Source organism: Pongo pygmaeus, chromosome X, assembly GCF_028885625.2.
Source record: "Pongo pygmaeus isolate AG05252 chromosome X, NHGRI_mPonPyg2-v2.0_pri, whole genome shotgun sequence".
Classification (NCBI taxonomy): domain Eukaryota; kingdom Metazoa; phylum Chordata; class Mammalia; order Primates; family Hominidae; genus Pongo; species Pongo pygmaeus.
In genome coordinates this window covers 85,377,194-85,521,372 of record NC_072396.2, presented here as the reverse complement: position 1 = coordinate 85,521,372, position 144,179 = coordinate 85,377,194, and positions in this window count along the sequence as shown.

The following is a 144,179-nucleotide window of genomic DNA, read 5'->3' as shown; positions in this document are numbered from 1 at the left end:
TGGCAGGATTGGAAATCCTTGTGTTGCTCCAGGTCTCAAAGGAAAGCCTTTCAGTTTTTCACCATTGAATATAATGTTAGCTGTGGGCTTCTCATACATCGTATTTATTGTGTTGAGATAAATTTCTTCTATACCTAATTTGGTAAGAGATGTTATTATGTAATGATGTTTAATGTTGTCAAATGATTTTTACATATAATGAAATGTTTTTGTCCTTCATTCTGTTAATATGATATATTTATTTATTTGTATATGTTGAAGCATCTCTGCATTCCAGAGACAAATCCCACTTGATCATGATGAAGGATTTTTTTAAAGTGTTGTTGAATTTGGCTATATGTAATTTTCTTTTCTTATAATGTCCATGTTTGGCTTTGGTATCAGGGTAATGCTAGCTTGATAAAAACAATATGAAAATATTCCATCCTCTTTGATTTTTTGGAACAGTTTGAGAAGGACTGGTATTAATTCTTTATTAGATGTTTGCTAAAATTTAGCAATGAAGCCATCAGGTCCTAAGTTGCTCTTTCATGGGAGACTTTTAGCTACTGCTTCAATCTCCTTACTCACTAGCGATCTGTTTAGTTTTTCTATTTCTTCTTGATACAGTCTTGCTAAGTTTCAAGTGTCCAGGAATTTATCTATTTCTTCTAGGTTATCCAATTTGTTGACATACAATTGTTCATAGTAGTCCCTTAAAATGCTTTGTATTTCTGTGATATCAGTTGTAATGTCTCCCTTTGCATTTGTGATTTTATTTACTTGAAACTTTTCTCTTTTATTTCTTAGCTTAGCTAAAGTTTTGTCAATTTTTTATCTTTTCAAGAAAACTGTTCATTTTATTTCTTGTATAGTTTTTCTAGCCTCTATTTCATTTATTACTGCTATGACCATTATTATTTTCTTCCTCCTGCTATCTTTGAAATTTGTTTGTTCTGTTTTTAGTTTCTTGAGGTGTAACATTAGGTTTTTAAATATATTTCTTCTTTTTTGATGTAGTGTTTATTGCTATAAAATTTTTTTATTTATTTATTTTTGAGGTACGGTCTCACTTTGTCACCCAGGCTGAAGTGAGTGGCACGATCATGACTCATGGAAGCCTCAACTTCTCAGGATCAAATGATTCTCCTACCTCAGGCCCCCAAGTAGCTCAGACTACAGACCTAAGCCACTACATCAAGCTAATTTATTATTATTATTACTATTATTATTATTGTAGAGACAGGGTCTCACTCTTTTGCCCCAGCTGGTCTTGGAATCCTGGGCTCAAGCAATCATCCCACCTCACCCTCCCAAAGGGCTGGGGTTACAAATGCGAGCTACTATGCCTGGACAACTTTCTACTTAAAACAGCTTTTGCTGTATCATATAAGGTTTAATATGATGTGTTTTCATTTTTATCCATCTAAAGATACTTTTTAAATTCCCCTTTTAATTTTTTCATTTACCCATTGGTTGTTCAAAAGCATTTTGTTTAATTTCCAAGTATTTTTAAATCAAAATTTCAGATACTGATTTTTAGTTTTATACCATTGCAATCAGATAATATAATTGATATAATTTTAGTTTTCTTAAATTTCCAGAAGTTTGCTTTGTGTTTTTACCATGTTTTCTATCTTGGAGAATGTTCTATGTGTGCTTGAGAAAAATATGTTTTCTGTAGTTTTGGATAGAATGCTCTGTATATGTATGTTAGGTCCATTTTTTATAAAGTGTTGTTCAATTCAAATGTTGTGTTAACTTTCTGTCTGAATTACCTGTTTATTGTTGCAAGTAAGATATTGAAGTCCCTACTACTATTGTATTGCAATGTATTTCTCCCTTTATTTTCTTTAACATTTGTTTTACATATTTAATTCCTCCAATATTGGGTGCATATATATTAATAGTTATATTTCGATATGGTTTGTATCTGTGTCCCAACCAAATCTCATGTCTAATAGCAATCCCTAATGTTGGAGGAGGGGCCTGGTGGGAGGTGATTGATCATGGGGGCAGCTTTCTCATGAATGGTTTAGCACCATCCCTTTGGTACTCTACTCACAATCATGAGTGACTACTTGTGAGATCTGGTCATTTAAAAGTGTGTAGCACATTCCCTTTCTCTCTCTCTTGCTCCTGCTCCCAACATGTGAGACATCTTACTTCTCCTTTGCCTTCTGCCATTATTAGATGCTCCCTGGGGCCTCCTCAGAAGCAGAAGCTGTTATGCTTCCTGTACAGCCTGCAGAACAGCTTGCCAATTACATCTTTTTCTCTATAAATTACCCAGTCTCAGGTATTTCTTTATAGCAATGTGAGAATGGACTAATTCCAAAAATTGGTACCAATGAGTTGGACATTGCTGTAAAGATACCTGAAAATGTGGAAATCACTTTGGAAGTGGGTAATAGGTAGAAGTTGGAAGAGTTTGGAGGGTTCAGAAGAAGATAGGAAGATGAGGGCAAGTTAGAACTTTCTAGAGACTGGGTGAATGACTGTGGCTAAAATGCTCATAGTGATAGGGACAGTGAAGTTCAGACTGATGAAGTCTCAGATAAAAATGAGAAACATATTGGGAACTGAACCAACAGTCACTTTTTTATGTCTTAGCAAAGAATTTGGCTGCACTGCACCCATGCCCTAGGGATCTGTGGAACTTTGAACTTGAGAATGTTGATTTAGGGTATCCAGCAGAAGAAATTTCTAAGCAGCAAAGCATTTAAGATGTGGCCTGGCGGCTTCTAACAATCTTTTCTCATATGTATGAAAAAAGAAATGACCTACAGTTGGAATTTATATTTAAAAGGGAAGCAGAGCATAAAAATTTGGAAAATTGGCAGCCTGTCTATGTGGTAGAAAGGAAAAGCCCATTTGCAGGGGATAAATTCAGTCAAGCTTCAGAAATAAGTAAAATGAGCCAATTGTTAATAGCTAAGACAATGGGAAAAATGCCTCAAAGGCATTTTAGAGATCTTTGTAGCAGCCTCTCACCTCACAAGCCTGAAGTCCTAAAAGTACTGAATGGTTTTTGTCGGCCAGGCTCAAGGCCTGCTGCCCTGCACAGCCTCCGAAGATTGCTCCCTATATCCCAGCTGCTCCAGCTGCAGCTGTGGCTCAAAGGGGCCCAGGTAGACCTTGGGCCACTGCTTCAGAGAATGTAAGTCATAAGCCTTAGCACCTCCTGTGATTTTAAGCCTGTAAGCGCACAGAGTGGAAGAGTTGAGGCTTGGGAGCCTCTATATAGATTTCAGAAGATGTATGGAAATGCCAGGATGTTCAGCCTCTGCTGAAGGGGTGGAGCCCTAATGGAGAAACTCTACTAGGGCAATGTGGAGAAAAAAAATATTGAGTTGGAGCCCTCACAGAGAGTCCCCACTGGGGTAATGCCTAGTAGAGCTGTGAGAAGAAGGCCACCATCCTCCAGACCTCAGAATGGTAGATTTACAAGCAGCTTGCACCCTGCACTTGTAAAAGCTGCAGAGAGTCAATGCCATCCCATGAGAGTCACTACAGGGGCTAAATCCTGCAAAGCCACAAGGGCAGAGCTGCCCAAGACCTTGGGAGCCTACCCTTCACACTACAGTGCCCTAGATGTGGGACATAAAGTCAAAGCTTTAAGATTTAATGACTGCCCTGCTGGGTTTCAAACTTGCACGGGGCCTGCAGTCCCTTTCTTCTGGCCAATTTCTTTCTTTTTGAATAAGATTACTTACCCAAATACCTCTATCCCCATTGTATCTTGGGTGCAACTACTTTGTTTTTTATTCTACAGGCTCAAAGGAAGAAAAGACTAGCTTTGTCTCAGATGAGACTCAGGACTTTGGCATTTTGAGTTAATGCTGTAATAAATTAAGAGTTTGGGGAACTGGGCCAGGTGTGGTGGCTTATGCCTGTAATCCCAGCCCTTTGGGAGGCTGAGGCAGGTGGATCACCTGAGGTTGGTAGTTCAAGACCAGCCTGACCGACATGGAGAAACCCCATCTCTACTAAAAAAATACAAAATTAGTCAGGTGTGGTTGCACATGCCTGTAATCCCAGCTACTTGGGAGGCTGAGGCAGGAGAATTGCTTGAACTTGGGAGGCAGAGGCTGTGGTGAGCCAAGTTTGCAACATTGCACTCCAGCCTAGGCAACAAGAGTGAAACTTCATCTCAAACAAAAGAAAAAAAAAAGAGTTTGGGAACTGTTTGGGAGGCATGATTGCATTTTGCAATGTAAGAAGGACGTGAGATTTTGGAGGCTAGGAGTAGAATAATATGCCTTGGATCTGTGTCCCCTCGAAATCTGTCAAATTATAATCTCTGATTTTGGAGGTGAGACCTGGTGGGAGGTGATTGGATTATGGGGTCAGCTTTCTCATGAATGGTTTAGCACCACCCCGTTGGTACTGTTCTTATAATCCTGAGTGACTTCTCATGAAATCTGGCTGTTTAAAAGTGTGTAGGACTGTCTCCCCTTTTTGTCTTATTCTCCTGCTTCCACCATGTGAGATGTCTCATTCCCCCTTTGCCTTTTGCCATGATTAGAAGCTTCCTGAGCCTTCCCCAGAAGCAGAAGCCACTATGCTTCCTGTATAGTCTTCAGAAGGAAGAGCCTATTAAACCTATTTTCTCTATAAATCACCCAGTCTCAGATATTTCTTCATAGAAGTGTGAAAATCAACTAATACACAGCCTCTTAAAGAGTTTACTCCTTTATTATTATATAATGCCCCTCTTTGTATTTTTTAAAATAATTTTTGACTTAAAGTTTTTTTGATATTAGCATAGTTACCTCTCCTCTCTTGAGTTCAATATAAGTGGAATATCTTTTTCCATTCTTTTGAATTATCCATTATACATGAATTTAATTCATGTATATTCAAGTTAATTAATGATGGATAACAACTTACTGCTGTCATTTTGTTAATTGTTTTCTGGTTGTTTTGTAGACATTTTTTCTCCTATTTTTGTTCTTTCTTTATGGTTTGATGGTTTTCTGCACTGCTATGCTTTGAATCATTCCTGTATTTGCTACGTTCCTACTAAAGAGATTTGCTTTGTGGTTATTATGAAGTTTACAGAGTATCTTATAAGGACAATAGCTAATTTCATGCTGATAACAATTTAACTTTGATTACAAACAACAAATCTACACTTTTATTTACACACATTTTATGTTTTGATGTCAGAATCTACATCATTTTATATTTGTTAACAATTATTTTGGCTTAAGATATTATTAATAGTTTTTTTAATCCTCTTACTAGGAATATATTATTGTTACAGTCCTGGAATATTATGAATAAGGCTCTGCTTTACTTATGCCACTGAGATTTGTGCTGTCATGAGTTTTCTGTTATTATCAGGTTTTTTGTTTCAGTTTAAAGAATTTCCTTTAGTAATCCTTGTAAGGCAGGTATAGAGGTGATAAACTCCCTTAGTTTTATTTTTGTCTGGGAAAGTTTTTGTTCTGAAAGACAGCTTTGCTTAATAAAGCATTCTTTGTTGTATTTTTTTCTTTCTTTAATTACTTTTAATACATAATCCCACTCTCTCCTGGTATATAAATTTCTTCTGAAAAATCCATTGATAATCATATTGAAAAGTTTTGTATGATACATATTTCTTATCTCTTGCTGCTCTCATAAGTTTTTTTTTTCTTTTTTCTTTTTCTTTTTTTCTTTTTCTTTGTTTCTTTTTTTTTTTTTTTTTTTTTTTTTTGAGACAGGGTCTCACTCTGTCTCCCAGTCTGGAGTGCAGTGTTGCAATCATGGGTCTTTGCAACCTCAATTGCCCAGGTTCAAGTGATCCTCCCACCTCAGCCTAACCCAAGTAGCTGGGACTACAGGTACATACCACTGTGCTTAGCCATTTTTTAATTTTTGTAGAGATGAAGTCTCACTTTGTTGTCTAGATTGGTCTCAAACTCTTGACCTCAAGAAATCCTCTCACTCTGGCCTCCCAAAGTGCTGGAATAACAGGCATGAGCCATCACACCCAGACATGTCTTTGGCTTTTGACAGTTTTAGTATTACGTGTTTTGGTGAATTGCTCTTTGGGTTGAATTTGATTGGAGATCTCTGTGCTTCCTGTACCTGGGTATTAGAATATTTCCCCACATTAGGAAAGTTTTCAGCCGTTATTTTTTTAAAATATGCTTTCTGCTCTTTTGTCTCTTTCTTCTCTTACTGCAACCCTTATTTTTGAAGGTTTGGTCTCTCGATGGTCTCTCACAATTCCCATTGGCTTTCTTTTTTTTTTTATTGTTTTGTCTTTTTGCTCCTATTATAGGATAATTTCAAATGTTCTGTCTTCCAACTCACTGAGTCTTCTGCTTGATCATGATTGATGTCAAATATTTCTATTGAATTTTTTAGTTCAGTAATTTTATTCTTTGTCTCTAAAAATTGTATCTTTTTATCATTCTTATTTCTTCATCATAGTTCTCACTTTGTTTGTGTACTTTTTTTTCAAATTTAATAAAATTATCTGTCTATGTATTCTTGCAGCTTACTGGACCTCTTTATTTTTATTATTCTAATTTCCTTGTCATTCATGTTATAGATGTCTATTTCTTTGAGTTCCATTACTGGAACTTTATTAGTATCTTTTGGAGATGTCATGATTCCCTGATTCTTCATAAGTCCTGTGTTCTTTCATTATTGTTTGAATATATAAGGAGTCATATACATATCCTGGCCTTACAGGTATTCTTTTTGAAAGAATAAACCTTTATTGCTTAAACTAGTTGTGATTCTGGAAGGACCAGCTGGTGACAACACCAGGCAGGCAGAACTTGCTGTGAGTGTTTTAGTTGGCTGGGCCTCTGTCATTGCTCTGTTTGGTAGAGCTGATAGCTGGGCTCTGCTGTCTGCTGAGACCACTGGCTGGGCTGGGCTAGGCTATCATATAGAGCTGCTGGGTGGGTACTTCAATGGCTTCTTGTAAAACCATTCACAGGAAACCTTCCCCAGCTGGGCCATTTGGCTATCTGAGATTTGTAGTTGGGCAGTACTGCAGGCTGGGCTCTAAGGTTAAGCAGAGGTTGCTGCTCAGTAAAGGTAAGGCCAGGGGCTGTGCTCCTTAAAAATGCACAATTGAGAATTGCATTCCTGTCAGGATGGAGCTATGGTGTAGACTTTTAGCTGAGTTGAGTTTCTGTTTACCTTCCTGGGTAAAGCATGTCTAGTCTCTGTGAATCTCCAAAATGAACATAGATGAAAATATCCCTATCTGGGTGAAATTGTTGGGTGACTTTTTGGCTGATTGTAGCCGCTTGACACCCCAGGTCAAGCCGATCTATATCCTTTTCTTCTGTTTCCCTGCCTGGACAGAGCTGTTGAGAGGACTTTTTTTTGCTGGGTGAAGCCACTGCTTGACTTCCTGGATCAAACAGGTCTAGTGCTTACATTTCTTAATAATGGTAAGAGGTGGGTGTCTTCATGCTTGAGTGGTCATTGGGGTGAGTCCTTGGGCTGGGTGTGTAGACTAGCAGTCTAAGTACTCAAGCTTGGTCAAATTTCTCACTGTGCTTCTGAAGGTGACCAGTTCAGTTTTGCAGGTGACCTTCGAGGTTAGTTGGTACCTGCCATCAGGCATTATAGCTAACAAAAATACAGATGTACCATCAAGATCCATGCATAGGTCACTATGACCTGTGCCATCTTTCTTTGTTTCTGTCTTATTCCAGGCAGCTTAGTGATGCCATTTTTTTCTAGTGTTTCCTTTAGTGCTACTTCTCCTAGAGTATTTACTGAAATGAGATTAGATTGGGATTTCTGGGAAGTGTCTTGGAGTGTTAGGGAAACTAGATAACTGTCTTCAGTTTTCATTTCCTCCTGTAGATACTAAGCACCCAGGAAAATTCTCTCCATTTGGTTTTATTCCAACTTGAGGGAGAAGGATGGGTGACATGGTCTAATTTGGAATTCACTCGTTTCTGCGAACAATGTGGTTATCTTAGGCTTGTTTCCAAGTATTGGGGTTTTTTAAAGGATGTTATGGTGTGTGGATAGTCAGCAGTTGAACTTTCTTCATGAGAAATGGAGCCTGAGACATCCAGTTCCACCATCTTTCTGATTTTATGTCTTCAATTTCTTTTAGTATTAAAAACCAGTATCCATGTGCTAGATGTGGCAGTTAATATTGGTGTGCAGTTGCTTCTAGGACCTCTCAGCTGACACAGAAGGAAATATTTACATATGAGTATATGAACATACTTGTGTCTATAAATGTATCTATAAATATTTATATGTGTAATTATCTGTATCTCTGTTACGCTAAACATAATGTCTCCAACTCTAAACCATTAGCACATATATCATTCTAGTCACCAACCTTGCGTATATGTAAACTCTTAGTCCAATAGCAATAAACGGCATGTCTACCATCGTCCAGACATTTGCTTACATGTTAAATTATAGTATAAATATATATTGGTTTCAGAGTTGTTAATCCATACATCTGTGAGAAACAACTTTACAACCTAGACTACACTGCTTATGTACAGTTTCTTTTATTTTTAATTTTTAGTTTTTATTGACTTTCAAAGTTACTTAGCTCAGTACCTGTTTTCCTCCAAGTCCTTCACAGAGCTTGTTTCATACAGTTGTATTATACATATGTAGATACTTTTGTTGAAGTCCACATTCAATCTTAGTATCTCCTGAACTCCTAATTGATTTTTTCAAGAATTTACTTACATTAAGTTTCACAATATGGTGCTATAAAAGTCCATAGGTTTTGACAAATACATATTATAATAAATATACCTGCACTCTTTCACAAAGGCTCATCCTCCTACTTCAAAAAATCTCCTATACTTCCTTCTGTATTACATTTTCTCTTCCTCAAATGCTTGGTAACAACTAATTTGTTTTCACTTTCTATAGTTTTGCCTTTTCCAGAATGACATGAATGAAATCATAGAGAATGTAGAATTTTCAGACTGTCTTTTTTTACTTAGAAATATGCATTTAAGATTCAGTGATTTTTATATGGATTGATAGTTTATTCTTTTTTATTACTCAGTGGCAGTCCGTTTCATCGATAGTTCATTCCTGTTTATTATTGAATAGTATTCAATACCTCCAATTTCACTCACCTACTAAAGGATATCCTGGTTGCTTCCAGTTTTTGGTAATAAAGAATAAAAATACTACTAATAGGTTTTATTTGCAGTTTTTTTGTAGACTTAAGTTTTCAGTTACCTTACATAAATACATAGGAGAGTGGGACTGTTGGGTCATGTGGTAAGATAATGTTGAATTTATAAGAAACTGCCAAATTGCCTTCTAATGTAGCCATACCATTTTACATTCCCACAAAAAAAAAATAAGGATTACTGTCTACATTCTTGTCAGTAATTGTTAATTCTCAATTTTCAGTCTAATAGGTAGTGCTATCTTACTGTTGTTTATAAATTATTTTTAAATTTCCAGCCTCTGTAATATAGGATTGCACACTAGAAAGTGGTTGGGATGAATACTGAGTGCCAATTGACTATATCTACAACAGGTTACTTGAGTTGCTTGGGGGTACAAAGATAACAACTGGGGCAGTTGTTAACCTCAGTTGGCATTTTCTACAAGACTGAAAATGCATATTAATCAATGTATATAGGGAAATGCTCAAATGGAAACAAAACTTCAAACATCTCTGTGAAAAACAGGGGGAGAAAAACAGCACCTTTTGATCTGAGTCAGAGAGTATTTATTAAGCACCTGCTACTCACAAGATATTGTGTTAGACATTGCAGGATATCCAAGGATGACTGTGAAACAATATAGCCCCTTAATAAGTCTGTACATTTCTCAACTTACAGAAAAACTCCACTGATAAACTTATTTTCTTCCCTCTATTTGGTAAGATATTCATCCTCTATGTACCCAGAGCATACTGAAATATAATTTGATAAATATGGAATAAGATAAAGGACATGAGCATTTTAGATTTAAATCCAGGTAACATGGCATACACGCTCTGTGATGTTTCATAAAGTTTCTTAACGTCTATGGATTTCTTTTTTTTGTTTTTTTAAATATGAATAATACTATACTATGTCTAATGTATTTAAATGTGTGTCCCATGTATTTAATATAGGTAAAATGAATAGTATACAGTATGAGCTTAGAAAATATATCAATTAGCAATATCTTCTAGTTCTATTAATCTAGTATACAAAAACTCTAGTAGCTGCCATAGAGTTAGCTATATGGGATAGGAATGGTGGAGAGAAAGCAAGAACCTATCAGGTAGAATTTCATGGAATAATTGAAATTTAATCTGGGCCATAAAATACAAATAAATTCCAACAGGTGGAGTCTGGGAGAATGACATTGCCTAAAGAAGCATTCTCTCTCATAAAACATTTATTTGCCTAGAGGTAGAAACAATCTGAACAGTAAAATTTAGACTGTATTTTGGTAAGAAATGTTTCTCATTAAGTTTTACTTTTATAAATCACCCACATTAATGACATATGCACATAGTATATTGGAAAGTAATGGGACAAATGATTCTTAAAGAAAAAAAGGAAATGTCACATGATTAAAATATTGGAATATGACAGGAACAAGATCTGTTTTAAGGAAATATTCTAAGCTTCCAATTCAATACTTAAGATGTTTACAACTGAAAGTCATCTTTCATTATCCACCTCACTGGGCACATGTTGGCTTGTTTGCTGCCCTGCTACATACAGTGTTCTTTCCAAGAAAGTTTGGTACACAATTTTGGAAATTTAAAGATGAAGCAAGTCAACCCCGACCCCAGGCTAGCCAACTACTCAGAGCATTGAATTTCTAAGATGTCAGAAGCTCCAGGTGTTGCTTGTAGAAATTCACCTAAAGAACTCACCAGCCTAAAAAACATGACTTCCTTTTTATTAGTCTGGAATGGTTTGAAAACAAACTCTGTCTTTGTGGGCTGACATATTTTGGAGAAGTTTGGAGTCCCACAGTAGTTAACACCCTAACCTTTACCAGAGGCAGTGCTTCAGTAGTGTACATTAGGTTATTTATTTAATCAATTTCTCTACTTTAGAATTTACTATTTTTTTCAAATTTGGCCACCAAATTCCACCCAATGAAACCATCACTTCACTAACTTTTGCTTGTAGTATTAATATTCAAATGGTAGTCTCCAAATTATAGATTGTCTAGGGACACATTTGATATATAGTCATAGTATTACACGAAGTGTTCTGATAGTTATTTTGGACAAAAGATTAAAAATTATTTTACCCTTTAATTTGTAAAAAAATGAGATTATCTTTCAATAACAAAAAATGTTATTATATTCAAAAATGATTCTCAGCAGAACATGAGACATGTAACCGATCATGAATTGCCATTAAGTGCAAAATATTTGAAAGATTAATATATGCCTTTCACTTGATTCCAAGGACGTTGGTTACATAACAGCTGCATTTGATCAGGTGATTCTTCAGAGAATATGTTCAAGCACTGTGTCTTTGAATTTAGCTTAATAAAAAATTAGTTACATATGTTAAAATATAGATAGATTATAGATAGATAAAAAATTTAAGGTAGAAAATAGTGCAAATTAAAGTGGTTTTTTCCCTTCTCTTTCCATGTTTCTAATTTTATTTACTTTATTTCTTTTGAAATTGAAACATCTAGACTAAAATTTGTTTAAGTTAATGCAAAAGCACACAAAATTATTTGGGCCAGAGAGAAAAGTTGTGAGGGCCTGTAATTACCTTATATATATGCTTGTATGCTAAACTTCTGCTTCCTAATAGTGTGTTGCTCCAATGTACTTCCTTTTTTAAAAATTTTATTATTATTATACTTTAAGTTTTAGGGTACATGTGCACAATGTGCAGATTAGTTACATATGTATACATGTGCCATGCTGGTGTGCTGCACCCATTAACTCCTCATTTACATTAGGTATATCTCCTAATGCTATCCCTGCCCCCTCCCCCACCCCACAACAGTCCCCGGAGTGTGATGTTCCCCTTCCTGTGTCCATGCGTTCTCATTGTTCAATTCCCACCTATGAGTGAGAACATGCTGTGTTTGGTTTTTTGTCCTTGCAATAGTTTGCTGAGAATGATGGTTTCCAGCTTCATCCATGTCCCTACAAAGGACATGAACTCATCATTTTTTATGGCTGCATAGTATTCCATGGTGTATATGTGCCACATTTTCTTAATCCAGTCTATCATTGTTGGACATTTGGGTTGGTTCCAAGTCTTTGCTATTGTGAATAGTGACACAATAAACATACGTGTGCATGTGTCTTTATAGCAGCATGATTTATAATCCTTTGGGTATATACCCAGTAATGGGATGGCTGGGTCAAATGGTATTTCTAGTTCTAGATCCCTGAGGAATTGCCATCTGACTTCCACAAGGGTTGAACTAGTTTACAGTCCCACCAACAGTGTAAAAGTATTCCTATTTCTCCACATCCTCTCCAGCACCTGTTGTTTCCTGACTTTTTAATGATTGCCATTCTAACTGGTGTGAGATGGTATCTCATTGTGGTTTTGATTTGCATTTCTCTGATGGCCAGTGATGATGAGCACTTTTTCATGTGTTTTTTGGCTGCATAAATGTCTTCTTTTGAGAAGTGTCTGTTCATATCCTTCGCCCACTTTTTGATGGGGTTGTTTGTTTTTTCCTTGTAAATTTGTTTGAGTTCATTGTAGATTCTGGATATTAGCAGGCCAACAGTCAGATTCACCAGTGTACTTCTAATATTTTCCTACTGCTAAAAGTAAGAAGAGAAAGTAATAAAAATAAATGTAAAAGCAAACTTGAGGGATTCCTTTTAAGTCCACTACCAGAATATCTCCTCTCGAGGAAAAGATGTGGAAAAAAATAACACATCTTCTCAATGTCAGATGGCTACTGTGATAGATTTCCTTGAATTCCAGGGGCCACACGGTGGTTCCTAATTAGAATATTTGAGCAGTGACTTATCATGGTAGAGGTAATTGGCTATGGCTATGGTGACATTGAACCCATCCACTGAAACCAAAAAGCTACTAGTTTTCAGTGGGGGCCAAAACAAAATAAGGCTCTGCAAAATATCCAGGCTGCTATGCAAACCGTACTGCTACTTGGTTCATATGATCAAGAAGAGTTGGGCCAAGCACAGTGGCTCACACCTGTAATCCCAGCACTTTGGGAGGCAGGTGAATCACCTGAGGTCAGGAGTTCAAGACCAGCCTGGGCAACATGGTGAAAACCCGTCTCCACTAAAAATACAAAAATCTAGCTGGGTGTGGTGGCAGACACCTGTAATCCCAGCTACTCGGAAGGCTGATGCAGGAGAATCGCTTGCACCCAGAGCTGGAGGTTGCAATGAGCCGAGATCATGCCACTGCACTCCAGCCTGAGCAACAAGACCAAAAATCCGTCAAAAAGAAAAAAAAAAGAAAAAGAAAAAGAAGAAGAAGAAGAAAGAAGAAGACTCAATTGTGCTTGACCATGTCAAAGGCAAATAGAGATGCTGTTTGGATCCTTTATCAGGCACCTATAGGTAAATCTCAGTGTTGCCTCCTAGGATATTGAGACAAAGCCTCGTCATCCTCTGTAGATAACTACTCTTTTTATGTACAATAGTTCCTGGCCTGTTACTGGGCCTGTATAGAGAAATGGGCTCTTAACCATGGGCCACCAAGTTACTGTACAACCTGAGCTTCCCATCATAAACTAGGTGTCATCTGATGACAAAATGAGAGATAGACATAGGGGTCAGAGAGGTGAACACACCACCTACACAATTCCATTGTAGGATATGGCTTAGATCTGGCCAAATTGATTTTGAACCCTTTTCTGAATTGAAATGCTTCACTTGAATTGAATTAAATGCTTACTTGAATTGAGCTGTAGGCTTCCTGCTTCAGGGAAGAGCTTACCGCAATAAATTTGCACAATGGCACGGAACGGGCAAGCATGTGTGCTTCTTGTGGGCTACCAGTACTTCAAAGACAATAGAAGAAAAACTTGAATCCTGTACATTTAATTTTTTTACTCAAACTAATACATTTTATAAATAACTTAGTGAGAAGTCAAGGGTGGAGGAAGCTGAGAGAATACTGAAGTATTTAAAAAGAACTATTTTCACATGGAAACGTGAAGAATTGGGAAATACATTTCCACGTAATAACTGTATTTTCCCAGAGACATTATCATGAGTCCCATGCTTTTGATTCTCTTTTCAGTGGTGTGGGTAACACTCTAAGAAAAAATAGCCCTGGCCATTTGTGATGATTAATACTGAGTGTGAACTTGATTGGATACAAATTATTGTTCCTTGTTGTGTCTGTGAAGGTGTTGCCAAAGGAGATTAACATTTGAGTGAGTGGGCTGGGAAAGGCAGACCCACCCTTAATCTGGGTAGGCACCATCTAACCAGCTGCCAGCATGGCTAGAATATAAGCAGGCAGAAAAATATGAAAAGAGAGACTGGCCTAGCCTCCCAGCCTACATCTTTCTCCTGTACTGGATGCTTCCTGCCCTGGAACACTGGAGTCCAAGTTCTTCAGTTTTGGAACTTGGACTTGCTCTCCTTTCTTCTCAGCCTGCAGATGGCCTATTGTGGGACCTTGTAATCATATGAGTTAATACTTAATAAACTCCTCTCTCTCTCTCTCTCTCTCTATATATATATATATATATACACACACATATATATACATACATATATATACACATATATATACATACATATATATACATATATACATATATACGTATATATATACATATATACATACATATACATATATACATATATACATATATACGTATATATACATATATACATACATATACATATATACATATATACATATATACATATATACATATATACATATATACATATATACATATATATACATATACACACATATATATACACATATATATATACATATATATGTATATATTCCATTAGTTCTGTCCCTCTAGAGAACCCTGACTAATACACCATCTTTCTCTAATATGCGTGTGTGTGTGTTTGAAAAATAAAAGTAAAAACAGAAAGGGTATAAGATAGAGGCCTTTGGTACTATTTTCTCTCTATTAATGCCGTTATGTCCCCTGAGAAACAGAGAGTTACTAGAATATTGCTATGACTCAAAATGTTGGCCTCCATAGGCACCAACACTGGAGCCAGTCTCCTGAACATATGCTCTCAATATGCCAAATATTGTTGGTTAAAAGACAGTACCAAAGTGTCAAAAGTATCAAATTACTTATGCCAAAGTTGGGACTTTTTGAGATCAGTGTGTTTTATTTAGGTCTTTCATCAATGTAATTTCATGAAAGGCACTCTCAAATTTCCCATAGCCTTTCAAACTCATATCCCCTCTCAGTTTTGAGTTTATTTCTGTTCCTCCCAGTAATTATAGCACCCCCCTCCACACATACATACCATCCACACTCCCATTACAAGACGCACACACATGCACGCATGGACACACACATTCAGGCTATCATTAAAAGTTCTATATCTCATTCTCTATTCAGAGTACTTCACCCACTTGCTTTAACTGAAAATTTGATTTTTCTCTCCTTGTACAGTGTATTTTTCTGAATGCACTCTTGAATGAGTCTATTTATTATGTTGCATGAAGCCAAGAATGGTGTTGATATTTTCTTATTCTCTCAGGGCTACTTACAAGTTATGAATCTGTTACATTTCTACTATTTTAAAGGCTTATCCCCGTTTGAGATAAACTAACTGGCTACACAATTTTCTATTTTTTCTCATATTTTCCTTTATTCCTGGAAACTCCCATTCATGCACTGAATTTTGAAAAAGCTAGTTAACAGCCTTTATCTCCAGTCAATTGCTATCATATTCCTAGTTAATAACATCCATGAAGAAGACATATTTAATATGAAATCTCACAATTCATTGCATTACCTGATTTCAGTGAACCTAACTTTCTATTAAGGTTAGAATATCTAACCCAATTTACACTTTGGATCTTTATATTTTTGGTATATTTCTTAAATCCTAAATTCCTATATCATAGTATAGTAAAGACCATGGTGCTCTGTCTCCTCAGGAACATCACATTAGTTTCATCACCTTCTAGGCCTGTTTTCTACTGACAGCTCTCAGCTGCAGTGCTCCCCAGAAATTTCCCTCAAGCCAAGAAAATTATCCAAGTACATTAGGTATCTCTTGCTGCATAAAAAATTACTCTGCAATTTAATGGTTTACTACTAATAACCCAGGACACTCAGGGTTAGAGGAACTTTATGAATTCCTCATAAAATTTTATGAATGCCACCTTAATAAATGTATCATCCAGGGTCTTTGGCCATATTAGTAATCCAGAGTTAAGCAAGCTCAACGATGTTCACTCTTCTACCTGAATACATATGGGCTGAATTTGAATAATTTACAGTTATAAATATTTACTTTAAAAATCAACATATATGAGTAAATTTTATGGTATGTAAACAATATCTCACTAAGGCTGTTTTGTTTTTTTAAGAAAAATAAAAATTAAATTTGTTGGCTTAAAACAATACACATTTCTTATCTTTTGAGATAGAAATCTAGACAATGCTTAGTTTATTCCTTTGCTTCATGATCTCTCCAAAGCATCAATCAAAATGTCGGTCAAGGATGAGAACTCATCAAAAGGCTTGACCACGGAGGAATTTACTTTTAGTTCACCTACGTAAGTTTTTCTCAATTGATATTATAAACCTTTCTGTGGTGCTCCTGGCATGTGTCCTTCACCCTTTCAGCATATGTCCTTAACTTCTATTTCAATGAAAACAAATGCCATCAGATGTAATCTACCTCAATCATCTCATGCGCAATTGCTAAAGCTTCATGCATCCCTCTTCAATGTTACCCCACCTTTTATTCTAGTCTTAGAAGATAAACTTTCCTTATTCTTGTCTAGAGCTAATTGTTCCATCTGTATCCTTTTGTATATATTCTCCCAAATTCCTAGGCATATCTCCATCAAGTAACTCTCCTTTCACCCCCACAGTCAACATCTCTTCCTCTGCTAGTTTTGCAGCATTAAATTTATATAACTGTCTCCAATCCCATAATCACCTCTATTAACTCTGTTTCTTTCTATCAAGTACTTCTAAATACCATATTTAGCTATCTCTTCTCATTTTAACAAATTTTATTCTTATGATTTCTAACTTCTTATTATCATAATCAATTCCAAGTTGTTTTTACCTCCATCACTCTATTTACTAAAGTCACAAATAAGTTCTGGTTACATCAAGTAGTTACTTTCAACCTATTATTGTATTGGATTTTTTTCTCTATTTGGCTCTGTCAATCAATCACTAACTGTTGAAACTCTTTCTCTTTGTTCACATGACATCAACTTTCCTGGATACCCTTCTTTCTTACAAGTTCTCCTCAGCCACTTTCATAGGCATAACTCCCTTAAATAGTATTTCTTAAGTGTAGTTATTCCTGAAAAGTTTCCAGAAGTCAAATGGAAACGTATCCTAATGTCTAAAGTTGAAATAATTCGAGCTAAAAAATAGCACTAGTGTTGGTTGTAATCAAAGATTAAAATAAATATCTTTAAAATCATAGTGTAAATAAGCAATCAATAAATAAAGCAAACCTTCCTTACAGAACATTACAAATAGTTCATGCAAAATTAATGAGATAATTAGAAAGTGTCATTAAAACACCATAATAATATTTGCTGCAGCCAACATACATTGGTGAATAATAAAAATTAGTGGGTAAAACTTTAAGTAGAAATAAGATATGTGCATAACCTCAAAGTATCCCCCTCAAAATAATTACTAGTTACTGTGGTAGTTTTAACATATGTCCACACATTCTTTGATTCTCTTCCTTCCAAGAGGTAAGGCCGACTTCCTTTCTTTTGAGTGTGGATTATCTTAGTTACTTACTTCCAAAGAATAGCGTATGGGAAAGAAAACATAGTTTTACCGTGAAGAAACTTAACAGATAACAGCTTAAATGATCAAGGTTAGCATCACTGGTGACAAATTATGTTAATATCACATAATCTCTGATAATACATAATGAGAAGGCACTTCATCTCTGTGGTACTTTTCTTCGAAACCCACAATCCTAATGTAATTATGAGAAAGCATCAGTCGAACTCAAACCGAGAAATACTCCGAAATTCACTTTTCAAGTTTCAGGAACATAATAAGAAAAGATACACAAACTGTCACAGAACAAAGGAGGCTAAGTAAACATGATAAAAGCAATGTGATAGGTATCCTAGATTGAATCTTGCAGCAGCAAAAAGACAATTGTAAAAACAACCAAGTGAAATCCATATCAAGCCAATAGTTTTATCATCAGGATTATACCAATGTTAATTTATCTATTTTGATAAATGTATCATAATTATGTATTTTTTACAAAAAACCAAACACCGCATATTCTCACTCATAGGTGGGAATTGAACAATGAGAACACATGGACACAGGAAGGGGAACATCACACTTCGGGGACTGTTGTGGGGTGGGGGGAGGGGGGAGCGATAGCATTGGGAGATACACCTAATGCTAGATGACGAGTTGGTGGGTGCAGCGCACCAGCATGGCACATGTATACATATGTAACTTACCTGCACATTGCGCACATGTACCATAAAACCTAAAGTATAATAATAATAATAATAAAAGAAAAGAAAAAAAAAAAAAGAAAAAAAAAAAAGTAATTATTCCCCAATGATTCATCTTCTACTTAACAACTCTTATCATTCTACATGTTCTTAGGCAACATAATTCAACAAGATGATCTCAAATACCATTTATATGCTAATAACCCCCAAATCTCTATTATCATTCCAGAACTTTTGCCTGGACTTCAAATTTAATAAAATTTCTTTAATAAAGAAGTAAGCAAATAAATGAATAAATATAATGCTAAATATATTTATATGAATAAATATAATCTTTAAAGGCTCAACTGAAACGTTTTTAAGAAAAATTAAGAGAAGTAGCATTTTGTAGTAAAAAGTCAGGATTAGGAGGAAGAAACTAGGGTTTTGTCTTACATATCCACTCTTATCCATGTTAGTTGAATAAACTGTATCAAATCTATAATCTTATGTTTTCTTATTTCAAAAATAATGATGATAATGTAACCTAACAAAATTTTATAAAAAATAAATAAGTCAATTTATTTAAAAGCACTCTGTAAAGTGATAAGTTCTATGTAAATGTTGCCTACTATCCTTATCAGTCTAAAGTTGGCTCCAATTAAGTCATAAAGTAGCCTACTTCACTTTAAAATTTTGGCCCACCAAATTTTATTAAAGCCAGTCATGTTTATTTGGTAATTATTGCTGTATAGGACTAATTGCAGACACAAGCGGTTAACAGCATCTGCTAGGAGATTTGACGGCAAAATTATCCAGGTGTACCTTGTTTTGAAGGTGAAATTAGCTGCCTATGAAACTAATTGAGGACATAAAAATGGAGAAAAATTGGGCTTCGTCAAGGTCTCAAAGCCTTCATTTTAATCTCCTGTCCATTGGAGAATAGTCTTCAAATGGGTACTCTTCATGATTCTACACATTACTTAGTAAGAACGTAGTAGCTGCTGTTCTTCAAAGATAATAAATGTCTTTAAGGAAACTTCAAGGAGCTTCAATGCTCAGAAACTCCAGTCACTAGGTGTTAGAAATATCTTGTGTCAAAAGTGCCTCAGAAAGCTTTCCTTAGTTTTTTCAAAAATCTCAACATAATCACTAGACATAAAATAGAAATAAAAGTTCAATCAAAGTAAAAAAATAAAACTTCAATCTTGGTTCCAGTACCTCTTAGTTGGGTAATCTTTGAACAATTAACTTCCTCCTGTGTAAAATGTAAACGTGAGACTAAGCTTGCTTAATTGTTATAAAAATGAGACAATATATTTTAAAAACTTTTAAAAAATACCACTGTTTGTGTGGGTTATTGTTATAAACTGTCCGTATGTAGGACCTTTTCTATCTTGAGGTATTTTATTTTGGGCATGTCCCCTAAAGAGACAGTTTTCTTATTGACATCCAGAAAATGACAATAGGAGAGACCCATTTCATTTCCAGAATTCCAGTTATGAAACAACATTAGCCCTGTGCCTAAGATAAATTAAAAAGGTGATGTCAAATCCACATAATCTAGCACCTCACAGCATTAAAAACCCTCTTCATACCCCAGAACATCATGCTGATTCTTCTGTATATTAGGCATTCCATAGAAAACAAACCTCTGAATATTCACCCTATAATAGGCAGATAGTCCTATCATGTGCTTCAAGTGTTTTCAATGCTGGAAGAGACCTTATATATCATGCTATTTTGTACTCATTTTCCGGATAGAAAAACTGAAGCCGAGAAAAGTTGAATGGCTTTCTCAAGGTCAAATTTTGTCTCCGAGTTGCAACCAAGATGCATATTCCTTGACTTGCTGCCAGAAGCACTTTCAACACAATTAAGATATGCTCAGTGTGTTAAAATGTTTTAATCTAGGACTTTTGCCTCTAGAAAATAAAGCATGTTTACTATTATAGTTTAGTTCTAGGATATATTATTGCTCTGCTGATGGTTGTAACTATCGCTCCCAGCAAACAATCTTCTTGGATAATTTGGAAGTGATATAACTTATAGACAAGAAGAGGAATATAGAAGTATTTTATAAGTTGTAAAACGTTATGGCTCCTACTACTGCTACTACTACTAAAATAATAATAACTAAACATTTTTTGAGCACCTTTATGTCTAAGTCACTGAGGAAACTCATTTTTTAAATTATACTTTAAGTTCTGGGGTACATGTGCAGAACGTGCAGAATTGTTATACAGTTATACACGTGCCATGGTGGTTTGCTGCACTCATCAACCCGTCATCTACATTAGGTGTTTCTGCTAATGCTAACTCTCCTATGGAATACTATCCTGCATAGTATTCCATGGTGTATATGTGCCACATTTTCCTTATCCAGTCTATCATTGATAGGCATTTGGGTTGGTTCCAAGTCTTTGCTATTGTGAACAGTACTGCAGTAAACATATGTGTACATGTGTCTTTATAGTAGAATGATTTATAATCCTTTGGGTATATACCCAGTAATGGGATTGCTGGATCAAATGGTATTTCTACTTCTAGATCCTTGAGGAATCGCCACACTGTCTTCCATAATGGTTGAACTAATTTACAATCCCACCAACAGTGTAAAAGCGTTCATATTTCTCCACATCCTCTCCAGCATCTGTTGTTTCCTGACTTTATAATGATCACCATTCTAACTGTCGTGAGATGGTATCTCATTGTGGTTTTGATTTGCATTTCTCTAATGACAAGTGATCAGATTTTTTCATATGTTTGTTGGCTGCATAAATGACTTCTTATGAGAAGTGTCTGTTCATATCCTTTTTTTTCTTTTTTTTTTTGAGATGGAGTCTCGCTCTGTCACCCAGACTGGAGTGCAGTTGCGTGATCTCTGCTCACTGCAAGCTCTGCCTCCCAGGTTCACACCATTCTCCTGCCTCAGCCTCCTAAGTAGCTGGGACTACAGGAGCCCACCACCACTCCCAGCTAATTTTTTGTATTTTTGGTAGGGATGGGGTTTCACCATGATAGCCAGTATGGTCTCGATTTCCTGACCTTGTGATCTGCCCCCCTCGGCCTCCCAAAGTGTTGGGATTACAGGCGTGAGCCACAGTGCCTGGTCACTTCACCCACTTTTTGATGGGGTTGTTTTTTTTCTTGTAAATTTGTTTTAAGTTCTTTGCAGGTTGTGGATATTAGTCATTTGTCAGATGGATAGATTGCAAAAATTTTCTCCCGTTCTGTAGGTTGCCTGTTCACTCGGATGATAGTTTCTTTTGCTGTGCAGAAGCTCTTTAGTTTAATTAGATCCCATTTGTCTATTTTGGCTTTTGTCGCCGTTGTTTTTGGTATTTTAGTCATGAAGTCTTTGCCCATGCCTATGTCCTGAATGGCATTGCTTAGGTTTTCTTCTAGGGTTTTTATGGTTTTAGTTCTTACGTTTAAGTCTTTAATCTGCCTTGAGTTAATTTTTGTTTAAGGTGGTGTAAGGAAGGGATCCAGTTTCAGCTTTCTGCATATGGCTAGCCAGTTTTCCCAGCACCATTTATTAAAAAGGAAATCCTTTCCCCATTTTTTGTTTTTCTCAGGTTTGTCAAAGATCATATATTTGTAGATGTGTGGGATTATTTCTGAGGCCTCTCTTCTGTTTGATTGGTCTGTTTTGGTACCAGTACCATGCTGTTTTGGTTGTTATTTTCTTTATTTACTTATTTTTTTATATTTTATTATTATTATATTTTAAGTTTTAGGGTACATGTGCACAATGTGCAGGTTAGTTACATATGTATACATATGCCATGCTGGTGTGCTACACCCATTAACTCGTCATTTAGCATTAGGGATATCTCCTAATGCTATCCCTCCCCCCTACCCCCACCCCACAACAGTCCCCAGAGTGTGATGTTCCCCTTCCTGTGTCCATGCGTTCTCATTGTTCAATTCCCACCTATGAGTGAGAATATGCGGTGTTTGGTTTTTTGTCCTTGCAATAGTTTGCTGAGAATGATGATTTCCAATTTCATCCATGTCCCTACAAAGAACATGAACTCATCATTTTTTATGGCTGCATAGTATTCCATGGTGTATATGTGCCACATTTTCTTAATCCAGTGCATCGTTATTGGACATTTGGGTTGGTTCCAAGTCTTTGCTATTGTGAATAGTGCCACAATAAACATACGTGTGCATGTGTCTTTATAGCAGCATGATTTATAGTCCTTTGTGTATATACCCAGTAATGGGATGGCTGGATCAACTGGTATTTCTAGTTCTAGATCCCTGAGGAATAGCCACACTGACTTCCACAATGGTTGAACTAGTTTACAGTCCCACCAACAGTGTAAAAGTGTTCCTATTTCTCCACATCCTCTCCAGCACCTGTTGTTTCCTGACTTTTTAATGATTGCCATTCTAACTGGTGTGAGATGGTATCTCATTATGGTTTTAATTTGCATTTCTCTGATGGCCAGTGATGATGAGCATTTTTTCATGTGCTTTTTGGCTGCATAGACGTCTTCTTTTGAGAAGTGTCTGTTCATATCCTTCACCCACTTTTTGATGGGGTTGTTTGTTTTTTTCTTGTAAATTTGTTTGAGTTCATTGTAGATTCTGGATATTAGCCCTTTGTCAGATGAGGAGGTTGCAAAAATTTTCTCCCATTTTGTAGGTTGCCTGTTCACTCTGATGGTGGTTTCTTTTGCTGTGCAGAAGCTCTACAGTTGAATTAGATCCCATTTGTCAATTTTGGCTTTTGTTGCCATTGATTTTGATGTTTTAGACATGAAGTCCTTGCCCATGCCTGTGTCCTGAATGGTATTGCCTAGGTTTTCTTCTAGGGTTTTTATGGTTTTAGGTCTAACATGCAAGTCTTTAATCCATCTTGAATTAATTTTTGTATAAGGTGTAAGGAAGGATCCAGTTTCAGCTATGGCTAGCTAGCTTTCCCAGCACCATTTATTAAATAGGGAATCCTTTCCCCATTGCTTGTTTTTGTCAGGTTTGTCAAAGATCAGATAGTTGTAGATATGTGGCATTATTTCTGAGGGCTCTGTTCTGTTTCATTGGTCTATATCTCTGTTTTGGTACCAATGCCATGCTGTTTTGGTTACTGTAGCCTTGCAGTATAGTTTGAAGTCAGGTAAGGTGATGCCTCCAGCTTTGTTCTTTTGGCTTAGGATTAACTTGATGATGCAGGCTCTTTTTTGGTTCCATATGAACTTTAAAGTAGTTTTTTCCAATTCTGTGAAGAAAGTCATTGGGAGCTGATGGGGATGGCATTGAATCTATAAATTACCTTGGGCAGTATGGCCATTTTTATGATATTGATTCTTCCTACACATGAGCATGGAATGTTCTTCCATTTGTTTGTATCCTCTTTTATTTCATTGAGCAGTGGTTTGTAGTTATCCTTGAAGAGGTCCTTCACATCCCTTGTAAGTTTGATCCCTAGGTATTTTATTCTCTTTGAAGCAATTGTGAACGGGAGTTCACTCATGATTTGGCTCTCTGTTTGTCTGTTATTGGTGTATAAGAATGCTTGTGATTTTTGTACATTGATTTTGTATCCTGAGACTTTGCTGAAGTTGCTTATCAGCTTAAGGAGATTTTGGGCTGAGACGATAGGGTTTTCTGGATATACAATCATGTCATCTGCAAACAGGGACAATTTGACTTCCTCTTTTCCTCATTGAATGTCCTTTATTTCCTTCTCCTGCCTGATTGCTCTGGTCAGGACTTCCAACACTATGTTGAATAAGAGTGGTGTGAGAGGGTATCCCTGTCTTGTACCAGTTTTCAAAGGGAATGCTTCCAGTTTTTGCCCATTGAGTATGATATTGGCTGTGGGTTTGTCATAGATAGCTCTTATTATTTTGAGATACGTCCCATCAATACCTAATTTATTGAGAGTTTTTAGCATGAAGCATTGTTTAATTTTATCAAAGGCCTTTTCTGCATCTATGGAGATAATCATGTGGTTTTTGTCTTTGTTTCTGTTTATATGTTGGGTTACATTCATCGATTTGTGTATGTTGAACCAGCCTTGCATCCCAGGAATGAAGCCCACTTGATCATGGTGAAAAAGCTTTTTGATGTGCTTGCCGGATTCAGTTTGCCAGTATTTTATTGAGGATTTTTCATCAATATTCATCATGGATATTGGTCTAAAATTCTCTTTTTTTGTTGTATCTCTGCCCGGCTTTGGTATCCAGATGATGCTGGCTTCATAAAATGAGTTAGGGAGGATTCCCTCTTTTTCTTTGGATTGGAATAGTTTCAGAAGGAATGGTACCAGTTCCTCCTTGTACCTCTGGTTGAATTCGGCTGTGAATCCATCTGGTCCTGGACTCTTTTTGGTTGGTAAGCTATTGACTATTGCCACAATTTCAGAGCCTGTTATTGGTCTATTCAGAGAGTCCACTTCTTCCTGGTTTAGTCTTGGGAGGGTGTATGTGTCGAGGAATTTTTCCATTTCTTCTAGATTTTCTAGTTTATTTGCGTAGAGGAGTTTGTAGTATTCTCTCATGGTAGTTTGTATTTCTGTGGGATCGGTGGTGATATTCCCTTTATCATTTTTTATTGCATCTATTTCATTCTTCTCTCTTTTCTTCTTTATTAGTCTTGCTAGCCGTCTATCAATTTTGTTGATCCTTTCAAAAAACCAGCTCCTGGATTCATTAATTTTTTGAAGGTTTTTTGTGTCTCTATTTCCTTCAGTTCTGCTCTGATTTTAGTTATTTCTTGCCTTCTGCTAGCTTTTGAATGTGTTTGCTCTTGCTTCTCTAGTTCTTTTAATTGTGATGTTAGGGTGTTAATTTTGGATCTTTCCTGCTTTCTCTTGTGGGCGTTTAGTGCTATAAATTTCCCTCTACACACTGCTTTGAATGTGTCCCAGAGATTCTGGTATGTTGTGTCTTCGTTCTCGTTGTTTTCAAAGAACATCTTTATTTCTGCCTTCATTTCATTTTGTACCCAGTAGTCATTCAGGAGCAGGTTGTTCAGTTTCCATGTAGTTGAGCAGTTCTGAGTGAGTTTCTTAATCCTGGGTTCTAGTTTGATTGCACTGTGGTCTGAGAGACATTTTGTTATAATTTCTGTTCTTTTACATTTGCTGAGGAGTACTTTACTTCCAACTATGTGGTCAATTTTGGAATAGGTGTGGTGTGGTGCTGAAAAGAATGTATATTCTGTTGATTTGGGGTGGAGAGTTCTGTAGATGTCTATTAGGTCTGCTTGGTGCAGAGCTGAGTTGAATTCCTGGGTATCCTTGTTAACTTTCTGTCTTGTTGATCTGTCTAATGTTGACAGTGGGGTGTTAAACTCTCCCATTATTATTGTGTGGGTGTCTAAGTCTCTATGTAGGTCACTCAGGACTTGCTTTATGAATCTGGGTGCTCCTGTATTGGATGCATATATATTTAGGATAGTTAGCTCTTCTTGTTGAGTTGATCCCTTTACCATTATGTAATGGCCTTCTTTGTCTCTTTTGATCTTTGTTGGCTTAAAGTCTGTTTTATCAGAGACTAGGATTGTAACCCCTGCCTTTTTTTGTTTTCCATTTGCTTGGTAGATCTTCCTCCATCCTTCTATTTTGAGCCTATGTGTGTCTCTGCACGTGAGATGGGTTTCCGGAATACAGCACACTGATGGATCTTGACTCTTTATCCAATTTGCCAGTCTGTGTCTTTTAATTGGAGCATTTAGTCCATTTACATTTAAAGTTAATATTGTTATGTGAGAATTTGATCCTGTCATTATGATGTTAGCTGGCTATTTTGCTCGTTAGTTGATGCAGTTTCTTCCTAGCCTTGATGGTCATTACATTTTGGCATGATTTTGCAGTGGCTGGTACCAGTTTTTCCTTTCCATGTTTAGTGCTTCCTTCAGGAGCTCTTTTAGGGCAGGCCTGGTGGCAACAAAATCTCTCAGCATTTGCTTGTCTGTAAAGGATTTTATTTCTCCTTCACTTATGAAGCTTAGTTTGGCTGGATATGAAATTCTGGGTTGAAAATTCTTGTCTTTAAGAATGTTGAATGTTGGTCTCCACTGTCTCCCGGCTTGTAGAGTTTCTGCCGAGAGATCCGCTGTTAGTCTGATGGGCTTCCCTTTGTAGGTAACCCAACCTCTCTCTCTGGCTGCCCTTACCATTTTTTCCTTCATTTCAACTTTGATGAATCTGACAATTATGTGTCTTGGAGTTGCTCTTCTCGAGGAGTATCTTTGTGGCATTCTCTGTATTTCCTGAATTTGAATGTTTGCCTGCCTTGCTAGATTGGGGAAGTTCTCCTGAATAATATCCTGCAGAGTGTTTTCCAACTTGGTTGCATTCTCTCTGTCACTTTCAGGTACACCAATCAGACGTAGATTTGGTCTTTTCACATAGTCCCATGTTTCTTGGAGGCTTTGTTCATTTCTTTTTATTCTTTTTTCTCTAAACTTCCCTTCTCACTCCATTTCATTCATTTGATCTTCCATCACTGATACCCTTTCTTCCAGTTGATTGCATCGGCTCCTGAGGCTTCTGCATTCTTCCCATAGTTCTCGAGCCTTGGCTTTCAGCTCCATCAGCTCCTTTAAGCACTGCTCTGTATTGGTTATTCTAGTTATACATTCTTCTAAATTTTTTTCAAGGTTTTAACTTCTTTGCCTTTGGTTTGAATTTCCTCCTGTAGCTCGGAGTAGTTTGATCGTCTGAAGCCTTCTTCTCTCAACTCGTCAAAGTTATTCTCCGTCCAGCTTTGTTCCATTGCTGGTGAGGAGCTGCGTTCCTTTGGAGGAGGAGAGGTGCTCTGCTTTTTAGAGTTTCCAGTTTTTCTGCTCTGTTTTTTCCCCATCTTTGTGGTTTTATCTACTTTTGGTCTTTGATGATGGTGATGTACAGATGGGTTTTTGGTGTGGATGTCCTTTCTGTTTGTTATTTTTCCTTCTAACAGACAGGACCCTCAGCTGCAGGTCTGTTGGAGTTTGCTAGAGGTCCACTCCAGACCCAGTTTGCCTGGGTACCAGCAGCAGTGGCTGAACCACGAATGCTTCTGTCTGATCATTCCTCTGGAAGTTTTGTCTCAGAGGAGTAGCTGGCCATGCGAGGTGTCAGTCTGCCCCTACTGGGGGGTGCCTGTTAGGCTGCTCAGGGGTCAGGTTTCAGGGACCCACTTGAGGAGGCAGTCTGCCTGTTCTCAGATCTCCAGCTGTGTGCTGGGAGAACCACTGCTCTCTTCAAAGCTCAGATGGAAATGCAGAAATCAGCCATCTTCTGTGTTGCTCACATTGGGAGCTGTAGTCCAGAGCTGTTCCTATTCGGCCTTGTTGGCTCCAGCCTGTTTTGGTTATTGTAGCCTTGTAGTATAGTTTGAATTCAGGTAGCATGATGCCGCCAACTTTGCTCTTTTGGCTTAGGATTGTCTTGGCTGTGCGGGCTCTTTTTTGGTTCTATATGAAATTTAAAGTAGTTTTTTCCAATTCTTTGAAGAAAGTCAATGGCAGCTTGATGGGGATAACATTAAATCTGTAAATTACTTTGGGTAGTATGGCCATTTGCATTATATTGATTCTTCCTATTCATGGGTATGGAATGTTTTTCCATTTGTTTGTGTCCTCTCTTATTTCCTGGATAAATGGTTTGTAGTTCTCCTTGAAGAGGTCCTTCACATCCCTTGTAAGTTGTATTCCTATGTATTTTATTCTCTTAGTTGCAATTGTGAATGGGAGTTCACTCATGATTTGGCTCTCTGTTTGTCTGTTATTGGTGTATAGGAATGCTTGTGATTTTTGCACATTGATTTTTTTATCCTGAGACTGCTGAAGTTGCTTACCAGCTTAAGGAGATTTTGGGCTGAGATGATGAGGTTTTCTAAATATACAATCATGTCATCTGTAAACAGAGATAATTTGGCTTCCTCTTTTCCTATTGAATACCCTTTATTTCTTTCTCTTGCTGGAGTGCTCTGGCCAGAACTTCCAATACTGTGTTGAATAGGACAAATATTTCATGATGAAGACACCAAAAGCAATTGCACCAAAAGCAAAAATTAACAGGGACCTAGTTAAACTAAAGAGCTTCTGCACAGCAAATGGAACTATCAACAGACTAAACAGACAACTTACAGAATCGAAGAAAATTTTTCAAATTGTGTATCTGACCAAGGTTTAATATCCAGCATCTATGAAAAACTTAAACAAATTTACAATTAAAAAAACCCATTAAAATGTGGACAAAGGTTATGAACAGACACTTCTTAAAAGAAGACATACATGAAGCCAACAATCATATGGAAAAAAGTTCAACATCACTGTTCATTACAGAAATGCAAATCAAAATGACAATGAGATACCATTTCACACCAGTCAGAATAGCTATTGTTAATAAGTCAAAATAACAGATACTGGTGAGGGTGCAGAGAAAAAAGAACATGTTTACACTGTTGGTGGAAGTATAAATTAGTTCAAGCATTGTGGAAGACAGTGTGGAGATTCCTCAAAAATCTAGAGACAGAAATACCATTTGACTCAGCAATCCCATTACTGGGTATGTACTCAAAGGAATATAAATTGTTCTATTATAAAGTCACATGCATACATATGTTCACTGCAGCACTATTCACAATAGCAAAGACAAAGAATCAACCTAAATGCCCATCAGTTATAGACTGGATAAAGAAAATGTGGTACATATAAACCATGGAATACTCTGCAGCAATAAAAAAGGAACAGGATTATATTCTTTGTAGGGACGTGGATGAAGCTGGAGGCCATTATCCTCAGCAAAATAACACAGGGACAGAAAACCAAATAAAACATGTTCTCACTTATAAGTGGGAGCGAAATGATGAGAACATATGGACACATAGAGGGGAACAATGCAAACTGGCACCTATTGGAGAGTGGAGGGTGGGAGGAGTGAGAGGATCAGAAAAAAATAACTAATTGATACTACACCTGGTTAGTGAAATAATCTGTACAACAAACCCCCATAACTCACGTTTACCTATGTAACAAACCTTCACATCCTGTACATGTACCCCTGAACTTAAAAGTTAAAAAAAAATTAACCATAGGCGAGATGAAGACACTTACTCAAAGAAATGATCTGGCATAGAAAATAAATCTAGATCTGGATTCTGAAACTTATTTGATCTGACAAGCATTTACCCTATTGTTGATATATCCTAGGGAGTTCCAGTTTTCCAGGAGAAGAGCCTTGGTGGCCCATACAATAGTAGGGGGCTCAGACAAGTAGGTATTTACCAACTAGTGCAGAAGTATTTCAAGTTTTATCAGCTATTGATAGAATTATACGCATGAATACTAGCTGAATATTATCCCTTAAAGATGCCATGAGTCAGGTTTTTTCTTTCCATGGTGAGAATCAAGGCTGAAAATATAAACAAGAGTGACTTAGAAGTAGAACAGAAAAACAAACTTAGAGCTTTTCTTGGGAAGAGGGCTGGAAAAAGATGAGGCACTAGAATAAAAAAGATGAGATATGACAAAGAGCCCCAGAAAGGATCAATATAGGAAGCGGAGACGAATATTTTATTTCAAAATTTTGCCAGGGGCAGGTCTTGCTTACCTCTTTTCTTCATCTCAGAAGTTTGATAGCACTACACCTTAAAAAGTGAAAAAGAGAGAGGGAAAGACACGGTGGCAATAGCATAAGACTGTCTAAAAATTCTTTCTTTAACAATCCTTGTCAGGTCTATCACAATTTGTCAAGGAAGGGAAGGAAGAATATTCCTCTTTCCCAGTTTTCTCTCTAATTTTTTAAGGAAGTCATGCTGAGTAGTATAGGGCATTGCTCCTTCTCATCCTTTGTAGAAAGTGACATAATATTTTTTTTTCTTTTATTATTATTATTATTATTATTATACTTTAGGTTTTATGGTACATGTGCGCAATGTGCAGGTAAGTTACATATGTATACATGTGCCATGCTGGTGCGCTGCACCCACCAACTCGAAAGTGACATAATATTTTTAAAACATATTTTGTATTCCTAGTTGTGAAATAACTCAGAAATCTTTAGTTCAAAATCTTCCTTTGACAGATAAGTAGACCCTGCCAGCAAGAAAGGGAAGTATCTAAGTCACACAACTGGTAATTGGCAGAACCCCGACTGGAACCCAGGTGTCTTGAAACCTAGTCTAATTTGCTTCCTTACTACCCCAGGTAGCTTCTCTCTGGATTGAATTTTCACAGCTGTCAGTTGCAATTTACTAACAGTTACTCCTATTACCAAGGTTATTTATGGCAGTGAATTACATTCTTTTTGTCCAGTAGCCCAATTCCATGAGTTTAAAGGCATTTTTGTGGATACGTTTCTGACACTAAGGCAATCTGTGAGTTGACCTCCAATATGCTAAACCAATTCCATAGTCCTGTAAGAAAACTTTTGAATGACTGGTGCCCATTTTAAAATACTAAGGCAGCATACAACTGTAGCCTGGAATGTAAATGTAATTGATGGTTTTCATCATTTATAAAAACATACCTTCACTACAGATAGTGAACCATAAAGTAGAAGACCATGAAGAAATAGAGTCCTGGCAAATGAGAAATAAACAGATGCCACAATTTATAGTGTTACTAATGGATACCCTCTGTTAACACTGCAATAGCCACCAAATCTATACCATGGGGGATACATTTTACTTTTGTCTGTTATCTGTCAGAGTTTTACCAATTTCAGCATTTATAATGTCTATGAATATTTACTGCACTACTTTGAGTACCATAGTAATCACGTTTTATGTATTTTATCACTCAAGTCATTATTTAATAGTTTATTTGAAGTTAGAATCATTGTCACAACAATTTTTCACATTAAACACACATCCCAAAACTAAGTCAATAATGACCCAGACTAAATTGCTTACCTCAAGTTAACCACTTACTCTGGAGTACTTTATTTAGCTATAATAATAGCAATAATTTGCATATTTATAATGTATTAAAATTTTAAAAATTGTGTTTTATGTGCATATCCCCAACATATTGTTTTTAAATAAAAACATATTGAGCTATAATTTAAATATCATAAAATTCACCCTTAAAAGTATACAATTGAGTCAAATTTAGTATATTCAAACAGCTGTGCAACCATCACCACTATCTAATTCCAGAACATCTTCACCACCCCAAAAAGAAATTCCTTAGCCTTTAGCAATCATTCCTTTTCTGACCCTCTCCACAGCTCTTAGTAATCAATAATCTACTTTCTGACTCTATGGCTTTACCTGTTCTGAACATTTCATATACAGCCATCCCTCAGCATCTGTGGGGGATTGCTTTCAGGATCTACTGAAGATACTAAAATCTGTGGATAATTTAGTACTTTATATAAAATGTTATAGTGTTTGCATATAATCTATGCACATCCTCCCATATACTTTAAATAATCTCTAGATTACTCATAATACCTAATACAGTGTAAGTGTTGCATAAACAGTTGTTATATTTTACTGTTTATGGAATAATGAGAAAAAAAGGTCTATATGTGTTCAGAATGAATAAGACCATCATAGCCCTAACTACAGTTTCAATCCATGCTTAGCTGAATTAACAGATGGCAGAATCCACAGATATGCAGGGCCAACTGTAAATGGGAACACAGAGTATGTGATGTTTTGCTTTTAGCTTCTTTCAACCAGTGAGGTTTCAAGGTTCATCCATGTTGTAGTATGTATCACTCTATTACTTTTTAGTACCAAATAATATTCCATTGTATGGATATATTACATTTTGTTTTTGTCATCTTTCTAAGGACATTTGGGTTGGTTCCACTTTTTGGCTATTCTGAATGATAGCTTTGCTATGAACATTTATGTATAAGTTTTTTATGATCGTATGTTTTTATTTCTCTTAGGTATATACTTACAGGGGAATTGTTTTGCTATATGGCAATTCTGAAATTAAACATTCTATGAAACTGCCATAAAGTTTTTAAAAAAGGCTGCAGCATTTTATATTCCCACTAGTAATGTATAATGATTCCTATTTCTGCACATCCTTGTCAACAGTTGTTATTGTAACAATTGTATATGTAACATGTATTTCAGACATTATTCATACATAAATAATATAACATAAAATATAGCTATTATAGTCAGGTGTGAAGTAGTAATTCATTGTAGTTTTGATTTGTCTGTCTCTAAAGTGATGTTGAACATCTTTAAATTCATCTATTTTTAATTGCCTTATATGTAATTTTGTTTTTGAGTTTTAAAGGTTCTTTCTAAATTTTGGATAACAGACATGTATCAGATAAGTGATTTGCATGTCATGATGATTTTGAAGAAGGATTTTTTTTTTTTTTGAGACGGAGTTTCACCCTTGTTGCCCAGTCTGGAGTGCGGTGGCGCAATCTCGGCTCACCACAACCGCTGCCTCCTGGGTTCAAGTGATTCTCCTGCCTCAGCCTCCTGAGTAGCTGGGATTACAGGCATGTGCCACCACACGTGGCTAGTTTTGTATTTTTAGTAGAGACGGGGTTTCTCCATGTTGGTCAGGCTGGTCTCGAACTCCCAACCTCAGGTGATCCACCCACCTCGGCCTCACAAAGTGCTAGGATTACAGGCATGAGCCACTGCACCCAGCCAAAGAATAATATTTTTAAAATTTTGATGAAATACAATTTATCAATTTTTATTTATTTTATACTTTTGGAGTCATATTTAAGAACTATTGCCTTATCCAAAATTAACATCTATATATTATTCTAAGACTTTTAAAATTTTGGCCCTTACATTCAGGTCTATTATCTATTTTGGGTTAATTTTTGTATATGATGTAAGGAAAAGGCTCCATTTCATTCTTATGCTTGTGAAAATACAGTTTTTTTCTAGCACCATTTATTGAAGAAAACATTTCCCCCATCGAATTGTCTTGGCACCACTCTTGAAAATCAATTGACCATGTGCAGATACCCTAAAACTTAAAGTATAATAAAAAAAAAAAGAAAGAAAGAAACAAGAAAGAAAGAAAGAAAGAAAATCAATTGACCATAAATGTTAGGGTTATTTCCAGATTTTCAAATCTAATCCATTAATTTATATTGTCTACCACTATGCCTGTACCACAATCTTTCTTTAGTAGTAAATTTTGAGGTTAATAAGTGGGGGTCTTCCACTTTGTTCTTATTTTCAAGATTGTTTTGCTTATTCTGGATCCCTTGCACTTTCATATAAATTTTATGATTAACCATACCTATAAATAAATTAACCATATTTATAAATAAATAAATAATTTGATCATCTACAAAAAAGAGATTGTCTTGTTAATTTCTGCAAAAAAAGACAAAAAGGATTGTGATATTAACTGCATTGAATCTGAAAGTCAATTGGGAAAATATTGCTATCTTAACAGTATCTAACAGTATTACATCTTCCATTCTATGAACATAGAGCATCTTTCCACACATTTAACTATTCTTTAATTTTTTCCAACAATTTTTTTTTCACTTTTGGAATACAAGTTTAACATTTATTTTTTCACTATGCCTTTTTGATGCTATTGTAAATAGAATTGTATTCTTAATTTTAATTTTGAATTATTTGTTGCTATTGTATAGAAATACAATTCATTTCTGTATACTGATAATGTACTCTATGAATTTCCTAAATTTATTAATGTTAGTTGTATGTGTGTATTTACTGGGTTTTTCTATATACAAGTTGGTGTTATCAGCAAGTAGAAATACCTTGACTTCTTTCTTTATCTGATGTCTTTTATTTATTTTGTCCTTACCTTCAGTACAAGGCTGAATGGAAAGTGAGAGCAGAAATCCTAGTCTTGCTCCTCCTGGTCATAGGGTCAATGTTTTCAGTCTTTCCTCTTTAATTATGATGTTAACTTCCATTTTTTTATAGATGCCATCCACCAGGTTGAGGAAGTTCCCTTCTAGTCCTAGTTTGCTGAGTGTTTTTATTGTGCAAATTTACTGAATTTTATAAAATGATTTTTCTGTTTATTGTTATAATCATGTGATTTTTGCCCTCTCTTTGGTTAATACGGTGTTATACATTAATTGATTTTCAGATGTTAATCTAATCTTGCATTCTAGGAATAAATCTCACTAGATTATGGTGTATAATTATTTTAATATATTGTTGAACTATATTTTTCTAATATTTTGTTAAATATTTTCTATCTATAGCTATGAGGTATATTGGCATATAATTTTTTGATATTTTTGTCAATTTTATTAATTCAAGTTTCATCTCTTCTAGTTTAAAAAATGTTTAGGATTGATATTAATTTTTCTTCAAATATTTGTTAGAAGTAATCAGGGAAACCATGTAGATCTATGCTTTTCTCTGTGGGAGGTTTCTGAATTTGCTAATTCAGTCTCTTCATTTTTACAGATCTGTTCATAGTTCTATTTGTTTTTGAATAAATTTTGGTAGCTTATGTATTTGAATATTTAATCTAGGTTATCTAATTTGTTGGCATATAATTGTGCACAATATTCCCTTAAAATACTATTTATTTCTGTAAGATTAATAGTGATATATTTTCTTTCATACCTGAACTCACTAATTTTAGTCTTCTCTCATTTTTACCAATTGTTTTCCTATTCTCTTTTCATTTATTTTTGCTCTAATAGTTATTATTATTCCCTTTCATCTGCTAAATTTGGGTTTAGTTTATTCTACTTTTCCTAATTTCTTAAGATAAAAATCTAGGGTATTGATTTGATATTATCCTTCCTTTTTAAATATAGGCAGAAGCTATACATTTCCTCTAACTACTGCTTTGGCTGCATCCCTTAAATTTTGGCATGCTGTGGCTTATTTTTATTTATCCAAAGGTATTTTCTAGTTTTTCCTGTGATTTATGGCTTCATCTGTTGTTTATTTATGATTGTATTGTGTAATTTCCACAAATTTGTGAATATTTGTGATTTTCTTTTGTTATTAATTTATAATGTTTTTATTGTGTTTAGGGAACATCCTTTGTGTGGTATCAGTCCTTTTCATTGGTGTATTAGATTTCTGCATTCAAATTTGATTTTCATACCTCCCTGAAAGCGCTTGTGTTATAATCAAGTTGATCATTTATTTTCTGAGTCTCAGTTTCCTTATTTATAAAATAAAAATTCATAATGTTATAAGCCTAACACAGTTTGTAAAGGGTTGAATGATATAACAGTATACTTCCAAGCACATTATAAGCAAAAAATTATGTATTATTTTTATGGCTTGTCAGTAATTAGAGTTCATTTTTTTTAATTTGTGAAGAATTTTTATATGCTATGAATATTCTATGAAAAAATTAGTTGCTAAGGAAGTCGAGCAATATGCCTGAACAAAATCCTCCACCAATTGTCCTCCCTACGGGAACACCAAGTTGAAAAGCTGTCCACACACACACACATACCCCCTCATAAGAAACAAAAATCCAGCAAGTGATCACAGTACATATTTTTAACTTCACATCACTGAAAGAGGCCCTGAAAAGATTATGGAAGATAGTCTTTTATTTCTGATGCCACCTCTTTACCACCCCTTAGCAGAATCCACATGATATAGAAAGACAATCTGTGTGCTTTGGGGAGAGAGAGTGCAGTGATTATGAGACTTTGCTTTGAAATTCAGTGCTCCCATGTCACAGCAGAAAGCAACACTAAGCAGAACTCAGCCAGTGCCCATCTGAAGAGCACTGAGAGAAACCTTAGCCAGAAGAGAACTGCCCATCTCAGTGGTCAGAACATGAGTTCTGGCAAGCCTCACCACCATAGGCTAAAAGGTTCTGGGTTGTTAAAGAAACTTGAAAGACAGTATAGGCCACAGGGACTGCAATTCCTAGGCAAGTCCTAGCAATGTGCTGGGCTCGGAGTCAGAAGAGTACGGGGAATATGACCTAGTGAGAAACAAGTCACGTGACCAAGGGAGTACTTGTGCCACCCTTCCCCAAACCCCAGGCAGCACAGCTTGCAGCTCCTAGAGAGACTGTACTTTCACTTGAGAAGAGGAGAGAGTAAGGAGAACTTCAGCTTGCAACTTGGATACCAGCTCATCCACAATAGGATAGGGCACCAGCCAGAGGCCTAAGGCCACCATTCCAGGCCTTAGCCCCTAAAAACACATTTCTAGACCCACCCTTTGCCAGAAGAGAACCAGATGCCTTGAAGGGAACAACCCAGTCCTGGCAGCATTCATCATCTACTTACTAAAGAGCTCTTGGGCCCTAAATAAGCAGCAGTGGTACCCCAGCAGTACTCACCGTGAGCCTTGGGTGAGACTCAGAAATGTTGCTTCAGATGTGACCCAGAACATTCCAGCTATGGTGGCTTTGGTGAGGGATTTCTTCTTCTTGAGAAAAGGAGAGGGAAGCATAAAGGGGACTTTGTCTTGCAGCTTAGGTACCAGCTCAGCCACAGTGGGGTGGAGCAACAAGTGGGCACTTGGAATCTCTGATCACAGGCCTTGGCTTTTGCATGACATTTTTGAGCCTGCCCCAGGCCAGAGGGGAGCCCACTGCCATGAAGGGAGAGATCCAGCCTGGGCAGCATTTACCACAAGCTGAATGAAGAGCCATGGGCCTTGAGGGAACATCGGTGGTAGCCAGGCAGTACTCACTGAGGGCCTGGGACAGTGACATACATTGTGGAAAAGGGAAACAAGCATGGAAAGCACTTGATCTTGTGGCTTGGGTGTCATCTCAGGTGCAGAAAAATAAAGCACCAGGTAAATTCCTAAGGTTTCCAACTCCAGGCCCTGGCTCCTGGATGGTATTTCTGGACCCACCTGGAAATAGAGGGATTTTGCTGCATTGTAGAGAAAAACACAAGCCTGGGTGGCTTCACCATCTAATGGTTGTAGAATCCTAGGCCCTTGAGCAAACATAGGTGGTAGCAAAGCAGGTGTTACCATGGGCCTAGGGCAAGACTGAGTGTTGTGTTGGCTTCAAGTCTGACCCAACACAGTAACAGTTGTGCTTGTGTTAACCCTCCTCATTCTCCAGGCAGCTCAGTACATAGAGAGATTCCATTTGTCATGGGGAAACTAAGGGAAGAGAAAAAGAGTATTTGCCTGGTGATCAAGAGAGTTCTTCTGGATTTTATCCATAACCACCAAGGTGATAGCTCTATGAGTATGCAAGAGCCACAGTGTTACTGGATGTAGGGTGTCCCCTAATGCAGATAGGCTGCAATAATCAAAAACTTAGATCAAAACATCCAAGTTTCTTTGAATACCTGGAAAGCCTTTCCAAGCCCAGACTTAGAAGATTACAATAAATACACAATTCATCAATGCCCAAACACTGACAAACATCCATAAGCATCAAGGACATTAAGGAAATTATGACCTCCCCAAATGAAAAAAGTAAAAGGCACCATCATCCAATCCTGAAGAGATAAGAGATATGTGACATTTCAGACAGAAAATTCAAAATACTGTTTTGAGGAAACTCAAATAAATTCACAATAACACAGAGAAGGAATTCAAAACACTATCAGATTAATTTAACAAAGATATTAAGATAGTTTTCAAAAATAAAGCAGAAATTCTGGAGCTGAAAAATGCAACTGGCATATGTAAGAGTGAATCAGATTCCCTTAATAGCAGAATTGATTAAGCGAAAGAAAAAAATTACTGAGCTTGAAGATTGGCTATTTGAAATTACACGGTCAGAGGAGACAAAATAAAAAGAATAAAAATCAATGAAGCATGCCCATAGGATCTATAAAATAGCCTCAAACAGGCAAATCTAAGAGATAATGATCTTAAAAAGCTGGTAGAGATAGAGATGGGGTAGAAAGTTTATTCACAGAGATAATAACAGAGGACCTCCCAAACCTAGAGAAAGATATCAATATTAAAATACAAGAAAGTTGTATAACACCAAGAAGATTTAACCCAAAGGAGACCACCTCATGGCATTTGATAATCAAACTTCCAAAAGTCAAAGAAAATAAAAGGATTCTAAAAGCAGTAAAAGAAAACAAACAAATAACATACAATGGAGATCCAATAATTCTGACAGTAGACCTTTCAGTGAAAACTTTACAGGCCAGGACAGTGGCATGACACATTTAGATTACTGGATAGAATATCCAGTGGAAATATCCTTCAAACATGAAGGAGAAGAAGGAATTTCACAGACAAACAGAAGATGAGGGACTTTATTAACACTAAACATGTTCTATAAGAAATGTTAAAAGGAATTCTTCAATCTGAAAGAATAGGATGTTAATGAGCAATAAGAAATCATCTGAAGGTAAAAACTCACTGGTAACAGTAAGTACACAGGAAAACATAGATATTGTGACACTGTTACTGTGCTGTGTAAACTACTCATATCTTGAGTAGAAAAACTACATGATGAACCAATAAAAAAAACTACAACAACTTTTCAATATATGCACAGTACAATAAGATATAAATAGAAACTATTAAAGGTTAAAAAGTAGGGGGATAAGTTAAAGTGTAGAGTTTTCTATTAGTTTTCTAGTTTTCTCTTTGTCAGTTTATTAGTTTGTTTATGCAGTCAGAGTGAAGTTATTATTTTAAAATAATGGGTTATAAAATATTATTAATAAGCACCATAGTAATGTCAAATCAAAATCTGTACAACAGACACAAAAAAACAATAAACCAAAACATATCACAAAAGAAAATTAACTCCACTAAATGGAAAACAAAAATGAAGAAAAGAAAGAAGAAAAGACCACAAAACAAACAGAACACAAATAAAAAAATGACAGAAATAAGTCACCACTTATTAATAATAACTTTGAATGCAAATGGACTAAACTCTCCAATAAAATGACATAGAGTGGTTGAATGGCTATAAAAACAATATGGCCAATCATCTGTTGCCTACAATAAACACACTTCACTTATGAAGACACATAGACTGAAAATGAAGGGATGGAAAAAGACATTCCATGCCAATGGAAACCAAAAAAGAGCAGGAGCCACTAAAATTATCTCAAACAACACAGATTTAAAGACAAAAACTACAAAAAGACAAAGGACACCATTATATAATGATAAAGCGGCCAATTAAGCAAGAAGACATAACAACTATAAGTATACATGTACCTAACACAGGAGCACCCAGATATATATATATATAATGTAATACTAATAGAGTTAAACAGAGAAATGGTTACCAATACAATAATGCCTAGAGACTTCAACACCCCATTTTCAGCATAGGACAGATAATCTGCACAGTAAATCAACAAAGACACATTGGACTTAATTTGCACTATAGGCAAAATGGACTTTATAGATATTTACAGATCATTTCATCCAACAGCCGCAGAATACACATTCTTCTCCTGAGCATATGAATTATTCTTAAGGATAGATTATATATGAAAACACAAAAGAAGCATGAAAAAAATCTAAACATTGAAATTATATCAAGTATCTTTGGCCCCCGAAGAATAAAACTAGAAATCAATAACAAGAGGAATTTGGGAACCTATAACATTTGAAAATTAAACAATATGCTCCAAATGACCAGTGGGTAACTGAAAAAAAAAATAGAGAGAACATTAAATTTTTAGAAACAATTAACAATGGAAACAAAACCTACCAAAACCAATGGAATACAGAGAAAGCAGTACTAAGAGGAAAGGTTATAGTTTTATACATGAAAAAAGTAGAAAAACTTCAAATAAACAACTAACAGTGCATCTTAAAGAACTAAGGAAGCAAAAACAAACCAAGACCAAAATTAGTAGAAGAAAAGAAATATTAAAGATCATGGCAGAAATAAATGAAATTGAAACAAAGAAAACAATACAAAAGGTAGATGAAACAAAAAGTTGGCCTTCTTCCCTTTTTTATCTTTTCTCTTATTTTCTTTCTTTCTTTCTTTTTTCTTTTGACAGTGTCTCACTCTGTCACCAAGTTTGGAGTGCAGTGGCATGATCTCAGCTCACTGCAACTTCTGCCTCCTAGGTTCAAGCAATTCTCATGCCTTAGCCTTCTCAGTAGCTGGGATTACTGGCATGCAAACACCACATCCAGCTAATTTTTGTATTTTTAGTAGAGACGGGATTTCACCATGTTGGCCAGGCTGGTCTCAAACTCCTGGCCTCAAGTGATCTGCCTGCCTCGGCCTCACAAAGTGCTGGGATTATAGGCGTGAGCCACTCTGCTCAATCAAAAGTTGGTTTTATTGAGAGATAAACAAAATTAACAAACCTTTAGTCAGAGTAAGAAAAAACATAGAAGACCCAAATAAATACAATTTTGAGATAAAAAAGACATTAAAACTGATACTACAGAAACTCAAAGGGACATTAGAGGATATTATGAGCAACTGTAAGCCAATAAATTGGAAATTCTAGAAGAAATGAATAAATTCCTAGATACATGCAACATACCAAGATTGAACCATGAAAAAATCCGAAACCTGAACAGATCAATAAAAAATAAAAGACTGAATCTGTAATTAAATGTCTCCAGCAAAGAAAAGCACAGGACACAATGGCTTTACTGCTGAACTTTTACCAAATATTTAAAGAAGAAACAATACTATTACTGAAACTATCCCCCAAAATGGAGAAAGGAATACCAAACTCATTCTATGAGACTGATATTAACACGATACGAAAACCAGGAAAAGATAAATCCAAAAAAGAAACCTACAGGAAATATTTTACAAGCAATATCCATGATTAATATTTGTATTAGTCTATTCTCACACAGCTGTAAAGACATATCTAAGACGGGGTAATTTATAGAGAAAAGAAGTTTAATTGACTCACAGTTCCACAGGCTGTATAGAAGGCATGGCTTAGGAGGCCTCAGGAAACTTACAATGATGGTGGAAGGTGAAGGGGAAACAGGCACGATCTTCACATGGCAGAGCAGGACAGAGACGGGGCTAAGGGGAAGTGCTACAAACTTTCAAAAAACCAGATCTCCTGATAACCGACTATCAGGAGAACAGAAAGTGAGAAATCTGCCCCATGATCTGATCACTTCCTACCAGGCCCCTCCTTCAACACTGGTAATTACATACAATTCAACATGAAATTTGAGCGGGGACACAGAGCCAAACCTTACCACTGTTGATGCAGAAATCCTCAGTGAAATTCTAGAGAACTGAATTCAACAACTCATTAAAAAGTGCATTCATCATAACCAAGTGAGATTTATCCCGAGAGAAAAGACAGTTAAAAATACATAGTCAATCAGTATAATACATCATATCAAGAGAATGAAGGAAAAGAAACATAGGATTATTTCAATTCATGGTGGACAAGCATTTGACAAAATTCAACATCCCTTTATAATAAACACTCAGAAAATTGTCATGGAAGAAACATTCCTCAACAAATAATAGCCATGTACAAAACAACAAAAGCTAATACAATACTGACAGGGAAAAAAAATCTGAAAGTGTCTCCTCTAAGCTCAGGAACAAGACAAGGATTCAAACTCTTACTACTGTTATTCTACATAGTACTTGAAGTCCTGGTTAACAAGAGAAAGATATAAAAGGCATCCAAATTGGAAAGAAAATACTCAAATTATCCTTGTTTGCTGATGATATGATCTCATATTTGCAAAAATCTAAAGACTCCACAAAAAGCCTGTTAGAACTGATAAACAAATGTATTAATGTTGCAGGACACAAAATCAACCTACAAAAATTAGTATCATTATATGTGCCAACAACAAACAATCTGAAAATGAAATGAAGAAAGGAATCCCATTTATAATAGGTACAAATCAAATAAAATATTTAGGAATTAACCAGAAAAGTGAAATACCTGTAAAATGAAAACTATAAAACATTGATGAAAGAAATTGAGGGAGACACAAAAAAGTGGAAAGTTATTCCTTGTTCATGGATTGGAGGAAACAATATTGTTAATAATGTCTATACTCCTCAAAGCAATCTACAGATGCATGCAATCCCTGTCAAAATATCAATGACATTCTTCACAGAGAAAAAAAAATCTAAAATTTATATGAAACTGAGAGGAGGGTATAGCTGGGCTTTCTAGGTCGAGTAGGGGCTCAGAAAGCTGTGAAACTCACTCATTTCCTGCAACAGGACTTACTTTGGTCCTGGATAAATGATATTAAAGATATATGCTTAAAATATTCCTAACATTAGAATTTGCGTATGTGTTTTCTTTCTCAAGAAAGCTATAAATAGCAAAACTTTTGCTGTAAGCTTTTCTGTGTCCTCTCCCTCTCTCCCTTCCCCCTCCCCTAAAACTAAAGAGAATGTTAAAAGCCCGTTTTTCTGTGATCAGCAGAACTTATTTATGCTCCCAATTCCAATTCCTTGTAAACACAATTTGTAAAATCCTGTGAGATCCTGTCTCCTTTGCTGTGCTGCTACAAGGTTATAAAGTAAATAAAACCTAAGTTACAATTCCTGTTTTCCTCAAGATCTAAGACATGTTAATTGTCTTTGTTTTTTGCTCTGGTAACATCTTCCCACCACACGTATTTCCCGCCTTAAAAAGTGTAAAAGGTAATCAAAAAATCTAACACTGGTTACCTGCTTGGGACCCCTTCCACGCTGTGGAAGCTTTATACTATCACTCTGCTCAGTGAAGCCTACAGCTTTTTTTCTCTTGGTCCGATCCGTGTCTCTCTCTCACCGCGGGCTGCCGCCACACCAAATCTTTGGCGTGGCTAAGGCAAGAACCTTTGGCTACATTTTGGCGAGCCAGCCAGGAGGATCTCCAGGAAAGGCATGTAGATCGTCACGTGGTGAGTACCATTGGACCTCTTTCACTTGCTATTCTGTCCTGTCCTTCCTTAGAATTCGGAGGCCAAACCGGGCACCTGACGGCCACTTACAGGCGATTAGCGGCCGCTGGACTAAAGACACGGGTGTCAGGCTGTCTGAAAAAGCGCTCTCTAACAACCCCCGACCCTCCGGGGCTGGGACTGTTGGTTACTCTGGATCCAGTCCATACGCTTTCACTTTCCGTGGCGGTCCTACAGGACACTGGGGAGTTATCAGCTGATGTTCTAGTCTCCCAGATTTCCTGGTTAAGACAATGGCCCCACCAGAGGTTCCCCCTGCAAGGGTTACTGAGCATGAGACCGCCACATCTTCTGACCCCTGCCTCCTGGGTCTTAATGTCCGCCTGCTAGACTTCTTTCCTCATCTAGCAAGCAAGGTTATTCCCTCTAGGCAGGATCAAGATTCCCTATTTAGAAGTCTTAAATACTTGGGGTGGTGCCCAAAAATCCCTGTTCATGGTGCCCTCCAGGGTTTAGACAGGTGTCACCATTCGATGGCTATTTTAAAGGGCAAGTTCCCCACCATAGTGTATGGTCCCCCACATCAAGACAATTTAAAGACGGGTCTGTAATTTTCGTGTAGGTAGTAGAATCCTTAGAGCATTTCCTCCATTGCTCCCCAAATAGACTTTCCCCTTCCTTGGGGCTTCTCAAGTACAATCTGTGGTGCATGGGTACACCTCTTAGAGCCGACATTGAAACAGTTATGGGGGTTCCTTAAAATCACTGACTTTTGCCAACTGTGAATTCTTAAATACAGCAAAATGGCCAGGCCACTCTATACCCTAATAAAAAAAAAAAAAAACTCAAAAGACAAACACCAATCTAATAAAATAAAAACCAAAAACAAAAACAGCCTTCAAAACTTTAAAACAGGCTCTAGTACAAACTCCAGCGCTGAGCCTCCCCACAGGACAAAATTTCTTGTTATATGTCGCCAAAAAAACAGACATAGCTCTTAAAGTTCTCACTCAAACTCACGGGACAACCCCACAACCAGTAACAAACCTAAATAAAAAAATTAATATAGTAGCCAAAGACTGGCCTCACTATTTACAGGTGGTTACAACATAGCCATCTTAATGTTAAAGACTATTAAAATAATACAAGGAAAAAATCTCACCGTCTAGACAACTCACAATGTAAACGACATATTAAATACTAAAAAAAGTGTGTGACTCACAAATAACCACCTACTCAAATACCAGACACTACTCCTTAAGGGATCAGTATTTCAAATACACACATGTACGGCCCTCAACGCTGCCGCTTTTATCCCAGAGGATGAGGAACCAATTAAACATAACTACCAACAAATTATAACTCAGACTTACACCACCCAAAAACATCTCCTAAAAGTCCCCTTAGCTAACCCTAACCTTAACCTGTACTTGAATAAAAATTCTTTTGTAAAAAATAAGGTACAAAAAACAGACTATGCCATAGTTAATAATACAACAGTACTTAAAAGTAAGCCTCTTCCCCCGGGACCAGTACTCAGTTAACAGAACTAGTGACACTTACCCGAGCCTTAAAACTAAAAATAAATAAATAAATAAATACACAAATAACAAGTATACTTATCTAGTCCTACCTACACATACTACAATATAAAAATAAAGTTCCTAACCTCTAAAAAAATCCCATTAAATACCACAAACAATCGTAATCGTAAAGTCACTACACACAGTACAAAAACCTAAAAAAGTAACAGTCTTACACTGCCAAGGCCATCAAAAACAAACAAACAAAAAACCACCAGACACTAAGGCCAAACTTACTGCCAGACAAAACTTTGCTCCAAAAATGCCCATAAAAGGACCCCTGGTATAAAACAACCCCCTTCAAAAAGTTAAGCCCCAGTATTCCCCAACTAAAACAAAATGGGGACTTTCATGAGGACATAATTTTCTCCCCTCTGGGTGACTAACAACAACAACAAAAAAGATACTCATACCTAAAGCCAGCCAATAAAAAATACTTAAAACCCTTCACCAAACTTCTCATATGGATATTAAAAGTACTCATAAGATGACCACATCCCTATTTACAGGGCCACATCTCAAAACCATCCAACAAGTAGTCAAAGCCCGTAAAGTGTGCCAAAAAAATAACCCCTTAGCCCACCATAAGGCCTCTCCAAAAAGACAAAAAAAAAGACATTATCCCAGAGAAGACTAACAGTTAAATTTTACCCATATGCCAAAGTCAAAAAAATTTCAGTACTTATTGGTCTGTATTAATACCATTACAAATTAAATAAAAACTTTCCCTTATAAAACAAAAAAGACCCAAAAAATGGTTAAAGCTTTAGTTCATAAAATAATTCCTAAATTTAAACTTCCCAAAAACTTACAAAACAATAAGAAACCAACTTTTATTTTTTTTTCTTTTTTTTATTATACTTTAAGTTTTAGGGTACATGTGCACAACGTGCAGGTTAGTTACATATATATACATGTGCCATGTTGGTGTGCTGCACCGATTAACTGGTCATTTAGCATTAGGTATATCTCCAAATGCTATCCCTCCCCCCTCCCCCCACCCCACAACAGTCCCCAGAGTGTGATGTTCCCCTTCCTGTGTCCATGTGTTCTCATTGAAGAAACCAACTTTTAAAACTACAATAACTCAACAAATTTCCTAGACACTAAAAATACAATATCATCTTCACTGTGCCTAGAGGCCGCAATCCTCAAAACAATTCAAAAAACTAATAAAACACATAAAAGACATTTAAAAAACTATCACAAAAGCTCATCTCCCATAGCCTACTCTCTTGCCCATAGCCTTATTAAAAATTCAAAATTCCCTTCACAAAATGGGACTCAGTCCTTACAAAATACTACATGGACGGCCTTTTCTCACACATAACCTCCTACTCAATCAAAAAACGGCCAATTTAGTCAAAAATGTAACTTCTCTAACAAAGTATCAACAATATCCTAAAACTTTACCTAAAAAGTGTTTAACAAAAAAAAAAAGTTATTTCAAACAAAAAATCTAGTATTGGTCAAGTTTCTCCCCTCTACCCCTCCATCTGTAAATCCCTTATGGGAGGGACCATATTCAATAATCCTCTCTACCCCCACTACAGGTAAAGTAGTAGGAGTAAAATCCTAAATTTACCACACCCAAGTCAAACCTTAAACAACTCCTAAAAAGCTTACAAAATCATCAACTCAAAAGTCACAAGGTCAGCCAGACCAGCTTCAATACACCTGTCAGCCACTAGAAGCCCTACGTCTCCTATTTCAAAAAAAAAAAAACCTCTGACCAAAAAAACTCCTAGAGTTAATCCTAAAAAAAAAAAAAACCCTTTTCGTACTTATGTTCCTTTCTCCAAGTACAACACACCCCCCGAGTCAGTGTGCCTTCCCTAAAAGAGTCAACTGACATTCTCTCAAAAACTCTAGGGAATTAGGTAGCCCCTTCCAAACACCCACATCTTTTGCCACATGTACTTACATTAAAAAAAAGTTATAAAACTACATCTCTCTGTTCTCACAATAGCCTTACATATCACCAAAAAAAGAAAAAAAATCCAAACTAACTACCCTAAAAAATGGGCGGCCAACACTTGTTAGACATATTATACCCATATAGGTATGTCTAACAAAGGAGAAGTCCAAAATAAGACTAAAAAATGACATATCCAATAAATAGTTAAAAGCTTAGTCCAACTATCCAATACTCCCAGTCCATACAAAAAATTAGACCTTTCCAGACTACAAAAAACCCTTAACTATCATTCTCATCTCTAAAGCCTGTTTAACACCACCCTTACAAAAATACAAAAAGCCTCTCCTAATAATCCAACCAACTGTTGAATGTGTCTCCCCTTACATTTTCAACCATATGTCCCAGTCCCTGTCCCCAAACAGTAAAACTTATCCACTCCAGTCCTAAACACCACCAAATTAATCAGTCCCATAGTCACTAATTTACCAACCACACAGGCCTCAAATCTCACATACATAAACTTCAACATGACTCTCAATAAAAACGCCTCCCAATGTCAGTCCTAAATATCAATAACCTCAGGTTTCACCTGTCTAACATCAGACATTTTTTTCATCTATAATAACACAACCTATCAATGCCTAAATGGCACTCCAAAAGAACTATACTTTCTCTCCTTTCTAACGCCTCTCATGTCCATATATACTAAACAAAAGTTACAAAGTCTCCTTATACCCCAATCTCACCAATCACAAGCCCTTATTGTCCCTTTTATTATAAAAGTCAAAATACTTGGCAAACTTAAGACTAAAATTAGAGACATAACCTCCTCCACCCAATTCTATTATAAATTATCACAAAAATTAAATAATAACATAAAACAAGTTGCCAACTCCCTAGTGACCCTACAAAGCCAACTTAATTCTCTAACTATGGTAGTCCTTCAAAACCAGAGAGCCCTAAACTTATTAACAACTAAAAGAGAAAAAACCTGCCTCTTCTTAAAAAAAAAAAAAAAAAGTTACTATTTCGTTAACCAGTCAAAAATCATTACTTAAAAAATCAAAAAACAAAACAAAACAAAACAAAACAAAAAAACTTAAACACTCAAAGCCCTAAAATATATTTAATCAATAAATACATTGACTCCTCCCCTTTCTAGGCCCTACAGCAGCCATCCTACTACTATTCATTTTCAGGCCTTACATTTTTAACCTCCTTGTCAAATTTGTTTCCTACAAAATCAAGGTCATCAAACTACAAACGGTCTTACAAATAAAACCTCAAACAAACTCAACTCACGACTTCTACCAAGGACCCCTAAATCAAACCACTGGTCCCTCACTAACCTGAAAAGTTCCCCTCTAAAAGACACCACAACTACAGGTCCCCTTCTTTCCCCTAATAAACAAAAAGTAACCAAAACAACCACTGCCCAATTCCTAACAACAGTTGGGGTGTCCAGTCTAAAGTGGGGACTGAGAGGAGGTTCCAGCTGGGCTTCCTGGGTCAAGTAGGGGCTCAGAAAGCTGTGAAACTCACTCATTTCCTGCAACAGGACTTACTTTGGTCCTGGATAAATAATATTGAAGATATGTGCTTAAAATATTCCTAACATCAGAATTTGTGCATGTGTTTTCTTCCCCAAGAAAGCTATAAATAGCAAAACTTTTGCTGTAAGCTTCCCTGTGTCCTCTCTCCCTCTCTCCCTTCCCCCTCCCCTAAAACTAAAAAGAATGTTAAAAGCCCATTTTTTTCTGTGATCAGCAGACCTTATTTATGCTCCCAATTCCAATTCCTTGTAAACACAATTTGTAAAATCCCGTGAGGTCCTGTCTCCTTTGCCATGCTGCTACAAAGTTATAAAGTAAATAAAACTTAAGTTACAATTCCTGTTTTCCTCAAGATCTAAGACACGTTAATTGTCTTTGTTTTTTGCTCTGGTAACATCTTCCCACCACACGTATTTCCTGCCTTAAAAAGTGTAAAAGGTAATCAGAAAATCTAACACTGGTTACCTGCTTGGGACCCCTTCCATGCTGTGGAAAGTTTATACTATCAGTCTGCTCAATAAAGCCTACAGCTTTTTTTCTCTTGGTCCGATCTGTGTCTCTCTCTTACCGTGGGCTGCCGCCACACCAAATCTTTGGCGTGGCTAAGGCAAAAACCTTTGGTGTTACAAAACCACAAAAGGCCTGAGATAGTCAAAGTTATCCTAGGAAAAAAACTGGAGAAATTACATTACCTGACTTCAAATTATAATACTGAGCTATATTAACTAAAATACCATGGTACTGGCATAAAAACAGAAATATAACCAACAGAACCAAATATAGAACAAAGAAACAAATCAACACATCTACAATGAACTCATTTTTGGCAAAAAAGCCAAGAACATACATTGAGAAAAAGACAGCCTCTTCAATAAATAGTGCTGGGAAAACTGGTTAGCCATACTGAAAATAAAACTGACTCCTATATCTTCCCACATGCAAACATCAATCAAAATAGTTACTTAAACATGAGACCTCAAACTATGAAGCTAATCAAAGAAAACACTGAAGAAACTTTTCAGGACAATGGACTGGGCAAGAATTTCTTGAGTAATACACCACAAATACAGACAACAAACACAAAAATGGACAAATGGAATCATATCAAGTTAACACCCTTATACACAGCAAGGGAAACAATAAAAAAAAACATGAAGATACAACACACAGAATAAGATAAAATATTTGCAAGCTATCCATCTGACAAAGGATTAGTAATCATAATATGTAAAGGACTTGAAAACTGTACAGGAAAAATATCTAATAATCCAATTAAAAATGGTCACAAATTCTTAATAGACATTTCTCAAAAGAAGACATACAAAGGTGTTGAACATGGTTGATTGTCAGAGAAGTGAATATCAAAACTACAGTGACATATCATCTCACCCCAGTTAAAATGGCTTTTATACAAAAAATAGGAAATAACAAATACTGTTGAGGATGTGGAGAAATGGTAACACTATTACACTGTTAGTGGGAATGTAAATTAGTACCACAGTGTTTGGAGACTCCTCAAAAAACTAAAAAGAAAGCTACTGTGCGATCCAGCAGTTCCACTGCTAGGTATATTCCCATAAGAAAGGAAATCTGTATATTAAAAGAGATACTTGCACTCTGAAATGTTACAGTGCTATTCACAATAGCCAAGATTTGGAAGCAACCTAAGTGTCCCTCAACAGACAAATGGATAAAGAAAAAACCTGGTACATAAACACAATGGACTGCATTCAGCCATAAAAATGAATGAGATCCCTTCATTTGCAACAACTTGAATGGAATTCAAGATGATTCTGGTAAGTGAAATAAGCCAGGCATCGAAAGACAAACTTTGTATGTTTTCACTTATTTTTGAAAGCTAAAAATTGAAACAATCAAATCGTGGAGATAGGAGGTAGAAAAATGGTTACCAGCAGCTGGGAAGGGTAGTAGGTGATGTGAGTGGGTTTGGTTCATAGGTACTATCATGCAGATGACATGATAGTATATCTAGAAAACCCCATTGTCTCAGCCCAAAATCTCCTTAAGCTGATAAGCAACTTCAGCAAAGTCTCAGGATACAAAATCAATGTACAAAAATCACAAGCATTCTTATACATCAATAACAGACAAACAGAGAGCCAAATCATGAGTGAACTCCCATTCACAATTGCTTCAAAGAGAATAAAATACCTAGGAATCCAACTTACAAGGGATGTGAAGGACCTCTTCAAGGAGAACTACAAACCACTGCTCAAGGAAATAAAAGAGGATACAAACAAATGGAAGAACATTCCATGCTCATGGGTAGGAAGAATCAATATCATGAAAATGGCCATCCTTCCCAAGGTAATTTACAGATTCAATGCCATCCCCATCAAGTTACCAATGACTTTCTTCACAGAATTGGAAAAAACTACTTTAAAGTTCATATGGAACCAAAAAAGAGCCTGCATCGCCAAGTCAATCCTAAGCCAAAAGAACAAAGCTGGAGGCATCACACTACCTGACTTCAAACTATACTACAAGGCTACAGTAACCAAAACAGCATGGTACTGGTACCAAAACAGAGATATAGATCAATGGAACAGAACAGAGCCGTCAGAAATAATGCCACATATCTACAACTATCTGATCTTTGACAAACCTGACAAAAACAAGCAATGGGGAAAGGATTCCCTATTTAATAAATGGTGCTGGGAAAACTGGCTAGCCATATGTAGAAAGCTGAAACTGGATCCCTTCCTTACACCTTATACAAAAATTAATTCAAGATGGATTAAAGACTTAAATGTTAGACCTAAAACCATAAAAACCCTAGAAGAAAACCTAGGCAATACCATTCAGGACATAGGCATGGGCAAGGACTTCATGTCTAAAACACCAAAAGCAATGGCAACAAAAGCCAAAATTGACAAATGGGATTTAATTAAACTAAAGAGCTTCTGCACAGCAAAAGAAACTACCATCAGAGTGAACAGGCAACCTACAAAATGGGAGAAAATTTTCGCAACCTACTCATCTGACAAAGGGCTAATATCCAGAATCTACAATGAACTCCAACCAATTTACAAGAAAAAAACAAACAACCCCATCAAAAAGTGGGCGAAGGACATGAAGAGACACTTCTCAAAAGAAGACATTTATGCAGCCAAAAAACACATGAAAAAATGCTCACCATCACTGGTCATCAGAGAAATGCAAATCAAAACCACAATGAGATACCATCTCACACCAGTTAGAATGGCAATCATTAAAAAGTCAGGAAACGACAGGTGCTGGAGAGGATGTGGAGAAATAGGAACACTTTTACACCGTTGGTGGGACTGTAAACTAGTTCAACCCTTGTGGAAGTCAGTGTGGCGATTCCTCAGGGATCTAGAACTAGAAATTCCATTTGACCCAGCCATCCCATTACTGGGTATATACCCAAAGGACTATAAATCATGCTGCTATAAAGACACATGCACAGGTATGTTTATTGTGGCATTATTCACAATAGCAAAGACTTGGAACCAACCCAAATGTCCAACAATGATAGACTGGATTAAGAAAATGTGGCACATATACACCATGGAATACTATGCAGCCATAAAAAATGATGAGTTCACGTCCTTTGTAGGGACATGGATGAAATTGGAAATCATCATTCTCAGTAAACTATCACAAGAACAAAAAACCAAACACCGCATATTCTCACTCATAGGTGGGAATTGAACAATGAGAACACATGGACACAGGAAGGGGAACATCACACTTCGGGGACTGTTGTGGGGTGGGGGGAGGGGGGAGGGATAGCATTGGGAGATATACCTAATGCTAGATGACGAGTTGGTGGGTGCAGCGCACCAGCATGGCACATGTATACATATATAACTTACCTGCACGTTGCACACATGTACCTTAGATCCTAAAGTATAATAATAATAATAATAATAATAATAAATTAAAAACAAAAAAAGAGAAAAATATAAAGAAAAGGATCACCTAAAGAAAAAAAAAAAAGTTAAAGAATGAAAAAGACATCGTGTTTGATAGCACAACAGTGTGACTACAGTCAACAATAATTTATCGTATATTTTAAAATAACTAAAAGTGTATAATTAGATTGTTCATAACACAAGGAATGGATAAATGCTTGAGGTGATGAATATCTGTACCCTGATGTGATGATTACACCTTGTATGCCTGTACCAAAATATCTCATGTATCCCATAAATATATATACCTACTAGGTACCCACAAAAATTAAGCATAAAAAATTAAAAGTAAATTAATCTTGTAAGTGTAATGAAATTCTTGCTTTTGAAGCATATTTTATCCATAGCCAAACTAAAATTATATATATCTGGAAGCTTGTTGACATATGGTATCATTTACAGTGACATTATTTCAGAAAAAAATTAGTTCTAGGAAAATACAAGTAGGACAAGCTACTGTATCTACTGCAATACCGGTTAATTATGTTATGAATCCTCATGTTGTCAGATACTTTTGGTCACTGCTGACCAAATTTAAGGCCAGGCACAGTGACTCAGGCCCGTAATCCCCACACTTTGTGAGGCCAAGGTGGGTGGATCACTTGAGGTCAGGAGCTCGAGACCAGACTGGCCAACACTGTGAAACCCTGTCTCTACTAAAAATACAAAAATTGGCCTGATGTGGTGGCACAAACCTGTAGTCCCAGCTACTTGGGAGGCTGAGGCAGGAAAATTGCTTGAACCCAGGAGGCGGAGGTTGCAGTGAGCAGAGATCGAGCTACGTACTCCAGCCTGGGAGACAGAGTGAGACTCTGTCTCAAAAAAAAAAAAAAAAAAAGAAAAAGAAAAAAAAAATTAAGAAAAAATGACATGAGGATAACATTAGTATTTTAGGCATAATAATCTTAAAGTATTTATTCAAAATGACGTTTGTGAGGGTAGTGAGCCTGGAGGTGAGAAAACAGTTTGAAAACTATTAGTAATAACCAAGATGTGAGGTAAAAGCAGATAATACATGTGTTTTCATTTTCTCTTAATTTCATTTGAATGTTTATTGGTACAATATAAGAGATCATTTTGTCCATGCCTCTCTCTCACATTGTGAACTCTTTAGAGACACACCATGTCTTTTGATATCACAATGTCAATATTCCTTGAATTAATTAATAGTAAGTCACTGTTTTTCTCCTTATCTTTAATTTGAGTGAAAAAATTGCCAGAGGGCTTAGATAGGCCTCTTCATAAAAAGGAAGAAACATCGGTAAGGAATTCTCAAGGGCTATTTCTCTAAATTATATAAATCTAAATTCATTTGATCAGTATCTCAACATCCCAATTCTCGAATACTTCATAGGAGCATAGGAGTGATAATTTATGATAAATGCTAGAAGAAAATTTGCATGAAATCAGTCAGTTCTTAATTTATTTCCTCAAACAAAAATCCTAAATAAATGCTATGCATTATCTTATCTACTCAGGGAAATAAAAATTCCCCTCCAATGTGCAATGAATATATAACATATCACTGAGAATTATAAGTGCTTCAAATGTTTGTATATTTTCTGGACTTTAATAATGTTTTACACTTAATAAATATTATAAAATTAAGTCTAGTATTATCACAAATTTTTATTAATTTCAAATAAAATTGACAAAGTTCATAGTCTTGAGTCACTTGATGAATTTAAATAATAAGAATAAGCAATGCTTGGCCCAATTTAAGGGGTATTTTTTCCATAACTACTTACTATATTTAATACCTGAACATGGTTTAGGATGGGTCATAAAGTAGAAATGTTTTCTAAAAAACCACAGGAGGCCAGGCATGGTGGCTCATACCTGTAATCCCAGCACTTTGGGAGGCCGAGGCAGGCAGATTGCCTGAGCTCTGGAGTTTGAGACCAGCCTGGGCAACACAGTGAAACCCCGTCTCTACTAAAATACAAAAAAATTAGCCTGGGATGGTGGCATGTGCCTGTAATCCCAGCTATTCTGGAGGCTGATGCAGTAGAATTGCTTGAACCTGGGAGGCGGAGGTTGCAGTGAGCCGAGATTGTGCCACTGCACTCCAGCCTGGGCGAAAGAGCAAGACTATGTCTCAAAAACAAAAACAAACAAACAAACAAAAAACAAACAACAAACAAAAAAACACAGGAAACATTTTGTTAATAACTGTCACAGAAATTTAAAAATCAATTATTTTAACAGACATGTCTATTAATAATTAAATCATGACAGAAGAATAATTTGAAATAGTAGCTATTTTCCCCTTGCCATATAACCTTGTACATTTTGGTTAATCTATGGATTCATTTACTCCACTAGAAGATTCTGCTTTAATTACCAAATGAAGGAATAGCAGCAGAACTAAATATAAGAACAATATTTGGCTTTTAATTTTCAAAATTTTCAATGGGAAAGCTGAAAGAATTCAGATCATGAAGAAATGAACAGTGAATTTGTGAGATTGCCTACTGATGAATAAGACCACAGCTATCTAATCTCAAGCTATGTAAAAGTTTCCCACTGAAGAAGAAAGTCAAGGTAAAGAAAAGAAAGAATAGACATTGAAAGTCCTCAGGAAAGGGAGTTTATATGCCATGCAATATTTTCTAGACCTGCTATGGATGGTGGTGGTGGTATAGGCTTAATTAGGTTTTAAGAGATTTGATTAGGCTTAAGAGATCAGAGATCATAGAAAAGCAATTTTTCCTTTTCTGGGTGGAACCCCAAGGAGATTTCAGACCCTCAGAGAAAAATTATCTGTATGTTATATCTAAGCAGAAAGGTTCTTAGATAAGCTTCTGAAAGTTTGCCATTGCTCAACATGCAAAATAATCATAGAATGGTACTCATGCACTTGTAGGCTATGGGAGACACTAAAGGAGAACAGGCCTAATGATACATTGTTTTCTATAATTCCTGCTCACCTCCAATCCCAGAATTCTGATACAAACCTAAGAAATAAAAGAAAGTCTAAGCTCACTAAGATGATGTTTCTACTATTAAAAAAAGAGCTACTCAAAAAGTTGAAAATAAAGCAAAAGAAAGAAAAAATTACAATGTGCTTTTTCAATATCATACTGGAGTAGTAGTACTCAATGTACATATCTGTAATAAAACCAGGCGCTTGCATCAGAATGCACATTTGCATGCTGTTCCTTCATTGAGAAAGTCTTGCTATGAAATAGAAGACAAAATGCTAGACAAATTAAATAATGTACTTAGTGTCGTAGTTGACTTCAAGCTGGCAAAAACTTTGTATTCTGTGACTGACAGTAACAAATATTCCCTGGACTAGAAGCTGAGTGACATGCCACACTTCATGTAGTACTGCACTAGAACATTATCTAATATGTTTGATTAAAACTCATCTGATTCTCTAAGACCTTAACTTTTTGACTTGCTATTGCTCCAGATTGTAAAGTTAGATCCTAAATGGCAGATGATTGTTAATTTGGATATTATTTTTATCTGTAGAAATGAAAATTATTTCTGTTGAATATTGTAAAACAACATCCCAAAGCTTGTAGCTTTATTTCTCTGTAAGACATTAATCATTTCTATATGTAATTTAATAACTTTATTCTGAATTTCTGTTTCCCCTGACATACATGCACATACACAAACATATGATATATCTATAGATAGATAGATAGTGTATAGTCATATATATTATTTTTTAGTGAAATTATTTTAATAGAGAGAGCATAAAAACCATCAGGTAGCATGTGGCTGGGATTCAGCTAAGGACACCAAGTTTATACTTAGGGCTGTTTCACAAAGCAAAACCCTAAAATCTGTGGCACTGGTTTTTGGGCCCCCGAGTACTGTAAGCCATCTTTAATCATCTGGAGCTTCTATCTTTTCCTGAAATTTTGGATGGTGAAGTTACTTTATAATTACATTGCGGGGGTGATAGTTGCTGTTATTGATCCATCCAGGATTATGTCATCTGCAGACAAAGATAGTTTGACTTTCTCTTTTTCTATTTGAATATCCTTTATTTCTTTCTCTTACCTGATTGCCCCAGCCAGAACTTCCAATACTATGTTCATGATTTTGTCCACTCTCATCATTCTTATTCAACATAGAGCTGGAAGTCCTAGATAAAACAAATCAGGCAAGAGAAAGAAAGAAAAGGCATCCAAATAGAAAAAGAAGAAATCAAACTATCGATCTTCACTGATGATGACTCTATAACTAGAAAATCCTAAAGGCTCTTCAAGAAGTTTCCTAGAATTGATAAACAACTTTAGTGAAATTTCAGATTAACAAATCAATGTACAAAAATCAGTAGCATTTCTATACAGCAATAACATTCAGGCTGAGAATGAAATAAAAAAAACAATCAAACTTACAATAGCCACAAAGAAAATGAAAGACATAGTAATACAGCTAGCAAAAGATGAATATCTCTACAAGGAGAACTACAAAATAGTGTTGAAATAAATCAAATATGACACAAATAAATGGGAAAATATTTCATGCTCATGGATTGGAAGAATCAATATTGTAAAAGTGGTCATACTGTTTACCCAAAGCAATTTACTGTTTCAGTGCTATTCCAATCAAATCTCCAGTGCCATTTTTTACAGAATTAGAAAAAATATATTCTAAAATACATAAAGAAGCAAAAAAATCCTGAATAATCAAAGCAATCCTAAGCAAAAAAATAAAGCCAGAAGAATAAAACTACCTGACTCAAACTATACTATAAAGACATAGTAACCAAAACAGCTTGGTTGGCACAAAAACAAAGACACAGCATAATGGAACACAATAGAAAACTCAGAAATAAATTTGTGCACCTAAAACCGTCTGATCTTTGACAAGGCTGACAGAAACAAGCAATGGGGAACGTACTCCCTATTTGATAATTAGTGCTGGGATAACTGGCTAGCCATGTGCAGCAGAGTAAAGCTGGAGCCCTTTCACTATATACAAAAATTAACTCAAGATACATTAAAGATTTAAATGTAAGACCTCAAACTATAAGAATCCTGGAAGACAAACTAGAAAATACTGTTCTTGACATCAACCTTGGCAAAGAATTTTTGGCTAAGTCTACAAAGGCAATTGAAAAAAACTAAAATAGGCAAGTGACACCTAATTAAACTAAAGAGCTTCTTTACAGAAAAAGAAACTATCAGCAGTGCAAACAGACAACCTACAGTATGGTAGAAGGTATTCACAAACTATACATTGGACAAAGGCCTAATATTCAGAATATACAGGAAACTTAAATCAATAAGTGAAAAACAAATAACTTCATTGAAAAATGGGAAAATCACTTGAACAGACAATTCTCAAAAGAAGACACACAAGTGGCCAACGAACATACGAAAAAAAGGTCAGTATCACTAATTATTAGAGAAATACAAATCAAAACCACAAGGTGATCCCATCTCACACCAGTCAGAATGGCTATTACTAAAAAGCCAAAAAAAAAAAAAAAAAAAAAAAGAATGTTGGTGAAGCTGTGGGGAAAAGAGAATGCTTACACACTGTTAGTTGGAAAGTAAACTAGTTTGGCCACTGTGGAAAGCAGACTGGAGATTTCTCAAAGAACCCAAAGCAGAACTATCATTTAACTGAGCAATCTCATTACTGGGTTTATATCTAAAAAGAAAATAAACAATTTTACCAAAGAGAAACAAACACTCATATGTTCACTGCAGCACCATTCTTAATAACGAAGACATGAAATGAATCTTGGTGCCCATCAATGGTGGATTAGATAAAGAAAATATGATACTGTATTAGTCAGGGTTATCTAAAGGGACAAAACTAATAGGATGTATGTATATATGAAGGGGAGTTTATTAGGAGAATTGACTCACAGGATCACATGGTGAAGTCCCACAATAGGCCATCTGCAAGCTGAGGAGCAAGGAAGCCAGTCCAAGTCCCAAAACCTCAAAAGTAGGGAAGCTGACAGTGCAGCCTTCAGCCTGTGGACAAAGGACCAAGAACCCCTGGCAAACCACTGGTGTAAGTCCAAGAGCCCAAAAGCTGAAGAACTTGCGGTCTTATGTTCAAGGGCAGGAAGAATCCAGCACGGGAGAAAGAAGAAGGCTGGAAGACTCAGCAAGTCTCCTCTTTTCAACTTCTGCCTGCTTTATTCTAGCTGCACTAGCAGCTGATTAGATGTTGCCCACCCAGATTGAGGGTGGGTCTGCCTCTTTCGGTCCACTGACTCAAATGTTAATATCTTTTGGCAACACCCTCACAGACACGCCAAGAAACAATACTTTGCATCCTTCAATCCAATCAAGTTGACACTGAATATTAACCATCACACATATGCGTTATGGAATACTACAAAGCTATTAAAAAGAAAAAAATAATATCTTCTCCAGTAACATGGTTGCAGCTGGATGACATTGTCCTAAGCAAATTCTCACAGTAACAGAAAACCAAATACCACGTTCTCACGTGGAAGGTGGAAGAATAGACATTGCAGGCTCTAAAAAGGAGAAATTGGGGATGGAGCAAGGGTTGAAAAACTACTGGGTAGTGTGTTTGCTTCCTTGGTAACAGGATCAATTGTACCCCAACCTAAGCATTATATAATATACTCATGTAGCGAACCTGTACATGTAACCCTTGAATCTAAAATAAAATTTGAAATTATAAAAAAATAAACAAAGTAGTCCTTATTTACCAAATAGACAATCATTCTTCACACCTTTGGGGGTTTCCAAATATCTTCTCCACTTCCCAGAATTTTTTTCCCCCATTCTCCTTTTGGGTAGCAAAGATGCAGCAATGTTCTGTTATATGATAACGTAGTTTGGGAAACTTGAAGAGAGGGCAGAAAGACGTGTTAGGTAATGCTGAGAATGTCTCTTGACTTGAATCTCCCTACCACATACTGTTATTGTGAATAATAGTGTGTTATTTCAGTACTGAAGTGGCCTCTCATATGTAATAGCAAACTATTTCTAGGAACAACAAAATCAATTTTGTGGAGAGTAAATTAACCTGCGTGGTCAATTTGCATGTTTTTACATGAGATTTTTTGTATTTTTCAAAGACCCAAGTAGCAATTTGGAAGGCATGCTTACAGGCATTGCTGTTAATCCTTAAGTATAAAAGTATTTCAATACCTCAGGACATAACCTTATGAAAGGAAAAACTTAAGCAAGTATTGTCTTCTTTTTTATAATTATACTTTAAGTTTTAGGGTACATGTGCACAATGTGCAGGTTTGTTACATATGTATACATGTGCCATGTTGGTGTGCTGCATCCATTAACTCCTCATTTAGCATTAGGTATATCTCCTAATGCTATCCCTTCCCCCTCCCCCCACCCCACAACAGGCCCCGGTGTGTGATGTTCCCCTTCCTGTGTCCATGTGTTCTCATTGTTCAATTCCCACCTATGAGTGAGAATATGCGGTGTTTGGTTTTTTGTCCTTGTGACAATTTGCTGAGAATGATGGTTTCCAGCTTCATCCATGTCCCTACAAGGGACATGAACTCATCATTTTTTATGGCTGCATAGTATTCCATGGTGTATATGTGCCACATTTTCTTAATCCAGTCTATCATTGTTGGACATTTGGGTTGGTTCCAAGTCTTTGCTATTGTGAATAGTGCCGCAATAAACATACGTGTGCATGTGTCTTTATAGCAGCATGATTTATAATCCTTTGGGTATATACCCAGTAATGGGATGGCTGGGTCAAATGGTATTTCCAGTTCTAGATCCCTGAGGAATCGCCACACTGACTTCCACAAGGGTTGAACTAGTTTACAGTCCCACCAACAGTGTAAAAGTGTTCCTATTTCTCCACATCCTCTCCAGCACCTGTTGTTTCCTGACTTTTTGATGATCGCCATTCTAACTGGTGTGAGATGGTGTCTCATTGTGGTTTCGATTTGCATTTCTCTGATGGCCAGTGATGATGAGCATTTTTTCATGTGTCTTTTGGCTGCATAAATGTCTTCTTTTGAGAAATGTCTGTTCATATCCTTCACCCACTTGTTGATGGTGTTGTTTGTTCTTTTCTTGTAAATTTGTTTCAGTTCATTGTAGATTCTGGATATTAGCCCTTTGTCAGATGAGTAGATTGCAAAAATTTTCTCCCATTCTGTAGGTTGCCTGTTCACCTGATGGTGGTTTCTTTTGTGTGCAGAAGCTCTTTAGTTTAATTAGATCCCATTTGTCAATTTTGGCTTTTGTTGCCATTGCTTTTGGTGTTTTAGACATGAAGTCCTTGCCCATGCCTATGTCCTGAATGGTAATGCCTAGGTTTTCTTCTAGGGTTTTTATGGTTTTAGGTCTTACATTTAAGTCTTTAATCCATCTTGAATTAATTTTTGTATAAGGTGTAAGGAAGGGATCCAGTTTCAGCTTTCTACATATGGCTAGCCAGTTTTCCCAGCACCATTTATTAAATAGAGAATTCTTTCCCCATTGCCTGTTTTTCTCAGGTTTGTCAAAGATCAGATAGTCGTAGATATCTGGCATTATTTATGTGGGCTCTGTTCTATTCTATTGGTATATATCTCTGTTTTGGTACCAGTACCATGCTGTTTTGATTACTGTAGCCTTGTAGTATAGTTTGAAGTCAGGTAGTGTGATGCCTCCAGCTTTGTTCTTTTGGCTTAGGATTGACTTGGCAATGCGGGCTCTTTTTTGGTTCCATATGAGCTTTAAAGTAGTTTTTTCCAATTCTGTGAAGAAAGTCATTGGTAGCTTGATGGGGATGGCATTGAATCTATACATTACCTTGGGCAGTATGGCCATTTTCAAGATATTGATTCTTCCTATCCATGAGCATAGAGGATTCCTCCATTTCTTTGTATCCTCTTTTATTTCATTGAGCAGTGGTTTGTAGTTCACCTTGAAGAGGTCCTTCACATCCCTTGTAAATTGGATTCCTAGGTATTTTATTCTCTTTGAAGCAATTGTGAATGGGAGTTCACTCATGGTTTGGCTGTTTGTCTGTTATTGGTGTATAAGAACGCCTGTGATTTTTGCACATTGATTTTGTATCCTGAGACTTGCTGAAGTTGCTTATCAGCTTAAGGAGATTTTGGGCTGAGACAATGGGGTTTTCTAGATATACAATCATGTCGTCTGCAAACAGGGACAATTTGACTTCCTCTTTTCCTCATTGAATGCCCTTTATTTCCTTCTCCTGCCTGATTGCCCTGGCCAGAACTTCCAACACTATGTTGAATAGGAGTGGTGAGAGAGGGCATCCCTGTCTTGTGCCGTTTTTCAAAGGGAATGCTTCCACTTTTTGCCCATTCAGTATGATATTGGCTGTGGGTTTGTCATATATAGCTCTTATTATTTTGAGATATGTCTCATCAATACCTAATTTGTCAAGAGCTTTTAGCATGAAGGGTTGTTGAATTTTGTCAAAGGCCTTTTCTGCATCTATTGAGGTAATCATGTGGTTTTTGTTGTTGGTTCTGTTTATATGCTGGATTACATTTATTGATTTGCATATGTTGAACCAGGCTTGCATCCCAGGGGTGAAGCCCACTTGATCATGGTGGATAAGCTTTTTGATGTGCTGCTGGATTCGGTCTGCCAGTAATTTATTAAGGATTTTTGCATCGGTGTTCATCAGGGATATCGGTCTAAAATTCTCTTTTTTTGTTGTGTCTCTGCCAGGCTTTGGTATCAGGATGATGCTGGCCTCATAAAATGAGTTAGGGAGGATCCCCTCTTTTTCTATTGACTGGAATAGTTTCAGAAGAAATGGTACCAGCTCCTCCTTGTACCTCTGGTAGAATTCGGCTGTGAATCCATCTGGTCCTGGACTTCTTTTGGTTGGTAAGCTATTAATTATTGCTTCAATTTCAGAGCCTTTTATTGGTCTATTCACAGATTCAACTTCTTCCTGGTTTAGTCTTGGGAGAGTGTATGTGTTGAGTAATTTATCCATTTCTTCTAGATTTTCTAGTTTATTTGCATAGAGGTGTTTATAGTATTCTCTGATGGTAGTTTGTATTTCTATGGGATCGGTGGTGATATCCCCTTTGCCATTTTTTATTGTGTCTATTTGATTCCTCTCTTTTTTCTTCTTTGTTAGTCTTGCTAGTGGTCTATAAATTTTGTTGATCTTTTCAAAAAACCAGCTCCTATATTCATTGATTTTTTGAAGGGTTTTTTGTGTCTCTATTTCCTTCAGTTCTGCTTTCATCTTAGTTATTTCTTGCCTTCTGCTAGCTTTTGAATGTGTTTGCTCTTGCTTCTCTAGTTCTTTTTATTGTGATGTTAGGGTGTCAATTTTGGATCTTTCCTGCTTTCTCTTGTGGGCATTTGGTGCTATAAATTTCCCTCTACACACTGCTTTGAATGTGTCCCAGAGATTTTGGTATGTTATGTCTTTGTTCTCATTGGTTTCAAAGAACATCTTTATTTCTGGCTTTATTTCGTTATGTACCCAGTAGTCCTTCAGGAGCAGGTTGTTCTGTTTCCATGTAGTTGAGTGGTTTTGAGTGAGTTTCTTAATCCTGCGTTCTAGTTTGATTGCACTGTGGTCTGAGAGACAGTTTGCCTTAATTTCTGTTCTTTTACATTTGCTGAGGAATGCTTTACTTCCAACTATGTGGTCAATTTTGGAATAGGTGTGGGGTGGTGCTGAAAAAAATGTATATTCTGTTGATTTGGGGTGGAGAGTTCTGTAGATGTCTATTAGGTCCACTTGGTGCGGAGCTGAGTTCAATTCCTGGATATCCTTGTTAACTTTCTGTCTCATTGATCTGTCTAATGTTGACAGTTAGGTGTTAAAGTCTCCCATTATTATTGTGTGGGAGTCTAAGTCTCTTTGTAGGTCTCTAAGGACTTGCTTTATGAATCTGGGTGCTCCTGTAGTATGTGCGTATATATTTAGGATAGTTAGCTCTTCTTGTTGAATTGATCCCTTTACCATTATGTAATGGCCTTCTTTGTCTCTTTTGATCTTTGTTGTTTTAAAGTCTGTTTTATCAGAGACTAGGATTGCAACCCCTGCCTTTTTTCGTTTTCCATTTGCTTGATAGATCTTCCTCCATCCCTTTATTTTGATCCTATGTGTGTCTGTGCACGTGAGATGGGTTTCCTGAATATAGCACACTGATGGATCTTGACTCTTTATCCAATTTGCCAGTCTTTGTCTTTTAGTTGGAGCATTTAGCCCATTTTCATTTAAGGTTAATATTGTTATGTGTGAATTTGATCCTGTCATTATGATGTTAGCTGGTTATTTTGCTCATTAGTTGATGCAGCTTCTTCCTAGCCTCAATGGTCTTTACAATTTGGCATGTTTTTGCAGTGGTGGTACCGGTTGTTCCTTTCCATGTTTAGGGCTTCCTTCAGGAGCTCTTTTAGGGCAGGACTGGTGGTAACAAAATCTCTCAGCATTTGCTTGTCTGTAAAGTATTTAATTTCTCCTTCACTTATGAAGCTTAGTTTGGCTGGATATGAAATTCTGGGTTGAAAATTCTTTTCTTTAAGAATGTTGAATATTGACCCCCACTCTCTTCTGGCTTGTAGAGTTTCTGCTGAGAGATCAGCTTTTAGTCTGGTGGGCTTCCCCTTGTGGGTAACCCGACCTTTCTCTCTGGCTGCCCTTAACATTTTTTCCTTCATTTCAACTTTGGTGAATCTGACAATTATGTGTCTTGGAGTTGCTCTTCTCGAGGAGTATCTTTGTGGCATTCTGTGTGTTTCCTGTATTTGAATGTTGGCCTGCCTTGCTAGGCTGTGGAAGTTCTCCTGGATAATATCCTACAGAGTGTTTTCCAACTTGTTTCTATTCTTCCCGTCACTTTCAGATACACCAATCAGATGTAGATATGGTCTTTTCACATAGTCCCATATTTCTTGGAGGCTTTGTTCATTTCTTTTTATTCTTTTTTCTCTAAACTTCCCTTCTCGCTCCATTTCATTCATTTGATCTTCCATCACTGATACCCTTTCTTCCAGTTGATTGAATTGGCTACTGAGGCTTGTGCATTCGTCACCTAGTTCTGGTGCCATGGTTTTCAGCACCATCAAGTCCTTTAAGGACTTCTCTGCATTGGTTATTCTAGTTAGCTATTCGTCTAATTTTTTTTTCAAGGTTTTTAACTTCTTTTCCATGGGTTCAAACTTCCTTCTTTAGCTCAGAGTAGTTTGATCATCTGAAGCCTTCTTATCTCAACTTGTCAAAGTCATTCTCTGTCCAGCTTTGTTCCATTGCTGGTGAGGAGCTCTGTTCCTTTGGAGGAGGAGAGGCGCTCTGATTTTTAGAGTTTCCAGTTTTTCAGTACCATCTTCTTAAACTTTGCATGTTGCCAAGATAGCATGAGAAAATAAACATCGGAAATTGATTTTTTAATTCTTCTACAGTACTGAATAAACCATCAAAAAGAAAATTTGCCCACATATGGCAGTCTGAAATGCATTTGGGGGATCTTTCCACCTGGGACCACTGACTGAGCTGTTTGGCTGATCTTTGCAGGGCCCCTGTGAAAAACAATAAGGAATGTATTCCTTTAGTCCATGCTGGACTCTTGAATTGCGTGCATGTTACCCAACCTAACAGCCTATAAGCTCCCCAGAGGCAAGGCCACTGACACAAAGCCACTGACACAAAACTGATTTAAGATGAGGAATGTAGTTTTTGTTTCCAAAATGGCAGATAAGAGGCAATGCTAGCATACCACTTCTACTGGGAAGGGGAAAACAGTTTGTACAGATTCACTCTGTGAACTACTTTCAAGAAGTGCTACAGGAACTGAACAGGACAACCAAGGGAATTCAGACTCTCTGAAGGAAAGCAGCAGGCTGCAGCTACACAGTGAATTAGGCAAAGACCTGTGAGTCTCCAGAGTGTGAAGAGGGGAAGAGACTGCTTCTGGGATACACACCAATGGAGAGCTTGAAAGTCCAGGCCACGGGGAAATACTTACTTCTATTCAATGCTGGAACCAGCTTGGGAGGGGGTCGTGAGATATAAAAGTGGAAGTAGTATCAGAAAGATCCATGTGTACACTCCCAGTGTCCAGTATGGACTGAGGGAAGACATTCTTTATTGTTTTCATAAGGGACTTTGTGGAGGTCAGCCAAATAGCTCAAGCAGTGGTCACAGGTTGAAAGACACCCCTAACTGGGTTTCACAATGTAATGACAAAGGGGGTTGAACTCCTTTGGCCAGGAACTGGGGTAGGGGTGAGTAAAATGTGGGCTGCAGCCAGGAATGCAGAAGTCAGGCATCTGGCTTTGTAGGCAGATGAGGTGGATTGTGGCGGGGGGATGGCCTAAAAGCCATGGTCTCTTTCTCCACAGGGAAAGCTTATGACCTGGGACAGTTGTGAGTTCTGAATGCAGGCTGCCTGGAACTTAGCTCACTGCTTCTAGTGGAACACTGTGGGAGTAGGGTTTGCCTCAGCAAGTTTGCAGGATCTGTGTGGGATTTACTGTTTCCTGGCACTCCCCAATCCCTGCATAAAGTCTTTTGTGCAGCAGAGGCAGCAACATTCCTTTCTGGAACATTAACTCAGTGGCCTGAGAACTCTCACTGTCCCCTGACACCTATGGGGCTGCTTCTTGCCCTGGACATGTAGAGTCAGAGCACAAATCCTCCTGACGCAGCCCCCACCTGGGTTTGCCCTGCTACGCACCCTGCTAGCTTAGAACAAAGGACATAATATTAGGGAGCTATATGGCCCTGCCCATTGCCTGAGAAACCAGAGTGACTCCTCAAGCAACATAAGGCAAGCAAAAGTCTCACTGCTACTACCATAGCTGTTGCTCTATTAAAAGCACAACCTTCTGGCTGGAGGCCAACCAACACAGTCCATTGCAGCATCTCCTGGTAGAATAACACTGAACCCAGAAAGAAGAAAATGGCTGTGTGACCTCGGCTATCACCACTAGTTGTACCACTCTGGATAACCAGAGGTTCTGGAGTCTGTTCATGTGACCAGTTTATTACTATTATAACTTGTGTTCAAGAAAGCCAACACACGGCTATCTATAACCAAGGAATCTCACAGAGTCTACATTACTCCCCTGACACCCCAATTAAAGCTGATGCTTCCATCCACTGCTGGGAGACTTGAGGACAGGTCACATAGCCAGATCTCTTGCAGACACTCCCCAGCACTATTCTGGAGTGAGGCAACTTAACTGGGTGGCTAGACCCAAAGGAGCAACAGCACTCACAATATTCTGGCTTCTAACAACTCCCACTTCTAGGGAAAGGGGAGTACACCAAATAAAGGGAATAATTCATGGGAAAAAATAATCATGATGTCATCAGGCCTTGAGCACCAGGTCTTTCCACTGGTGGGAAGTTTCTTTCAGCAGAGGCACGGTTGCAGTGCTAGGCTCAGCAGGAAAAATATTCAGCTCTAACCCAACAGTCAGACAGCCCTTGTGCATATGTCTTCATATGCACAAGAGTCTTGGATAAGGGAATGTCTATTTTCCCTTATCTACCAACAAAGGCACATTTTTGGATTCTTTCACAGGAGCTTGGCATTGGTGCAACTATAGAAAGATTTTCTGGAACACAACAGGGTGACTGCATTGCCACAGGAGGAGCACCCTCCAGGTTCAGTGTTGCATGAGAGACAGAGTCACAATTCCTCTCCACTTGAAATATCAACATTTCTACAGATGAAAATAGGTGCCTGTTTGATATGAATAGCCAGAGCACTGGGATAGGAGTGTGTCTGAGAAGCATATAGCTTTCCTGTTTACCAGGCAGAGGAGCTAAGGTGACTTCAACCCATTTTTCTGATAAGACCTTAATGTGACTCAATGAAAGCTCCTCCAGCCACCTCTGTCAAGGCTGGGACCTCTGCCCACCATCGAGTATTGTATTCACTCACTTGCTTTAGCCACAACTGGTCCCTACCTAGGGACACTTCCCTACTGACCTGAAGCCTGAACCATCAAACCAGTAAATAATATACTGGGCTAAATAAATGAATAAATAAATAAATAAATGCACAGCATGAGGAAATGAGATAAACTTCAAGAGACCTCTACCATTCCAACGCCATAGGAGACAATAAACTTGCTCACACATCAAACATATTGCTACTACAACCAGCATATGAGAAATTCAACATACAAAGATTCTCTGGAACCAAGGAAATCTTATAGTCTTTATCCCTGAAAGCACAAAGAACCGAATTAGGCTATACATAACCATAAGCATTAAAGCTATATGACGAGTTGATAGGTGTAGCAAACCACCGTGGCACATGTATACCTATGTAACAAACCTGCACATTCTGCACATGTATCCTGGAACTTTAAAAAAATCAAAATCATGGCAAATATCCTCTAACACCATAGTGAAATCAAGATAGAAATCAACTCTAGAAGGAACCTTCAAAATTATACAAATACATTGGAATTAACTAATCTTCTCCCAAATGATTTCTGAGTTAAAAATAAAACCAGAATATACATTCTTCTCATCAGCACATGGAACAATCTCCAAGATAGACCAGATGAAAGAACCACAAAACAAGTCTCAGTAAACTTTGAAACCACACACCCAGTGTTCTCACTCATAAGTGGAAGTTGAACAATGAGAACACATGGACACAGGGAGGGGAACAACACACACCTGTCAGGGGGTGAGGGGCAAGGAGAAGGAGAGCATTAGGACAAATACCTAGTGCATGCTGTGCTTAAAACCTACATGATGGGCTGGGCATGGTGGCTCACGCCTGTAATCCCAGCACTTTGGGAGGCCAAGGGGGGCAGATCATGAGGTCAGGAGATTGAGACCATCCTGGCTAACATGGTGAAATACTATCTCTACTAAAAGTACAAAAACTTAGCCTGGCGTGGTGGCGGGCACCTGTAGTCCCAGCTACTCGGGAGGCTGAGGCAGGAGAATGACGTGAACCTGGGAGGTGGAGCTTGCAGTGAGCCGAAATCGCGCCACTGCACTCCAGCCTGGGTGACACAGTGAGACTCCATCTCAAAAAACAAAAAAAATTCCTTAAATTGAATGATAATAATAGCTCAAGTTTTCAATAACTGTGGGATACAGAAAAAGCAGTGTTTAATAGGAAAGTCTATAGCACTAAATGCCTACATCAAAAAGTCTGAAAGAACACAAGCTGACGACCGAATGTCACACCTCAAGAAACTAGTGAAATAAAAACCCAAAGCAAAGCAAGCAGAAGAAAAGAAATAACAAAAATCAGAGCAGAACTAGATGACATTAAAACAAAAGAATACAAAAGATCAGTGTATTAAAAAGCTGGTTACTTGAAAATAAAAAAAAAATAAAATTGATAGACCCTTTGCTAGATGAGCCAAGAAAAAAGGAGAGGATCCAAATAAGCTCAATTAGAATGAGACTGGAGACATTACAACTGACACTACAGAAATACAAAAGATTACCTGACACTACTATCAACACTTTTATGTGCACAAACCAGAAAACTTAGAGAAACTAGATAAATTCCTGAAAAAGTGCAACCCTCCTAGATTAAATTGGGAAGAAATAGAAACCTGAACAAATATCAAGCAGCAAGATTGAATTCATAATTTAAAAATGGCCAACATAATAAAAGCTCAGGACCAGATGGATTCACAGCTGAATTGTACCAGACATTCAGAGAAAAATTGTTACCAATGCTAGTGAAACCATTTCAAAAGATTGAGAGAAAGGGACTTGATATTGTTTGGCTGTGTCCCCACCCAAATCTTACATTGAATTTCCACCTATTGTGGGAGGGAACTAATGGGAGGTGATTGAATCATGGGGGCAAGTCTTTTCTGTGCTGTTCTCATGATAATAAGTCTCATGAGAACTGATGTTTTTAAAAAGAAAAGTTACCCTGCACAAGCTCTCTCTCTTTGTGTCCTGCCATTTATGTAAAATGAAACTTGCTCCTCCTTTCCTTCCACTATGATTGTGAGGTTTCCCCAGCCACGTGTAATTGTAAGTCCATTAAACCTGTTTCTTTTGTAAATTGCCCAGTCTCAGGTATGTCTCTATCAGCAGCAGGAAAACAGATGAATACAGTAAATTGGTACCACTAGAGTGGGGTATTGCAGAAAATATACCCCAAAATGTGAAAATGACTTTGGAACTGGGTAACAGGCAGAAGTCGAAACAGATTAGAGGCTCAGAAAAAGACCAGAAAATGTGAGAAAGTTTAGAGCTTCTCACATGTCAAAATGACTTTGACAAAAAATGCTGATAATGATATGAACAATAAGGTCCAGGGCGAGGGGGTTTCAGATGGAGATGAGGAAATTGTTGGGAACTGGAGCAAAGATGACTCTTGTTATGTTTTAGAAGAGAGACTGGTGGCATTTTGCCCCTGCCCTAGAGATTTGTGGAACTTTGAACATGAGAGAGATGATTTAGAGTATCTGCTGGAAGAAATTTCTAAGCAGCAAAGCATTCAAGAGGTGACTTGGGTGCTGTTAAAGGCATTCAGTTTTAGGAGGAAAGCAGAGCATAAAAATTCCAAAAAATTGCAGCCTGACAATGCAATAGAAAAGAAAGTCCCATTTTCTGAGGAGAAATACAAGCCTGCTGCATTAATTTGATATGTAATGAGAAACCATATGTTAATCTCCAAGACAATGAGGAAAATGTCTTCAGAGCATGTCAGAGGTCTCCACAGCTACCCCTCCCATTCCAGGCCCTAAAGCCTAGGAAGAAAATGTGGTTTTATAGGCTGGGCCCAGGGTCCCCATGCTGTGTACAGCCTAGGGAATGGTGCCCTGTGTCCCAGCCACTCCAGCTGTGGCTGAAAGGGGCCAATGTAGAAATGGGCTGTGGCTTCAGAGGATGAAAGCTTCAAGCTTTGGCAGCTTCCATGTGGTGTCAAGCCTCTGGGTACACAGAAGTCAAGAATTGAGGTTTGGGAACTTCCACCTAGATTTCAGAAGATGTATGCAAATTCCTGGATGTCCCAGCAGAATTTTACTGCAGAGGTATGGCTCTCATACAGAACCTCTGCTAGGGCAGGGTGGAAGGGAGATGAGAGGTTGGAGCTCCCACACAGAGTCCTACTGAGGCACTGCTGAGTGGAGCTGTGAGAAAAGGACCGCTGTCCTCCAGATCCCAGAATGCTAGATTCACTGACAGCTTAAACTGTGTGCCTGAAAAAGCCAGACACTCAACACCAGCCCATGAAATCAGCTGGGAGGGAGGTTACACCCTGCTAAGCCAAAAGGGCAGAGCTGCCCAAGACCATGGTAACCCACCTCTGGCATCAGCATGACCCAGGTGTGAGACATGGAGTCAAAGAAGATCATTTTGAAACTTTTAAGTATCAGTTATGTCTTTACAGCAGTGTGAAAATGGACTATTACTGAACTCTTCCCTAAATCGTCCTATAAATCCACTATCATCCTTATAGCAAAACCATGTAATGACATAACAAAACAAAAAGAAAACTACAGACCAATATTCCTGATGAACATAGATGCAAAAATTCTCAACAAAATACCAGTTAACAAAATTTAACAGCACATCAAAAAAATAACACACCATGATCAAGTGGGTTTCGTCCTAGGGATGCAGGGATAGCTTAACATACATAAGTCAATATATGTGACATATCGTATACAAAGGATTAAAAGCAAAAACTATGGCATCACCTCAACAGATGCAGAAAAGGCATTTGATTAGTTGCAGAATCTCTATATGATAAAAAGTCTTAAAAGACTCAGCACTGAAGGCACTTACCTCAAAATAATAGAAAGCCATACCTGACAAACCCACAGCCAGCATCATACTGAATGGGAAAATATTTAAAACATTCTTCCAGAGAACTGGAATCAGAAAAGGATGTCCACTTTCTCCACACCTATTTAACATAGTTCTGGAAGTCCTAGCCAGAACAAAGACTCTCAGATTTGATAAACAAATTCAACAAAGTCTCGGGTTACACAATCAATGTACACAAGTCAGTGGTACTGTTATACAAAAACAATGACCAAGCTGAGAATAAAATCAAGAACTCAATTCCTTTGACAATAGCAACAAAGAAAAAATAAACTGTCTAGGAATATCTTTAACCAGGGAGGTGAAAGATCTCTACAAGCAGAACTACAACACACTGTACAAATAAGTCATAGATGACACACATCCACACAAAATATGGAAACATTCAATGCTCATGAATTGGAAGAGTCAATATTATGAATATAACCATACTGCCCAAAGCAATTTACAGATTAAATGTAATTCCCATTAAAATACCAACATTTTTCACAGAATTAGAAAAACAATCCTAAAAATTGTATGAAATAAAATAAAAGCTCAAATAGCCAAAGAAATCTTAAGTAAAAAGAACAAATCTAGAGGCATCATATTACCAACTTCAAATTATACTATAAGGCTATAGTTATCAAAACAGCATGGTACTGGTATAAACACTGGCACATGGTCCAATAGCACAAAATAGAGAACACAGAAATAAAGCCAAATACATATAGCTAACTGATCTTCGACAAAACATAAAAAATATAAATTGAGGAACAGACACCCTATTTATAAATGGTCCTGGGAAAACTGGCAACCCACAGGTAAAATAATGAAAGTGGATCCCTATCTCTTACTGTATACAAAAATTAACTGAGAATGAATGAAAGGCTTAAATCAAAGACCTGAAACCATAAAAATTCTAGATGGCAATGTTGGAAAAACTCTTTTAGATACCCACCTTGAAAAAGAATTCATGAGTAAGATTCCAAAAGCAAATGCAACAAAAACAAAAATAATTAAATAGTAATAATTAAATAATTAAACTAAAAAGCTTCTGCACATAAAAGACAATCAGAGTAAACAGCCATCTCAAAGAATTCGAGAAAATATTTGCAAACCATGCATCCCGAAAAAAGCCTAGTATCAAGAATCTACAGGCAACTGAAACAAATCAGTAAGAAAAAGAAAATAATCCCATCAAAAAGTGGGCAAAGGACATGAATAGACATTTCTCAAAAGAAGATATAGAAATGGCCAATAAACATGCAAAATAATGCTCACCATCACAAATAATCAGGGAAATGCAAATTATAATAAAACCAAAATGAGATACCGCCTTATTCCTGCAAGAATGATCATTATTAAAAAATAAAAAACCAATAGATGTTGGTATGGATGTGGGGAAAATGGAACCCTTATACACTGCTAATGCAAATGTAAATTAGTACAAACTCTAAGGAAAATAGTATGGAGATTCATTAAAGAACTAAAAGTAGTTCTACCATTCGATCCAGCAATTCCACTTCTGGGTATCTACTCAAAGGAAAATAAGTCATTATATGAAAAAGCCACCTACACACATATGTTTAGAGTGGTGCAATTCACAATTGCAAAATGTGGAACCAACCAAAGTGCCCATCGACTAATGAGTAGATAAAGAAAATATGCTATGTATACACCATGGAATACCACTCAGTCATATAAAGAAATGAAATAATTTATTTTGCAACAACTTGGATGGAGCTGGAGGGCATTATTCTAAGTAAGGTAACACAGGAGTGAATAATCATAAACTATGTTCTCACTTAAAAGAGGGAGCTAAGCTATGAGCACGCAAAGACATACAGGGTCATATAATGGATTTTAAAGACTCAGAAGGGGGAAGGTGGGGTGAGGCTAGGGATACAAAACTACATATTAAATATAATGTACACTACTTGAATGACTAGTGAACTAAAATCTCAGAATTCACCACTATATAATTCATCCATATAACAAAAAAACACTTTTACCCCAAAAGCTATTAAAACATTTTAAATTGAAATTAAATTAAGAATGCTAGCAAATAAATGCTATAATAAAGACGTTTACCTTTTTTCAAACATGTTACATTTTTATGCCTAAAATATTAGCTAAGGTGTTTTTTAAAAAAAACCTTTACAATGATAGGCTGAACAAAAAACTTCCTGAAGAAAGTAATGCCCCCTGGCATTGTGGGGAAAAAAACAAAAAACAAAAAATAAAACAAAAAAACAAAAACAACAACAACAAGAAAACACTTTGACTTAGTAGATGTTCAGTTTGTTTATGTGGAAAATTAAAGGGTTAGATATAATGTGTACTAGAAAGCAGTATAACTTTCAAATCAGAGTTCAAGCTCCAAATCCCAGCTTTAAAAGCCTGGAAAATACTCACGAAATTAATTAAAATAATTAGTTATAATGTATATGTTTTATTTTTGTAGAAAGAAATACTTGGCAGCCTTTTTAAAGAATACTGCATGCATGTCGATAGTTGTAGAAATTTTGCTATAAAATTTTTCCTCAAATATAATGTCAACTGAATAAAGTGAGTTGGTAAAAAGTAAAATGCGATTTTTATTTTTATTATTGTTAGCACACTAATACAGGAACAGAAAACCAAATACTGCATGTTCTCTTATAAGTGGGAGCTAAATGATGATAACACATGGACACATAGAGGGGAACAACAGATGCTGGGTCCTTTCAGAGGGTGTAGCGTGGAAGAAGAGGGAGGATCATGATGAATAACTAATGGGTACTAGGTTTAATACCTGGGTAATGAAATAAACTGTACACAGACTCCCATGACACAAGTTTACCTATATAATAAACCTGCACTTGTACTCCTGAACTTAAAATAAAAGTTAATAAGAGAAAAAAGTCTGCATAGATATAGAGTGTTCCTGAAATTATATATGAAAATATTAATGTAGATTTCTTTTGGGTAAAGGGAATTAGGTTCTCAGATGCTATGGCCACTCTCTTTGTATGATACTACATTTTGCACAGTTCAAATGACTTGTTGTTTACATGCGTTATAGTTTAAGTTTTTTTGAAATTCCAACCATTCTATTTACTATGCAACTTTAGGCAAGTATATGCATCTCTATGGGTTTTAGTTCCCTACTGTGTAAATTGAAACAAAATGTATTATACTGAACAGCTGCAAAAATTAGTTTCTGTGTAAGAAAAAAATACTCAGTTCATAGTATTCTGCAGTGTGATATGACCCTACATTGTTACTTGAATGAAAGCAAATGTTTCCTGTGAATGACATTGAATCATCATGAATCGCCTAACCACAGCCAAATTGACCAGGGATAGGCAAATGCCACATGGGTAACAAATCTCTTTCTTATCCAGTAATTTATGGATGCAAACCAACAGAAGGTGAAAAATGTTGTGAAGTTTTTCTCCTCCCTTTAGTTAAAATGCTTCCATTAGTTACTCTTAACATACCAAGCAGAGTAAGCCATTTTACCTATAAAATAATCTTGTTAAAATGGAAAAATATTATTTTGTAATATGAAATACTTACTGGTTTATCCTGCAGACATATTTTCAAATCTTAATATTAAGCAAACTTGTATCAGGATCTCCCACCTCCAACTTTGAGCATAAATGAATGTTTGATGAATGTTAACCCAATGTCCAGAAATTCCAAATAGGTAGAATTCATAAAGTAAACTTCTGAGTAAGTTACAACTCTTTTTCTCACAAGTGAAGAGGAGCTCAAATAAACTGGCTTAATCAAAAGAATTTATTACCTCATGTTACTAAATAATATCTGGGAGTTAGTCTTTGTTTCAAGCGTGGCTTGATACAGAGGACCAAATAAATGTTAAACAATCCTGTTTCTTTCTGTGTATTGCTTTGGTACACTTTCTCTAGGTTGGTTTCAGTCCTTACAGATTCTTTTCTCATAGTAATTAGAGGACTATGCTAACTCTAAACCAATTCCAATGTAAAAAGAATGTCTGATGATATGCTTTGGCTCTGTGTCCTTACCCAAAACTCACTTTGAATTGTAAAATTCCCCATGTGTCATGGGAGGGACCTGGTGGGAAGCAATTGAATCATGGGGGTGAGCTTTTCCCGTGCTGTTCTTGTGATAGTGAATAAGCCTCATAAGATCTGATGGTTTTATAAAGGAGAGTTACCCTGCACATGCTCTCTTGACTGCCATCATGTAAGACTGGACTTTGCTCTTCCTTCACCTTCTGCCATTGTTGTGAGGTCTCCCCAGCCATGTGCAACTGTGAGGCCGTTGTACCTCTTTCCTTTATAAATTATCCAGCCTTGGATATGTGTTTATTAGCAGCATGAGAACAGACTAATACATCTGATTTCTTGATAGGACCAACAAAAGTCCAGGAATTGAGTCTTATTGTCTCTAATTAGCTTGATCTTTGTCATAAACTCAATCCTGAATCAAAAACTATAGACAGAGGAATAGAATGTGATTGTTGTAGGCTTATGCTATAAATTTGTATCCACAGAGCTTGTATTATACTTAGTTCCACCTGAAGTACATAGTGTGAAATTAAAATTAGGATATTTAAATAAAGAAAAGTGGTTTCTGGGTGGCCAAAACAAAACAAATGTTAACTACAAGAAAACAGGTTATATAGCAGCATAAACCTCAACTAAAGTGTATTTCATATGCAAAGATATACTGTTAGTAGTACCAACAACTGTCATGTGACATTGCATTTAACAGTTCCTTGCTAAAGTATTCCCACTACATAGACATAGGAAGATAGAAGAGAATGAAGTTCCAAGAAGTACAGGAAAAATGCCAAACATGATGTAAAAATGTGTAATGTGAAAAAGCAATGACAGAACCAACACCAGAAGAGAGCTATTATCCCATAGTCAGGAAAGATCTCCCCAATATCTTATCTCCTTCCTTACATAGAGTCCTAATTTTATTTATACAGAGAATTTTCCAAAGAAATGCAATTCTAATGTTACATAAAATATCAACAGAAAAGCAGATTTTTATTTGCATATTTTGTTACATTTATACCTAAGTATTTCATTTTGGGAGTTGCTAATGCACATGGTATTGTGTATTTAATTTTGGATTCCAATTGTTCTTTTCTCATAATTTTTTAGTTTTAAATTTTGGGGGTACATAAGAGGTGTATATTTTTTATTGCTTATATATACAAAAGTGATTGAATGGATTTTGTACCTTAACCTTGCATCATGCAATCCTGCTATAATTGCTTATTAGTTCCAGGATAGTCAACTTTGTCAATTTTTTAAAAAAATTTCTACATAGGCAATCATGTCATCTGTGAACAATAACAACTTTATTGCTTCCTTCTCAATCTGTTTGTCTTTTACTTATTTTTTCTTGTCCTCTCGCATTAGCTAAGATTTGCAGCACAATATTGAAAAGGAATGGTGATGGGGACATCCTTGCCATGTTCCTCATTTTGGTGGTAAAATGTCTGGTTTACCATCATGGATTATAATCTTATCTGTAGGTATTTTTGAGATTCTTTATAAATTTTAGATAGTTTCCCTAGACTGCAATACATTTTTATGACTAGAAAAGTTTGAGCCTGTCATGCATTAATAATTTGGGTTCCTTGAGTGTTCTTAGTTTTGCAAGGCAACGCAAAAATTCACACTCACACGGAGTCCTAGATGAGTTTTCTGCCTTTTGAATTGATTATTCTATACCATAAGCCTGCCTAATCAGATACTATCACAGTCACTGAAAATGAATGCTTTCATAGATCCTTGCTCTCTTAGTCATGTAATCACCATGCAAGGAAGACAGGGAGTGGAGCTGACAATTAGATGACACACAAGGCTGTATTCCACTCTCAGGAATCCTCACAGGAACTGTTAGCAGCAGTAGAAAATAATGGTGGAATAATTTTAAATGCTTTAATTCAACTCTAGGTCATATGTATCTTCTTTAACAACAGGTAGTTAAAGTCCCAGGGACCCAAATTAAGGCAAAAAAGTCAGAAATATGTTGAAATCACATAAAATTAAACTTAATTTTCAGGCATACAAGGCATCCTCTGAAAAATCCAGAGATAGTAAGAAAATCATTTGCATTGACTGAGGTCGTATGAGTGTTGGTAGAAACAAAGACCAGTAGAATTTGAATTGTTAATAACATAATTCACAAGCTGATGCTGAACCTCGTACAGATTTTAATACATAATCCTTGTTTTGTAACACACTCTCATTATTAGTCCATGTATGGTCCTCTTTTGCTCTTCTAATTATATAGAAAATACCTAAGAATTAACAGCCCAAAATAGAAACTAGAAAAATGACAGTAATTTACATTGTAATTAAATTAATTTCTCCACTTTATGTATCAATATATGTTTAATCAATGTTTTCAGCATTTTTAATTAAAATCAACTTCAAATATATAAATATATTTAGTGAACAAAATTGACGTGTCATGTCTAATGAGAAAATATAGGAAGCAAATAGAAGGGGCAGCAAAACAGTACTTAGCTAATGTCTTGCTTAAGCGAAAATTTAAAATATAAAAAGGAGTTTGTTAAATGAAGGGACATATGGGGAGAAATGTCTATTTTAGATTTGAAAGGGTCTACAAGGGCTACCTTGTCCGCATCTTCTCCTAATTTAATAATCACTTCCCCTTATAGAATTCCAGCTTCCAATTAAAAACCTTTGGTAAAGGAAAACTCATTTCTGATTGTTGGGAGATGTACTCTTATGTTTAACACTATTTCTTACACTATAAAACTAAAAACATTGTAAGACATAATTAAAAGCACTCTCTGAGTGGAGTTCCTGCTTTGACACTTACTGACTGTGAGACTTCAGGAGTTTGTAAATCTCTTTAATTCACATAGTTATAAATGAAATTACATTGTCATGGTTACCACCAACATTAAATGAATTCAGATTTCTTGTTAAGCATAATCATTTATCATATTTCCTTTATGTACTACAGAGTAAAATGAATATACATAACATCACACTGCAAGCTCTAAAATTACATCAACTTATTTACCACTGTATCCCTGAAATTTAAAACACACAAAATGTACTCTAAAAATTGTTAAATGAACAACGGACTTTAAGGAATATACAACATCAGTTAAGAATATAGATCTGAATGGGTCTTAAATATGAACTACAAAGAATAAAGGACATGATGTGAAATGTTACCCTAGCATTCATCCGTGGCCCCCAAATAACACAGTATCTGAGTTGTGCACAAAACAAGTTAACTGGTAAACAGAAGGTCTAAGGTCTAAAACTGTAGCTTTCCTTGTGTTTATTGTCATCATAATTATCAGTTGTCATTATCATCATAGCAACAATTTTTTTATTTTATTATTATTATACTTTAAGTTTTAGGGTACGTGTGCACAATGTGCAGGTTAGTTACCTATGTATACATGTGCCATACTAGTGTGCTGCACCCATTAACTCATCATTTAGCATTAGGGATATCTCAGAATGCTATCCGTCCCCCTCCCCCCACCCCATAACAGTCCCCAGAGTGTGATGTTCCATTTCCTGTGTCCATGTGTTCTCATTGTTCAATTCCCACCTATGAGTGAGAACATGCGGTGTTCGGTTTTTTGTTCTTGCGATAGTTTACTGAGAATGATGATTTCCAATTTCATCCATGTCCCTACAAAGGACATGAAATCATCATTTTTTATGGCTGCATAGTATTCCATGGTGTATATGTGCCACATTTTCTTAATCCAGTCTATCATTGTTGGACATTTGGGTTGGTTCCAAGACTTTGCTATTGTGAATAGTGCCGCAATAAACATATGTGTGCATGTGTCTTTATAGCAGCATGATTTATAGTCCTTTGTGTATATACCCAGTTATGAGATGGCTGGGTCAAATAGTATTTCTAGTTCTAGATCCCTGAGGAATCGCCACACTGACTTCCACTATGATTGAACTAGTTTACAGTCCCACCAACAGTGTAAAAGTGTTCCTATTTCTCCACATCCTCTCCAGCACCTGTTGTTTCCTGACTTTTTAATTATTGCCATTCTAACTGGTGTGAGATGGTATCTCACTGTGGTTTTGATTTGCATTTCTCTGATGGCCAGTGATGGTGAGCATTTTCTCATGTGCCTTTTGGCTGCATAAATGTCTTCTTTTGAGAAGTGCCTGTTCATATCCTTCACCCACTTGTTGATGGCGTTGTTTGTTCTTTTCTTGTAAATTTGTTTGAGTTCATTGTAGATTCTGGATATTAGCCCTTTGTCAGATGAGTAGGTTGCAAAAATTTTCTCCCATTCTGTAGTTGCCTGTTCACTCTGATGGTTGTTTCTTTTGTGTGCAGAAGCTTTTTAGTTTAATTAGATCCCATTTTTCAATTTTGGCTTTTGTTGCCATTGCTTTTGGTGTTTTAGACATGCAGTCCTTTCCCATGCCTATGTCCTCAATGGTAATGCCTAGGTTTTCTTCTAGGGTTTTTATGGTTTTAGGTCTAACGTTTAATTCTTTAAGTCATCTTGAATTAATTTTTGTATAAGGTGTAAGGAAGGGATCCAGTTTCAGCTTTGTACATATGGCTAGCCAGTTTTCCCAGCACCATTTATTAAATAGGGAATCCTTTCCTCATTGCTTGTTTTTCTCAGGTTTGTCAAAGATCAGATTGTCGTAGATATGCGGCGTTATTTCTGAGGGCTCTGTTCTGTTCCATTGATCGATATCTCTGTTTTGGTACCAGTACCATGCTGTTTTGATACCAGTACCATGCTGTTTTGGTTACTGTAGCATTGTACTATAGTTTGAAGTCAGGTAGTGTGATGCCTCCAGCTTTGTTCTTTTGGCTTAGGATTGACTTGGCGATGCAGGCTCTTTTTTGGATCCATATGAACTTTAAAGTAGTTTTTTCCAATTATGTGAGGAAAGTCATTTGTAGCTTGATGGGGATGGCATTGAATCTATAAATTACCTTGGGCAGTATGGCCATTTTCATGATATTGATTCTTCCTACCCATGAGCATGGAATGTTCTTCCATTTGTTTGTATCCTCTTTTATTTCATTGAGCAGTGGTTTGTAGTTCTCCTTGAAGAGGTCCTTCACATCCCTTTTAAGTTGGATCCCTAGGTATTTTATTCTCTTTGAAGCAATTGTGAATGGGAGTTCACTCATGATTTGGCTCTCTGTTTGTCTGTTATTACTGTATAAGAATGCTTGTGATTTTTGTATATTGATTTTGTATCCTGAGACTTTGTTGAAGTTGCTTATCAGCTTAAGGAGATTTTGGGCTGAAACAATGGGGTTTTCTAGATATACAATCATGTCATCTGCAAACAGGGACAATTTGACTTCTTCTTTTCCTAATTGAATACCCTTTATTTCCTTCTCCTGCCTAATTGCCCTGGCCAGAACTTCCAACACTATGTTGAATAGGAGTGGTGAGAGAGGGCACCCCTGTCTTGTGCCAGTTTTCAAAGGGAATGCTTCCAGTTTTTGCCCATTCAGTATGATATTGGCTGTGGGTTTGTCATAGATAGCTCTTATTATTTTGAGATACAACCCATCAACACCTATTTTATTGAGAGTTTTTAGCATGAAGGGTTGTTGAATTTTGTCAAAGGCCTTTTCTGCATCTATTGAGATAATCATGTGGTTTTTGTCTTTGGTTCTGTTTATATGCTGGATTACATTTATTGATATGTGTGTATTGAACCAGCCTTGCATCCCAGGGATGAAGCCCACTTGATCATGGTGGACAAGCTTTTTGATGTGCTGCTGGATTCGCTTTGCCAGTATTTTATTGAGGATTTTTGCATCAGTGTTCATCAAGGATATTGGTCTAAAATTCTCTTTTTTTGTTGTGTCTCTGCCAGGCTTTGGTATCAGGATGATGCTGGCCTCATAAAATGAGTGAGGGGGATCCCCTCTTTTTCTATTGATTGGAATAGTTTCAGAAGGAATGGGGTTGAAACCAACGAGAACAAAGACACAACATACCAGAATCTCTGGAACACATTGAAAGCAGTGTGTAGAGGGAAATTTATAGCACTAAATGCCCACAAGAGAAAGCAGGAAAGATCCAAAATTGACACCCTAACATCACAATTAAAAGAACTAGAAAAGCAAGAGCAAACACATTCAAAAGCTAGCAGAAGGCAAGAAATAACTAAAATCAGAGCAGAACTAAAAGAAATAGAGACACAAAAAGCCCTTCAAAAAATTAATGAATCCAGGAGCTGGTTTTTTGAAAGGATCAACAAAATTGATAGAACACTAGCAAGACTAATAAAGAAGAAAAGAGAGAAGAATCAAATAGGCCCATTAAAAAATGATAAAGGGGATATCACCACCGATCCCACAGAAATACAGACTACTGTCAGAGAATACCACAAACACCTCTACGCAAACAAACTAGAAAATCTAGAAGAAATGGATAAATTCCTCGACACATCCACCCTCCCAAGACTAAACCAGGAAGAAGTTGAATCTCTGAATAGACCAATAACAGGCTCTGAAATTGTGGCAAGAATCAATAGCTTACCAACCAAAAAGGGTCCAGGACCAGATGGATTCACAGCCAAATTCTACCATAGCAACAATTATTGGGCATTTTTTTGTTCCAGGCACTGTGCTTAGTGCTTTACATGAGTTAACTAATTTAATTCTCACAATACCTTAATGAAATAGCTACTATCATTATTGACCTCATTAGATAAAAAGCCTTGATAAATTAACTAAGTTGCACAAGACCAAACCCATAGAAAATTGCCAGACAGTGCCTCAAATGCATTCTATTTTTTATTCCAAAGTTGACACTCTGAACCACTATTCCATACTTCTGCAAGAGTCACTCATGCCAGCAAATGCTCTGGCTTTTCTGAGGCATGCCAGACCCCATGCAAGGGGTCCACAATTGGATTCCACCTCTGTCAGTGTCTTTGGCAAGGGTGAGAGTGGAGTTTGAAGAGCCAAGACCATGGGCCATGGTGCTGGGGAGGGACAGCTGTGAAAAATGTCTCTCTTAACATTATTATGTTCTTTTTCATCCATTCATGTTATTGGCATAAGTCCTTTCCAGGCTTTTTCAAAATGCCTCAATCTAAACAAAACGTACCCACTTTGTTCTTTGTTACAAGCCCTATCCAGCTAGATAACTTCTAACTAACAGATACTCTTCTGAATCAAAGGTTTAATTTACAGTCATGTACCACGTAATGACATTTCAATAAATGATGAACTACATATATGACGGTGCTCCTATATGTTTATAATAATGTATTTTTACTGTATTTTTTCTATGCTTAGCTATGTTTATATATGCAAGTACTTACCATTGTGTTACAATTCCCTACAGTACTCAGTACAGTCATATACTGTACAGGTCTGTAGCCTAGGAGCAATAGGCTATGTTATATAGCGTAGGTGTAGGCTGTACCACATAGGTTTATGTAAACACATTCTATGATGTTGGCACAATGATGAAATTGCTAAAGGATACATATCTTGAGACTGTATCCCCATTTTCAAGCAACATGTGACTGTATTTTCATTTTATTTTATTTTTTATTTTTATTTACTTATTTCATTATTATCATGATGATGATGATTATTATTATTATACTTTAGGTTTTATGGTACATGTGCGCAATGTGCAGGTAAGTTACGTATGTATACATGTGCCATGCTGGTGCACTGCACCCACTAACTCGTCATCTAGCATTAGGTATATCTCCCAATGTTATCCCTCCTCCCTCCCCCCTCCCCACAACAGTCCCCGAAGTGTGATGTTCCCCTTCCTGTGTCCATGTGTTCTCATTGTTCAATTCCCACCTATGAGTGAGAGTATGTGGTGTTTGGTTTTTTGTTCTTGCGATAGTTTACTAAGAATGGACATGGATGAAATTGGAAATCATCATTTTCTGTATTTTCATTTTAATGGAGTGCTTTGGTTATGTTATTTTATCCCTTAAGAGGTGTACTAATATGGGACATGCTAGCTCAGCAGCACGTGGGTAGAAGCAAACTGTGTATTGTTATCCCATTAGATATCCTGATCTAGACAGCCATATTCCACATACTTTAAGGTCATTCCTGTCTTTAGAAATCTGGCTATAATCTGTTTGAGTATGGATATTTATGTCTATGTTATGTGATATGGTTTGGCTGTGTCCCCACACAAATCTTATCTTGAATTGTAACTCCCACAGTTCCCACATGTTGTGGGAGGAGCCCAGTGGGAGGTGATTGAATTATGGGGGCAGAGCTTTCCTGTATTGTTCTCATGATAGTGAATAAGTATCATGAGATCTGATAGTTTTGCAAATAGGAATTTTCCTGCACAAGTTCTTTCTTTGCCTGCCACCATCCATGTAAGATGTGACTTGCTCCTTCTTGCCATCCACCATGATTGTGAGGCTTCCCCAGCCATGTGAAACTGTAAGTCCAATTAAACCTCTTTCCTTTGTAGATTGCCCAGTCTCGTATATGTCTTTATCAGTAGTGTGAAAATGGACTAATACAATAAATTGGTACCAGTAGAGTGGGGTGTGGCTGAAAATATACCCAAAAATGTGGAAGTGACTTTGGAACTGGGTAACAGGCAGAGGTTGAAGCAGTTTGGAGGGCTCAGAAGAAGACAGGAAAACGTGGGAAAGTTTGGAACTTCCTAGAGACTAGTTGAATGGCTTTGACAAAAATGCTGATAGTGATATGAACACTAAAGTTCAGGCTGAGGTGATTTCAGATGGAGATGAGGAACTTGTTGAGAACTGGAGCATAGGTGACCCTTGTTATGTTTTAGCAGAGAGACTGGTCACATTTTGCCCCTGCCCTAAAGATTTGTAAAACTTTGAACTTGAGAGAGATGATTTAGGGTATCAGGTGGAAGAACTTCTAGCAACAAAGCATTCAAGATTTGACCTGGGTGCTGTTAAAGGCATTCAGTTCTAAAAAGGAAACAGAGCATAAAAGTTGAGAAAATTTGCAGTCTGACAATGTGATAGAAAATAAAATTCTATTTTCTGAGGAGAAATTCAAGCCTGCTGCATTACTTTGAATAAGTAACGAAGAGCTGAATGTTAATCTGCAAGACAATGAGGAAAATGTTTCCAGAGCATGTCAGAGGTCTTCACGGCAGCCCCTTCCATCACAGGCCTGGAGACCTAGGAGGAGAAAGTGGTTCTGTGGACCGAACTCAGGGTCCTCGTGCTATGTGCAGTCTAGGGACTTGGTGCCCTGCATCCCAACCACTCTAGCCATGACTAAAAGGGGCCAAGGTACAGAGCAGGCTGTGGCTTTGGAGGGTTCAAGCCCCAAGCCTTGGAAGCTTCCATGTGGTGTTGAGCCTGTGGATGCACAGAAGTCAAGAATTGAAGTTTGGTAACCTCCTCCTGAATTCCAGAAGATGTATGGAAACACCTGGATGTCCAGGCACAAGTTTGCAGCAGGAGTAGGGCTGTCATGGAGAGCCTTTGCTAGGGCAGTGTGGAAGGGAAATGTGGGGTCAGAGCCCCCACATAGAGTTCCCCACTGGGGCACCATCTAGTGGAGCTGTGAGAAGAGGGCCACTGTCCTCCAGATCCCAGAATTGTAGATCCACTGACAGCTTGCACTGTTCGCCTGGCAGAGCCACAGACTCTCATCAACAGCCAGTGAAATCAGCTGGGAATTAGGCTGTAACTTGAAAAGCCACAGAGGCAGAGCTGCGCAAGACCATGGGAAACCACCTCTTGCATCAGCATGACCCAAATGTGAGACATGGAGTCAGAGGAGATCATTTTGGAGCTTTAAGATTTGACTGCCCTGCTAGATTTTGGACTTTCCTGGGTCTTGTAACCCCTTTGTTTTGGCAAATTTCTCTCATTTGGAATAGCTATATTTACCCAATGCCTGTATCCCCATTGTATCTAGGAAGTAACTAACTTGCTTTTGATTTTACAGGCTCATAGTCAGAAGGGACTTGCCTTGTCTCAGATGAGATGTTGGACTGTGGACTTTTGCATAAATGCCGAAATGAGTTAAGACTTTGGGAGACCATTGGAAAGGGATGATTGGTTTTGAAATGTGAGGACATAATATTTGTGAGGGGCCAGGGGTGTAATGATATGGATTGGCTGTGTCCCCACCCAAATCTCATCTTGAATTGTAACTCCCACAATTCCCATTTGTCATGGGAGGAACCTAGTTGGAGGTAATTGAATTATGGGGAGCAGGTGTTTTCTGCACTGTTCTTGTGAGAGTGAATGAGTCTCATGAGATCTGATGGTTTTAAAAATGGGAATTTCCCTGCAGAAGCTCTCTCTGTTCTCCTGTGGCTGTCCACTAAGATGTGACTTGCTTCTCCTTGCCTTCCACCATGATTGTGAGGCCTTCCCAGCCATATGGAAATGTGAGTTCTCCATTAAACCTCTTTTCTTTGTTAATTGCCCAGTCTCGAGTATGTCTTTATCAGCAGTGTGTAAACAGACTAATAGATTATGTAACAGCAATTAGTAAATAAGTAATTAGACACTCCACCATTAAGCACTTAATTCTTCATTAAAGAAACCCTACCCTTTGAGCCACTGATATTCACAACAGAAAAGCTGCTCACAGAGGAAGATCCAAGTCATTGAAAGTTGTCAATAAAACAATCATTCAGGGTTTCTTACTCCTCTATTAACATCAAGTGCACTTAATGTGCACAGCAACCTCCTGGGTAATATTCAAAATCTGGATAAGACATAATATTAGCTCAATACAAAGGAGGATGGTGACTAGACTATTCTACCCTTACTATTTTATTTTCTAATCTTAAGAAGAAATGCAGGAAGTGACATAAAAGGGAAGGATATAACCCCATTATCAAAGACTGAAAGAGCCCAAGAAAGCCCAGGATCTGTTTAAGGAAAGAAATGTATTCTGACAGCTAAAATCTACACTCAACTGAGGGAGAAGCCTTGTGGCCTTGAAGTTTCATCTTCTTGAGTCTCTTTGGGATCTGCATTCCTGCAGCACTTGAAATGTATTATCTAGCTCACTAATACACCTCTTGGCAAACAGCCTGGTATTGTTTCTTCTCTGTTCACATGGGGGAACACGTATGAGCCTGGTTTTACCAAACTGTCTGAGTTTGAGTTTCAGGTTCTTGCTCATTGCATGTTTAACCTCAAGTAGATTATTTAACTTCTCTATACCTTAAATTTTCTCATCTGTAAGATGAAGATAGTATTATCAACATACAAGAATGTTGTAATAGTTTGTCTGGACAACGTGTATAAAGTACTTAAAATGATTCCTTGTACACACTATAAACTCAGTAAGCATTAGCTCTAATTATATTTACAGGTATCTTCTTACCTTAATGAGATTGTATATTTCCTGAGGGCTAAGTGCCTGGAGTAGAGTAGCTACTCACTAAAAGTCACTGTTTTATTTACCAAGTAAGAAGGAACAACCTCCTTAAAATGCTTTGCCCTGTTTAACAACTTGAAGACACTGGCTGCCAGGCTCACACAAAATGAATATTTATGCAAATGAAAAGGGGAAGATGCCACATATATCTATAATAAAAATAAATACATTAACTAGGTTGTGTCATATTTATATCCTTTACAATGCACTTCCATAACCATTACTTTATTTTACACCTGTGGAAACTGCAGCTGAGAAAGTGTAGGTGATTCACCAGAAGTCATGCACCTAAAAGTGATGAAGCAAGAATTTAAACACATCTTTCCTGAACAGGAAATCCTTTCCATTTATCTCCCTAGTTTCTTTTGAAGCATCACGCATGCAGCCATCTCAAACCCAACCCTTACACCTCCTAACTTACAGATGGTTGTATTTTAACCTTTTATTTGTAGGTTGGTTGCACTAGGACTCACAATGTATCTTATCATGCACACAGTATTATGGCAGTTAAATCCCTAAGCCAGCCCACAAAAACCTCTGCAAATCACATGCACCTGAGTTAAGAAATTTGAAAACCTAACCATCAAAAATTGTCTTTTGATTCAAATCTCAAAATATTTTGTTTATACCAGTTGTATAGTATTTAACAATGACCTACCTTGAATTATAGTCATGATTACATAGATCAGAAGCCATGTTTTAATCATATATATCTCTGATTGCACCTAGTGCAGTACCTTGCACATACTAGCTATTCAGTGTTTCCTAAATTGGCCAGTTAAGTCTGGAGGAGGACTGCTTTAATTTCTTAACTCAAAGGCACCATTATTCAGTGAGCCTTGGGGTCAGACAGAGTTGGCCTTGAGTCCCTACTTTAGAACTTTTGGAGTAACAGCCAGCAGATTCACCCTCCAGAACCTCGGTTTCCTTATATTAAAAGTCAGAATAATGTATAGATTATTTAAAATTATTTAATGAACACACTTGGCACAGTGCTTAGTGCATTGTTGGTTTTTAATTAAATTCATTGATTTTTTATTTATTTTTAATTTTAATTACTTTTGGTACATAATAGTGTATATATTCAAAGACTATATGTGATGTTTTGATACAAGCATACAATGTGTAATAATAACATCAGGGTTATAGGGGTATTCATTAACTCAAGTATTTATTGTTTCTTTGTGTTAAGAACATTCCAATTCCACTCTTTTAGTTATTTTAAAATATACAATAAATTATTGTTGACTATAGTCAACTGTTGTGCTATCAACTCCTAGATCTTATTCATTCTATCTAACTTTATTTTTGTACCCATTAATTTTCCCCACTCCACACCCTCACCCCCACTGCTACCCTTCCCAGCCCTTGGTAATCCTCATTCTACTTTCTATCTCCATGAGTTCAATTTTTTTCATTTTTAGCTCCCACATATAAGTGGGGACATGCAAAATTTGTCTTTCTGTGCAAGGCTTATTTCACTTAATGTAATACCCTTCAGTTCTGTCCATGTTGTTTCAAATGATAGGATTTTATTATTTTTATAGCCGAATAACATTCCACTAAATATATGTATCACATTTTCTTCATTCATCTGTTGATGGACACTTTGATTGATTCTAAATCTTGGCTATTGAGAATAATGCTACAATTAACATGGGAGTACAGATATCTCTTCAATATACTGATTTTCTTTGTTTTGGATTATGGACCTATCAGTGGGATTGCTGGAGCATATGTTTTATTTATCATTTTTGAGGATCCCCCATACTCTTCTCTACAGTGTCTGTACTAATTTACATTCCCAACAACAGTGTACGAGAGTTCCTCTTTCTCCACATCCTCACCATATGCAGAATGAAACTAAACCTCTATCTCTCACCGTATGTAAAATCAAATGAAAATGGATTAAAGATTTAAGTCTAATATCTCAAACTGTGAAATTAATAACAGAAATCAGTTCAGAAATGCTCCAGTACATCTGTCTGCACAAAGATTTATTAAATAATATTTCAAAAGCACAGGCCACAAAGCGAAAATGGACAAATGGGATCACATCAAGTTAAAAAGCTTTTGCACAGCAAAGAAAACAATCAACAAGCTGAAGAGACAACTCACATAATGGGATAAAATACTTGCAAGCTATCCATCTAACAAGGTGTTAATAACCAGAATATATAAAGAGCTCAAACGACCTGATAGGAAAAATCAAATAATCCAGTTAAAGAATGGACAAAACATTCAAATAGACATTTCTTAAAGAAGACATACAAATGGCCAACTGGTGTACGAAAAAGTGCTCAACATCAATAACCATCAGAGAAATGAAAAAAAAAAAAAAAAACTACAATGAACTATTATCTCACCCCAATTAAAATGGTTTTCATCCAAAAGACAGACAATAATGAATACTGGTGAGGTTGAAGAAAAAGGGGAACCCTCATTAAATGAATTGAATATTTCATATGAAACTGCATATTTCCACTTAGGGACACACCAAGTAGTTATAATACTTGTTTTATTCTTATGGCTTGAGTTTGTGAGGAAAACACTCCTTTAGATAGCCACCCTTTCTCCTTTTTCATATATAATCTCTAACAATATAAGAGAACAGTAACATGTACTTTTTTTCTGGAGTAACTACCATCCATTGGCATAGTCCCAGGTACTTTGCATCCATAATCTCATTTAATCCACACTACAACTCTTTTTCTCCAAGAAAGATGCTTTGTAAGTAAAAAAAGGAATTTCTGCTAGATATTTTTAAATATTACCTGTCTTGAGATCTATGAAATTTATTTTATTTTATCTTATTTTAATCAACTTTAATTTTAGATTCAGGGGATATATATGCAGTTTGTTACATTAGTATATTGCATGATGCTGAGGTTTGGGATCCAAAAAACCATGTCACTCGAGAATAAGCACAATATCCAATAGTTTCTCAACCCTCATCCCCCTTCCTCTTCTGGTAGTCCATAGTTTCTTTTTTTTTCTTTTCTTTTTCTTTTCTTTCTTTTCTGTTTTTTTGTTTTTTGTTTCTTTTTTTGTTTTTTTTTTTGTTTTCTTTTTTGAGATGGAGTCTCCCTCTGTTGCCCAGGCTGGAGTGCAGTGGCGCAATCTCAGCTCACTGCAACCTCTGCCTCCTGGGTTCAAATGATTCTCCTGCCTCAGCCTCCCAAGTAGCTGGGACTATAGTCACACACCACCATGCCAGGCTAATTTTTGTATTTTTGTAGAGATGGGGTTTTGCCATGTTGGCCTGGTCTCAAACTCCTGACCTCAAGTGATCCACCTGCCTCGGCCTCCCAAAGTGCTGGGATTACAGGCGTGATCCACCATGCATGGCTGGTAGTCTGTAGTTTCTATTGTTGCCATCTTTATTTCGATGTGTGCCCAATGTTTAGCTCTCACTTATAAATGAGAACATGCAGTAATTGGTTTTCTATTCCTGAGTTAATTCCCCTAGGATAATTGCCTCCAGCTGCATTCATGTTGCTGCAAAAGACATGATTTTTGTTCTTTTTAACGTCTGTGTAGTATCACATGGTATAAGTGTGCAATATTTTCTTTATCCCATCCATAGTTTATGGCCACAAATGTTGTTTTCATATCTTTTCTATTGTGAATAGTGCTGCAATGAAAATATGCATACTACAACTCTTAAAAGAGAGATATCATTAACTTTGTTTTACAGAAAAGGGAACTGAAGATCAAAGGAATTTAGAAACTTCTCCAATGTTAGAGAGTTTGTTGATGGCAGAATACAAATTAACTTGTTTCTTATATTGTAAAGCTTCATGTTCTTTCTACTGTATCCACTAATATGATCACAGGTGATGTGAATCATGAAGCTTTGTATGCCTAAATGAATAAAACAAGATTGATTTATATTTAAAAAACAAAATTAATCCATAGTTCTAGTTAGCCATCCATTCTTGACATTTTATACCAGGAATAAGGGCATGAGCTGAGGGCTTAGTGGAGACACATAGTAAGTTACTGCTGCAGGGGCATGGGATGGTGTAAAACCGACCAGTAGCAATGGCAAAAGATGAAAGAGTTTCTTGGATATTTTCTCCTGATTTTAACTCCTAGGAGCTACTCTGCCATGGAATATGTGCAAGATTTGGGATGAAAGATACAAAATTTCAACAAATTTAGTTTAAAGATCTGATTGACTTTTATTAGCAGTTCATGACTGAGGCAGCACCTTAAATAAAGAATAAGCTAAGTGCTCTGTTGGACATGGCAGAACAATTGGTTTTTATAAATAAGCTTGAGTAGAAACAAACAAAATTATACAAAAAGTGGATTGGTTACTACCAGGTTACTTCAGGTTGCTTTCCTTGTAAAGGTTAAAGCGGAGAGAACTTCTTTGATACACAAGCTAAACTGGTCTGTTTGGGGATTTGGCTGTCAGCTCTCTCCTGATTTCTCAAAAGGTCAGAAAAACAACTTAGTTTCAGTTTGGTGATGTGGAACTTGAGCATGAGTGACTCCATTTTGGCTTGGTCTTTTGGGGCATAGCGCAGGAGCTCAGTCCAAATAAATGGTTTCCCACAAATTTTAATTAACAAGGGATGGAGCATGAAGTTGCAGGTTCAGACTATTTTAAAAGGAGGGAAAGAAGCCTAGAGGTGTCTAATTTCTAACTTGAAAATAAAAGAGAAATGGGAGCTCCTCATAGAAAACATAATATTTAGTACAGTGCTTTAGGATAACACAGACTGAGTTTCAATCTTTGTCTTAACGTGTTTTATGTGAATGACATTGGAGATATTATTTAATTTTTCCAAACCCAATTTTCCCATCCATGAGATATGGAAAATAATAGTACCCACTACATAGGATTGCTTGAATGATTACATGAGATAGTGCTATAGTTGTAATATTTCTGTCTTTTAAAAATTCATATCTTGAAACCTAAACCCCTAAGGTGATGGTATTCCCTTTGGAAGGTCATTAGTTCATGAGGGCTTTGCTCTCATAAATGGGATTATTGTCCCTGTAAAAAAAAGTTTGAGAAAGTTTGTTTGCCTCTTTTACTCTTTTCACCATGTGAGAACCTAGCAAGAGGCATCATCTATGAAGCAGAGAGTGAGACTTCAGCAGACATTGAATCTGCTGGCACCTTAAACTTGGACTATCCAGCCTCCGAAACTGTGAAAAATAAGTTTATATTATTTATTAAAATTATCCAGTCTAAAGTATTCTGCTAAAGCAGCTTGAATAAACTAGATATAGTGAAGAAACAATTATTGTTTCCCCACACCTTACAAAGACAGATAGTGAATACCAATTAATTAGACAGAACTAAGCACAGAAAATGTCCTCAATTAATGTTAACCGTTATGATGACGATAATGATGATGTTGATGATAACAGTGATGATGATGAGCAGGATGATAGTTCCTATCATTGTTATGACAATCACTCTTACAATGGCAACTCAGGGTTTGTGGAAGCCATTTATACATAAGGGGCACAAGTCTAGCATATGCAATAGCTGAATGAAACATTTGTATGAGAGGTTTTATGTTTACATCCTATGAGTACCCAGAAGGCTAAAAAAAAAAGTACAAAGGCAGCCATTAGGAAAGCTGAAATGGGACCCTAAATTTGTCCATGGATATTTCATAAAGTCAATAATTCACTGACAGAGAATTCATGAGCTCACTTCAGCATTAACAGCAAATTTTATAAAAAGGTAAGAAAAGAGGACTTTAAATATTTCAAAGTACTAAATATCCCACATCCCCGAAGATACAGAGATAGGAGAGATGAATCTATTTGAATGAAAGATAAACTCACAGAAGGTGATGCTGAGAGATGAATTTCATTGTTACTAGTGTATGGTAACTTATTTGCCTTTTACTCAGGTATAAGCATGTTCAGACATTCTGCTCTTGCTGATATAAATTTGAATACAATCTTGTAATAACTTTAATGAATTATGCCGTAATAATATCTTCATTAATAGGAGTGGTATTTGAGGTTGCTTAATGTCTAACACAAATACTAGACAAAGAGCAGAGAAATCGATTAGAGGGTTTACAGATTAAAGCTGCCCACCACCTCTTAAGTTTTGTGAAATGGTCAGCCAGTGTCTCTCTACAGAGATCCTTTTTGGAAAGGGGAGGAGAAGAGGAAAAAGGAGACTGTGATACAGCCTACTCATTGTTGCAAAATTACAATTATTGTTTCTCCACACCTTACAAACATTTCACACAGTTTTACACAGTCCATACCACAAAACATACCAAGCAAACAACTGACATATTAGTTAAGAGGCCTTCCATTTTACTTTGACAGTTCACGATAATGGAATTTAATTGTGAAAAAAGGCAGAATAATTTTAGCTTAATGTCATTAGGTTCATTCAAACTGGAAATCAGGGACATATTTAACAAAGGTTTTGAAACTTCTTTTGAAATCAGGAAGCTGCTCTGCACAGATAAGAGGAGAGGTTTAAGAATTCTCTATCAGAAATTTCAAGGTTTTTTTCCATCTGCTTTTTCAAATTAACTGGTAATTATCCAGAAAGGCACATAATAGCACAGAAATGACAGAAGCCAACAAAGGTTTTCCTAAGATATGTAAATTGTCAGTGATCAGCAAGGTGCAACAGAAAGGCTTTCTACAGCACAATTATTTATGCTAGTTCCAGCTTGCATTTAGGTAGCAGTGAAGGTCTGTTACAGAGAAGCTCCTTATCATGGACCCTGCACATTAGCTTCCACCAGCACTAAGAAAACATGGCAAAAAGTTGCTTAAAACAGTGGTGATTATTCCCTTAGGTAGAAATTGTTTTCCAAAAAAACCTTTTTTTCACCAGCCTGCATATTAAACAATACAAATTTCCTTTATTTTTCTAGCATGCTGTAGTTATTAGATACTTTCCAGTTAATAGATACATATGAGTTTGTTCACACTATGAATGTGGATCTTCTCAAGACCCTATATACAATCAAACTATGGGTAACCCATGAGTTTCTGGGACATTTTTAGAGCATGCCCCTTCTTATAGAGCCTCTTCCTGCCTGTAAAGGTTTCCCATGACCCATAAAAAAGAATATCCTGGCAAATCTGACTTGTACAAAGCCGTTGATTTATTCAGTTAATACATTCTCTGGTCTCAAAGCCCTTGATTTATTCACTTAATACATTCTCTGGTCTCTTAACAATTTTCAAAAGCTTAGTAATTTTCCTGATGTATAAAAGGAACCTAATAAACAATAACAATATAAAACTTAAAATACTGATAATATTACTTACAACTATTATTTATGGAATGTTTACTAAAAGAAACAAATTAACTCATTATATATTTACAATAACCCTATGAGATGCTTATTATTCCCCCAAGTTTACAGATGATAAAAGATACTCAGAAAAGCTCATTAACATGTCCAAGAACAAACTTTGTAGATACTAAATTAAAATTTAGAACCCAGATCTATTTTATCTCTAAAGTCTATTATGTTAATCACTAGATGACATTATTTCTACAATGAGTATGTGTTGAAGAAAAAAAAATAAAAGATGACATTCCTTATTACTTATCTCTCTCCAGAAGTCCCCTGTTTCTATCTGTCTCACTTCTCCTTTTAGGTATTGCATTCATTTGCTTTCCATTCCCAGCTTTAACTCTGCCTTATGGATCTATATCACTCCTCAGCTCAATGATTCTATGAGCAGCCATCTAAATGAAATCCTAGACTTCACAAGACCCCTGAAGCCTCTCCCCTTGAATCCTGTTTCTATAGGTTGTCATAGTCTTCCCTGGTCTTGTACACAGGGTCTAAATATTGATGAAAACAAAATCTAATCATCAAGAGAGTATTAAGCATTTCTTTGAATTTATATTTTCCGTAAATAGAGTGTTCACCAAACTGAACTCTTCTGTTCTGGCCCTCTTGGGAGGCAATCAATACTATACAACAGTCTATCTTAGGTTTAAAAATTATGTTTCTGTTTTTTTAAGATGCTCTTCCAAAGACAGGGTATTTCCATGAAAATAAATTTTATTTTATTTTTTCTTCATTCTTTCCTCAAATATCACTAGCTCTGGGGATACAGCAAATATTTCTAAAGAGAGCAACCAAACTATTAAGCCTCAGGATAAGGTTTAATATTAACATTAGCTACATTTAAAAGTACTTGCATAAAGAGGTAGTATTTCGGGGTCTTCCTCTCTCCCAAACTCTCCCCACCATCACTAATATTGCCTAAAATAGTACATTTGAACTTCCAAGCATGTTTGAATATAAGATCATAATCATCAATTTTAGTTCCTTTAGAGTTTTACAAGTGAGGTAATTGAAGTCAATAGAGGCAAAGCAGCACAGCTCATCAGAGGCTGAAGAAGCATGATGTACAGGGCATGTCAGTTATATTTGACTTAACTAAAATTTCCATCTACATGAAATTTTTCTAATCAGATTTCTTGCACAAGGATGCAATTTCAGGCCAGTGTTTTTGTGCGATGTTTGTTTATACCAGAATAACCACAGGTGGAAACAGGAGCGTTCAGATAACCCAAAGAAAAATAAATTGTACAGTGACTCATGATGTAGTCTGACAAAAGGAGGTTTGCCAAATTAAAGCAATAGTAATTAATAAAGACAACTATATTAAATGTGTCAGATTCCAAAATTTTAGCTGGAAAATGTAAAAAGGATTGTTGAGTAGAAAATACAAAAAGAGAGCAGACACATAGAGAAAAGCAAGAACTCCATGGTGGAAGTAGATGTGTCATGAAAGAGAAATCCCAGAAGAAGGAGAGAGAGAGAGCGCGAGCAAACATTTATTCATAGACATGCTGCTTTGGACCCTAAAGGCTTCCTGCTTCTAACATATGGATTTTGATAACAAATTTCCTTTTTCTTATGTTGGTCCCAGTGACCCTCTTGGAACCCAAAGAGTTTGAGAAGTACATATGTACACCAAAGCCATTTGATTGCTGTAGATATAAAAAAGATTAAACATACTCTATTCTATAACCTTCATGTATATTGACTTCTACTTTGTCACGGTGTCTCTTTTCATTGTAGCCTTTGGTTATAATCAAACTCTTTCTTAACCCAAAACTTTTATTGTGAAAGTTGAAAAGGCAGTCTATTCAAGCTAAACCTTGTCTGGTCTCTCTTTGGATTAACTACCGCAACATAGAGAAAGCATATAAGACATAATATTTATTTATTTATCTATCTACTTATTTAGTTTAAATTGACAATAATTTTATATATTTATGGTGTGCAATATGATGTTTTGACTTGTGAATACATATAGGTAGATTCAATCAATGTAATTAACATATATATCACCTCACCAATTTATCATTTTACATGACCACAGTTAATATGATATATATCAAAATTTCTGAAATAAATTTTAACATTCTCCCCACAAGAAAAATTGTTCTGAAACTTACCTTAACCAACTGGCAGACTGAATCTTAGCTGGCAGTGTTTCTTTTTAATTTTGTAGTAAATGACAACATTGCCATATCAAGTTGGAAATGATAATCTTTGCTAAGCCCTAAGATATAGAATTTCAAGAGCATATAAATTTGAAGAATAGTAAGTATTTGGAGTGACTGAAGGAAAGGATGTTGTTATAGAAGAAAGACTAGTCTCCAGTTTATCAACTACTGTGCAAATAATGCCAATGAAGCAATGCTGGTGCCATCTATATTCTTTTAAGCATTTCCTAGGAAAATGACACGTTACATTCCTATGAGACTATTAATTCAAGAACTTCCACCTGCAGGTTTTAAATACAAAACAGAATTGAACAAAATAAGCCTGTATTGTCAATACCTTAGGATCTCAGTAATGATCTATATTAGCATGGCTGATAATGAAACTCGGTAAAACTTGTTTAACTAGAGCTTTAAATGAACTTTAATTGTGCAGATTAATTGATTTTTAGAAGGAATTGCTTTTTAGAAGATGGCAGGCAAAAATTAATACCAGGGATTTAGTCAAAACTTCACTTAGCTACTATTCAGGGTGTCTTTCAGTTTGTTAATATTCAGACTAATCTCTTACAAACCTTAACATAAACTTATGTATGTAAAATAACAGCATAGCCCTTTTTTCTAATAGAAAATATAGATTTTCAAATAATGCAATGTACCCATCACAGATAATAATTTATCTCAAACAAATGTCTTCATCAATTAACAGTTTCAAAACTGCTAATGTCACTCAACCCAGGCCTTTGGATCTATTGATATGTGATCTGAATTAGGTCATAAATGTAATTTTCATGTGTGACCATTAGCTTCTATGATACAAATTTTGTGTCCCCTCCAAAATTGATATGTTGAATTGTTAACCCCTAATGTGATTCTTTAGGAGGTGTGCCCTTTGGGAGGTCATTAGGTCATGAAGGCAGAGCCCTCATGAATAGGATTAGTGTCCTTATAAAAGAGGCCTAAAAGAGAAACACATCACCCCTTCATCAGCTAAGAACACAGCTAAAAGGTGCTGTCTGTGAATCAGAAAGTGGGCCCTCAGCACACACTGAATTTTCAAACAACTTGATGTTGGATTTTCCAGCATCAAGAACCGTGGAAAATACATTTGTGTTACTATAAGCTACCCAGTTTATAATATTTTGTTATGAATAGATAAAAACACTTAGAATGCTCATGAATTTAGCGAAGTTTACACTAGTTCTGTGCCTTACACAGAGCAAGTACTTAACAGATGTTTGAATGAATAAATTCTGCACCTTGTTTTTTCCTTAAAGGCTATGTCACTTCTTCTTTCCCATAGGTTCAGAGACTACAGTTTCCTGATTAAATCTCATAGAAAGGAAGCCTCCTTAAAGAGACTAAGGACACTGACAGAGGAAATTTACCCCAAACCTTCAAACTCTGGTAGGAGCATTCACTCAATTTAAATGCCATGGTGAAAATAATGGGAATAGGGGTAGGATTAGGATGAGCAACCATCCCAACCATCCTGGTTTGCCTGGGATTGTCTTGGTTTCAGTACTGAAAGTCCTATTTCCTGTGAATTGTCTCAATCAAGGGCAATCTAGGATGGTTGATCACGCTGGAGTTAGAGAAGCAGTGAAAAGCACAACAGCAGGAAAACTGGCAGTAGACATAGGGAGTGGCTGTTTAATTAGTATAAAATTTCAACTATATAAGATGAGTAGTTCTAGAAATCTGCTGCACAACGTTGTGCCTACTGTTAATAACATTGTATTTTGCAGTTAAAAATCTTGTTAAAATGGTAGAGATTATTAATACTTTAAGTGGTTTTCATATAAAGCAAACAAATAAAAGGGCATAAAGAAACATTTGGAAACAAAATATGTTTATTACTTTTATTGTGGTAATGGGTGTAAGAATATGTCCAAACTTATCAAATTTTATACGTATCAATTTCTCTTCAAGAAATTTATTTAAAAAACAAAGTCAATTTCTCATCTTCACATAAAAAGAAACAAACAAAACTGATGGACTCAGTTTTACTCTGCTTAAACATAAGAAATTCTCATCTTCACTATTTTTTTTTTTTTTTGTGAGACGGAGTCTTGCTCTGTTGCCCATGCTGGAGTGCAGTGTCGTGATCTCGGCTCACTGCTACCTCTGCCCCCCAGGTTCAAGCGATTCCCCTGCCTCAGCCTCCCAAGGAGCTGCGATTACAGGTGTGCACCACCACACCTGGCTAATTTTTGTATTTTTAGTAGAGACTGGTTTTCACCATTTTGGTCAGGCTGGTCTCGAACTCCTGACCTCGTGATCCACCCACTTCAATCTCCCAAAGTGCTGGGATTACAGGTGCGAGCCACTGCACCGGGCCCATCTTCACTATTTTAAAATTTTTTGTTTAGGAGATTTCAAGGCTATGATCAAGAACCACAATATATTCTGTGAATAAGCATTTTAGGTTTCTGAATGAATGAAAGTTACAGGGTCATGCATTTATTTTTTTTCTTGAACATTTATTTTTAAGTTCCTTGGTACATGTGCAGGATGTGCAGGTGTGTTATATAGGTAAACGTGTGCCATGGTGGTTTACTGTACAGATCAACCCATCACCTAGGTATTAAGCCTAGCATTCATTAGCTATTCTTCCTTATGCTCTCCCTCTGCTCACCTCTCCCCAATAGGCCCCAGTGCACCTATTGTGTCCATGTGTTCTCATTGTTCAGCTCTCGCTTATAAGTGAGAACATTTGGTGTTTGGTTTTCTGTTCCTGAGTTAGTTTGCTGAGGATAATGGCTTCCAGGTCCATCCAAGTCCCTGTAAAGGACGTCATCTCATTTCTTTTTATGGCTGCATAGTATTCCATGGTGTATATGTACCACATTTCCTTTATCAAGTCTATCATTCATGTGCATTTGTGTTGATATCATGTTATTGCTATTGTAAATATGCTACAATGATCATATGTGTGTGTGTATCTTTATAATAAATTATTTATATTTCTTTGGGTATATACACAGTAATGAGATTGCTGGGTCAAATGGTATTTCTGCTTCTAGACTTTTGAGAAATCACCACAGTGTCTTCCACAATGGTTGAACTAATTTGCACTCCCACCAAGAGTGTAAAAGTGTTCTTTTTTCTACACAACCTTGCCACCTTGCTAGTGATAGTTTCTTCAGCTGTGCAGAAGCTCCATAGTTTAATTAGATCTCATTATCAATTTTTGCTTTTGTTCCTATTGCTTTTGGATTTTCGTCATGAAATCTTTGTCTGTGCCTATGTCCTGAATGGTATTGCTTAGATTTTCTTTTAGGGTTTTTATAGTTTTGGGTTTTACATTTTACATTTAAGTATTTAATGCATCTTGAGTTAATTTTTGTATAAAATATAAGGAAAGGGTCCAGTTTCAATTTTCTGCATGTGGCTAGCCAGTTCTCCCAGCACCATTTATTAAGTAGAGAATTCGTTCCCCATTGTTTGTTTTTGTCAGGTGTGCCAAAAATCAGATGGTTGTTGATGTGTGGTCTTATTTCTGAGTTCTGTATTCTGTTCCATTGGTCTGTGTGTCTGTTTTTGTACCATTACCATATTGTTTTGGTTACTGTAGCCTTGTAGTATAGTTTGAAGTCAGGTAGCATGATGCCTCTAGTTTGTTCTTTTTGCTTAGGATTATCGTTGCTACAAGAGCTCTTTTTTAGTTCCCTATGACTTTTAAAATAGTTTTTTTTTTTTTTAATTCTGTGAAGAATGTCAATGGTAATTTAATGGAAATAGCATTGAACCTCTAAGTTGCTTTGGGAAGTATGGCCATTTTCACAATATTGATTCTTTCTATCCATGAGCATAGAATGATTTTCTAATTGTGTGTGTCCTCACTGACATGCTTGAGCAGTGGTTTGTAGTTCTCCATGAAGAGGTCCTTCACTTAGCTTGTTAGTGGTATTCCTAGGTATTTTATTCTCTTTGGAGCAGTTGTGAACGGGAGTTCATTCATACTTTGGCTGTCTGCTTGCCTGTTGTTGATGTATAGGAATACTAGCAATTTTTGCACATTGATTTTTTTATCCTGATACTTTATTGAATTTTCTTATTAGCTTAGGAAGCTTTTGAGTTGAGACAATAAGGTTTTCTAGATATAGGAAAATGCTACCTGCAAACAAGGATAATTTGACTTTTACGCTCCTATTTGAATACCCTTTATTTTCTTCTCTTGCCCATTGTCCTGGACAAAACTTCCAATATTATGTTGAACTGGAGTGGTGAGAGAGGGCATCCTTGTCTTCTGCTGGTTTTCAAGGGGAATGCTTCCAGGTTTGCCCATTCAGTTTAATATTTGCTGTGGGTTTGTCATATATGCTTCTAATTATTTTGCGGGATGTTCTATCAATACCTAGTTTACTGAGAGTTTTTAACAAGAAGGGATGTTGTATTTTATTAAAGGCCTTTTCTGCATCTATTGAGATAATCATGTGTTTTTTCTTGTCTTTAGTTCTGTTTATGTGATTAATTAAATTTATTCATTTCTGTATGTTGAACCAACCTTGCATCCCAGGGATGAAGCTAAGTTGATCACAGTGGATAAGCTTTTGGATGTGCTGCTGGATTTGGTTTTCCCACATTTTATCGAGGATTTTTGCATCAGTGTTCATCAGGTATATTGGCCTAAAGTCTTTTTTTTTTGTTGCATCTCTTCCAGGTTTTGGTTTTAGGATGACATTGGCCTCATAAAATGAGTTAGGCAGGAGTCTGCCCTTTTTAATTGTTTGGAATAGTTTCAGTAGAAATGATAGCAGCTCTTTTTTTACCTCAGGCAGAATTCAGCTGTAAATCCATCTGGTGTTGGGCGTTTTTTGTTTGGTAGGCACTTTATTACTGCTTCAATTTTAGATCTCATTACTGCTCTATTCAGAGATTCAATTTATTCCTGGTTCAGTCTTGGGAGGGTGTATATGTCCAGGAATTTATCAACTTATTCTAGGTTTTATAGTTTATGTGCATTGAGGTGTTTATAGTATTCTCTAATGCTTGTTTGTATTTCTGTGGGATCTGTGGTGATATCCTCTTTATCATTTCAGATTGTGTCAAGGTGATTCTTACATCTTTTCTTCTTTATTTGTCTAGCTACAGATCTATTTATTTTATTAATTTTTTGAAAAGAAAACAGCTCCCCATTGATTTCTTGAAGGATTTTTCATGTATCTTTCTCCTTCAGCTCAGCTCTGATTTTGTTATTTCTTTTCTTCTGCTAGCTTTGGGGCTTGTTTGCTCTGGGTTCTCTAGTTATTGTAGTTGTGATGTTGAGTTGTCGATTTGAGATTTTTCTAGCTTTTTGATGTGGGCATTCAGTGCTATAAGTTTTTCTCTTAACACTGCTTTAGCTGCCTTTCAGAGATTCTAGTATATTGTTTCTTTGTTCTCATTTATTTCAAACAACTTCTTTATTTCTGCCTTAATTTCATTATACACCAAAGAGTCATTCAGAAGCAGGTTGCTCAATTTTCATGTAGTTGTGTGGTTTTGAGTGAGTTTCTTAATCTTGAGTTCTAATTTGTGCTGTGGTCTGATAGACTATTATGATTTCAATTATTTTGCATTTGCTGAGGACTGTTTTATTTCTGATTATATGATCTATTTTAGAGTAAATGTCATGTGGTGATCAGAAGAATGTATATTCTGTTGTTTTTGGTTGTAGAGTTCTGTTGATATCTATCAGATCCACTTGATCCAGAGCTGAGTTCAGATCCTGAATATCTTTGTTAATTTTCTGTCTCGATGATCTGTCTAATACTGTCAGTGGAGTGTTAAAGTCTCCTACTATTAGTATGCAGGAGCCTAAGTCTCTTTGTAGGTCTTTAAGAACTTGCTTTATGAATCTGGGTGCTCCTGTATTGGGTGTATATATATTTAGGGTAGTTAGCTCTTCTTGTTGAATTGAACCCTTTACCATTATGTAATGCTCTTCTTTGTCTCTTTTGATCTTTGTTGGTTTAAAGTCTGTTTTGTCAAAAACTAGGGCTTTGACCCTGCTCTTTTCTGTCTTCCATTTGCTTGGTCAATTTTTCCCCATCTCTTTATTTTAGCCTAAGTGTGTCTTTGCATGTGAGATGGGTCTCCTGAAGACAGAATACTAATAGGTCTTGACTATTTTTCCAGCTTGCCATTTTGTGTTTTATAATTGGGGAATTTAGCACATTTAAATTTAAGGTTAGTATTGTTATGTGTGAATTTGATCCTGTAATTCTGATGCTAGCTGGTTATTTTGTAGACTTGTTTATGTGATTGCTTCATAGTGTTCCTGGTTGTTGTACTTCAGTGTGTTTTTGTAGTGGCTGGTAATGGTTTTTCCTTTCCATATTTAGTGTTTCTTTCAGGAGCTTTTGCAAAGCAGGCCTGGTAGTGTCGAATTCCCTATGCACTTGCATGTCTGAAAAAGATCTTATTTCTCCTTCACTTGTAAAGCTTAATATGGCAGGATAAGAAATTCTATGTTTAATTTTTTTTTCTTTAAGAATATTGACTATTGGGACCCAATCTCTTTTGGCTTGTAGGATTTCCACTGAGAGATCCACTGTTAGTCTGATGGGCTTCCCTTTGTAAGTGAAATGGCCTTTCTCTCTGACTCCCCTTAACATTTTTTCTTTCATTTTGACCATAGAGAATGTGATGATTGTTTGTCTTGTGGTTGATCTTCTCATACAGTATCTTACTGGGGTTCTCTCAGTTTCCTGAAATTGAACATTGGCCTGTCTTGCTAGGTTGGGGAATTTCTCCTGGATAATATACTGAAGTATGTTTCCCAACTTGGTTCCATGCTCCTCATCTTTTTCAAGTACCCCATTCAGTTGTAGGCTCAGTCTTTTTAAATAATGCCATATTTCTCAGAGGTTTTCTTCATTCTTTTCTAATATTTTTCTATTCTTGTCTGCCTGACTTATTTCAGAAAGACAGTCTTCAAGCTCTGGGATTCTTTCTCTGCTTGCTCTATTCTGCTATGGATATTGTAATTGTACTGTGACGTTCTCAGGTTGTGTTTTTCAGCTCCCTCAGTTCAGTTATTCTCCTCTCTAAACTGGAATTCTGGTTATCAGCTCCTGTATAATTTTATCATGATTCTTAGCTTCTTTGCATTGAGTTAAGACATGCTACTTTAGCTCAGCGAAGGTTGTTATCACCCATTTGCTAAAGCCTACTTCTTTCAATATAGCCATCTTAGCTTCAGCCAAATTCTGTGCCCTTGCTGGACAGGTGGTGTTGTCATTTGGAAAAGAAGAGTCTCTGGATTTTTGAGTTTTCAGAATTTTTGCATTGATTCTTTCTCATTTTTGTGGGCTTATCTACCTTTTATCTTTGTGGTTGCTGACCTTTAAATGGGGTTTTTGTGGAGTCTTTTTTGTTCATGTTGTTGTTGTTGTTGCTTTCTGTTTGTTTTTCTTTTCACACTTAGGCCACTCTTATGTAGGGCTGCTGTGATTTTTCTGGGGGTCCATTCCAGACCCTCATTGCCTCAGTCCCTCCCACACCTGGAGATATCACTAGTGAAGGCTACAAAACAGCAGAGATGGCAGCATGCTTCTTTCTCTGGGAGCTCTGTCCCAGAGGAGCACCCACCTGATGCTGGCCCTAATGGTCCTGTAGGTGGTGTCTGGAGACCCCTGTTGGGAGATCTCACCCAGTCTGAAAGAATGGGATCAAAGACCCACTCAAAGAAGCAGTCTGGCTGTCCCTTGCCAGAGTGGGTGCACTACACTGGAGGAAATCGCCCTCATTCAGACTGCCTGGACTGTCTAGAGCCAGCAGGCTGGAAAGATTAAGTCAGCTAAACCGCAGAGATTGCAGCTGCCCGTGCCCCTAGGGGCTCCATCCCAGGGAAATATCAGGATTCTGGTCTAGACTTCTTGGACTCCCTGGAGCCAGAAGGCTAGAATGGCCGACTCAAACTGCAGAGAAGGTAGCTTCCCTTACCCCTGAGAACTCAATCGGTCTCAGGCAGTCTCCAGCCTGCTGCCACTGGCCAGCTGAAATTCTAAGCCAGTGGGTCTTAATTTGTGAAGTGCCATGGGAGTGGGGCCTGCATAACAACACACTGTGTGGCTCCCTGGCTTCAGCCCCCTTACTAGCGGAATGCGTAGATATATCCCCCACGTAGCCAGAATTCCCTGGGCCAGAGTATGCAAAACTCCTGGGTCTCTGTGTGTGCCTGAGTGGCTGCTTTTCTGAGATTCTGCATGGTTTTCTTCTTCAAACCCAAGGCCCTGGTGGCGTGGGCTCACGAGGGGATCTCCTGGCTGGCACGTCACAAAGATCCATGGGAAAAACATGGTTTCCCAAGCTGGACCGCAGAATCCCTCACCACTTCCCTTGGCTGGGGATGGGGGCTCCCATGGTTCCATGCCGCTCCAGGGTTGGCCATTGCCTCACCTTGCTTTTCTTCACTTTCCATAGGCCGAGCCATCAACCTAATCAGCCCCAATGTGAGAACCTTCATACCTAAGTTCAAAGTGCAAAATTGACTTACCATTTTCATTTATCTACCCATACACTTTATGAGACAAATTTCACTTCACTCTTCCTTTCACTCACTGAGCTCCAGTCACATTGGTCATCTTTCAGTTTCTTATACATAGCAATGTGATTCTTTTTACATGTTGTTCTTATGGCTAGAATGTCACCTTTCTTATGACCCCGTATAGTGTCTGTTACATGGTAATCACTTATTACACATGAGTTGAATAATTTTTTTGTAGAGTACATTAGCAATAGGGCAGAATTAAAAGTCCTTATACTTGTTTACCAAAAACAACAAAAACAATAAGTGACTGTAAATCAAGTAAAGTCGTTCTCAGAACACTCCAGGCAACAAGGAAACAGCAGGAACCCTGTGAAGTACAAGAATAGAGGATGGTCATGTAGAAAAGAGTAGAAAAATTTTTATCAACATCAGCCCATCTCCTACTCCAGAGCAGACTGTAACTAAGAGTGATCCCCTCAAAGGGATTTTCCACTTTTGGGAGGGGGAGGGAAGTACGAGAGGACATCAGCAGTCTTGTTCACCATCACAGTTACCTGCAGCTTTAGCCAGCAGGGACCCCTGAAGTTTTCATAGTGCTATGCCCAGCTGACAACTTACCAGAATCCACGCTGCAGTGTTTCCCAACAGAGAAAGAGCCACCACTGTGTCCCCTGCTCAGGGTTGGAGCTGTCACAGGGCTGATCCATGGCCCCAGAGGCCTGAGTCACCACTGTGCTCTCCATGCAGGAATCAAAATGCCATAGCTTCTCACCATCTTCAAGACTGGAGCTGCACTGCCCTGCCCTGCAACCCATCCCTGGGGCCTGAATTTTGGCTGTTACCCAACAATACCAGGGATGTGTTGCCACTTTTCTTCACCCAACTCCCAGACCTCTGAGTCATGACTTCAACCCGCCATTACCAGGATGCAACAAATAGTTGCATCAGGTGGGATTTATACTTGGCATGCAAGAAAGCTTCAACATGCAAATCAATAAGTGTGATATACTGCATTATCAGAATGAAGGATAAAACTATCTGATAATATCAATAGAAGGTGAGTAAGCATTTGACAAAATTTAACACACTTTCATGATAAAAATATTCAAAACACTAGGAATAAACTAAGTTTACTTCACCATAACAAAAGCCACATATGAAAAACCCACAGTGAATATAATCCCCAACAAAGAAAAACTGAAAGTTTTTATTTAAGATAAGGGAAAAGACAGGGATGCTCACTTCTGTCACTTCTATTGAACATAGAATTAGAAGTCTTAGCAAGAGCACTCAGACAAAAAACAAACTGATGACATCTTTATTGGAAAGAAAGAAATGAAATTATCTCTGTTTTCAGGTGATAAGAACTTTCATATGGAACATCCTAAAGACTCCATTAAAAAGCAGTTATAAGTAGTAAATGAACTCAGTAAAATAACAAGATACAAAATCAACCTACAGAATCAGTTGCATTTCTATACACTAAAAACAGGTAGACTATTCAAAGAAGGTTATTAAACAAACAATTTTATTAACAGTAGCTTCAAAACCAAAAGAAGGGCATGGCCCAAATCTTCATCTCTACATAGAGGAGCAACACCCAGGCAACAGAGGACAGACTGCAGAGTTGCCTATCATGGCCTGAAGAACCAAATAGAACTTCTGGAATTAAAAAAAAATTACTACAGTAATTGCAAACCTACAGGTAGAAGCCTTAACAATAGATTAAACCAAAGAGAAGAAATAATTCAAGAGCTCAATGACTGGTATTTTGTATTAATTCAGTCATATAAAAATGAATAATTTTTTTAAAAATAAACACAGTATTTAAAACATATGGAACTGTGTAAAGTGACCAAACCTACAACTTTTTGACATTCCTGACAGAGAAGAAAAAAAAAAAGCAAGCAACCTGGAAAATATATTTGAAGGTATAATTCAGAAAAATTTGTGAATCTTGCTAGAGAGGTTGACATCAAAATACAGGAAATGTAGATAAATCCTTCAAGATACTATAAAATATGACCATCCCCAAAGCATTTAGTCCTCACACTATCCCAGGTCAATGTGAAAAAAATATATATGTATATCTTATATGCAGTGAGAAAAAAAGATCAAATTACCTATAAATAAAATCCCATCAGACTGTAATCAGATTTCTCAGCAGGATCCTTACAAACATGAAGAGATTGGAGACTCATTTTTAGCTTTAAAAAATTCCAGCAAGAATTTCACATCCGGCCAAATTAAGCTTCATAAATGAAGGATAAATAAAGTCTTTCATATACAAGAAAACAATAAGGAAATTCATCACCACCAGATTGGATCTACAATAAATGTTTAAAGGACTTCTAAATATGGAAATAAAAGGATGGTACTTCCTATGATAAAAGCACATGTAAGTAGAAAGCCCAAACACCTTATAATGCAACTACAAAATGGAATCTACAAAACAATTAGATAACAACAAAATAACAGAAATGAAACATCACATATAAATATTAATCTTAAATGTAAACAACCTAAATACTTCACTTAAAAGATATAGAGTAGCAAATTAGATAACAAAGCAAGACCAAACATTCTGCTGCCTTCAAAAGACCCACTTCACATGTAGTGACACACATAGACTCAAAATAAAGGGAGAGAGGAAGATATATCAGGCAAATGGAAAACACACACACAAAAATAGAAGGGTACACTATTTGTGTATCAGATAAAATAGACATTAAACCAACAATAACAAAAAGGGACAAAGAAGGGCATTACATAATAATAAAGTGTTCAATGCAACAAGAAGATATAACTATCCTAAATATGTATACATTCAATGTTGGAGCACCCAGCTTTATACAACAATTGCTACTAGACATAAAAAAAGAAACAGCTGTAAAATAATAGTGGGAGACTTCAATACACCACTGACAGCTTTAGACAGATAATCAAGGCAGAAAATGAACAAAAAAATTTTGGACTTATATAGAATATTTAACCAAATGGACCTGATATTGATCTAAATAACATTCCACCTAACAACCACAGGATATACATTATTCCCGTCTGCACACAGAGCAGTTTGACAACATTCTTGGTTATAAAGTGATCATAAATACATTCAAAAAATCAAAATCATGCAAAGCATCTTGTTGTACCAGAGTGGAATAACAATAGAAATCAATACCAAGAAGACTAATGAAAATTACATAAATATATGGAAACTAACCAACTTATTCCTGAATGAATTTTGGGTAAACAAAATTAAGGCAGAAATCAAAAAGTTATTTGAAACAATTGAAAATAGAAATACGACATATGAAAACGTCTGGGATATAACAAAAGCAGTGTTAAGAGAAAAGTTTATAGCACCAAAGAACTACATCTAAAAGGGAAATATCCCAAATTAGTAACCTAAGGTCACAATGAAGGAACTAAACAAATGAGAACAAGCTAAATCAAAAGCTAGCTGAATGGAAGAAATAGTTACAATCAAAGAAGGAAGAAATAAAATTGTAATCAAATAACTATAAAAAATGAACAATCTCACTCATAAGTGGGAGCTGAACAATGAGAACACACGGACATGAGGAGGAGGACAACACACACTGGGGTCTGTCAGGGGGTGTGGGTGGAGGTAGAGCAACAGGAAAAACAGCTAACATATGCTGGGCTTAATACTTAGGTGATAGGTTGATACTTACTTATCAATACTGAGGTTGATAGGTGCAGCAAACCACCATGGCACACATTTACTTATGTAACAAACATCCATACCCTGTACATGTACCCCAGAACATAAAATAAAACAAAAATAGATATAGAAAATCAACAAATTGGAAAGTTCATTGTTTGAAAAGATATAAAAGATTGAGAGACTATTGGCTAAATTAACAAAGAGAGAGAGATAAAAATAAGCAAAATTAAAAATGATAAAGTTGACATAACAACTGATACCAAAGAAATACAAAAGATCCTCAGAGATTGCAAGTATGCCTAGTGTTCCATTATTGGAACAATAGGCATGTGGGAGTTATTTATATCCTACTTCTCAAGGTCATCACAAAAGTCTGATTGCAAAACTTAAAAAAATTGCAGCCTCAGGCTTAAATGGATTAATAGCTCCAAACACACAAACAAGAAAATTGAGTGGAAATGGATAAATTCCAGGAAACAGACAAACTTCCAAGATTGAACTAGGAAGAAACTGAAACCACTCATAGGTGGGAATTGAACAATGAGAACACATGGACACAGGAAGGGGAACATCACACTCTGGGGACTGTTGTGGGGTGGGGGGCGGGGGGAGGGATAGCATTAGGAGATATACCTAATGCTAAATGACCAGTTAATCGGTGCAGCACACCAGCATGGCACATGTATACATATGTAACTAACCTGCACATTGTGCACATGTACCCTAAAACTTAAAGTATAATAATAATAAAAAAAGGTATTTTATCAGCTAGTTCATGAATACTGTATTTGAAATTTTACATTTGGGTCGTATATTTGAATGCAGCCTGATAAATACCAAAAATGATTGTTGAGAACCTCAGAATTTTAATGACTGTGAATAATTTATTTTCTTTTTCATTTTAGATTTTCAAAGAACTTGTCCATAATTCTCACTTTAACATAATTTCAGTCTCTTTATTTTTTCCTATAATTCTTTCATAAGTAAAATCTCTGGGAATATGATAATGGTTTGTTGTGTTGTGATGTCCTGAATATTTCTTTCTGCTCTTTCAAATTGTGTGATATATAAGTAGACCCTAGAAGTAAAGCTAGAAGTTGCTTCTGGGTGTCTTCTCTGAGTTTTGTTGAATGATTTTTTGATAAACCAAGTAACCCCTTGCTTTCCAACCACTTCTAAACAGAGAAGTCTTGTTCCATTACCACAACAGAAGTTTGAAATAAAACTCTTTGAAAAGTGTCAAAAAAAAAAAACTGAAACTGTTAAGAGATCAAAAATGAGTTAATAAGTTGAATCAGTAGTTAAAAAATGTCCTACCAAAAGAATCTAGCCTTGCACGAGATAAATGGTGAGTCAAATTCTACCAGATGTACAAAGAAGAGTTGGTACCAATTTTAATGAAGCTTCCAAAAAATTAGGAGGAGGGTTTCTTTCCTATCTCATTCATTGGAGGCAGTATAATACTGATACCAATCCTTATGCCAAAATCTGGCAAGGACACAACAAAAAAAGAGAACTACAAGCTAATATCACTGATAAACATAGATGAAAAAGTCCTCAACAAAATTCTAGCAAACCACATTCAACAGCCCATCATTCAACACAATCTAGTGGGCTTTATTCCTGGGATGCAAGGATGATTCAACGTAGGCAAATCAATAAATTTCTGTTATCACATAAAATTAAAAGCAAAAACCATATTATCATCTCAATAGAAGCAGAAAAATCATTTGATAAAATTCAACCTCGCTTCATAACAAAACCCTAAAAAAAACTCGACATTGAAGGAACAAACCTCAAAATAATAGCAGCCATTTATAAGAAACACAAAACAAACATCATACTGAATGGGCAATAGTTGGAAGCATTTCCTCTAAGAACGGTAACAACACAAGTTTGTCCACTGTTATCACTCCTATTCAACACAGTACTGAAAGTGCTAGCAAGAGTAATCAGGCAAGAGAGAAAAGTAAAAGGAATTTAAATATTAAAAGGGGAAGTCATATTATCTCTGTTCATTTTTGATACTATTGTAGATGTAGAACACCCAAAAGATTCCTCAAAAAAACTCCGAGATCTGATAAATTAGTTCAATAAAGTTTCAGGATACAAAATCAATGAACAAATATGAGTATCATTTCTATACCTCAATAACATTCAACCTGAGATCCAAATCAAGAATGCAATTTCATTTGCTGTATCTGAAAATAAAAGGACCTAGGAGTACCTGTAAACAAGAAGGTGAAATATCTCTACAAGGCAAACTACAAAACACTGTTGAAAGAAATTATAGATGACAAAAAAAAAGGAAAGCATATTCCAACTCAGAGATTGAAAGAATTAATATTGTTAAAATGGCCATACTACCCAAAGCAATCTACAGATTCAATGCTATTCTAGTCAAACTTTATTATTATTATTATTATACTTTAAGTTTTAGGGTACATGTGCACAATGTGCAGGTTTGTTACGTATGTATACATGTGCCATGCTGGTGTGCTGCACCCATTAACTCATCATTTAGCATTAGGGATATCTCAGAATGCTATCCCTCTCCACCTCCCCCAACCGCACAACAGTCCCCGGTGTGTGATGTTCCCCTTCCTGTGTCCATGTGTTCTCATTGTTCAATTCCCACCTATGAGTGAGAACATGCGGTGTTTGGTTTTTTGTCCTTGCGATAGTTTGCTGAGAATGATGGTTTCCAGCTTCATCCATGTCCCTACAAAGGACATGAACTCATCCTTTTTTATGGCTGCATAGTATTCCACGGTGTATATGTGCCATATTTTCTTAATCCAGTCTATCATTGTTGGACATTCTGGTTGGTTCCAAGTCTTTGCTATTGTGAATAGTGCCAAAATAAACATCCATGTGCATGTGTCTTTATAGCAGCATGATTTATAATCCTTTGGGTATATACCCAGTAATGGGATGGCTGGGTCAAATGGCATTTCTAGTTCTAGATCCCTGAGGAATAGCCACACTGTCTTCCACAATGGTTGAACTAGTTTACAGTCCCACCAACAGTGTAAAAGTGTTCCTATTTCTCCACATCCTCTCCAGCACCTGTTGTTTCCTGACTTTTTAATGATTGCCATTCTATCTGGTGTGAGATGGTATCTCATCGTGGTTTTAATTTGCATTTCTCTGATGGCCAGTGATGATGAGCATTTTTTCATGTGCTTTTTGGCTGCATAGACGTCTTCTTTTGAGAAGTGTCTGTTCATATCCTTCACCCACTTTTTGATGGAGTTGTTTGTTTTTTTCTTGTAAATTTGTTTCAGTTCATTGTAGATTCTGGATATTAGCCCTTTGTCAGATGAGGAGGTTGCAAAAATTTTCTCCCATTTTGTAGGTTGCCTGTTTACTCTGATGGTGGTTTCTTTTGCTGTGCAGAAGCTCTACAGTTGAATTAGATCCCATTTGTCAATTTTGGCTTTTGTTGCCATTGATTTTGGTGTTTTAGACATGAAGTCCTTGCCCATGCCTGTGTCCTGAATGGTATTGCCTAGGTTTTCTTCTAGGGTTTTTATGGTTTTAGGTCTAACATGTAAGTCTTTAATCCATCTTGAATTAATTTTTGTATAAGGTGTAAGGAAGGATCCAGTTTCAGCTATGACTAGCTAGCTTTCCTAGCACCATTTATTAAATAGGGAATCCTTTCCCCATTGCTTGTTTTTCTCAGGTTTGTCAAAGATCAGATAGTTGTAGATATGTGGCATTATTTCTGAGGGCTCTGTTCTGTTTCATTGGTCTATATCTCTGTTTTGGTACCAATGCCATGCTGTTTTGGTTACTGCAGCCTTGCAGTATAGTTTGAAGTCAGGTAAGGTGATGCCTCCAGCTTTGTTCTTTTGGCTTAGGATTGACTTGGTGATGCAGGCTCTTTTTTGGTTCCATATGAACTTTAAAGTAGTTTTTTCCAATTCTGTGAAGAAAGTCATTGGGAGCTTGATGGGGATGGCATTGAATCTATAAATTACCTTGGGCAGTGTGGCCATTTTCATGATATTGATTCTTCCTACCCATGAGCATGGAATGTTCTTCCATTTGTTTGTATCCTCTTTTATTTCCTTGAGCAGTGGTTTGTAGTTCTCCTTGAAGAGGTCCTTCACATCCCTTGTAAGTTGGATCCCTAGGTATTTTATTCTCTTTGAAGCAATTGTGAATGGGAGTTCACTCATGATTTGGCTCTCTGTCTGTTATTGGTGTATAAGAATGCTTGTGATTTTTGTACATCGATTTTGTATCCTAAGACTTTGCTGAAGTTGCTTATCAGCTTAAGGAGATTTTGGGCTGAGACGATAGGGTTTTCTGGATATACAATCATGTCATCTGCAAACAGGGACAATTTGACTTCCTCTTTTCCTCATTGAATGTCCTTTATTTCCTTCTCCTGCCTGATTGCTCTGGCCAGGACTTCCAACACTATGTTGAATAAGAGTCATATGAGAGGGTATCCCTGTCTTGTACCAGTTTTCAAAGGGAATGCTTCCAGTTTTTGCCCATTCAGTATGATATTGGCTGTGGGTTTGTCATAGATAGCTCTTATTATTTTGAGATACGTCCCGTCAATACCTAATTTATTGAGAGTTTTTAGCATGAAGCATTGTTTAATTTTGTCAAAGGCCTTTTCTGCATCTATGGAGATAATCAGGTGGTTTTTATCTTTGGTTCTGTTTATATGCTGGATTACATTTATCGATTTGTGTATGTTCAACCAGCCTTGCATCCCAGGGATGAAGCCCACTTGATCATGGTGAAAAAGCTTTTTGATGTGCTGCTGGATTCAGTTTGCCAGTATTTTATTGAGGATTTTTCATCAATATTCATCAAGGATATTGGTCTAAAATTCTCTTTTTTTGTGTGTCTCTGCCAGGCTTTGGTATCAGGATGATGCTGGCCTCATAAAATGAGTTAGGGAGGATTCCTTCTTTTTCTATTGATTGGAATAGTTTCAGAAGGAATGGTACCAGCTCCTCCTTTACCTCTGGTAGAATTCGGCTGTGAATCCATCTGCTCCTGGACTTTTTTGGTTGGTAAGCTATTAATTATTGCCTCAATTTGAGAGCCTGTTATTGGTCGATTCAGAGATTCAACTTCTTCCTGGTTTAGTCTTGGGAGAGTGTATGTGTCAAAGAATTTATCCATTTCTTTTAGATTTTCTAGTTTATTTGCATAGAGGTGTTTATAGTATTCTCTGATGGTAGTTTGTATTTCTGTGGGATCAGTGGTGATATTCACTTTGTCATTTTTTATTGCGTCTATTTGATTCTTCTCTCTTTTCTTCTTTGTTAGTCTTGCTAGTGGTCTATCAATTTTGTTGATTTTTTCAGAAAACCAGCTCCTGGATTCATTAATTTTTTGAAGGGTTTTTTGTGTCTCTATTTCCTTCAGTTCTGCTCCGATTTTAGTTATTTCTTGCCTTCTGCTTGCTTTTGAATGTGTTTGCTCTTGCTTCTCTAGTTCTTTTAATTGTGATGTTAGGGTGTCAATTTTACATCTTTCCTGCTTTCTCTTGTGGGCATTTAGTGCTATAAATTTCCCTTTACACACTGCTTTGAATGTGTCCCAGAGATTGTGGTATGTTGTGTCTTTGTTCTCCTTGGTTTCAAAGGACATCTATATTTCTGCCTTCATTTCGTTATGTACCCAGTAGTCATTCAGGAGCAGGTTGTTCAGTTTCCATGTAGTTGAGTGGTTTTGAGTGAGTTTCTTAATCCTGAGTTCTAGTTTGATTGCACTGTGGTCTGAGAAACAGTTTGTCTTAATTTCTGTTGTTTTACATTTGCTGAGGAGTGCTTTACTTCCAACTGTGTGGTCAATTTTGGAATATGTGTGGTGTGATGCTGAAAAGAATGTATACTCTGTTGATTTGGGGTGGAGAGTTCTGTAGATGTCTATTAGGTCGGCTTGGTGTGGAGCTGAGTTCAATTCCTGGATATCCTTGTTAACTTTCTGTCTTGTTGATCTGTCTAATGTTGGCAGTGGGGTGTTAAAGTCTCCCGTTATTATTTTGTGGGGTCTAAGTCACTTTGTAGGTCACTAAGGACTTGCTTTATGAATCTGGGTGCTCCTGTATTGGATGCATATATATTTAGGATAGTTAGTTCTTCTTGTTGTATTGATCCCTTTACCATTCTGTAATGGCCTTCTTTGTCTCTTTTGATCTTTGTTTGTTTAAAGTCTGTTTTATCGAAGACTAAGATTGCAACCCCTGCTTTTTTTTGTTTTCCATTTGCTTGTTAGATCTTCCTCCATCCCTTTATTTTGAGCCTATGTGTGTCTCTGCATGTGAGTTGGGTTTCCTGAATACAGTACACTGATGGGTCTTGACTCTTTATCCAATTTGCTAGTCTGTGCCTTTCAATTGGAGCATTTAGCCCATTTACATTTAAGGTTAGTATTGTTATGTGAATTTGTTATTGTTATTGTTATTGAGTTTGATACTGACATTATGATGTTAGCTAGTTATTTTGCTCATTAGTTGATGCAGTTTCTTCCTAGCCTTGATGGTCTTTTCAATTTGGCATGTTTTTGCAGTGGCTGGTACCAGTTGTTCCTTTCCATGTTTAGTGCTTCCTTCAGGAACTCTTTTAGGGCAGGCCTGGTGGTGACAAAATCTCTCAGCATTTGCTTGTCTGTAAAGTATTTTATTTCTCCTTCACTTAGGAAGCTTAGTTTGGCTGGATATGAAATTCTGGGTTGAAAATTGTTTTCTTTAAGAATGTTGAATATTGGCCCTGCTCTCTTCTAGCTTGTAGAGTTTCTCCCGAGAGATCAGCTGTTAGTCTGATGGGCTTCCCTTTGTGGGTAACCTGAGCTTTCTCTCTGGTTGCCTTAACATTTTTTCCTTCTTTTCAACTTTGGTGAATCTGACAATTATGTGTCTTGGAGTTGCTGTTCTCGAGGAGTATCTTCGTGGCCTTCTCTCTATTTCCTGAATTTGAATGTTGGCCTGCCTTGCTAGATTGGGGAAGTTCTCCTGGATAATATCCTGCAGAGTGTTTTCCAACTTGGTTCCATTCTCCCCATTACTTTCAGTTACACCAATTAGATGTAGATTTGGTCTTTTCACATAGTCTCATATTTCTTGGAGTCTTTGTTCATTTTTTTAAATTATTTTTTCTCTAAATTTCTCTTCACGCTTCATTTCATTCATTTCATCTTCCATCGCTGATACCCTTTCTTCCAGTTGGTCGCATAGGTTACTGAGGCTTGTGCATTCATCATGTAGTTCTCGTGCAGTGGTTTTCAGCTCCATCAGGTCCTTTAAGGACTTCTCTGCATTGGTTATTCTAGTTATCCATTCGTCGAATGTTTTTTCAAAGTTTTTAACTTCTTTGCCATTGGTTTGAACTTCCTTCTTTAGCTCAGAGTAGTTTGATCTTCTGAAGCCTCCCTCTCTCAATTCGTCAAAGTCATTCTCCATCCAACTTTGTTTCATTGCTGGTGAGGAGCTGCATTCCTTTGGAGGAGGAGAGGCGCTCTGATTTTTAGAGTTTCCAGTTTTTCTGCTCTGTTTTTTCCCCATCTTTGTGGTTTTATCTACCTTTGGTCTTTGATGATGGTGACGTAAAGATGGGTTTTTGGTGTGGATGGCCTTTCTGTTTGTTAGTTTTCCTTCTAACAGTCAGGACCCTCAGCTGTAGGTCTGTTGGAGCTTACTGGAGGTCCACTCCAGACCCTGTTTGCCTGGGTATCAGCAGCGGTGGCTGCAGAACAGTGGATATTGTTGAACTGCAAATGCTGCTGCCTGATTTTTCCTCTGGAAGTTTTGTCTCAGAGGCGTACTGGGCCATGTGAGTTGTCAGTCTGCCCCTACTGGGGGGTGCCTCCCAGTTAGGCTACTTGGGGTTCAGGGACCCATGTGAGGAGGCAGTCTGTCCATTCTCAGATCTCAAGTTGCATGCTGGGAGAACCACTACTCTCTTCAAAGTTGTCAGACAGGGACATTTAAGTCTGCAGAGATTATTGCTCTCTTTTGTTTGTCTGTGCCCTGCCCCCAGAGGTGGAGCCTACAGAGGCAGGCAGGCATCCTTGAGCTGTGGTGGGCTCCACCCAGTTTGAGCTTCCTGGCTGCTTTGTTTACCTTCTCAAGCCTGAGCAATGGCAGGTGCCCCTCCCCCAGCCTCGCTGCCACCTTGCAGTTTGATCTCAGACTGCTGTACTAGCAATGAGCAAGGCTCCGTGGGTGTAGGACCCTCCTAGCCAGGTGCGGGATACAATCTCCTGGTGTGCCGTTTGATAAGCCCATTGGAAAAGCGCAGTATTAGGGTGGGAGTGACCTGATTTTCCAGGTGCCATCTCTCACCCCTTTCTTTGACTAGGAAAGGGAATTCCCTGACCTCTTGTGCTTCCCGTGTGAGGTGATGCCTCGTCCTGCTTCAGCTCACGCAAGGTGCACTGCACCCACTGTCCTGCACCCTCTGACTGGCACTCCCCAGTGAGACGAACCCAGTACCTCAGTTGGAAATGCAGAAATCACCCATCTTCTGCGTCGCTCACGCTGGGAGCTGTAGACTGGAGCTGTTTCTATTCAGCCATCTATGAGCATTATTTTCAACAGAATTAGAAAAAAATATAATAAAATGCATATGTTGCCAAAAAAAGCCTGAGTAGTGGAAACAAGCCTAAGGAAAGAACCAAGCTGGAGAAATCATATTACCCAACTTCAACCTATATTATATGGCTACAGTAGCCAAAACAGCATGGTCCTAGTACAAAAACAGACTCATAAAGAAACAGAAAAGAAAATAGAACCCAGAAGTTGAACTGCATTCCTGCTGCCACTCAACCTGTGACAAAGTTTAAAAAAAATAGCTATAGGGGAAGGACTCTGTATTCCATAAATGCTTGTGAGATAACAGGCTAGCCATATGTAGATGAATAAAACTAGACTCTTACACTTTACCATAAAAAAATTAACTCAAGATGAATCAAAGACTTAAATATGAGACCTCTTACTATAAAAATCTTAGAAAAAAACCTAGAAAACACTATTTTGATCATCAGCCTTAGGAAAGAATGTATGACTAATTCCACAAAAGCAATTGCAAGAAAAACAAAAATTGAACAAGCTTTGCATCCCAGGGATGAAGCCCACTTGATCATGGTGGATAAGCTTTTTGATGTGCTGCTGCATTTGGTTTGCCAGTATTTTATTGAGGATTTTTCATCAATGTTCATCGAGGATATTGGTCTAAAATTCTTTTTTTTGGTTTTGTCTCTGCCCGGCTTTGATATCAGGATGATGCTGGCGTCATAAAATGAGTTAGGGAATATTCCCTCTTTTTCTACTGATTGGAATAGTTTCAGAAGGAATGGTACCAGTTCCTCCTTGTACATCTGGTAGAATTCGGCTGTGAATCCATCTGGTCCTGGACTCTTTTTGGTTGGTAAACTATTGATTATTGCCACAATTTCAGAGCCTATTATTGGTCTATTCAGAGATTCAACTTCTACTTGGTTTAGTCTTGGGAGGGTGTATATGTTGAGGAATTTATCCATTTCTTCTAGGTTTTCTAGTTTATTTGCATAGAGGTGTTTGTAGTATTCTCTGATGGTAGTTTGTATTTCTGTGGGATTGGTGGTGATATCCCCTTTATCATTTTTTATTGTGTCTATTTGATTCTTCTCTCTTTATGGCTGGTTCTATATACACAAATCAGTAAATGTAATCCAGCATATAAACAGAACCAAAGACAAAAACCACATGATTATCTCAATAGATGAAGAAAAATCCTTTGACAATATTCAACAACCATTCATGCTAAAAACTCTCAATAAATTGGGTATTGATGGGACGTTTCTCAAAATAATAAGAGGTATATATGACAAACCCACAGCCAATATCATACTGAATGGGCAAAAACTGGAAGCATTCCCTTTGAAAACTGGCACAAGACAGGGATGCCCTCTCTCAACACTCCTATTCAACATAGTGTTGGAAGTTCTGGCCAGGGCAATTAGGCAGGAGAAGGAAATCAAGGGTATTCAATTAGGAAAAGAGGAAGTCAAATTGTCCCTGTTTGCAGATGACATGATTGTATATCTAGAAAGCCCCATTGTCTCAGCCCAAAATCTCCTTAAGCTGATAAGCAACTTCAGCAAAGTCTCAGGATACAAAATCAATGTACAAAAATCACAAGCATTCTTATACACCAATAACAGACAAACAGAGAGCCAAATCTTGAGTGAAATCCCACTCACAATTGCTTCAAAGAGAGTAAAATACCTAGGTTCCACCTTACAAGGGACATGAAGGACCTCCTCAAGGAAAACTACAAACCACTGCTCAATGAAATAAAAGAGGATACAAACAAATGGAAGAACATTCCATGCTCATGGGTAGGAAGAATCAATATCGTGAAAATGGCCATACTGCCCAAGGTATTTTATAGATTCAATGCCATCCCCATCAAGCTCCTAATGACTTTCTTCACAGAATTGGAAAAAACTATTTTAAAGTTCATATGGAACTAAAAAAGAGCCCGCATCACCAAGTCAATCCTAAGCCAAAAGAACAAAGCTGGAGGCATCACGCTACCTGACTTCAAACTGACTTCAAACAAAATAAAATATGCATTTTATTATATTTTTTTCTAATTCTGTTGAAAATAATGCTCATAGATGGCTGAATAGGAACAGCTCCAGTCTACAGCTCCCAGCGTGAGCGACGCAGAAGATGGGTGATTTCTGCATTTCCAACTGAGGTACTGGGTTCATCTCACTGGGGAGTGCCAGTCAGAGCGTGCAGGACAGTGGGTGCAGTGCACCTTGCGTGAGCTGAAGCAGGGCGAGGCATCACCTCACACAGGAAGCACAACTATACTACAAGGCTACAGTAACCAAAACATCATGGTGCTGGTACCAAAACAGATATATAGATCAATGGAACAGAACAGAGCCCTCAGAAATAATGCCGCATATCTACGACAATCTGATCTTTGACAAACCTGACAAAAACAAGCAATGGGGAAAGCATTCCCTATTTAATAAATGAAATGGTGCTGGGAAAACTGGCTAGCCATATGGAGAAAGCTGAAACTGGATCCCTTCCTTACACCTTATACAAAAATTCATTCAAGATGGATTAAAGACTTAAACATTAGACCTAAAACCATAAAAACCCTAGAAGAAAACCTAGGCATTACCATTCAGGACATAGGCATGGGTAAGGACTTCATGACTAAAACAACAAAAGCAATGATAACAAAAGCCAAAATTGACAAATGGGATCCAATTAAACTAAAGAGCTTCTGCACAGCAAAAGAAACTACCATCAGAGCAAACAGACCACCTACAAAATGGGAGAAAATTTTCGCAACCTACTCATCTGACAAAGGGCTAATATCCAGAATCTACAATGAACTCAAACAAATTTACAAGAAAAAAACAAACAACCCTATCAAAAACTGGGCGAAGGACATGAACAGACACTTCTCAAAAGAAGCCATTTATGCAGCCAAAAAACACATGAAAAAATGCTCACCATCACTGGCCATCAGAGAAATGCAAAGCAAAACCACAATGAGACAGCATCTCACACCAGTTAGAATGGTGATCATTAAAAAGTCAGGAAACAACAGGTGCTGGAGAGGATGTGGAGAAATAGAAACACTTTTACACTGTTGGTGGGACTGTAAACTAGTTCAACCCTTGTGGAAGTTGGTGTGGCGATTCCTCAGGGATCTAGAACTAGAAATACTATTTGACCCTGCCATCCCATTACTGGGTATATACCCAAAGGACTATAAATCATGCTGCTATAAAGACACATGCACACGTATATTTATTGCGGCACTATTCACAATATCAAAGACTTGGAACCAACCCAAATGTCCAACAATGATAGACTGCATTAAGAAAACGTGGCACATATACACCATGGAATACTATGCAGCCATAAAAAATGATGAGTTCATGTCCTTTGTAGGGACATGGATGAAACTGGAAGCCATCATTCTCAGTAAACTATCGCAAGGACAAAATACCAAACACCGCATGTTCTCACTCATAGGTGGGAATTGAACAATGAGAACACATGGACACAGGAAGGGGAACATCACACTCTGGGGACTGTTGTGGGGTGGGGGGAGGGGGAGGGATAGCATTCTGAGATATACCTAATGCTAAATGATCAGTTAATGGGTGCAGCACACCAACATGTCACATGTATACATATGTAACTAACCTGCACATTGTGCACATGTACCCTAAAACTTAAAGTATAATAATAATAAAATTAAAAAAAAAGAAAAACAAAACTTGAGAAGTGAGACCTAGTTAAGCTAAAGAGCTTCTGTTCTGCACAGCAAAAGAAACTATCAACAGAGAAAAAGAATCCTACAGAATAGGAGAATGTATTCATAAGCTATGCATCCAACAAAACATTAATAACCAGAATCTATAAGAAACAATTCTAAAAGTAAAAACCAAATAATTCCATTAACAAATGGTAAAAGGAAATGAATAAACACTTCTCAAAAGAAAACATACAAGTGGCCAATAAACATCAGAAAACATGCTCCAGATCCCTAATCATTAGAGAAATGAGAATGAAAACCATAATGAAATGCCACCTCACACGTATTAGAATGGCTATGATGAAAAAGTAAAAACAACAACAACAACAAAAAAAGATTGATGGCAAGGCTCAAGGCTGCGTAGAAAAAAGGAATGTTTATACATTGTTGATGAGAATGCAAATTGAAAAACCTTAAATGAGAAACAGAGCTGCTAGTTGACCTAGCAATCCCGTTACTGAGTATTTCCCCAAAGGAAAATAAATTGCTCTACCTAAAAGACACAGGTACTCATATGTTTATCAGACAACCATTCACAACAGTGAAGGCAAGTAGTCAGCATACATACCAATCAATGGTGGATTTTCATTCATAGGATTGAAGGAAGAAAATATAGTATTATATGTACACCATGGAATACTATGTAGCCATAAAAAAGAACAAAATTATGTCTTTTGTAACAGCATAGATACAGCTGGAGGCCATCATCACAGGTGAATTAACAAAGGAACAGAAAACCAAATACTACGTATTCTCACTGATATGTGGAAGCTAACATTGAATACACACAGACACAAAGATATGGACAATAAACACTGGGGACCCCGAAGTAGGGAGTGAGAGGGATAAGAGCTGAAAAACTATCCATGTGCACTACCTGGGTGACAGAATCAGTTTACCCCAAACATCAGCAGCATGCATGCTGCTGTGTAACAAATACACCTGTGTAACAAATACGCATATGTACTTTCTGAATCTAAAATAACAGTTGAAAATGTTTAAAACATCAAATTGAACTCCCAAAGGGCGCAAATAGCCATAGTAATTCTAAGCAAAAAGAATAAAGCCAGAAGCACCACATTGCCTAACTTCAAACTAAACTACAACCCTGTGGTAACCAAAAAAGCATGGTACTGGTACAAAAATAGACACGTAGATCAGTGAAACAAAATAGAGAACCCAGAAATAAGGCCACACATCCACAACCAATTGATCTTTGATAAAGTTGACAAAAGTTAACGGTGAGTAAAGGACACTGTAGTCAATAAATGGTGCTTGGAAAACTGGGTACGCAGATACATAAGAATGAAACCCAATGCCTACTTCTCACAATAAACAAAAATTAATTAAAGATGACCTAAATACTTAAATATAAGACCTCCTAGTATAAAAAATACTAAAAGAATGCCTAGGAAAAACCTCTTCTGGACATGGGCCTCAGCAAAAAATTTATGTCAAAGATCTCAAAAACAAATGCAACAAAAATTGACTTAATTAAACTAAAGACCTTCTACACCATGAAAGAAAATATCAACAGAGTAAACAGACAACCTACAGAATGGGAGAAAATTATCACAGAATATGCATCTGAAAAAAGACTAATATCCAGGTTCTATAAGAAACTTAAGTAAATTAACCAGCTGCAAACATCCTTATGCAAAGTGGACAAAATACATGAGCAGGCACTTCTCAAAGGAAGACATACAGGCAGTCAAGAAATATATGAAAACGTTCTCCACACCACTATTCGTCAGAGAAATGTAAATCAAAATCAGAATCAGATATCATCTCATAACAGTCAGAAGGGCTATTATTAAACAGTCAAAAATAACAGCTGTTGGTGAGGATGCAGAGAAAGGGGAATGCTTATACACTGTTGATGGAAATGTAAATGACTTCAGCCCCTGTGCAAAATAAAAAAAAATGTATGGTACTGGCCTATAAATAGACATCATATATCAATGGAACAGAATCAGGTCTTCAGAAATAAACTCATGCCGATAAAGATCATTTAGTCTTCCAGAAGGGGGCAAAGAATACACTGTGAGGAAATGATAGTCTCAATTTGGATATTTCTCAAATAACTAAAAATAGAACTGCCATTCAACTCAGCATGTCTACTAGTGGGTATCTACACACACTAGAAAAATTATTCCATTAAAAAGTCATCTGTACTTGTATGTCTATCACAGCACTACTTACAATAGCAAAGCCACAGAATCAACCCAGATGCCCATCAATGGTGGATTGGATAAAGAAAAATTTTTGAACATATACACCACAGAATATAATGCATCCATCAAAATGAATAAACTCATGTTCTTTGCAGCAATATGAATGCAGCTGGATGCCTTTATCCTATGTGTATTGATGCAGAAAACAGAAAATCAAATACTACATTTTCTTACTTACAAGTGTGAGCTAAAACTGGATGTAAATTTATAAAAATGGAAAAAATAAACACTGGGGGAAAGGAAGGAAGGAGGGGAAAGGCAAAGATTGGCAAACTGCCTATTGGGTACTATGTTTACTATCTGGATGATGGATTCAATAGAAGCTTAAAGACCAGCATTACACAGTGTATTTATGCAATAGGCTTGCCCATATATTCCCTGAATCTAATTTAAAAAAAAAACAAGTATAGTTGTAATAAAAGGTGGAATATCTGTACTTTGAAAACTACAAAACATTGGTAAAATAAATTGAAAACAGAAGTAAATAAATGGAAAAACACAGTGTTCATGAATTGGAAGAATTGATAGTTAAAATGCCCATACTGTCCAAAGTGATCAGTAGATTTCATGCAATTCCTATCAAAATTGTTATGATATAGAAAAAGCAATCTGAAAAAAAGTATGAAGCCACAAAAATCTCTGAATAGCCAAAGCAGTGTTAAGAAAGATTTCAGCGATGTTAATGAGAACAAAGCTGCAAGTCTCAAAATTGCTTTGCACAGGGGCTATTCTTGAGAAAGAACAAAGGAGAAGGCTTCATGCTTCCAGATTAAAAACTCTATTACATAGCTGTAGTCATAAAAAGTATGGTACTGGCCTATAAATAGACTTATGTACCAATGGAACAGAATCAGGACTTTGGAAATAAACGCATACAGATAAAGGTCATCTAATCTTCCAGGAAGGGGGCAAAGAACACACTGCGAGGAAATGATTATCTCCTCAATACATTGGTATTGGGGAAAACAGTGTCCACATGCATGAACATGGGGAAAACAATATTCACAGCGAAATCGGACCTTTTTCTTACATAATACACAAAAATCAACTCAAAATGGATTAGACTTAAATGTAATATCTGAAAATGTAAAACTTCTGGAAGAGAAGATAATAAATACAGTCCCTGATATTGGCTTTCAACATGATTTCTTTTTTTAACTTTTATTTCATGTTCGGGGGTACAAGGACAGGTTTGTTACATAGGTAAACTTGTGTCATGGAGGTTTGTTGTACAGATTATTTCATCAACTGGGTTTTAAGCCTAGTAACCGTTAGTCATTTTTCCTGATCCATTCCCTCCTCCCACCCTACACCCTCTGAAAGGCCCCAGAGTGTGTTGTTCTCCTCTGTGTATCAATTTGTTCTCATTATTTAGCTCCCACTTATAAATGAGAATGTGAGGTATTTCATTTTCTGTTCCTGCATTCATTTGCTAAGAATAATGGTCTCTAGCTCCATTCATCTCCCTGCAAGGGACATACGCTCATTCATTTTTTATGGCTGCATAGTATTCCACAGTGTGTATGTACCACATTTTCTTTATCAAGTCTATCATTGATGGGTATTTAGGTTGATTCCATGTTTTTTTCTATTGTGACTAGTGCTGCAATGAAGATGTGCATGCATTTGTCTTTATAATAGAACGATTTATATTCCTTTGTGTATATACCCAGTAATAGGATTGCTGGGTCAAATGGTATTTCCGTCTTTATGTCTTTGATACAATCAACAATCATATGACAAAAAAAAAAGCTCAACATCACTGATTATTGGAGAAATGCAAATCAAAACTACAATGAAATAAAATCTCACACCACTCATAATGACTATTATTAAAAATTAGGTAAATAACAGATGTTGGTGAGGTTGTGGAGAAAAAGGAACACTTATAAACTGTTGGTGGGACTGTAAATTAGTCAACCATTGAGAAAGACAGTGTGGAGATTCCAGAAATGACTTATTTCAATGTGACGCCAAACTCACAGATAAGAAAAGCAAAAGTAAGCAAATGGGACTACATCAAACTAAAAACCTTCTGCACAGCAAAGGAAAAGGCAACCTACATAATGGGTGAAAATATTTACAAGCCATATATTTAATAACAGGTTAATATCCAAAATATATTAGAAACTCATAATAGTCAACAGCAAAATAAAATTCCAATTAAATATGAGCAGAGGCCAGGCATGGTGGCTCATGTCTGTAATCCCAGCAGTCTGGTGGGCAGATCACTTCAGTCCAGGAGTTCGAGACGAGCTGGGCCAACATGGCAAAACCCCATCTTTACTAAAAATACAAAAAATTAGCCAGGTGTGGTGGCACACGCTTGTAATCCCAGCTACCGAGGAGGCCGAGGTGTGAAAATGGCTTGAACCCAGGAGGCAGAGGTTCATCAAGCCTGGGCAACAGATTCGTACCCTTTCCCCAACCTCCACAACAGACAATTTTTCAGAGAAAACATACAAATGGCCAACAGGTCAGAGAACTGCAAATCAAACCATCAGGTAAATGCAAATCAAAACCACAATGAGAAACCACCTCACATGTGTTAGGTTGGCTACTATAAAAATGAGAAGAGATAACAAGTGTTAGTGAGAATTTGAAGAAAACCCTTGTACACTGTTGTTAGGAATGCAAACTGGATCAGGCATTATGATAAACAGTATGAAGCTTCCTTAAAAAATTGAAAATATAACTCCCACATGATCCAGTAATCCCAGTTCTGGGTATTTATCTGAAGAACATAAAATTAATATGTAAAAGAGATATAGGCACTTTCATGTTCATTGAAGCATTATTAACAATAACCAAGATATGAAAAGCACTTAAGCATCTATGGATGGATGAATGTATAAAATAATTGCAATGTATACATATACAATGGAATAGAATTTGGAGGATATTATACTTGGAGGATATTGTTTCCTTTTCTTTTTGGAAGTGGAGTCTCACTCTGTGCCCAGGCTAGAGGGCAATGGCACAGTCTCGGCTCACTGCAACCTCTGCCTCCCAGGTTCAAGTGATTGTCCTGCCTCAGCATCCTGAGTAGCTGGGATTACAAGCACGGGCCACCACACCCAGATAATTTTTGTCTTTTTAGTAGAGACGGGGTTTCACCATGTTGGTCAGGTTGGTCATGAACTCCTGACCTCAAGTGATCCACCCACCTTGGCCTCCCAAACTGCTGGGAATACAGGCGTGAGCCACTGTGCCTGGCCGAGCATATTATTTCACTCATTATATGTAAGTGAAATAAATGAGAGCCAGAAAGAAAAACATTGCATTATCTCATTTATATGTGAAATTTAAAATAATCAAACTTCCATAAATAGAGAGTGGAGTGGTGTTTTCTAGGGGATCTTGGGTGGGGAAAATTAGGAGATGTCGGTTAAAGGATACAAACTTTCATTTATAAGATGAATAATTTCTAGAGATCTGATGAACATCATAGTAACTATAGTTAATAATAATGTAATATAGACTTAAAATTAACTAAAAGGAATAGATACTAACTGTCCTTATCCTACTCCCCTACACACATATATACACGAAAAGGTAAATATGCCAGATGATGTATATGTTAATTAGATTGATTTGGGAAATCATTACACGGAGAATACTTGCATAAAAACATCATGTAGTACCTTATAAATATATACATTTTTATTTGCCAGTCATGCCTCAATAAACCTAGAAAGAGTTACAAAATCTTTAGAAGAATGATAAACTCAGAGTAAAAGAGCTGTTAAGGTGTAAAAATAAAAATTTATTAAAAATGCACTTCTAGATACTTTATACAAAAATTTAAAAATTAATCATATACAACGTGAAAAAACATATATGTAACGAATATGAGAACACCAAATTCAGTTTCTTTTACTATACTTTCACAGAACACTTCTGTGACCTCAAATTTGTGGAGAGTTTCCTCATGACACCAAGCAATTTTGTAGATGAATTCTCCAGCAGACACCAGTTGGGTGTCCTCTAATTTAACTCAGTTCTGACACTATCTACCTAGAGATGGTGCTTTTGATTGATCTTGTGCTTCTGACTGATTCGTGAATTTCTTCTTGGGTTTAATTAATTTTCTACAGTGGTTCACAGAATCAGGGGAACATTTTATTTAAATTTTCCCATTTACTATAGAAGTATTACAAAGGATACAGATGAACAGCCAAATGTAAGAGATACATAAGGCAAAGTATGGGAGAAGGAGCACAGAGCTTCCATGTCATCTTTGGTTGTATCAACCTCCAGGAACCTTCACATATTTAGCTATCCAGAAGCTTCTAGGACTCAGTTCTTTTTAACTTTTTTTTTTTTTTACTTTTTAATTTTTCTGTGTACCTAGTAGGTGTATATATTTATGGGGTACATGAGATATTCTGATACAGGCATGCAATGTAAAATAAGCCCATAATAAAGAATGGGGTGTCCAATTCCTCAAAAATTTATCCATTGAGGTGCAAACAGTCCAATTCCACTCTTTAAGTCATTTTAAAATGCACAATTATTGACTACAGTTACCCTACTGTGATATCAAATTATTTTTGTACATATGAACCATCCCCATCTCCCCTCCCACAGAACCCCACTACCCTTCCAAGACTCTTCTTGGAACCATTCTTCTACTTTCTATATTCATGAGTTCAATTCTTCTGAATTTTAGATCCCATGAATTTTAGATTCCATGAATAAGTGAGAACATGTAATGTTGATTTTTCTATGTCTGGCTTATCTCACTTAACATAATAATTTCCAGTTCCATCATGTCATTGCAAATGACTGTATCTCATTCCTTTTTATAGCTATTGTAAACAGTGCTGCAGCAAACATAGTAATGCAGACATCTCTTCAATATACTGATTTTCTTATTTTGGCTATATACCCAGAAGTGGAAATGCTCGATCATATGGTAGCTCAATTTTTTGTTTTTTGAGGAACCTCCAAGCTGTTCTCCATAGTGGTTGTACTAATTTAAATTCCCAACAACAGTGTACAAGGGTTTCCTTTACACCATATCCTTGCCAGCATTTGTTATTGCCTGTCTTTTGTATGTAAGCCGTGTTAACCGGGGTGAGATAATATCACATTGTAGTATTGATTTGCATTTCTTGATGACCAATGATGTTGAGCAACTTTTCATGTCTGTTCACTCTGTTGATCATTTCTTTTGCTGTGCAAAACCTTTTTAGTTAAGTAAATTTCGTTTGTCTATTTTTGTTGTCACATTTGCTTTTGATGTGTTAGTCATGAGTTATTTGCCTAGGCCAATGTTTGGAAGAGTTTCTCTTAGATTTTATTCTAGTATTTTCATAGTTTCATGTCTTACATTTAAGTCTTTAATTTATCTTGAGTTAATTTTTGCATATAGTGTGAGATGGGGTCTGGTTTTATTTTTTTCCATATGGAATCTAATTTTCTCAGGACCATTTATTGAATATGATGCCCTTTCCCTAGTGTATATTTACGTTAACTTTTTCAAAAACCAGTCAACTGGAAGTATATGGCTTCATTTCCAGGTTATTTATTCTGTTTCATTGATCTATGTGTCTATTTCAATACCAGTACCATGTTCTGTTGGTTAATACAACATCGTAGTATAAAAATTAATTTATTTTAATTGCAACATCATAATTGTGTATATTTATGTGGTACCATGTGATATTTTTTGAGACAGGTTCTTGCTCTGTCACCAGGCTGGAGTACAGTGGTGCAATCATGGTTCACTGCAGCCTTGACCACCTGGGCTTAAGTGATCTTCCTACCTCAACCTTCCGAGTAGCTGGGACCACAGGCATGTGCCACTATGCTAATCTAACGTTTTAATTTTTTGTAGACAGGGGGTGTATTAGTCGGGGTTCTTCAGAGGTATAGAACTAGTAGGATATATTTATATATGGGAGTTTATTAGGGAGATTTGGCTCACATGATTACAAGGTGAAGTCCCACGATAGGCCATCTGCAAGGTGGGAAAGAGAGGAGTTGGTAGTGGCTCAGTCCAAATATCAAAGCCTCAAACCTGGGAAGCTGACAGTGCAGCCTTCAGTCTGTAGCCAAAGTCTGGAGAGTCCCTGGCAAGCCACTGGTGCGAGTTTCAGAGTCCAAAGGCCAGAGAACCTGGAGTCTGATGTCCAAGGACAGGAGGACCTGAAGGAAGCATTCAGCATGAGAGAAATAAGGCAGCCAGAAGATTCAGCAAGCAAGGTTATCCCAACTTCTTCTGCCTGCTTTGTTCTAGCTGTGCTAGCAGCCGATTGGATGATGCCCATCCACATTGAGGGTGGGTCTTCCTATCCCAGTCTAATGACTCAAATGTCAATCTCCTCTGGCAATACCCTCCCAGACACACCCGGAAATAATACTTTAATAGCTATCTGGGTATCCTTCAATCCGATCAAGTTGCCACCTAATATTAATCATCACAGGGTTGTCTTCCTATGTTGCCCAGGCTGGGCTTGAACTCCCGAGCTCAAGTGATCCTCCCACCTCAGCCTGCCAAAGTGCTGGGATTACAGGCATGAGCCACCATGCCTGGCCCCATGTAATGTTTTGTTCTGTTTATACATTGTAGAAAAGTTAATCCACCTAATTAACATATCCATTATCTCACCAATTTATGTTTTTGTAGTGAGAAAGTTAAAATATGTGATTTTACTGATCTAAAAACATATAATATTCAAATCTTAACTCTAGTCATCATGCAATGCAATCAAACATTGAACTTAATTCTGTAGTGTAACTGATACCTTGTACTCTTTGATCAACATCTCCTCTTTTTTTGTTGTTTTTTTGGTGCAATCTTGGCTCACTGCAACCTCCACCTTCTGAGTTCAAGTGATTCTCATGCCTCAGCCTCTTGACTAGCTGGGACTACAGGCCACCACACCCAGCTAATTTTTGTATTTTTAGTAGAAACCATGTTGGCCAGGCAGGTCTTGAACTCCTGACCTCAAGTGACCCACCTGCCTCGGCTACCCAAAGTGCTGTGATTACAGTCTTGAGCTACCATGCCCGGCCAACATCTCTTTTTCTATCCCTTCCCCTCCCTACCCCTAGGATCTAGTCAACACCTTTTGATTCTATGATTTCATAAGTTTTGTTTTCTTTCTTTTTTTTTTTTTTTTTTGAGATGGAGTTTCACTCTTTTTGCTCAGGCTGGAGTGCAATGGCATGATCTCAGCTCATTGCAACCTCCACTTTCTGGGTTCAAATGATTCTCCTGACTCAGCCCCCTAAGTAACTGGGATTACAGGTGCCCACCACCAGACCCAGCTAATTTTTGTATTTTTAGTAGTGACGGGGTTTCACCATGTTGGCCAGGCTGGTCTTGAACTCTTGACCTTAGGTGATCCACCTGCGTTGGCCTCCCAAAGTGCTGGGATTACAGGCGTGAGCCACTGCACTCAGCATAAGTTTTATTGTTTTATATCTCACATGTAAACGAGAATATGCAGTATTTGTCTTTCTGTCTTAGGCATATTTTACATAGCATAATGTCCTCAACTTCCATCAATGTTGTCATTAATGGCAGAATTTTCTCTTTTTAAAAAGGTTATGTAGTGTTTTCTTATATATGTATGCCACATTTTCTTTATCCATTTATCAGTTGATGAACACTTAGATTATTTCCATATTTTGCTCTTATGAATAATGCTGAAATGAACATTGGAGTGCAGATATCTCTTCTACATGCCAATTTCAATGCCTTTGGATATACCCTCATCCCTCCATATTTCAGGAGAATTGTTACAAGAACCCCCAAGGATATGAAAATCTCTGTACGCTCAATTCCCCTGTTCACCCTGTTGATCCTGAGGATACAAAAAGTCTGCCCTTTAGTTCTAAGAAGATGGCATTCCAGAAATATTTCACTTTTAATCCACAGTTGAATGAATGCACTGATGCAAAACCCAGAGATACAGAGGGCTGACTGTATTCCCACAAGTTGGATTGATGGCTCATGTGGTAATTCTATTTTTAGGTTTTTGAATACCTTCCACACTATTTTTCAAAATGGCCACATTAATATACATTTCAGAAACAATGTACAAGAGTTCCCTTTCTCCACATCCTTGGCAAAACTTTTTATCAATTGTCTTTTTGATAATGGCCATTTTATCAGGTGTGAGGTGATATCTCATTGTGGTTTGGATTTACTTTTACCTAGTGATAGGGTGATATGATTTGGCTCTGTGTTCCCACCCAAATCACACCTTGAATTATAACAATCCCCATGTGTAGTGGGAGGGGCCCAATGGGAGGTAATTAAATCATGGGGGTGGGTTTTTTCTGTGCTGTTCTCATGATAGTAAATAAGTCTCAGGAGATCTGATGGCTGTATAAAGAGGAGTATCCTTGCACATGCCCTCTTGCCTGGTGCCATGCAAGATCTTGTGCCTTTGCTCTTCTGCCACCTTCAGCCATGATTGTGAGGCCTGCACAGTCATGTGGAACTTTGAGGCCATTAAATCTCTTTCCTTTATAAATTACCCAGTCTCGGGTATGTCTTTATTAGCAGCATGAGATCAGATTAGTACAGTAAATTGGTACCAGGAGTCAGGTGCAGATGTAAAGATATCCAAAAATGTGGAAGAGACTTTGGAACTGGGTAATAGGCAGAGGTTGGAACAATTTGGATGGCTCAGAAGACAGGAAAATGTGGGGAACTTTCGAACTTCCTAGAGATTTTTTTAATGGTTTTGACCGAAATGCTGATAGTGATATTGACAATGAAGTCCAGGTTGAGGTGGTCTCAGATGGAGATGAGGAACTTGTTGGGAACTAGAGCAAAGGTAACTCTTGTTATGCTTTAGCAAAGAAACTGGTGGCATTTTGCCCCTGTCCTATAAGTTTGTGGAAGTTTGAACTTGAGAAAGATGATTTAGGGAATCTGATGGAAGAAATTTCTAAGCAGCAAAGTGTTCAAGAGGTGACTTGTGTGCTATTAAAAGCATTTAGTTTTATATATTCACAAAGATACGGTTTGGAATTGGAACTTGTGTTTGAAAGGAAAGCAGAGTGAAAAGTTTGGAAAATTTACAGCCTGATGATAAGATAGAAAATAAAAACCTGTTTTCTGAGGAGAAATTCAAGCCAGCTGCAGAAATTTGCATAAGAAACAAGCAACCAAATGTTAATCACCAAGAAAATGAGAAGAATGTCTCCAGGGCATGTAAGAAGTCTTCATGGAAGCCCCTCCCACCACAGGCCTGGAGGCCTAGGAGGAAAAATTGGTTGTGTGGGCTGGGCCCAGGGACCCCTGCTCTGTGCAGCCTAGGGACTTGGTGCCCTGCATCCCAGCTGCTCCAGCCATGACTAAAAGGGTCCAAGCTACAGCTTGTGTTGTGGCTTCAGAGGGTTCAAGCCCCAAGCCTTGGCAGCTTCCACATGATATTGAGCTTGCGGAGGCACAGAAGTCAGAAATTGAGGTTTGGCAGCTTCCACCTAGATTTCAAAGGATGTATGGAAATGCCTGCATATCTAGGCAGAAATTTGCTTCAGAGTTGGGGCCCTCATGGAGAACCTCTGCTAAGGAAGTGAAGAAGGGAACTGTGAAATTGCAGCCCCTACACAGAGTCCCATCTGGGTCACTGCCTAGTAGAGCTGTGAGAAGAGGGCCACTGTACTCCAGAGCCCAGAATGTAGATCCATCAACAGCTTGCACCATGTGATTTTGGAACTGCAGACATTCAATGCCAGACCACAAAAGCAGCCAGGAGTGAGGCTGTACCTGCAAAACCACAAATATGGAGCTGCCCAAGACCATGGGAACTGATCTCTTTCATCAGTGTGACCTGGATGTAAGACATGGAGTCAAAAGAGATCATTTTGGAGCTTTAAGATTTTACTTCCTTGTTGGATTTTGGACTTGCACGGGCCCTGTAGCCCCTTGTTTTGGCCAATTTCTTGTATTTGGAATGGCTGTATTTACTCAATGCCTGTACCCCCATTAAATCTAGTAACTAGATAACCCCATTGTATGTGGTAACTAACTTGCTTTTGATTTTGCAGGTTCACAGGCAAAAGGAACTTGCCTTGTCTCAGATGAGACTTTTGAATGTGGACTTTTGAGTTAATGCTGAAAAAAGTTAAGACTTTGGGGGACTGTTGGGAAGGCATGACTGTGTTTTGAAATGTGAGAACATGAGATTTGGGAGGGGCAATGGTGCAATAATATGGTTTGGCTCTATGTCCCCACTCAAATTTCACCTTGAATCATAATAATCCCCACGTGTCATGGAAGGGACCCAGTAGGAGGTAATTGAATCATGGGGCAGGTTTTCCTCATGCTCTTCTCATGACAGTGAATAAGTCTCAGGAGATCTGATTGTTTTAGAAATCATAGTACCCCTGCATATGCCCTCTTGCCTGCCACCATGCAAGATGTGCCTTTGCTCTTCCTTTGCCTTCTACCATGATTATGAGTCCTTCCCAGCCATGTAAAACTGTGAGTCCATTAAACCTCTTTCTTTATAAATTAACCAGTCTTGGGTATGTCTTTATTGGCAGCATGGGAATGAACCTAGGTTTATCTATAGGTTTACCTAGGTTTACAATTATCTACAGGTTTACCAAAAGATGACAAAATAAACTGTATTGCCTTACATTATAAGACTTGCCATTTCAATATGGTCAACTACTTTATATTTTATATATCACCTGTCTCATGATCTTATTGATACATCTCAAAATTACCTCAAGTACATTAAGTTGAAATAATCAAGAAACAAAACATCACCTATAATCCTAGCACTTTGGGAGGCTGAAGTGGGCAGATCACTTGAGCTCAGAAGTTCCAGACCAGCCTGGAAAACATGTGGAAACCCCATCTCTACTAAAAATACAAAAATTAGCCAGGTGTATCAGCTGTAGTTCCAGCTATGTGAAAGACTGAGGCAGCAGAATTGCTTGAACCCAGGATGGGGAGGCTGCAGTGAGCTGAGATTGCACCACTGCACTCCAGTGAGACTTCATCTGAAAAGAAAGGAAACAAAACATCTATTTATGTTAGTTTTCTATTGCTGAGTAACAACTTATTACAAATTTATCAATATAAAATGAAACATATCTATCATCTCACAGTTTCACTGGGTCAAAAATCAGGCACAGTTTATCTAGATCTCCGTTATAGTGTCCCACACAACTGCAATCAGGTGTCAGCCAGGGCTATTGGTCTCATCTGAAGCATGGGATCCTCAAACAACTTCATTCATATTGTTGGCAGAATTCACTTTTTATTACGGTAAGAACATTTAACATGAGGACTATCTTTTTGACAAATTTTTAAGTATGAAGTACATTATTTTTAACTGTAGGCATGATGTTGTACAACATATCTCTAAAGTGTAATTATCTTACATAACTGAAACTTTATACACATTGAATAGGAACTCCCCATTTTTTCCCTTCTCCCAGCTCCTGGCAATCACTACTCTACTCTGCTTCTATTTAACTATTTCATATACTTCTTTGAATTAGTCCATTCTCACACTGCTATAAAAAATACCTGAGACTGGGTAATTTATGAAGAAAATAAGTTTAATTGGCTAATGATCTCACAGTCTGTACAGGAAGCATGGCAGCATCTGCTTGGCTTTTAGGGGGGCCACAGGAAACCTTACCATTGTGTTAGAAAGCAAAAGGGGGAGCAGCAATTCACATGGCCAGAGCAGGAAGAAGTGGGAGAGAAGTGACACACACTTTTAAACAACCAGATCTCATGATAACCCACTTACTATACAATAGCAAAGTGGGATGGTGCTAAACTATTCATAAGAACTCCATCCCAATGATCCAATCATCTCCCACCAGGCCCCACCTCCAAAACTGGGGATTGCAATTCGACATGACATTTTGGCAGGGACACATATCCAAACCATAGTATTCTGCCCCTGCTCCCTCCCAAATATCATGTCCTTCTCACGTTAAAAAATATAATCATGCATTCCCAACAGACTTCCAAAGTCTTAACTCATTCCAGCATTAACTCACAAATTCACAGTCCAAAGTCTCATGAAGTAAGGCTAACTTGCTTCTACCTACTAGCCTGTAAAATAAAAAAAACAAGTTAGTTACCTCCAAGATACAGTGGGGATACAGGCATTGGGTAAGTACTCACATTTCAAAAGGGAGACATCACCAAAAGAAAGGGACTACAGGGCCCATGCAAGTCTAAAACTCAGCAGAAAAATCATTAAATTTTAAAGTTTTCAAATAATCTCTTTTGATTCCATATCTCATATCCAGGGCACACTGAGGCAAATGTTGGTCTCCCAAGGCCTTCAGCAGCTTTGCCCCTGTGGTTTTGCAGGGTGAATTCCTTGTGGTTGCTCTTCTGTGCTGATGTTGAATGCTTGCAGCTTTTCCAGGAACAGTGTGCAAGCTGTTGGTGGATCTACCATTCTGGGGTCTGGAGGACAGTGGCTGTCTTCTTGCAGCTTCACTAGGCAGTGCTTCAGTTGGACCCTTTGTGGGGGCTCCAATATCACACTTCCCTGCCACACTACCCTTATAGAGATTCTCTGTGAGGGCTCCATGCCTTCCACAGGCTTCTGCCTTAAAATCCTGGCTTTTCCATCTGAAATCTAGCCTCTGAAATCTAGGTGGAGATTCCCAAGCCTCAACTCTCACCCTTTGCACACCCACAGTCTTAACACCACGTGGAAGCTGCCAAGGCTTATAGCTTGTAGCCTCTGAAGTAGTGGCCCAAGCTGTCCCTGGGCCCTTTTGAGCCACAGCTGGTACTGTAGTGGTCAGGATGCAGAGAGCAGTTTCCTAAGTCTGTGCAGGATGGTGGGGCCCTTGGTGTTGCCCACACAACTATTGTTCCTTCCTAGACCTCAGCACCTGTGATGGGAGGGGCTGCTGTGAAGGTCTCTTGCATGCTTTTGGGGCATTTTCCCCATTGTCTTGGCTATCGGTACATGGCTCCTCTTTACTTATGCACATTTCTGCAGCCTGCTTGAATTCCTTCCCTGAAACTGAGCTTTTCTTTTCTACCACATGGCCAGGCTGCAAGATTTTCATATGTTTACACTCTGCTTCCCGTTTAAATATGTTTCTGTTTTATGTCATTTCTTTGCTCACACATATGAGCATAGATTGTTGGAAGCAGCCAGACCACACCTTGAATGCTATGCTCCTGAGAAATTTCTGCCAGATACCCTAAATCATCACTCTCAAATTCAAACTTACACAGATCCTTATGGCAGGGGCACAACATCATCAGGGTCTTTGATAATGTATAACAAAATTGACATTCACTCTACTTCCCAATAGGTTTTTCATTTCCATCAAGAAATCCTCAGACTGAACTTCATTGTTCATATCAATATCAGCATTTGGTCATAACCATTACACAAGTCTCTAGGAAGTTTCAAACTTTTCCTCATCTTCCTGCCTTCTTCTGAGCCATCCAAACTGTTCCAATCTCTGCTTATGACACAGTTCCAAAGCTACTTTCACATTTTCAGGTATCTTTATAGCAATGTCCTCACTCCTTGCTACCAATTTTCTATATTCGTCTGTTCTCACACTGTTATAAAGAAATACCTCGGACTGAATAATTTATTTTTTAAAAAAGAGGTTTAATTAGCTCACTGTTCCACAGGCTGTGCAGGAAGCATGGCAGCATCTGCTCAGCTTCTGGGGAGTCCGCCGGAAAACTTAAAATCACGACTGAAGGCAAAGAATGAGCAGCAATTTACATGGCTGAAGCAGGAGGAAGAGAGGGAGGAGGCAGGTATCACACACTTTTAAACAACCAGATCTTGTGGGAACTCACTATACAGTAACAAGGAGTGATGCTGCTAAACCATTAATGAGAACTTCACCCCCATGATTCAGTTTCCTTCCACCATGCACTTCCAACACTGGGGATTACAACTCAACGTGAGATTTGGGCTGGGACACATATGTAAATTATATCACTCACATAAGTGATATCATGTATTATTTGTATTTCTGTGACTGGCTTATATCACTTAGCATAATGTACTCAAGTTTCATTCATATTGTTGCATATGGCAAAATTTCCTTGTTTTATAAGGCTGCATAATATTCCATTATATGTATATACCACATTTTCTTTATCCATTTATATGTAAGTGAATATTTGGGTTGTTTCTACATTTTGGCTATTGTGAATGATGCTGCAATAAACATGGGAGTGCAGGCATGTCTTCAATATCCTGGGTTTAAATTCTTTCAAGTGAACATCCAGAAGTAGTATTGCTGGATAATATAGTAATGCTAATTTTAATTTTTTGAGAAATCAACATAGAGTTTTCCATTATGACTGTACTAATTTACATTCCTACCAACAGTGTACAAGGGTTCAAGTTTCTCTACAACCTTGCCAACAATTGTTATCTTTTTATTTTTTACAATAGCTATCCTAAAAGGTATGAGGTGTTATCTCATTATGGTTTTGGCTTCTATTTATCTGATGATTAATTATATTTGGCATCTAAAAATATATGTGTTGGTCATTTGTATGTCTTCTTTTGAGAGTTTTTTATTCAAAGCCTTTACTCATTTTTAATCGAGTTATTTTTGTTTTTATTGTGATTGAGCTGTATGAGCACCTTATATATTTTGAATATTAACACACTTATCAGAAATATGATTTGCATATCTCTGATTTTCTCACATTCTGTCAATTGCCTTTTCGCTCTGTTGATTCTTTCATTAGTAATACAGAAGCTTTTTAGGTAAATGTACTTCTGTTTATCTATTTTTGCTTTTGTTGCCTGTGCTTTTGATGATATATCCAAGAATTGCAAAGATTAAGGTTTTAAACTTTTCCCTGTTTTTTTTAGATGTTTTACAGTTTCAGATCTTATATTTAGGTCTTTCATTCATTTGGGGTTAATTTCTGTGTGTGGGGTTTGCCCAACACCATTTATTGAAGAGTCAATTCTTTATACATTGTGTAATTACAACACTCTTCTCAAAGATTGACCCTATAAATGTGTGTTTATTTCTGTAATCACTATTTTGTTCTGTTGGTCTATATATCTCTCTATATTATAGTACCATACTGTTTTAATTTCTACATTGGCAGTTTGTGTTGGTGTATGCACATTAGAAACAACAGCCACCATCGCCAGTGTTCACAAACTGGCCTTATACCAGAGAAGACCTTGATCAATCATCTTGACCAAAGATTCTGGAAGGTATCTCAAAACTTTAAGAGATTTCAGAATGCCATTCTTTCTCAATGGTCTCTAGGTGTTTAGAGTATACCAGGTACTATAAGCATTCTGAGATAGGTGAAACAGAAGCTAGTGCCTCAAGAAGGTCCAAGAAATATCAGAACATTTGATACATGGTCCTATCTTTTCCTCTCTTTTCAGTGAGAATCTGATAGCTGGGTATTCTTACCTGTCAAATTTGAGCTGAGACAGAGGCTGAGACCATGTCACAAGATAGCTTTCCAGTTCAAGTTATCATCTGCTCTCAGTGAATTTCAGGTGACTAGAGTATATTGGGGTCCATCATTTCTCTGAGACATGAAAGACAGAAGCTAGCACTTTGGAAAACTTCCAGAAAAGACAAAATATTGAACATACAGTCTAATCCCTGTTTTCCCTGCCAAGAGTAAAGCTGGGAACTGGGGTTTTCTACTGATCATATGATGCTGTGCTGGGGGTAAGGGTTATGGCAAGGGGTTGTCCTGATTACTGCTACAAGATTTGCTATGACTGGTTTCTTACTTGGCTAGGATACAGGAGCCTCTCAATTAGTTTCTAGATTTCTCACAAAATACATTGTTCTATGTGTTGTTGTTGAATTGGTGTGCTCCTGGAAGGAAAAGAGGTTTATTACATCATCTCACTAAAGAATTCACTTTTTTGTTGTAGTAAGACAGCTTTAAGCACATAGAGATCATCACCTTTTATAGGCAGATGACAACATGGCTACTTGTTTCTTTGAGTTTAGCAGGAAGCATCTCTACATCTTCAAGTATCTACATTCTGGAAAGGCATTAACCATTTTCTAAAGGGTTTTCCTAATTAGCTCAGGCCCACCAGTATAGTTCTTCTACTTAAGTCAAAATTAACTCATTACAGATCTTGTTTGTATATGCAGAGTCCAACTTTGACAAACAACATATCACAGTCATAAGCATATCAAGCCATTACTTTTACTATATGCTATTGTTTAGAAGAGAGTCAAAGATTCTAACTACACTCAAGAAAAACACAAGGGTGATACTCATAAAATGCCACATTATTTTGTGTCAACTACACTGTCATTTGACAAAGACTCCTTCATATTTTGGCCATTATTTTCTTCACAATGTTGTCTCTTCCTATGTAAAAGCAAACAAGGTATACCTTCACCACTAAGACTTATAAGAACCCTACATAATTTATCAACATTTGACAAGTCTTACAAATTATAGACATAACAGCTTTATGTCTAGACGTCCTAATTTTAAGCATATTAGCCAAATAACAGAATTTTTAAACCTGAAGTATTTCCTGGAGTTTGATAGCATTCAGAACCATGCTGCATTTCCCAGAATATGTTTATCTATCTCCTGATTGCTATTTTGCCATCATAAACACCAGTGTAACAAAACAAAGGTAATTAGAAATATCAGGAATGCTGGTGGAAGGAGGGGCAACAGTAGGGGAATTACACCAAAACCCTACCTTACCAAGCGGTGTCCCTGGGGAAATACCAGTTTTTCAGGTACAACAGCAAGAACCAATGTGGGTCTCAATAGCACACTGGATATACCAGGAAGGTTAAAATAACACTGCAAAAGTTCTTAAAATTAAACTGGTATTGGGTCCACAGCCCACAAAAGTAGACAAAGACTGACATGCTTAACTGGAAAAGAGTAACAGCCTAACAAAATACAAATATTTACATAAATATAAACATAACTCACAATTTAACGTCATAGACAAATGTCTGGAATACAATTTAAAATACATGGTTCTGCTGGAATCAATAAAATCCCAAAGCATTCATTATAAAAACACTTCAACTCTTAGTAATATTCTTGAAATAAATAAATTTTAAAATATCATCACAGAAATAGAAGTTACAGAAAAGAAAAAATGGAAATTAAATAGCTAAAATTATAATTACAAAAATAAGAACTTATTGGATTGACTCAATAATACAGCAGAGAAAAATAAGGATGAAATCTGTAGAGTTGAAGAAAGAATGATAGAATTCACCCAATCTGAGCAACAAAGATGAAAATAGACTGAAAACCAAAATAAAGTTTAAAAAAAGTTTTAGGGGCCTGCAGGACAATAACAAAAGATCCAGCATTTGTGTAATTAGAGTCTCCGACTTCAGGAGAGGGAAGGAGTGGCTAAAAACAGTATTTCAAGACAAAAATGACTGAAAACATCTCAGAATTTAAATAGCAACAATACTGTAGACCCACAAAGCTGAGAAAACTCCAAATAATATAATTGCTTAGGAATCCATGCCAAGACACATAGTAAACTTTCAATAACTGAAGATAAGAAAAAAAAATCTTGAAAGCATGCAGACAAAATAATATACACCCTATAGACAAACACTGAATAGAATGACAAGGAATTTCTTATCTAAAATTATTGAAGCTTGAATAAAGCAGCACAATATTTGTCAAATGTGGAAAGAAAAGAACTGTCTATTGATACTTCTATATCCAGCAAAAATAACTTTCAAGAATGAAAGATAAAGACTTTATTAAATAAAGAAAAAATTAAAATAAATTGTTGCTAGTAGTCCTTCTCTTTTAACTGTTTATAAGAAGTTCTTTAAGCAAAAAGTGAATAATAAAAGAAGAAATCTTGGAGGATTAGGAATAGAAACAGAACAACAGTAAGGGCAGAAATGTGGCAACATGCAATAGACTATTCTTATCTTCATGATTTTTATGGATTAGATATGATTAAAACCAGAATTATACAGCCTTCTGATACTCAAGACAACAATAGTTAAAGTGTGAAAGGTAAAGTAAATTTAAGTGAGGTTTTTACACTAAACTTGAAGACGTAAAATATTGACAATAGTACACTGTGACAAGTGACATACGTATATTACAATGTTCAATACAATCACTGTAGTTAGAAATGTAACACTCTTTCAAAAATAATAAAGAAATTAAGATAGAATACTAAAAATTTTTCAAGTAACCCGAGAGAAAAAAAAAGAAACAGAGGAACAAGAATGAGGAGAAAAAAAAACAAAACACAACTAATAAATGACCCACTTAAGACTAACCCAATAATTACTTTAAACCTAATTGGTCAAAATACACTAATAAAAACTATGAATTGGTGGAGCTTTTCCCTTATGTTTTCTTCGAGTAGTTTTAATATGTAGGTGTTATATTCAAATCTTTAAGGCATTTGAGTTGACTTTTGTATATTGCGTAAGATAAGGGTCTAATTTTATTCTTTTGCATGTGGATATTCAATTTTTCCAACATCTTTTACCGATGAGACTTTTTTTCTCATTGTGTGTTCTTAACACCTTTGTCAAAAATAGATAACCATAAACGCATGGGATTATTTTTAAGATTTTAATTCTGCTGCATTTGTGTATGTGTGTGTTTGTGTGTGTGTGTTTGAGACACTCACACTTTATTGCCCAGGTTGAAGTGCAGTGGTGCCCTAGCTCACTGAAGCCTCGACCTCCCATGTTCAAGCAATCCTCCTGACTCAGCCTCCTGAACAGCTGATACTACAGGTGAATTCCACCATTGCTGGCTAACAGTTTTTTGGTATTTTTTTTGTAGAGAGGAAGTTTTGCTACATTGCCTAGGCTAGTCTTGAACTCCTGGGCTCAAGCAATCCTCCAGCCTTGGCCATTCAATGTCTTTGGTACTATGTTTTTTGTTTTGTTTTGTTTTTTAAACAATTACTTCATAATATACTTTGAAATCAGGGAGAGTGATGTATCCAGCTTTGTTCTTTTGTTCGAGATTGTTTTTGTATACTGTATCTTTTGTAGTTACATACAAATTTACACATTGTTTTTTTCTATTTCTGTGAAAAAAATACATTGAAGTATTGATATTGAAAGGAGTTCGAGATTGTTTTTGTATACTGTATCTTTTGTAGTTGCATACAAATTTACACATTGTTTTTTTCTATTTCTATGAAAAAAATACATTGAAGTATTGATATTGAAAGGAGTTAGTTAGCTTACCTTAGGTAGATATCAAGGGAAGTTTCCCAGAGAGTCCCCGGCCCATGTGTCAGTGTCTCATTCCCACATAACGTAAAAAGCAGCCTGGAGAAAACATTCAAGCTGCAGGCACCGATAAGGGAACCAGCACAGGGTTTTGCACCTGGAGACATGCCCACAGATGCACAGATAGAAAAACCTCCAGCCCATTTGGATAAAACCTTGCACAAACCTCCAGCTCACTCAGATAAGGGAACAAGGCCTGGCATAGAAATGCCTTTGTCCTTTGTATAGTCAGTGGGCTCCCAGGAAAAGTTTCTTTTCCTTTTGTAGGCATGGGCACCGTGGGCTCCTGTGGGTTCCAGTGAGCACTCTCCTTTTTTACGACTGTAAGTCTGGCTTCTATGAATCATCACTTCCGCCTCTGATTGGTCCCAGGCCAAGGTCCCCGGTCAAGGTTTCACTTTAGCTTCTGATGGGTACTGGGCCAAGCTAAGCAGCCTCCAGAAATCATCACTTCAGCCCCTGATTGGTCCTGGGCCAAAGCCACAGGCCAAGCTGAGTCATGCGTTCTCGAAGACAGCCGGCAGACTAAGCAAATTCCTTCTCTTTTCCAGTCCATAAAAACCCCGGACCCCAGCCTCACAGTGGATACTGTCATTTGGGATCCCCTCTCTGCTGACAGAGAGCTTTCTTCTTTCACTTATTAAACTTTTGCTCTAACCCTATCTTTGTGTTCGCGCTCCTTTATTTTCTTGGAGGTAGGACAAGAACCCCGGGTGTTATCTCAGGCAATGAAAGCCTGTTTCATCTTGGTGCATTCACCGGGAAGAAGGGAATTCATCAGAAGGGTGAGTAAGAGCAGACCTTTAACTTTATTTACTTCCATTTCTGAGGCTTCTTGTCTATTCCCGTCTAGTTTCCTTTCACTGAGGGCCTAAGCCATCACGTGAGATTGGAAGGAGGTCCTAGGGCAACTGAAGATTTCTGGCTAGGGCTACACCCCAGTGTTTTCTAAAGGCCCGTAGACTAACTCCAGTCCCTGACAGCCTGTCAGGGTGTCCACACAAGGACTTCCAGTCTTTTCCTCTCATATTTTCCTTCTTTCCTCATGTGGCTGTCATGTCTCCTATTCCTTCTTTGCATACAATGTGATGAGTGTTTTTGTAACCTAGAGGTATAGTCTTGCTGGGCAGTCAGTCGGTGTCTTAGTAATCACGAATGTAATTCAAAGAGTTGTTGTTTTGGTGATTTCTTAAAAACAGGGGGAATTCAAGATTTCAGTCTAAGTACTCACCTAGTAAGGTCCCTTCTGTCCCTCAATGATGGACATTTATAGCACCGCATGGGAGGATACTTCACCCAGAGTGAATACCCTTCTCTCCATTTGGGTTGGTTTTTTTCCTTCATATAAGAGTTCAGCATTGTCCAATGAATTTCAGCAATTTCTTTAAAAGACTGGTTAATTTTCTTATGCTGGGAGGCATGCTATAAGAACAGTCTATCAAACCACAAACGTCTCTAATTTTTGCCTGAAAAGAATTTGGAGTGAGTTTTAACTAACATTTCTAACACTACAGCGCCACCTAGTGGACTGGAATTTTTCTCTGTGTGGAGCCTTGTCGGCTCTCTGTCCCAATCCTCTAGTTTCACAATTTTTTTCCTTTCACGTCCTTCTATCAGTGATCAGGCCCAATGTCCTATTTGTAGACAGAAAAACTCCACTTTGAACAGCCAGAGGAAGCTATTTTGATAAGACAGATCTTAGCTTCAATACTGTCACCATCAAAAGAGGGGCAGTGATTCAATTTTTACACTCTTTTGAGGCACTTGTTTTGCATTCAATTACATTGGAATTTAAACAGAAAAGAAATTTTATGCTTAGAAGTTAATGAGTCCCATTCTGTGGGATTTTGATTTTTTGCTTGGGCCATAGCAAGGGAAGCCAGAGATGATTTTAGGACACTCCCTCCATTAAGAAGTCTTGCCCAGGTCCAACTACTACGCAATCTATCCAAGCCTCTGGGGTACCTTGGAAGACTTCTTGGCTAGGTGGGTCTAGGGATCCAACAGGATGGAGGGCTAAAGTTTTGAACAAGTAAGCATGAATAAATCCTGCTGACTAGCTTCTTCCTGATCATGAATAAAGGTCATGCTTATATCTATGGGGCGGCACCTATGACGGTCCCCAGGACCCAGAGGAAAAGAGGAAGGAGGAGAGGAGGAATGCCCCTTTATCCTTTTCTCCACCCTGGGTCATGTAAAAGGCAGGAATTGGACTGAGGGATGCCTTGTCTCCCTCCTCTCTTTCTAGATGGCTAACAAACCATACTCACCTTGAGCTCATTTTGAATCACTGGAATTCCTTTGACCCTGAGACTCTGAAGAGAAAACAACTTATATACTATTGCAAAAGGGTGTGACCTTGTCACCATCTTGGGGATGAGCAAACCTGACTTTCTGAGGAAAGTCTTGATTTCTATACTATTCAACATCTAGATCTTCTCTGA